This window comes from Medicago truncatula, chromosome 2, assembly GCF_003473485.1.
Source record: "Medicago truncatula cultivar Jemalong A17 chromosome 2, MtrunA17r5.0-ANR, whole genome shotgun sequence".
NCBI lineage: Eukaryota > Viridiplantae > Streptophyta > Magnoliopsida > Fabales > Fabaceae > Medicago > Medicago truncatula.
Window position 1 is genome coordinate 37,528,547 of NC_053043.1, and position 123,606 is coordinate 37,652,152.

The 123,606-nt window shown below is 30.9% G+C and overlaps 8 protein-coding genes and 3 long non-coding RNA genes across 15 annotated transcripts; 1 reads left to right on the top strand and 10 right to left on the bottom strand.

Annotated features, from left to right (window-relative positions):
* Positions 1-18,357: 18,357 nt before the first annotated feature.
* LOC11410403 (BES1/BZR1 homolog protein 4) lies at positions 18,358-21,668 on the bottom strand. Its single transcript, XM_024775849.2, has 3 exons — positions 21,243-21,668; positions 18,945-19,675; positions 18,358-18,754 (listed from the first exon to the last, which is right to left on the bottom strand). The coding sequence occupies exons 1-3, from the start codon at positions 21,456-21,458 to the stop codon at positions 18,751-18,753; spliced, it is 951 nt and encodes a 316-aa protein (XP_024631617.1). The 5' UTR covers positions 21,459-21,668; the 3' UTR covers positions 18,358-18,750.
* Positions 21,669-25,125: 3,457 nt separating this feature from the next.
* LOC11415407 (BES1/BZR1 homolog protein 4) lies at positions 25,126-29,385 on the bottom strand. 2 transcript variants are annotated; one of them, XM_003596227.4, is made up of 3 exons: positions 28,820-29,385; positions 25,689-26,440; positions 25,126-25,558 (listed from the first exon to the last, which is right to left on the bottom strand). In XM_003596227.4, exons 1-3 carry the CDS (start codon positions 29,033-29,035, stop codon positions 25,555-25,557), a joined length of 972 nt encoding a protein of 323 aa, XP_003596275.1. In that variant the 5' UTR covers positions 29,036-29,385; the 3' UTR covers positions 25,126-25,554. The 2 variants fall into 2 exon arrangements, with proteins under 2 accessions (XP_003596275.1, XP_024632258.1); XM_024776490.2 differs by lacking the exon at positions 25,126-25,558 and having other exon boundaries at positions 25,685-26,440.
* An 18,438-nt stretch (positions 29,386-47,823) lies between these two features.
* LOC11409278 (uncharacterized) lies at positions 47,824-50,525 on the bottom strand. The gene is made up of 3 exons (XM_003596231.4): positions 49,890-50,525; positions 48,653-48,770; positions 47,824-48,546 (listed from the first exon to the last, which is right to left on the bottom strand). Exons 1-3 carry the CDS (start codon positions 50,363-50,365, stop codon positions 48,292-48,294), a joined length of 849 nt encoding a protein of 282 aa, XP_003596279.1. The 5' UTR covers positions 50,366-50,525; the 3' UTR covers positions 47,824-48,291.
* A 1,798-nt stretch (positions 50,526-52,323) lies between these two features.
* LOC11406206 (uncharacterized) lies at positions 52,324-55,751 on the bottom strand. The gene is made up of 3 exons (XM_003596233.4): positions 55,066-55,751; positions 52,761-52,878; positions 52,324-52,671 (listed from the first exon to the last, which is right to left on the bottom strand). The coding sequence occupies exons 1-3, from the start codon at positions 55,659-55,661 to the stop codon at positions 52,456-52,458; spliced, it is 930 nt and encodes a 309-aa protein (XP_003596281.1). The 5' UTR covers positions 55,662-55,751; the 3' UTR covers positions 52,324-52,455.
* Positions 55,752-62,163: 6,412 nt separating this feature from the next.
* Positions 62,164-62,953, bottom strand: LOC11406207 (uncharacterized). Its single transcript, XR_003009594.2, has 2 exons — positions 62,762-62,953; positions 62,164-62,509 (listed from the first exon to the last, which is right to left on the bottom strand). It is a non-coding gene; the product is annotated as an uncharacterized lncRNA (long non-coding RNA).
* A 15,818-nt stretch (positions 62,954-78,771) lies between these two features.
* LOC11407735 (uncharacterized) lies at positions 78,772-81,085 on the bottom strand. The gene is made up of 3 exons (XR_003008956.2): positions 80,962-81,085; positions 79,837-80,010; positions 78,772-79,084 (listed from the first exon to the last, which is right to left on the bottom strand). It is a non-coding gene; the product is annotated as an uncharacterized lncRNA (long non-coding RNA).
* An 8,623-nt stretch (positions 81,086-89,708) lies between these two features.
* LOC11407736 (uncharacterized) lies at positions 89,709-90,282 on the top strand. Its single transcript, XR_003009657.2, has 2 exons — positions 89,709-89,826; positions 89,964-90,282. It is a non-coding gene; the product is annotated as an uncharacterized lncRNA (long non-coding RNA).
* A 2,550-nt stretch (positions 90,283-92,832) lies between these two features.
* LOC11408382 (uncharacterized) lies at positions 92,833-93,736 on the bottom strand. Its single transcript, XM_003596239.4, has 2 exons — positions 93,533-93,736; positions 92,833-93,255 (listed from the first exon to the last, which is right to left on the bottom strand). Exons 1-2 carry the CDS (start codon positions 93,616-93,618, stop codon positions 92,940-92,942), a joined length of 402 nt encoding a protein of 133 aa, XP_003596287.1. The 5' UTR covers positions 93,619-93,736; the 3' UTR covers positions 92,833-92,939.
* On the bottom strand, positions 92,833-107,475 carry LOC11426158 (uncharacterized). Of its 2 annotated transcripts, XM_039830689.1 has the most exons (3): positions 107,271-107,475; positions 106,847-107,163; positions 92,833-92,933 (listed from the first exon to the last, which is right to left on the bottom strand). In XM_039830689.1, the coding sequence occupies exons 1-2, from the start codon at positions 107,354-107,356 to the stop codon at positions 106,854-106,856; spliced, it is 396 nt and encodes a 131-aa protein (XP_039686623.1). In that variant the 5' UTR covers positions 107,357-107,475; the 3' UTR covers positions 92,833-92,933; positions 106,847-106,853. The 2 variants fall into 2 exon arrangements, with proteins under 2 accessions (XP_039686623.1, XP_003596291.1); XM_003596243.4 differs by lacking the exon at positions 92,833-92,933 and having other exon boundaries at positions 106,462-107,163.
* On the bottom strand, positions 95,913-102,298 carry LOC11410404 (uncharacterized). Of its 3 annotated transcripts, none has more exons than XM_024777370.2 (2): positions 102,090-102,298; positions 95,913-96,519 (listed from the first exon to the last, which is right to left on the bottom strand). In XM_024777370.2, the coding sequence occupies exons 1-2, from the start codon at positions 102,173-102,175 to the stop codon at positions 96,183-96,185; spliced, it is 423 nt and encodes a 140-aa protein (XP_024633138.1). In that variant the 5' UTR covers positions 102,176-102,298; the 3' UTR covers positions 95,913-96,182. The 3 variants fall into 3 exon arrangements, with proteins under 3 accessions (XP_024633138.1, XP_003596288.1, XP_003596289.1); XM_003596240.4 differs by lacking the exon at positions 102,090-102,298 and adding an exon at positions 97,143-97,360; XM_003596241.4 differs by lacking the exon at positions 95,913-96,519 and adding an exon at positions 100,583-101,022 and having other exon boundaries at positions 102,090-102,288.
* A 3,963-nt stretch (positions 107,476-111,438) lies between the features above and the next one.
* On the bottom strand, positions 111,439-112,516 carry LOC11408395 (uncharacterized). The gene is made up of 2 exons (XM_003596244.4): positions 112,269-112,516; positions 111,439-111,933 (listed from the first exon to the last, which is right to left on the bottom strand). The coding sequence occupies exons 1-2, from the start codon at positions 112,352-112,354 to the stop codon at positions 111,531-111,533; spliced, it is 489 nt and encodes a 162-aa protein (XP_003596292.1). The 5' UTR covers positions 112,355-112,516; the 3' UTR covers positions 111,439-111,530.
* Between the last annotated feature and the right edge of the window lie 11,090 nt (positions 112,517-123,606).

Genomic DNA, 123,606 nt, shown 5'->3' on the forward strand with positions numbered 1-123,606 from the left:
TTTAAGGGTTGACGTAAAGGCGATGTTCAGAGCCCTCTTTAAAGGTTGACGGAATGCTTTACTCTACAAGTATTTTTGGCCTTTGTCTTTTTCTTTATTTTTGTTGGAATCAGGTAGGGAAGACGACATCACTTTTCAGAAAGTAGGGTGCCTCGTTAAAAAACCTGCAAAATAAATCTCAAGGTTCGAAAAGGTTAGGACAACTCAGTGTTTCATCTTCCTGTTTTCAATGGCGGAACAATTTCTTCCATATGCATTCTTTCTCCATGTTCGGGTTTCAGCGAGCTGTTTTGTGAGTTCTTTTTTAATTTTTCCCTTGGCGATCTTGTATGATTTATCTGAAATATAACAATACTTGCAAGTTTTACAATTGGTAAATAACGCAATCTCATAATCAGTTAGAACCAACTACTTTCTTCTCATTAAATTGGAGCTAACTCGCCAATTCAGATATTTTATGTATTTTAAGCATTTAGTCCAGTTCTCAACGTAAATAAGGCATGTTATCTATACCTAATTAACATCAGTATGCCATATATAATTAATTTATTAATATTAAAAGACCATCATTATCCAAAAGAAAATAACCACAAATCCAAATTAGAACTCTTCTCAGTTGGAAAACTGATATCCTAATCAATTATATGAAACTGAATTCATATATTTTGTAAGGTCGGCATCGCAAAACAAAAATTGATATTGTTTGCCTATTTCTTTAAAGATTGGATTAACGAGAGACATGTAAAAAGTTCTAATAAGAAAATCAACTTACAATGGTGAATTTAATTTAGAACCTGACGTCTTTGTGTGGGAGCGTTGCTTTTCGTGAACTCTTGCCGTCGTCTTCTCAGATTGCCGGAAGGTTTTTTTTATCTCGATCAAGGATGTGATTTAGAGGTTGCAGCTTGACCCTAAATCGTGATGAAGGGTGCAATTCAGAGGTTGCGGTTTATGTTCTCTAAATCGTGAATACGATTCAAAGGTGTGGCCTAGGTTAGTTTTATTGAGGTTCCCATGGACGGCGCAGGTTCTCACAGACAGCGTCAACAGTACTTACGGTGAGTACAATATTACAAACTAGTATTTAGTTTTGTCCTCCTTGAGAATGCTCTTAAGATGTGTATTTATAGTCCGCTTGTTTTCTCGTGGCTTAAGCCCCAAGCAACTTGGGCCTTAAGTCTTTTCACAGTGCTCTAGAAGCTTCTAGAAGCATGTTGAGGCAGCGCCCGTGGGGGAACGCGCATAGGCTTTAGAACCCTTCTGGAGAGCACCTAAGCCTTTCTGAAGGGCATTCATGCCCTTAGGAATAGATCAACGGTCCACAATTCAAAAGAAGTAGGTTTAAACTCGTGGGGGAACGCGCATAGGCTTTAGAACCCTTTTGGAGAGCACCTAAGCCTTTCTGAAGGGCATTCATGCTCTTAGGAATAGATCTACGGTCCACAATTCAAAAGAAGTAGGTTTAAACTCGTGATTGTCCATTTCTATGTATGTAGGGCATGTTTAGTGTGCATGATAATAAGACGAAATATATCCTAATTACATTCATTATTTTATGCACCAACTTAAAATGATAAATTATTTATTATTTAAAGGGTCTTGTTAGCGAGTGTCTCCGGGGCACTCTTTAAGCTTTCTAAAATAAGAATTATTTTTATAAAAATTTAAATGTTTCGATTTCCAATGCATTGATTACACATTTTTTTCATAAATAGTTACTATTTGAGTGCATCAGAGACACTCGTTAGCATTTTCCTTATTTAAATCATATCATACTTATATCCTTAGTTTTTGATGGGTTAGCGAATCATCCGCTCGTTTGTTGTTTCTTTCAAAACCCTTTTTCAAATGTAACCAAAACAAAAACCTTGTTCAACTCCCTCCTTTGCTTTCTCTCGCCGATTGATTTTTTTCAAACGATTTTATTCCACCTCTTGTTTTCTGGGTTGCTTTCAATTCCACTTCAATATTTCTTTCTAATCCTTTTTTTGCTTTTTTTTGCTTTTTAATTTGGAACCTAATCTTTAATCTTATTGCATACTTGCTATCTATTTATTTACTTACCTACGTAACTTTGATTGTTCCTTCTACATTTGATAGTATGTACGGTGTTGATTTGAACGATTTGTTTGGTGATTTGAAATAGAAGGTAATACACAACACTACTTTTTTTCCTAAGAAAAAAATTAATTTTTATTTTATTTTATATAATTTGAAGCCTACTTCTTCTTTTTGTTTGTTCTATGACTTATTTCTTCTCATCTCAATATCAAATGTGCACCAAACATATAATCCGATAAAATAATGTTATCATATTTCTTATGATATGTGCACGAAATATAAAATAGAATAAGTGTTTCTCATACACTATTATATCATATCTTTATCCAATTTTTTATCATATCATGTCTCTATCATATCTTGTGCACCAAACGAATTCTACTTTTTATCATATCATGTTTCTATCATAACTTGTGCACAAAAGGAATCTTTAATGTATGTGAATTTTGTTGCTAGTCTTAAACATTTAAAAACAAAAGTAATTTTTTTTCTTTGAAAAAGGAGAAGTTATCATTAATAATTGTTATTATTGGCTATTTTACGTTTGTCCAGATGAAATTTGAACACCATGATTTTTGAATTTACAAAGTCAAATTCTTATCATTGTGTTGACACATCTTGGACCAAAAAGTCATTTCATTTTATCAAATACGCACAAAGACAAATAAGCACTATAAACACATAAAAATACATATAATAAATAAATAAAATAATTTTAATCAAAAATGAGTTATTTACACCATATCTCAACTATAGTTTATAATAATACATTTAAATATACAAAAATTAAAATTGATTAAGAAGTTTAAATTAATGAAAAAGATAACCAATCTATATATTAATGTAAACTAATTGAAGTTCATAATTGAAGTAAATGTTGAAACACTATCCTGATATTAAGCTTTCTGCATTTATAGACAAATGAAAAATGAAATTTTAATTCATATAATTGTTTTAATAATTTATTTGTTTTTGAAAAATTTGAAAACATTTTTATAAAATAAAAATATATTAAAATAAAGTAAACAAAAACATGAGGGACAAATTTTAAAACACTTTTATTTTAAAATTTAATGAAATTATATTATTATAATACAATTGATGAATTGAAACACTAAAAATAACAAGTCGTATTTTTGAAACTAAAGATATAAGATCATTAACCATGTAAATATATAAACATAGTTGGTGTGAGTCATACTAAACTATTTTCCACCAGTGCAGATCAATGAACCATAAGGAATATGCATTATCAGAGATACATTAAAAGTAACATAAATTATATATGATTTGGAGCGATTATTACATATAATTTATCAACCAATCTTATTAAGATGATTATTTGATATGATATGAGATTTTCTCAAATACAATTGATTGGTGTAAAACTAGTAGAAGTGCAACACAACTTTAGGGATTTATATCACTGGATGAAGGGGGGAGGCAACATGAGGACTTAAGACAAATAGGTGGTCCGCATAGTCTTGGACCATTAGGGCAACAAGGTTCCAAGCCTTGTACATTGGCTACCATAGCACCTGCAATAGCGAAAAAAAAACAGCATAAACTTAAACAATATCTTCAACATAGTTTCCATTATAACCAAGCTTAGTTTGAATATGGTATTGTGATTGATATATTACAACAATGTGTACTTATTTATAAATAAAGAGAAAATCTTTTGAAATATCATAAGTGGAAATATTTTGATGTTAATAATGTGAACGCCTTAATTTTTTTATCATATTAAGTATTATGTTGACCGACTCCTAATACCATTTTAATTTATTCCCCTTAAAAACATATATCACTTTAACTTATTAGACTCTACTTTCTAATAATTACATGTTAAAAATATAAATAAATCACCTTTTTATATTACCTTTTGTTTCCTTTTTTCTCATGTATAATTCTATAATCTATACTACATATAAAGAAAATAAGTTTAAAATATATGAGTTTGTGTTTATTTTTTCATTACCTATTTTTACCTTCATTTAAACAATATTTTTTTTTGCTAGATAGACGAAATGGCAAACTCATTATAAACACACACACAAAAGTGGATGTACCGAGGTTCGAACCCTGATCATGGTTTCCGGCCTAACAATTTCGGCATTTTTCCAGTTGAGTTAGGACTTGTGGATATTTTATTTATTATTTTATTCTTTAATAATATTATTTTAAATTTTAATTAAAAAAATTAAGTCCCAAATAGGCAATATCCCACATCAATAGGAACAAATTACCAATATTATATATGAAGGGGATAGAGATTTTAGGTTGATTTTTTATAATTCCAATTATATCGTTAAACAAATTTTTCTATATTAATGTTATATTATTGGTGGTATTAAAAAAGATAAGGATTTATAGGTCCCGTTTGGATAAACAGCTTATATAGATGCTTATAGCATTAGGACTTATTACATTAGAGCTTACATCATAAGCTCTTATACTTGATAAGCTATTTATGTTTGGATATGTACACTAAAAAGTACTTACATAAATTGAAGTGTTTGGATGTGACAATATATAAGCAATTATCGAAATTTTAAATATTTTTAATTTAACAAAAAATCAAAGAATTGAACAACAATTATCAAGATTTTTTTTTGATGAAATTAAATATTATAATATATTAATTATAATTATATATATATATATATTATAATCAATATTTGTCCTTAAAAAAATATCAATATTCATATAATACAAAATCAACATTAGAGATGTAAATAAACTTATCATATATATATATATATATATATATTAGTGTACAGTTTGTTATCAATAAAAGACAAGTTAAGTTTGTTTTTTTTATTCAGTTTCATTTTGTTACGTAACAAAAAAAAATAATAAAAATCTTCCTTACAAAAAAAAAGTCTTAGTTACGTGTGTTACTTTAGTAAGATAAGTATATAACAATTTTGTTACTCATGCACCGCCAAAGATAACTAACATTATAATTAAAATATTCCTTCAAAAAAAATTATAATTAAAATATATCTTTTGAAAAAGTGGATCCAGAGAGAATCGAAGGAGGTTACATAAATTCATAAGCTCCTTATTAAGCCGGAGGGTAAGCTGAAAATTTAGGCTTATTAAAATATGGCATAAGCAGTTTATGAAACTATGATAAGCTATTTTTATTTATTTACCCAAACACCTTTAAAAAGGCTTATGGGAGTAGATAAGCCCAAATAAGCTCAAAATAAGCCAATCCAAACGGGGCCATATTATATTTGTTAACTTATTGTTGTTTTTGAAAAAGATAAACATGGTTTTTTATGTTTGTTACGATTTGAAAGTCATAAATACATGTACTTATGATTTTATTGAAAATCAATTTCATATAAAATACCGTTTATAATTCATGTGAGTGCTCGTATTTCCGCTAGTTGTAACATCCCGTTTTCCCAACAATATAAATATTAAATAAAATCAGAGTTAATCAACAAACGGAATGTCACACTGCTTTTCAAAAAATCATAAATAGAATAAAATAACTATTTATCCTTCAAGTTCAACAACATATCATTTATTACTTCGCAGCGGAAATTATTTCAACGTTTAAAATAACCCTGGGACAAAGGCCTCAATGAAAAATCTCATTAAATTATTTCAACAACATGTTCATAAAACTTCATAAAACAATACGCAAGGAACAGAAAGCAATAACAAATTCACATCCCGTTACGTATCAGAGCACCTAAGACACACGTGATAGGAGGTCCACTCACGACAGCAACTAACAACAACTATTCTCGATCACCTGCAAGTTACCCATACGAATGGCAACATTTCCAAGCAGAAGATGTGAGATTCACAAACAATAATAATAGGTATATAAATCATCAATTGTATTTAACAACCTAATTAACAACGGATAATTCAACAGTCTTGTTTCAAACTTCATCAACATTAACAACACCTACAAACTTAACCAACAACGACGACAACAACTCAACCAACAACAACGACTATGCAACGACACAAAGACAAATGTGACAATACACATGCATGTGGTACCATTTTAACGCGTTTGAATGAACGAGCATTCACAGGGCATGAGCCCTCAACAATTTGAATGATTAAGCATTCACAGGGCATGAGCCCTCAACAGTTTGAATGACAAGGCATTCACAGGGCATGAGCCCTCAACAGTTTGAATGACAAGGCATTCACAGGGCATAAGCCCTCAACAATTTGAATGAACTAGCATTCACAGGGCATAAGCCCTAAACAATTTGAATGAACTAGCATTCACAGGGCATTAGCCCTCAACAATTTGAATGATTAAGAAGTCACAGGGCATGAGCCCTCAACAATTTGAATGACAAGGCATTCACAGGGCAAAAGCCCTCAACGGTTTATAAGCATGCAATGGACTCAACATTTGTGTATATCAACATACAACTCAGCAACATCAACGACAACGTAGACAACGACAACGACAACAACAACTGTGCATAAATAATTATGACTTACTCCACAAATTGGTCAACTTAATGATATTAATAATCAACAACAACAGAAACATCAACATAAGCAACTTGCAACATAACAATATTAATTTTTTTTTAAGCAAAGGAAACTTGCCAAAGAAGCAAGCCCCTAAGAAATATATTGATAAACAAGAGAGAAATACAAAAGGAGGGGGGACAAACAACCAGAACCCTCAGAGATTAACAAAATCTAAAATAAGGCAACCCTAACCTATTTCTAGTGAAATCAACTCCAATTTGAGAAGGAAGATGATTCCACCAGAAATAGGTATTCAAACTAAGACCAATAGATGCCAATTGATCAGCACAGTGATTCCCCTCCCTATATATATGAGTTACAAAAAAAGCCATTGAACCTAGAAGCTGCAAGCAATTATCCCATCTGTTTCTTAGATGTCAAGGAACAATCTTCTTTGACTTGAAAGCTAAAGTCACCAACACAGAATCAGTTTCCAACCATATATTATCCCAACCTTTAAGATGTGCTAATTCTATAGCATACATTGCCCCATTTAATTCTGCCACTAGAGAGTTGGTGTTTCCTAAGTTGTAAGCAAAAGCTCCAAGAAACTCAGCATTTTTATCTCTAAAGATTCCTCCACAAGAAGATGGGCCTGGATTACCAAGAGAGACCCCATCTATATTACATTTTATCCAATCAAACACAGGGGGCTGCCAGATAATCTCTTTGATTTTAGGAGCATTTCCATAATTGATCTTAACAGAAAAAGCTTTTAAAAGCACAAAGTTAGTAATAGATGAATTAGCTGCACATTTTGCATTGTTACCAGTCATAGAAGTACCTGAGATAATAAGGTTTATTGCTGATCTGTAATGAATCTTCTTATCAGCAAAGATCATTTGGTTCCTACAGAACCAGATAGTGTTTAGACAATTTATAACTGCTGAAAGAACAACCACTTTGCAGAGAGGGGACCATCTTTTCTGAGATATATTAATAGCTTCATGAATAGAATTAAAATTGCATGGAACTTTTATAATAGAAGCTAGCCATTGCCATATTGATTTTGCAAAATCCCAATGAAGCAATATGTGAGTAGTTGTTTCCTGCTCCTTCTTGCATAAGCCACATCTTGATGGGAACTGACAACCTCTAGAAAATAAATTGTCATCTGTTGGAAGTTTGTTATGCAAGCTTCTCCAAACCATGAGAGATTTTGAAGGGGGAATTGCAGGGTTCCAGATACTTTTTGCCCAAGAAATATTTTGACCAATAATGCAATGATATTGGTATGCTGCTTTGAATGAGAGGCTACCATCATGAGAATGTTTCCATAGTAGCTGGTCCTCTTTGTCCACAATAGGAAGACAAACCTTATTAGTGATTGACTGTAAGTTTGGAAATATTTGAATGAGGCTTGATGGGAGATTCCAAGTGAAATCATTGATGAAGTTGCTGACAGTTGATTTCAGAAAAGGTTGAATACCAGGAGAAATATTGAGAGTTGTGACAAGAGGTTCACCACTCCAGTTATCTGTCCAAAAATTGATGTCAGTGCCATTTCCCACTAACCAAGCAGAATTAAGGATAGCTTCAGAGTATTTGTGTTTGATTCCACTCCAAATAGATGAGGAAATATGATATTTGACTGGTTGTTGATTCTTCATTACTCTATTCTTCAAGAAGTGTGCCCAAGGATAGCTTCATAACAATATTAATAATAACAACTTGAATGATAATAACAATGATATTTTCTATATCATACATTTTCCACATAATATAAATATCTTAAACTAACCAACAATCATTAATCATTTGATTCAGGCTCTCTGTAAGTCTATAACTTATTAACAACTTCCATTCCTATCCCAAGATAAACTCACAACATGAGTTAAATACTCTTAAACACCTTAATTGAACTCATAGTACTTTCAGTTTTGAGGGTTGGAATTATTCTATAAGTTTTGGATTAACTTAGAAACGGTTATGCTGAATTTTCATAAGATTTCACTATGACCTCCTTGGAGTATTTTCATCATATCTCAAAAACTAAAAATCATTTTCAAGTCAAACCAAAGCCACTGGAAAGCTAACACAATTATCTAAAACTTTCATGTTTACACCAAAAGCAAATTCAAAACAGAAAAGGGTGAAAATTACGAATATGTTTCAGATTTGCCTGACAGAAAATCGGTGGCCGACTTTGACAAATCGGGGGCCGATTTTCGTCGAACCAAAGCTAGAAAATCAGCTCAGAAATCGATGGCCGATTTTGAGCTTCACAGCAGTTCAAAAATCAGATTAACAATGCGTTTTTCACTTAAGAATCACTCTTAATTCACTAGACTCAAACACAAACTCCCAAATTAGTTAGGAAACTTAACCTATGATTATTCTACAACCTGACTTCTACAACCTGTCATGGTTTCTACACTTTTCTAATCGAACTCAACAATTGAAAACCTAATTCCCAATTCCCAAAATCAAGAACAACCCTCATGTTAAATCAATTTCAGAATTTACATACACTATAATTATTGAAAGTTAGCCTCACCCTTACCCTAAATTAGATGATCGGACTGTACAAGATTGCTCCTCTTCTCACAAGATTCTTCTCTTCTCTGACTTCTCTCTTCTCTTGGTTTTCTCTCTTTTTCTCCAAAAACAGGTTTTACGTAATCCTTATTTTCTAATTCTAACTCTCCCCTTTTATATAAATCCTTAACCTACTTATTTTCCCTTATTTCCAATTCTGCCCCCAAGCCTCATAATTCTAATTAATTATATTTCTCTACTAAATAATAAAATATGGGCTAATAATAAATATCAATACATAACATAAATATCACTCATCAAATAAATCAATTAAATTATAAAAAGACTCTAAACTCAATCAAATAAATAAATCATAAAACAGGGTGTTACACTAGTACTTAATAATATTTCTTAAGGTGCCGCAAAAGAATCGGGGGCCAACATAATTGAGATATCAATAAATCACAAAGATAGAATAAAACGTTGCGCAAATCATATGCCAAGTCATTTAAAATAGGGTTAAAGGATGTTTATCCCCTGTCATTTGGGCAAGTTCTGGTTTATCCCTCTGTAAAAAAAGTTAGAAAATTTTCCTTGTAATTTGAATATTTTTTGGTTTTAGACCTTCAAGCAGCTTGCAAAATGGATGAGGTGATTCGCTGATTTGAAAGAAATAATCATATGATTTGGAGCGGTTATTACATATAATTTATCAACCAATCTTATTAAGATGATTATTTGATATGATATTAGATTTTCTCGAATACAATTGATTGGTGTAAAACTAGTAGAAGATCAGCACAACTTTAGGGATTTATATCACTGGATGAAGGGGGGGAGGCAGCATGGGGGCTTAAGACAAATAGGTGGTCCGCATAGTCTTGGACCATTAGGGCAACAAGGTTCCAAGCCTTGTACATTGGCTACCATAGCACCTGCAATAGCGAGAAAAAACAGCATAAACTTAAACAATATCTTCAACATAGTTTCCATTATAACCAAGATTAGTTTGAATTGGTATTGTGAGTGATATATTACAACAATGTGTACTTATTTATAAGCAAAGAGAAAATCTTTTGAAATATCATAACTAGAAATATTTTGATGTTAATAATGTGAACGCCTTAATTTTTTTATCATATTAAGATTATGATGACCGACTCCTAATACCATTTTAATTTATTCCCCTTAAAAACATATACCACTTTTACTTATTAGACTCTACTTTCTAATAATTATGTTAAATATATAAATAAATCATCTTTTTATATTACCTTTTGTTTCCTTTTTTCTCATCTATAATTCTATATTTTATAATCTATACTACATATAAAGAAAAAAAAGTTTAAAATATTTGAGTTTGTGTTTATTTTTTCATTACCTATTTTTACCTTCATTTAAACAATTTTAGTTATTATTTTGTTCTTTAATAATATTATTTAAATTTTAATTAAAAAAAATAAATCCATTAAAATAGGCAATATCCCACTTCAATAGGAACAATATTATCAATATTATATATGAAGGGGATAGAGATTTTAGGTTGATTTTTTATAATTACAATTATACCCTTAAACAAATTTGTCTATATTAATGTTAGATTATTGGTTGTATTAAAAAAGATTAGGATTTATATTATATTTGTTAACTTATTGTTGTTATTGAAAAAGATAAACATGGTTTTTGAAAGTCATAAATATTTGTAATTTTTTTTGAAGGAATAAATAAATATTTGTAATTGTAATTTTATTGGAAATCAATTTCATATAAAATACTGTTTATAATTCATGTGAGTGCTTGTATTTCCGCTAGTACTTAATAATATTTTTGAAGGTGCTGCAAAATAATTGGGGGGCCAACATAATTGATATATTAATAAATCATAAAGATAGAATAAAACGTTGCGCAAATCATTTAAAATAGGGTTAAACGATGTTTATCCCCTATCACATGGGCAAGTTCTGGTTTATCCCTCTGTAACAAAAAAAAGTTAGAAATTTTTCCTTGTAATTTGAATATTTTTTGGTTTTAGACCTTCAAGCAGCAGCTTGCAAAATGGATGAGGTGGCGCTCAGATTTGAATCTGACTGTGTATAGTGGTGGATACACCAAATGGTGGAACCCTTTCCCAAACCCTGCATATGCGGGAGCTTTAGTGCACTGGGTATGAGTTCGGTCTCTTGATGATTAGAAATAATTACATTTAAAGATAAACAACAAGAGTAAACATAACTATATTCATCATATAATCATATGGCATCCCGAGATGCAATATGAATAATACATCTTGGAAATAAAAGAGGACACCTGGATTTATGATACAACTACTACGGGTTATCATAAATCCCATGGTACAAAATGTACCACCACTAAAGCATCAATTGATAAGGTCTGAGTTAGTCAAGTATTATATAAACAAAATTTAGAAATATACAGCTCAAAAAGAAAGATTACACTCTAAGTAAAATATACTTCAAATGAATATCAAAGCCAAGGTTTGTTAACCTTCGCATCACCATCATTGTACTTCACAAGTGTGTCCCATACTTCCATTAAGGTATTTGCACAGACAATCTTTTCAAACACGTTGTTATCAACACATTGATGAATGTGGAAGAGGGTCTTGCAGCCTTTATTCTTCCCATCTATATGGGAATTTCTTTGCGCATCTATTGGATCTGTAGGAAGCGCTTCAATGCCGTTGTTGGCAACTTCAAAAACTTCTTATAAGTTGAAGATCAACTTTAATATCGTAGTTATTTCAATCAATGATTGATAGCTTTTGCTGAGAAATTGCCATTTATAGTCATGGTTAATCTTTTTTCAATTTTTTTGGATCACTAAAGCTATATGATACCAATTTGTTAGGGAAGAAAATTATTTTCTTAAGAGAATAGAGAAATATTAAAGGAGTGGAAATGAATATGAAAGGTGTGAATCATACTAAACTATTTTCCACCAGTGCAGATTAATGAACCATAAGGAAGATTCTTTATCAGAGATACATTAAAAGTAACATAAATTATATATGATTTGGAGCGATTATTACATATAATTTATTAACCAATCTTATTAAGATGATTATTTGATATGATATGAGATTTTCTCAAATACAATTGATTGGTGTAAAACTAGTAGAAGAGCAACACAACTTTAGGGATTTATATCACTGGATGAAGGGGGGAGGCAACATGGGGGCTTAAGACAAATAGGTGGTCCGCATAGTCTTGGACCATTAGGGCAACAAGGTTCCAAGCCTTGTACATTGGCTACCATAGCACCTGCAATAGCGAAAAAAAACAGCATAAACTTAAACAACATCTTCAACATAGTTTCCATTATAACCAAGCTTAGTTTGAATATGGTATTGTGATTGATATATTACAACAATGTGTACTTATTTATAAGTAAAGAGAAAATCTTTTGAAATATCATAAGTGGAAATATTTTGATGTTAATAATGTGAACGCCTTAATTTTTTTATCATATTAAGTATTATGTTGACCGACTCCTAATACCATTTTAATTTATTCCCCTTAAAAACATATATCACTTTAACTTATTAGACTCTACTTTTTAATAATTATATGTTAAAAATATAAATAAATCACCTTTTTATATTACCTTTTGTTTCCTCTTTTCTCATGTATAATTCTATAATCTATACTATATATAAAGAAAATAAGTTTAAAATATATGAGTTTGTGTTTATTTTTTCATTACCTATTTTTACCTTCATTTAAACAATTTTTGTTTTTGGTATATAGACGAAATGGCAAAGTCATTATAAACTCACACACACAAGTGGAGGTAACGGGGTTCGAACTCCGGTCATGGTTTTCGGCATAACAATTTCGGCATTTTGTCAGTTGAGCTAGAACTTGTGGATATTTTATTTATTATTTTATTCTTTAATAATATTATTTTAAATTTTAATTAAAAAAATTAATTCCCATTAAAATAGGCAATATCCCACTTCAATAAGAACAATATTATCAATATTATATATGAAGGGGATAGAGATTTTAAGTTGATTTTTTATAATTCCAATTATACCCTTAAATAAATTTTTCTATATTAATGTTATATTATTGGTGGTATTAAAAAAGATAAGGATTTATATTATATTTGTTAACTTATTGTTGTTTTTGAAAAAGATAAACATGGTTTTTTGAGTTTGTTACGATTTGAAAGTCATAAATACTTGTACTTATAATTTTATTGAAAGTCAATTTCATATAAAGTACCGTTTATAATTCATGTGAGTGCTCGTATTTCTGCTAGTACTTAATAATATTTTTTAAGGTGCTGCAAAAGAATTGGGGGGCCATCATAATTGAGATATCAATAAATCACAAAGATAGAATAAAATGTTGCGCAAATCATATTCCAAGTCATTTAAAATAGGGTTAAAGGATGTTTATCCCCTATCATTTGGGCAAGTTTTGGTTTATCCCTCTATAAAAAAAAGTTAGATATTTTTCCTTGTAATTTGAATATTTTTTGGTTTTACACCTTCAAGCAGTTTGCAAAATGGATGAGGTGACGCGTTGATTTGAATCTGACTGTGTATAATGGATACACCAAATGATGGGACCCTTTGCCAGACCCTGCATATGCGGGAGCTTTAGTGTACCGGATTGCCCAAAGTATTTTTTTTTTATACAACCTCACATTTGGAAGAAATAATAATCGTCACTTTTTTAAAATAAATCAGAATGTGACATTTTATAAGGTAAATTCGACCTCTTTTTTTTTTACAAGATGAGATCGGTCTCTTGATGATTAGAAATAATTAAATTTAAAGATAAACAACAAGAGTAAGCATAACTATATTCAACATATACTCATATGGCATCCTGAGATGTAATATGAATAATACATCTTAGAAATAAAAGAGGACATCTGGATTTATGATACAACTACTACGGGTTATCATAAATCCCATGGTACAAAATGTACCACCACAACGCATCAACTGATAAGGTCCGAGTTTGTCAAGTATTATATAAACAAAATTTAGAAATATACGGCGCAAAAAGAAAGACTACACTCTAAGGGTGTGTTTGGTTGTGAGAAGAAAATTAGAAGAGAGAAAAAGGTGAGAGAGAGTAAGAGAAGAGAGAAAGATGTGAGAAATAGAGAAGAAATGAGGCATTGTTTGGAATAAGAGAAAGAGATAAGAAATAGGAATGAAAGAAGTGTTTCTCTCTTTCTTCTCTTGTTTGGTTTGATAGAGAGTGAAAAGAGAGAAATGTAATTATTTATGAGAGGACAAAAATATCCTTCAATTAAAAATGTAATGTATAATATTTTATTATTGATTTTCTAAATAAAATTATTTTAAAATGCAATGTAATTAATAAAATGTATTATTTGGTATACTTATTAATATTTTTATTAAATGTAATATTCAGTATATTTGCGTTGAATTCACTATTAAAATAAAAAAATTATGACATGATAGTTTTGTATCTTTTTTTGTTATAATTTTTTTTTGTATTTTGTTTTGATAACTAACTTATTCCTTTTTCAAAGAAAAATATTAACCTACGTTACAATCGATTTATGTTTGATACTTCTTTTTATTTTTTTTTTCAGTAATCATATGTTTTGGCCTAACTAATTTTGAAAGAAAAAAAATCAAACTAAACAAGTATTAGAGAGAAAAAGGCAAAGGGTAAATGCGGAAGATGACAAAAAAGTGGATCTTTCTTCCCTCTTTCTCTGCTAACTTGTAGAGAGTCCTAAAAGTAGTGGGACCCATGCCTGTCTCTTCTCTCTTCTCTAATTCTGTGCTGTACCAAACAGAAGAAATGTTGCATTTCTCTTGTATCTCTCTCACCTATTTTTCTCTCTCATAAATCCCCTCTACCAAACACAGTGTAAGTAAAATATTCATCAAATAAATCTCAAAGCCAAGGTTTGATCAACTAAAAACAATAACATGGATATAATACTTGCAATATATCGATTGATGTCTAAAATATTTTTTAAAAGCAATAAGATTGAATTGGATACTTTGAAACTCCCTAACCAAAAGAAAAAGAAAGAGTTGGAATTATGCAAAGTTTATTATTAAGATAAGGGGAAAACTACTCACTCATTATAAAGATGAGCAAAAACAACAATGAAAAGAAATCAAAAGTAAAGAAAAGTTATCTTTATTGAACAAAATGCAAAAATAATATTGCAAGAGTTTTCTATATGTGTACAATGATGTGAAAAGCTTGGATTACAACCGGTGCAGGATCAAGAAAAGAAAAGTGATGACATTCTGTCATTACTCTTTTAGTAGGCATTTTTCAAGTAATTTTAGGGGGTTTTTTATTGGAATTCATGAAGCTGCAAGCTGCAAAAGACAAAGAAAATGAAGTTTGAAGTATTGGAAATCGGCCACCGATTATATAGATCGGCCACCGATTTTGCTGCCAAGTTACAGACTTTGAGTTCGACAAAAATCGGCCGCCGATAAGCATAAATTGGGCGCCGATTTTACACTATTGTGCCACGCAGTTTGGGATTTCGGCCACCGATTTTTGAGCTCGGTGGCCGATTTTTATTAGCCTATAAATAGTAAGAGGTGTTTTCTGAAGAGGGGTTCACGAATTTTGAGACCTAAAGGCATATTTTGGAGCAGAGACTTGGAGATCTGGTGGGGAACCATCAAAACTAAGAGTCAATCTTCCTTCACATGTATGAATCCGTTTTCTTATGTTAGTTAGCTTATACTTTAGCTATGAGTAACTAATTCTTTTGTGGTTAATTCCTGAGATGAATCTGATGTAATCCTATGGGAACCCTAATTTGTTGAACTCCTTTGAACATCAATGAAAGTTTAGTTTTTATTCTTATTACTTTGTGCTTAATGCCTTATGTACGTTTATGATAGACTATTAACCCTAGCGTTATGAATATGCATATTGATCATAGAAATTGAATGACCACTAACCCTGGCTTTTAACTCTGAATTAGGTAATAGGTTTAACCTAAGTAATCAAGCTAGAGATAGATCATTATTAGGTTATGATATAGGGATTAACGTTCGTTAATACCTCCATTGGTTTCGAATTCACTTAAGAGATTAAGGGGTTGTCACTTGCGGGGAGAATTCTAGGTCAAGAGATTGGGTAGAATTACTAAGTTAATCTGTCGTGAAACTAAATAATCATTGATCGTATTTAGGAGTGCAAATTACCACAGGAGAGCTTTAGAGGATTCGAAGGACTTAACCATACTTCTCTCAATTTTCTTAAAAACCAATTCTTTATTGTTTTTAATCAGTTTATGTTACTAAATCAACTCAACTGCCTAGGGCACCAATATAAATTTATACATCCTTTTTAATAATGAAATTGCTAAGTAGAAGTTAAATACAGTCCTCGTGGAAACAAATTTTTTATTACTTCGATCGAATTTGGTTCACTTGCCAAATATCTATCAAAAAGCACGGTTCGGCCACTAAAATAAACTATAATTTATAAACATAAAATTTAAGTTGTAATATTTAATAAGCATTGAGCGCAAAGTTGAAGTGTCAAAGTTTGGCTAAAAAGTTCAGGAGGGTACTAAAAAAAATTAATTACATATTTTATAATTGTTATAAATTATGAAATAGTTTATCAATTGGAGAATTTTTTTAGTTAATCAGACAATATAAGACAAGTTTGAAAACTCTTTAAATTAGAAGACCTATAAACCTCCATTAACCTGCCAAGTATAAACGTGGTGAAAATCCCATATGCCGTTTTGCGAATATTTGGAACTGCTGAAAACTAAAACCACCACAAAATAGTTTAAAATCTAGCAAAGTGGACCTATTGTTTTGCCTGTTTAAATTTTTATGGATGAGTCATGGCCCACCCTAACTCATGAGGGGCTCCGCCACCGATTACAACATATATAGCCACAAAGACGACCATAATTTTGTGCACTCAGTAGCCACTAAGATATGAGTAGAGATTATTACATGAAGCCATTGAAAACCAAAAAGTGTAACCAACGAATCAGTTCTTAAAATTACTTCATCAAATGCATATTTTCCACTAACTTTTAATCAGTTCTTCAAATTCTATTGATCTTCCCTAACATAAATGTCTGAATTGTTGCACAGAAACACTGGATCTCAACACACCTATGATACTGTTTTGAATGCTCTATTTCTTGTAAAGTTTGATCACTGAATAACCTTTAACTTTAGTCTTCTTTCAATCTTTCTTGAACTTTGAAAAATTTGCTTGTTCTTCTTGTCTTTCATTTCCCCTTTTAGTTATCTTCATCTCATGTGCTTCAAGAGTTCCTTGTATATCTTCAACCTTAGATCACCAAGTTCTTTTTGTTTCTTAGATAGTAACAACTATATGATCAAATTGATATCGTAAAGGCCTTGAAATCTTCTCAATGATTACCTGATGAGTCATAATATCACTGCACTGCTTCATTTGATTGGTGATAGTCACCAATGTTGAAAAGTAATATGCAATCTTTTCATCCATCTTCATATGCAATCATTCATATTACCTTCTCAATGTCTGCAATCGAACCTTCTTAACCTTCGCATCACCACCATCGTACTTCACAAGTGTGTCCCATACTTCCATTGAGGTATTTGCATCAACAATCTTTTCAAACACCTTGTTGCCTACACATTTATGAATGTAGAAGAGGGTCTTGCCGTCTTTATTCTTCCCATCTATATGGGAATTTGTAGGAAGCACTTCAATACCGTTGTTGACAACTTCAAGAACTTCTTGTAAGCCGAAGACCACCTTCATTTGCTTAACTTGTCTATCTATTCATTTCAATCATATATAGTCATGTTCCTTTTACGAGTGGGATATGCCACCTCTTCTTTGTTGGCTCCTCTAGAGAATTGTGGGCAAGATAACATATGATACTTGTGACCATCTGACATTAGTGTACTTGCTATGTTTTCTCCTTCTCGACCGGTTTGGTTCATTCATATCGGAGATTCATAGGGTAGGAATTGTTGGAGTTTTTTTGTTCTCTAGTTGTTTGGTTGCTTTGTCTTTCTCACCTTATGACACCTTTGGTTTCTTGGTTGTATTTGTGTTTCTTTTTGGTCTTAGATCTGAGTAGTCCTTGTACTTCTATCATGTGACTCTTGTTGTATCTTGCTACTGAACTACCTATACATGCATGATGTTGCTTTCACAACAAGTATATATTAAATTTGAGTGAACTTTTTACATCAAAAAAGTTTAAGATATTTTGAAAATTTTGGCCATTGAATTAGGTCATAGGTTGCAACATTCTCTAAAGCTATACAGGTTTTTTCAGTGGCAAACCAAGCCGATTGATAAAGTATATTAACGAGTCCAATAATAAGGTTTAACAAGACTTACAACAATGGAAAAGAATCGGTTGAAAATCCACGCCACACCTAACTAAAAACATGTATATATTACTGGAGCACTAGCCAAATGTAAAGGAAAAATTGCAAAGGAAAAAAAAATGACTACAGCTTCTTCCACTCACCTCCGTTACCTCAAACATTTCTTACTCAACAAAAACCAACATAAGTTAATGTTTATGTAATTACATTTTTTTTTAATCGAGCTTGGTATCTTGGAGTTTACAACACACTACGTACCAATCACTTGCAGTGGAGTCCTAGGAGGTTTGCAACACAAGTTAATGTTGACATTCCTATTTACATAGAATTCACCTGTCAAAAGAACATTTCAAAAAGGATTAATAGAACATTAAACAAAAATAAAATGCAGTCATCTGAAATATTGACATAGACATAAACACAGGACACGACACGACACTAATTGAATGTAATCAAATATGTCAATGCCGTGTCGGTGTCAGACACTAGACATGCCTACAATGATGATGATGATAATAAGTACCTGGTCTTTGAGTTACCAAGTGTGAGTTCAAGATCATCTGCTACAAATTCTTCATGGATCCTTTCTCCTTCCCAAGGCTTCACAATCCCAAATGTGTTACTTCCAAATGCAAATTCATCTGAGATGGCTTCAGACATTGGAATGTCAGCTGTTTGATCAAAGCCTGCTGCAATAGCTGGAGAACACGCGCCTGACTGTCCAGGGGTCCACATGCGCGAACCACCGCCCGAAAAACCATCTTCCTTGAAGGCAAATGGGCTTCGAGATACAAGGTTGAATGTCGGAGAAGTTGGACTAGCATGTGGAAGTTTGATCCCAGCAAACCATTCAGGATCAACTATCTGACGGGCAGGGCTTGGAGGACCGGAAGAAGGCAGGAATGAGTAATGTTGTCCGGTCCACCCGGGCCGTGCAGATTGATCATCGAAGTCAGCATTCAATCGCGGTGTTCTAGAAGTCGGAGAGCTCAGGGGAGGTGTGACAGGAGCACTGATGGAGCCACTATGAAAGTAGGGATGAGGAAGTTTCGGAGATGATCCTGAAGATGAAGCTGTGGAGAGGTTTTTGAGCCATGGAATGAGGGAATTACCATCAGCGTTACGATTTGCAGCGTAAGGGGATGAAGATGGACTCGGGAAGGAAGACGAGCCGGGGCTTGGATGGTAAGATGAACAAGGGCTTGCAGCTGATGATCCACCAACCATATCCATGTTCTCTAAAGGCTTGCATCCCTGCTTGTGTTCAATTTTTTCCATCAATTTATCAAACATTAGCATGTGAAAACCTACCTAGGCTCAAATTCTTTCTGTCTTGATTTTTTATCAATTGAACTATACATAGGCTCAAATTCGCAATATCAAAAATATTTTTGTCCATCTTAAGAAAAAATCTTCCTCTAACATAGCCAAATGTCACACTTATAGTTACATTTTAGTATTAAATCATTGCACTAATAATAATTAACACATTTTAGTATTAATAGTAGATTATACCAGAATTTGGTTACTCAAGTTTTTCAGAAAAAACTTAGGTTCATGTTCATATTAACCACATAAAACTTAGATATAAGGCCATGTAATTTAACAAGAGATAAAAAGTAATAACATTGGATTCTAATTATAAACGTGATTTCAAACATGTCTCTCTCATTTGGAATGAAATGAATCAAGAAGAGTAACTTTACTGAGCACCTTCACAAAAGAAGGATCAATCATGAGAAGAAGTGAGGCAAATGGGTATACATATAATGGAATCCTATGTGGCCACCAACTATGGAATGGAACACCTGAATTGGCAAATGTACCCTCTCCATTTTCTAAATTACCAGGTTCAATATGACTTTAATAGACAGAAAAAGGCACCAAACAAGGGCATTTTGGTCACTCAACAATTAGAAAATAGAAAATAAAAAATAAAAAGTTACGGTTTCTCAGGTGACTATGAGTCAAAGAAAGTGATAGAAAATTTAGTGTTTCCCACTAAAATGTCATGACCACTTTCTACACTTTTGGTGCAAAATCAAATATGAAAAAAAGAAAATAACATTGATTCACATTTTTTATTTTTCTCTCTTTTAGTAGAGAGATACCAGTTTACTACCAATTTATCATTTCTAATATTAACCATTTATGTCTCTCTGGTTTAAGATGAAGTTCATTTAAATTATTAACTTCCATTTCAATTTCTCTTCCAAAATCATTAATATGAAGGTCAATTATTGCCATCTACACCACATCATCATAGTTTTTTTATGTCATAGAAACTGCAACAAGAACGGTATATGTTTGAAATGACAATGAGTTTAGCAAAATAGTCTAATACTGTCGCAATTTTGACAAAAAGTACATTTTAAAACTTTAACAAAATCACACCGGTGTCCATGTGATTTTACAAACTCGTTGTCTATTCAGACATGCACAAATGTTGTATCAATCACATTTGACCGTAATCCTCAGCACCATCGATTACTATCAGTCCAAACACGGACACAACAATTACTACAACCACTTTTTAAAACATTGATGTTCTTTTATTATTCAAAAAAAAAAAAAAAACATTGATGTTCTTTTAAAGATAAAATAATAATGTAAGAGATTAATTGTCATGCATAAGTGGTGTAAAACTTTTTTACACATGCATCCGTCAAATCACATTTTAATATCATTTTATAGGTTAGTTTCAAAAATATATCCATAAAAATCTATATTGCATGATTTAGTTGATTGTCCGTGTAAAAAGTTTTACACCGTTTATATATACAAACTAAATCCATAATGTAACAATGCAAAGTAATGTTACCTTACGATAAGTGGTTCCATCAGGTTCAACAGTCCAACCAGCTTCATTACAAAGAGCTTTAAGAACTTCATTGTTATCACAATGTTTAGGTAATCTAAAGTTACCATACATTCTCAAACCAGAGAAGATCTTAGCAGCTATAGCTCTTCTTCTTCTCTCTCTCCTCTTGTTGTTCTCTCTCTCCTTCCATGTTGGTAGTCTTGTACCTGATGTCATTGAGAGTAACTCTCAAAAGGGTGTTCACAAAATGGAGAAAAGAAGTGAACTTTGAAGTAGAGAAAGAGGGAGGTGTGGAAGTACAAGAAGTGGGGTGTTGTTAGTATATTTGGAAATGGATTTGGAGGTGGAGGGTGATCTTTGTCGGAAAAATGAGAGAGTGAGAGGGAAAATTGTGGAATGAAAATGAAGGAAAGGGAAAAAGTGAAGGGAAGCGTGGATTTTGGGTGGGGTATATGTACTTGATTAGCCAAATTTGCGGATCCAATCATAATAAATCATCAATATTAGATTTTGGTGTTGGATTTTCTTATATTGGAGTTTAACCTTGGGTTTTATTGATTAGGTGTAAATTAAACATGACAACAAAACTTGGATTTACAAGTATCCGTCCAAATCTAACTTAAGTTGATGAGTTTTTTCCGATTTGATTAGGTTAGGGTATATATTTGAGTTTTTCTCGTTTTTAAAATACGAGACGGGTAACGGAGATATAAGTATCCACCTTGAATTCGTCTTGAATGTAAAAAAGACCGTTATGCAACACACGATCATCTAATTGTCGTCCTTACTTTTGAGATATTATTAAACTTTTAATCGTTGTGAACATTTAAGTAGTTTAAATATATATGATGTTGGTGTTTTCCTGCCCCAAATGGGTTAAGATTAATAGAAAGAAGGTGGAAATTAATTTATGGTAGTAGGTTCGGGTATAAACTATGAGTTTAGGAAAAATTCTTGGTTTGGGGTTGGTGCTGGAAAAACTTTTTTTTATTAAAAAATTGATTTCACTGTAGGGATAAGACGGGACGAGGATAATCGAACTTGTTGGAGATAAAGATGATGTTCAATTTCTCATCCTTATTATGTTTTAGATAAGGTAGCATGTAAGTATCTGAGATTTGAGGATGGAGACATGGAAAGTGAAACTCATGTGTTCGGTGTGTTCAAATGCTTTGCATAAACGAGGTGTGTGTAAAAAAAATCAAATGAATGAAGTTGAGTCTATTAATTCATATAAGCCTATCCAAAAAACCAATAAAGTTTTCTTTTTTGACAAAAAAAACCAAATAAAGTTAAAAATATGATTTATTAAAATAAATACATTTTCATCTTTCAAAACAAAAATATATCTTTAAAAAGATGGGCTATGATAAAAGTGAAATAATAATAACCGAAGTAGTGCTATCCTTTTTTTCTTTTTGTTCTTTTTTATTTATTTATTGGTTTTAATTTGCCTTCAATAGCTGACCATAAAAGGATAAAAGTGTGAGTGTGATATTTAGTCCCTTTTTCTTTTTGCCATAGACCATGGTCATGTGGGTTTATTGATGAAAGTTCAGAACTGTTTGTTCAATTAATGCAACTTTTTTCCTGAAAATGTTAGATTCTACTGTGCAGAAGAACCATTTTTTTTCCTGGTGGAAAGAAACCTTTTTTTTTTTTAATAAAAGAAGAACCTTTGTTCTACATATTTGAATTTGTCGTTGCAAAATGAAAATGGATACTGCGACAAAAAAAAAAATTAAAATTCACACTAATAATTTTGTTATACTTTTTTTAGCAACATAATTTTGCTATACCTTTTTTTTAGGGATAATCTCAAAACATTAATTTAAATATTTAATAGTCATATGTTAATTTGTTTATCTTATGGTAAAATTAATTAAAATAGTAATATATAGTTTGACAATAGGCAAATAGGAACATCTAGTGGAAGTATCTTAGAGAATGCTTAAAACATATTAAATTGTAACTTAACATCTTTTACCATTAGAGACGAACTATGTGGCACTATGGATTACATAAACATGTGAGAGTATCTCGAACAAGGTACTATTCCATATCAATTAAAAATGAGTATATTGAACTAAATAAAAATTATTAAAGTGCTCTAAAAAATTTATGTGTTTGGTAAAAACAAATATTGAAGTGTTGGTTCTATAAAGATTGCTTAAATTTTTTAGCATTGGAGTGAAAATATGTTTGAATTGTTTAAGGGTGACATGATATTGCGAAAATCAGCTATAAAATCAACTTTAAATTCAAAAAGTGAGAGAGAAAAAAAAAGTTTCAAAAGTGACCTTAACACCCTTAATACTTTGAAAGAATGGGAATTTAATATACTTTTTACGTGATATAATTAAAATTGGAAATTTGAAAGAGATGAAAAAGAGATGTATTATAGTGTAAACTTTCTCTTGCAATTGTCAATTGTGAGTGCAAAATAGGCACATGATGAATCCTTTAATCCAGAACTAGGCCCCAGTTTTTTTTATGTCTTCTCTTCCACCAACCAAAGTAACTTTAATTAGAGTTTGGAGAGGAACATCCAGGGCCTACACCACAAATAAGACACAATTTTCACTGGCCAATTGCAAAAAAAGAAAACATATATAGAAGCAAACTCACAAAATAATTAAAAAGAACCGAAAAGGAAATGTAGAGCTTTTGAGTAAATGGTAAAGTAGTAGTGCATCATGTATGTGATTGTAGATGATGCTGTGAAACTCAATGATGGTAGCTTCTTTGGAAACTCGGGTTGCTCTGGTTATGGAGATTTAATTTGTGATTCTCCTTTATAATCAAGCTGAACATGAAGCTTTTATCATAATTTTAACCCATTTGGGATTAGTCTAGCGGTTGGCTTGGGATCTTGGAGTGCGTTCCTCTTAAAGTCTCAAGTTCGATCCCTCTGGTGCCAATTTTAGTGGAGAGTGGGATTGGTCTACTCAGATTAATCGGTCCTTGGATTGAATATCGAGTTTAAAGAAGAATTTTTTTTTAACATTTTATTTAACTCTTTGATAGAGTTTAATAGATAAGAAATCCATGTACTATATTGTGATGTGATTTTTTGTCTAATAATAATATGAATTAACTTCTCTTCTGTAAAATATTTGACACCAAATTTAAAAATTTAGAATCTCCACTTGGCACATGTTACCCATCTTTATTAATGAAAATTCAAATTAAAAGTAGAATCAGATCATAATCTTCAACTGACTTTTTCCCTATCCTTTGTATTTGTACTCATGGCTCTTGTTTTATATTCTTGGCATCACTCATCATTGGAAATGACCTACGTACTTTCTACTCTCTTCAATTCAATCTTCATAATGAAATATATGTCATATCTCTCTTACCATATCTACGTTCCTTTCACTCCATGAAAATGACAGTCACAATTTAATTTAAGAAAAAGGAAAAGCACTAATTATTGAACAAAGTGAAGGTTCTGTTCAATTTTGATCCATTGACAACTAGGAGTTTAAAAAGAAGGGTAAGCTCTTCCAAGAAGCTTTTGTTTAATCAAAGAGTAATAAATCACAATAATAGAAGTAAGAAGATACCATTCATAGTCACACAATGGCACCGTTACAGCAAATATTGACATGGCAAGGACAAAAAATATTCGTAGCCAAACTCAAATATCAGGTCAAAGATATTCGAAAAACAGACACATCACAAGAGGACAGATCCATTCCAGTTTCTGAAAAATGATCAGTGTGAAGGTAGCAAGTACTGGCATATTGGTCCACAGGTGATCATTAAAAACAAGAACTTTTTAGTTCTTTTGATTTCAGAAATCTAAGAAAAATGGTATATTTTGTCACCCTGAAAAAAAAATCAGAAAAACAAGTGATAGAAAATTGGAAAAGATATATGGTAGGCCTATAACCCAATCCGAATTTGCATTTAACTTCCTTGGTCATGCAGGTACATTTGAATCTTTTGCCTAATTTTACTTTGAATATAAATACCAACCCAATCCATTACAGGTATATTGATCTTTCCAATAGTATTTGAGGGTTTAACATGATTGACCAAAATGAAAGGGTTGAAAAATCATCCCACACCTAACTACTAACTAAAGTTGTATACATAATATATAACTTAAGAATAAATAAGACCTTAGAGAAAATAAAAGAATAAAATAAAATAAAATGGAAGAGCAAATGCTCGCTTTCATCACCTTAACTCCCTCCTCTAACTTTTCTACATAATATAACAGAGTCAAATTTCATATTGAGGGGACCACTGACTATTCATTTATGCAGCACTTTTTTTTGGGATAGCTCATTTATGCAGCATTTTACCTGCAACAAAGTGAATTCAGGTTACACTTTTATTCAAAATGAATGAATAATAAAAAATCAAAATTTCAATATATCAAATATACATGTTTTTTTAATTTTGCCCTGTTTTTCAAATGTTGTCACTACCTACCTGGTCTTTGAGGTACCAAGAGTGAGCTCTAAATCATCTGATCCAGAATCTTCATGGATCCTCTCTCCTTCCCAAGGCTTCACCAAACCAACTGCACTGCTTCCAAAGGCAAATTCATCTGAAATAGCTTCAGACATTGGTATGTCAGCATTATGATCAGAGCCTGCAGCTAAAGCTGGAGAACATGTCCCACTTTGTCCAGGGGTCCACATGCGGGAATCACTGCCACAGAAAACCTCTTCCCTGAAGCCAAATGGATTAGTAGCAACTAGGCTGAAGGTAGGAGAAGTTTGCCCGCTGTGGGGCATCCTAATACCAGCAAACCAATCTGGGTCGAGAACTTGGCGACCAGGGCTAGGAGGAGTGGAGGAAGGCTGGAAAGAGTACTGCTGCCCACCCCACCCAGGGCGAGTAGACTGATCCTCCCAGTCAGCTTTCCTCTGGGGTGATCGAGCAGTTGGAGAGCTAAGTGGAGGAGTGACAGGAGCACTGATGGAGCCGGTGTGAATATATAGCTGTGGAAGCTTGGAAGAGGATGCTGATGATGATCCAGATGAGAGGTTTTTGAGCCATGGAATGAGGGAATTTCCATCACCATTAGGATTTACAGCATGGGATGAGCGCGGGCTAGGGAAGGAAGAAGAGCCAGGACTTGGGTTGTAGGAAGCACAGGGACTTACATGGTAAGATGAACACGGGCTTCCCATTGTAGAACCACCTATCACATCGATGCGTTCCGCAGGCTTGCATCCCTTGAAATAAACATTTTTATTAATAATTAAGACATAAGAAATAGAATATACAAAATTATGAGACTTCAAATTAGTTTCATTTGTATATCAAGGTATATCCTTTTAGCAACTAAAGGATCGATAGGCAACAAACAGTTTCATAGTTTTCCCTTCAATAAAGCATCTAATATGCCAACAAAATATAACTTTCATGCAATGGACTAATTTGAAAAAGAACTTCCTATTATTGGACATTGTAGCAACATTATGCTTGTAGATCAGTATATACAGTCAATGTGTATCAGTATTCAGCAGATTTTAATTCCTTTTTAAGCAGGCAAGAATGTAGGTTTAAGCGGCCAAGAATGTAAGTAGATTTTTGCATCATAGCCAGATTAACAGTGAATTCAATTCAGTGCTTTAAGGCTTGTTTGGGAGGACGGTTTTGGAAAAGTTTTTGAAAAAGAGATAAATAGTTTGGAGCTTTTGGAAAAACCCTGCTTTAATCACAATCAAAATCATTTTTGCAGTTGTTTAACAGAAAGCTTTTGGTATATTACAAATAAATAAAGTAAACAATTGTTTAACAGAAAGTTGGTAAATAATAGGAAAAAAAAATAACTGACCAACATCTTCTTGTCTTTGGTGAAAGTAAAATCAATACAAGCACAGAAGGAATTGTTTTTAACAACCAGTGAAAAATATAACAGTAACCATTGAACCAGTTGCTAGAAACAGTTATCCCTTAAACTGTACTAATACTCCTACAGTCCTGCTCCTACAAATGTCAGAGTGGGGAAAATTTTACTCTAATAGCTTACTATAGCTCTGTCTGATTCAATAATGCATCAAGTTTTTGTCATTACTTCATTCATTTCAATTACAACCATTCCATTATTGAAGAACACTAGTAACCTACAGTTGAACATTGAAGAGTTCTATTCTTAGAATTTGGGATATTAATCTGGTTTTATATATTAACTTGTCTAAAAACATAAATAAGATATGTCAATTTTGTAGGCACTAGGCAGCATCTTTAACAACAAAAGAGTATATAAAACATCAACTGGCCTGATAAGTTAGATGTTTGCTTGTATTATATTATAGTATGTAACTGCTTTGATTGCCATTTTGGTTAATTTTTGTTCAGTTAGCTAAAACCTGTCACTTTTAATTCACAAAGATAGAAGAATAATGTGTCCTCTTTAAACACACGTACTCAACCACATTTTTCTATTCATCTTTTACCAAAAACAATAAATGCAAAAACGAAAATGGAAAAAGTAAAAGGAAAGAAACCCAACCAAGGAAAGTCCTATTGAGGACAAACAAAACTGGTGAGTTAATACACTCAACAGTGAATACAGCCACTCTTTCCAGTTTATAGATCGTCATCAATAATAAAGGTAACACTGCAAAAGTTAAAGATAAAGTTCTAAATCTAAATCTAAATAAATACAACCGCAACCTCCTAAAAGAAGAAGAAATATCACGGGAAGTAAGGAAAAAAGTAGCTCTCCAAATCAGAGTACCATGCAATGTCTGCAAAAGCTTCTGCCAAATAGCAACAAGCTCAGCAACAAACTAAATATACCAAATCACACACCTAAACTACCAAAATTACCCTCAACAAATACTCAAATTCAAAAGGGTCATGTTAAAAAATTGTTCACATTTCATTGCCCTCAAAAGTCCAAATCTCAAAATACCATTTTTTTTCTTGCACCCTCGAGATCTATGCCCCTCAAAATATTTCTCACGGATCATTATGAATTTATGAATCATAAAAAAAAAAAACCATAGAGAGAATCTTTAGTGCTTCACGCTTAAAAGCGAAAGGCACAGTGCCTCAGACACTACCCCGACCAGATCTAACGTACACCGGCGAGTCCTAAAAATAGAAAGAATCTAACCTAATTCTTGTAATCACATTACCATAAACACAGCACTATCTATCTGTCTACACTGATACTGACTCGGACACCAAACACGTAGATACTCGTAATAATTTGAAAAAAAATTGCATAATTAAACGTAATTAGATGTCGTTAATTTCATGTTCGGCACCGTGTTGAACACGATTTCGAGAAGTGTATGTGCTACATAGCTCTCTGCCATTTTTACGTCCTTTTGATTTGGAGAATCATTGCTAGCGTCAGTAGCATGTGCAATTGTCATGTGCTATATTGCTGGAATTTTCAGAAATCAAAACCCCACATGCATAACAATTTTTTTTTATATTTTTTTTTGTGAATTTCTCAACGTTATTCAGTTATTCATCATTTGTATAAACTACTATAATTGATATTAACCAAATTAATACTAAAATTAGAAACAATAATAATGAAATAATTATATCTAATAACTTAAAAAATAGCTTATTCTGAAAAGCGCGTTTACCTTACGATAAGTTGTACCATCAGGTTCAACGATCCAACCAGCTTCATTACAAAGAGCTTTGAGAACTTCATTGTTGTCACAATGTTTCGGAAGCTTATAGTTCCCATACATTCTCAAACCGGAGAAGATCTTCGCTGCTATAGCTCTTCTTCTCCTCTCTCTCCTCTTGTTATTCTCTCTCTCCTTCCACGTTGGTTGCCTCGTCCCCGACGTCATCTCGCCGGAAAAAATCTCACCGCCGGTGAAGAAAAAAGCAACAAAAAAAACTCCGATGAACAAAAAAAAATTATCAGAGAAGTAAGAAGAAGAGTATGAAGAAGCTCTTTGAAGATTTGAATCGGAGAAAAAAAAAAAGTTTGACTACAAAACTACAGAGTTTGAACTTTGAAGGAGTTGAACTTGGAAGAAATTGAGAACGGGAGAATTTTGATCTGATCGGATCTAAGAGCGTGAGGTTGTTACTTCGCCGGAGTTAGTTAACGGTGAATGTTGACCGGAAAACTCGTCGGAGAATTGTGTGTGTAGTTTTTGAAGAAACGCGTTGAAGGAAGAAAGAGAGAGTGTGAAAGAAAAAGTGGACTAAATACATTGAGGTGATGAAAAGAGACATGGTTTGGTGGGTTATTTACGGTGATGCCATTGGGATTGAAGAGAGAGAAAGAGAAAGTTTTAATGTGGAGTGAGATTTGTACGTGTGTGACTGGACTCCGTGTTAAGGTTGACTGAGGTGAACACTCTGTCTGATTCATGTATGTGTGGCAGTGTGTATTAGGATAAATTAAGGAGGGAAATGTGATCAAGGTTTGAGGTTAATTAAATCATAATGTTTCTTAAATTTGGAAAGAAAGAAGAAGAAAAAACAGACACATAGCTGGTAGGTTTATGATTAGTGTATTTATTGTTCTATGAGTTAAAAAATTTGGAATTTTTATTATTTAAGAAAAATATATTTATAATTGTGGGAATCTCTCCTTATCATATTAATTGAGAACGAATGTGTGTGCCGACATTGCTATCAAGTTAAGAGCTAGGAGTTTGAAACTTCTAGTTAGATTACAAAGGTTTGTCCCGAGTTTTCACGTGTGCGCCGACATTCTTATCAAATTAAGAGCTAGAAGTTTGAAACTTCTAGTTAGATAGTAGGATGCTTGTCCCGAGTTATCTTCAATGTTATTGACTAGTATTGTTTCTTTTGTCGTATTGTTTCTTTTGTTTTATCGTGTAACCAAAAACGAACGTAGCGAAAACAACAATATGAGTGACGATTAATGTTAAGTTAGTAATTGGAGTTCCGCGTTTGATGTATGATCGTAATGTGAAAATAAATGGTTCGAGAGACACATTTATTCATTTACCTAGTATGCTTTTTAAACACACCAAACATGTTTTTGGACGTGCATTTGACCATTGCTTCTTGTGTCTTGGTGTTGTTCCGCCGCAAATTTTCAGAAGCAACAAAATTGAGCTTTTGTGTTGGCGTGAAATTTTATTGTGATTTTTGTGGTCGTGTCGCAAGACCAACCACTATATTAAATGTTGAGTATCAAGTATGATTTAGAAGGCTTGCATTGAACATAACAAAGTTTTCTAAAAAAATTGTATAGAACAAACAACAAAGTTAATGTTGAATAGCAAATGATTGAGAAGACTCGTATCTCTATTCTCTTAGGGCATGTTTGGGAGTTTGAAACGATGGAAAGAGAGGCAAAAAGATAGAAATTTTTATCCATATTTGAGACAGTGATTTTGTAAAAAATGATAAGAGAAGACTTATGATTAATATATTTTTTATTCTGAGCTTATTATTTTCATTTTTTTAAGAATCTATCTAAACCCTTTTACAACAAGGATTAAGAAAAATGAACCTATAAAAGTCTTCCCTCTATCAAAGCTCGTTATTCCTTACATTTTCTTCTCTCTTTTTTCTTCCGAAAACTCTCCCCTTCTAAACTTTAAAAAAGGCCTTCAATGTTTTAGGTAAACATGTAGTGTCTAACTCACCATTGTAGCTACTCTTAATCCAATGTAGTTATCAACTTGATAGCCTCCTCCGAAAGTCATGTCCTCGTGAGCTTAGCTCAGATGGTATGGATAATGCATAATATATGCAAGGTCCGGGGTTCAAACCCCAACCACCACAAAAAAAAAAAAAATAAGACTCATCCGAAAGTCCTAATAATGTTACTAGAGTCTTATTCGACTTGAAGGGGAGCGGGAGTGATGCGATGTTGGATGAAGGATACAACTAATTTCACACTTAGGGATAGAATGTTGATATATCAAATGTGAGTTAGAAGTCTCATGTTGCACAAAAAATTATATGTTGAGCAACATATAAACGAGACTACTCATATATCCAATATCGTAAGATTTTTAGTGAAGATGTGATGTTTGATTCATTTATGTTGTTACTCTAATTAACCTAATACTTAGACTCCCCAAATGTTCCAACACAAACATGTATTACAACTTTTTTTATATAGAAATGCAAATAAACAAACATGTAGAACTACTAAATTACAAGCCTTAACTCATTCAAAAGTCTATAAAGATTGAGATTATTACTAATTTATTTACCAAGATATTCGATATATATTTTTATACTATTGTAGAATATGTCACTATGTCTCGAACTCAAATTGCTTTAGGGTGTCTTAATTAACTAAAGTGACACATAAATGTGAAAATGGGACCAATGATCAGTACTATAGTAGGTATTCTACTTTCAATTCTTTAATAAAATTTTCAAAGATACCCAACTAGTATTGATTAATATTTAGATAAACTATGTATTGATGTATGTATATGGCTGTAAATTATGGTTTGTAGCCAGTGAATGGTCAAAGGAAATTTTCTTAAAAAAAGGGTTAATTAGGCACAAACAACCCGTTGAATTATATTAGGACAAAAGCAAAAAGTTAGCATTATTACAAAGCACGCTTATTTGACTTGAATAGCCAAAACAAAACTCGTGTTGGTAGACCACGAGACTCATTGATAGAGATAGAGATAAATGATGGTTGATAAATACACATAATTCGCCAATTTTGTGTAAGAAGACGACAATATAGAACAGATATGGCATGGGCATTTTGGGAACTTAAAATAGAGGCAAAATCCCAAAAATAAGGAGCACTACATATGCTTTTGATTGATAATGTGTCACATTTTTCTAATATTGGAGATAATTTCTTATACGCAATTTATTTTTTAAATAATGCATTACTTTGTTTTTTCTGTAGAAATGTATTGCTCATCTTGTTCTACAATAATTATGACTTTTGTTTCAACACCAAAACAAAAAGAAATTATGAGATTTGTTTGACCAAAAATAATTGCCACATCTAACATTTTATATTTTTAATGCAAATTTTATTATTTTTTATTTTAAAAATCGTTATTTTAACCTAATTTTACTTATAAATTAATACTACATATACGATTTTAAGTTATTATCTTTTACTTTGCATTAAGGAAAAACAGATATCCCAACTAGATTGACATCTCAAAGCAACTCATATCTTATATCATCTGCTCAAAAATATTATTAGAAAAGAGTAAATCTGTATAAGAGGAAGATCAAATTAAAACCCTCGAAAACAAACAAAAACAAGAGACCTAATAAGGATCAAAACAAAAACAAGCATGTTTTTGTCTCTAATAAAACCTCTCTAAGAAACGAAGGTAAAACATTCTACCAAATTAGTGGTGGATACTATTCCAAAACCAACTAGTAATAGTAAAAAACGGAATCAACAGTTCAACATCTTGCGAGATTCCGCATAACCTATACTTTGTAAAAGTCTGAACTACTAAGGACAGTGTCGGTTTTAATACCGGATAGACTTTGCATTTATAATACTTATTGATATACAAGTAATTTTCTTAAAATAATGCATTTCACTTTTTTTTTTCTTGATAGAAATGCATTACTCATTTTATTCTACAACAATTATGACATTTGTTTGACAAAAAATAATTGGCACATTTGGTATTTTATATTTTTTTATGCAATTTTCATTATTTTGGTTTTTGAAAAAAGTTTCATTATTTTATTCTAATTTACCTATATTATGTACTGCTCTCAAGACTCAAGTCTATTATATTTTACTTTGCATTTGTAATACTAATTGATAAATACACATTCATTTTTTATATAAAATTAGTACTAGTATATATTCTTTCATCTATTTATGATTTTTTTTAACATGTGCATATAAATTTAACAACAATGATATGTTTACGTTTTTAGTTTTCATACACCAGTATAACATATATTTTTTTTCATATCACATCATTAATATATCACATTTTTCATGTCAGGCTCTTGATTTTTTTACCTTTCAAGGTGTAGAGATGTTCAGGAAATATTTTTCTAGACTTGATGTGCACAGAGACTATATACAATTTTTTTTAGCACTTATATATATATATATATATATATATATATATATATATATATATATATATACACCATCAGTTTTCACACACTCATCCAACACATTATTCTATCACTATCGCGCATGCCTATCACTTCTATCATTTTACTCTCGTTATTTCTTTCTCTCTGGTGGTAGATTGAAATCTGGGTGTCTAAGAACTATTTTCCATTTTTTTTTTGTTTGCATTTCTTTTTATATGCAATTCTTTTTCGTATCGTATAATTTATATTCATGGAGCATTCAATCACTCATATGTCAATGAGTGACATATGCAATTCTTTTTATGTGTGATTAGCCTTTGTAATAAAAAAAATAAAAAAATAAAAATAAAAAAAAAAACACTCATATGTCAATGAGTGACTTTATTTCTAATTTTTTTTTTTCAATTTAATTTGGAGAATTGTTGTTTTAGTGTTGTTTTTTATACTTTCTAACTTTATAACCTTTCGATCCTAGCACTCCTTGTGTTTTAATTGTTTATTTTTAATACTTTCAAAAAAAAAAATATTATTATTACTTTTTTTTAGCAGTAACTCTGATATTAGTACTCCCTCCGTTTCAGATTAAGTGAATCATTTGCTCATTTCACATATATTAAAAAAAATGTATAAATGAAGGAGAAGGAAAAGTGGTTTTAAGTGATCTTGTTAAATATTGATGCACTCTCCACTATCACAAATGCAAAGTGGAATATATTTAGTTAAGAGTGATGAAAGTAGTATTGATTAGAGTTATAATTGAAAAAAAGTAATTAATATTGTATTTAAAAGTGAAATGAGACGGTTATTTTAGAACAATATTTTTTAGAAAATACTCACTTATAATGGGACAGAAGGAGTATATGTTCATAGACAATGTGTGATCTTCCAAGAAAAACTTTTTTTTTTCCGAATAATATTAGGGGTGTTTAAAAGATAAGTTATATCAGATTGTATTGTATGTGACATAAATTCAACTCTAACATAAGTTCAAACCAACTTTTAGACCCAAATTCACTTTAAACTCAATTAGGTACAAGTCTAATAAGGACGAGACAATATCAATACAAGCCATCAACTTATAGACATTTTAAAGACAAAGAATTAATCGACAATTTATTTTAAGAGAAATGATATTTTAACAACTAATATAAAGAGAAAAAAGAATAAAAATACAATGAAAGTATGAGAAAATTGTCACAGAAGTTGTTTAAAAATATTTCGACTGATGCTAGTCACATCCCAAAAAAAACAAGTTACATCCCAGAATGACTAATATACCCTTTAACTAAAATAAAAATTTCAAATTAACTAAATTTACATTAACGTAAATTGAACATAAGTAAACTTAATTTACATTAACCTAAATTGAACATAAGTAAACTTAATTTACATTAACATAGATTGAACGTAAGTAAACTGAATTTACATTAACCTAGATTGAACATAAGTAAACTTTACTTAATTTACATTAACTAGATTGAACGTAAGTAAACTTAATTTACATTATCCTAGATTGAACGTAAGTAAACTGAATTTACACTAACCTCTTATATACATACGTAAACTAAATTTACATTAACTTAAATTGAACATAAGTAAACTTAATTTACATTAACATAGATTGAACGTAAGTAAACTGAATTTACACTAACCTAATTAAACATACGTAAACTTGAATTTACATTAACCTACATACGTAAACTACACTAACCCCTTTTATATACATACACGTAAACTTAATTTACACTAACCTCTCAATTAAAATCAAATTAACAGACATATCTCATACCAAAACAAATAATAAACAAATAGAAACTCATCGAAAATGAAATTCATGAAATTCACTAACCTTTAAGAATATAGTACAGATCAATAACAAAGATGTTGATTCAGATACACATATATGGTGATTTGTGGATGAAAGGAGGTAAGGGTTCAGAATGATCATAAAAGATGAATTTTTAAAAATTTACATGAAGATGACAATTTTGGTATTATTGTAAAATTTTAAATAAATTTGGGTCTAACTTGTTTTTTTTTTGTGTGACTAGCACCAATCAAATACTTCTTCAAATATCAATTCTCTTATTTTAATTATGCCAACAACATAATTCCGTTTCATTGCTAAAAAAAACGGTAGCGTATTGAGGATAGAAGGGACACGTGCGAGGGTGGTTCGGCGCACGTGTTGAAAGTGATGCATGAAGCGATGATGTTGGTGGTGAACGGTGGTGAATTTGTGAGTGTGTCTCCTTCATCGTTGTTTCCTTTCCACTTTCACGTGACCACACGCTTTTGCATGCTTCTTGTGGGTCCCACTTTCTCTCTCCTTTATGTTTCACTCTCTCTCTCCATCCAACTAGCCATGCGAACGTGTGCGGGTCGCCAGTCTTCTCTACATTAGTTATGTTTGTTTCTGCATTGCTTATGGAAACAAGATCAATCCTTAATTACTCCTCAATGAAATTGTAATTGGTTGTTGTATTGCATGTATGCAGTTGTTTATTTTATGTAGGTTTTAATTAACTCGAATATAGCTTAGAAAAACATAAGACTTCAACTATTTGTTATCATAATTATATATTTTGTAATCATTTTAGTGGAAGATATATGTTTTAATTTTATACTCTGGTATTTTTAAAGAAGGTTAAAATTGGAATAAATAGTTATAATTCATTTCATTTCGTCAATAATTCAATTAATGGGACGGTAAATTTATTCCGCTCCATTATAAAATATTCAAACAATAGAATTTACTATCTATTTCATTCCAATCCGTTTCGCTCCATTCCGTTATGTTCCATCAATTCAAGCAGAGCCTTTGATTAGATTAGATACAATGTTGTTTCATGATCCATATTAATCTTGATAAAATGTTCGACGTAACCTATGTTTGTTATCATAGTGGATGCATAGAATCACAATGTGTCCACCCTAATTTTCAAAAGAGAAATTATATTTGAACAACTACAACTTTTGTGACAACTTTCTCTCATATTTATATTATGTTTTTACTTTCTCTCTCTATTGCTTTGGATTTTGTATCAATACTCATATTTCTTTGTATATTTAGGTTGTTCCCCAAGTTGTCAATAAATGTGGTTGTTCAAATAATCCTCCTCTTTTCAAAAACCCACATTTAAATTGAACTGTAATGGTGTAATGAATGCTTCTCAAAATAAAGTTGGTTGTGGGGTGTTGCTCGCAACGTAGAAGAGTATGTCATTGTATATTTGACAGGGCCGTTTCTAGAGTTTTACAGGTCTTAGACTTAATATGAGAAAAGGGTCCCTTACATAATACATAACAAACTTTTTTAGTTCATTGTTGTTATTTTATTAGGTCTTCATTTCGTTTTTTTTTCTCGCTTTTCACTACCAAATAAATGTATTTTTAGGCAACATATGAAAATAAATCAAATACTTTATAAACACCAAAACAAAATAAAATATCATAGAAGTAGAGAACAATAGCACTTGCGAAGTAGACTGAAATTTTACCACCAAAGAATAATAACACAAAAAAAGTTGACATTACTAAATTCGTCTCATGGTCCTAAATGCGTCTCACATGGGTTTCATGATCCAAAAATTTGTTAGCACCCGAGAACAATAGGGACACATGATCCTAAATGCGTCTTACATCGGTTTCATGATCACGAATGTGTTTCGCATGATTGTGCATTATCAAATTCAATTTTGCAATCTTTTTAATCAATTCAAAAAAGTTGACATTACTATAATGATATAATTTAATTTTTTGGAACCTTTGAAAAACAAGATTAAAATTAATATCACCAATATTTTTAATATTAGTGAGGCACATTATTAGGAACAAATGGCCCAAAAAAATATCACCAATTTCTTCAATAATAATTTTTTTGCACATTATTAAGAACAACCAAATGTTTTTATAGGAAGGGAGCATGTAGAAATCTTTGTGATATATGGGGGTATATCAACAAATCACGTCAAAAGGGCAAAAAATATTAACAGGTTTCAGCCCAACCTTTCATCATGTCAATGTTTGGGGCCTTTCAGTATACTTTGTTATATACACCTTCCAAAAACCAAATATTTCTATATGCATCCCCACAATAAAAAATTTGGGCTCCTATGGACATGGGCCCTAGGCCGTCGCACCCCTGACCTATGCCTAGTTCCGGCCCTGATATTTGATCAACTTGAGGGAGAGCTCCATATGAAAAGCATAATTTTGTCTTAAAAATAAATTATGCTATTGTTTATGGTATGGAGATGTTGGTTGAGATAGGGTTCTCTAAAATTGTGGCGGAAACTGATTATTCATTTGAAAGATATGAATTTATAATATTTTCAAAATATCAACTTATACTATTGATATTCAGGATATACAAAAATGGAAACACTTGATAACTTTAATGTAAAAAAAGTTGCTTTTTGATGTTTCAATATATTAAATACATAAATCCTAAGAAGAAACTTCTACGTCAATCTTCTTATCAAGTGTGCCCTTAAAGTACTTGTTAGCATTTCTAAATATGAAAAAACACTGGTGCAAAACTTGAAAACTGCACACCCTCACATGACACCTTCCTGGATCCGACCATATGCACACAAGTGTTGTATAAACTACTTGCATTTTCCCTTCATAAAGCTCGTGATAACTACTTGCTCACTTCAAGAACAAAGTCTAACAAGGTGTTCTAATTACGCATGCCCAATTGTCAAGGCTTTGTTTGGGAATTTGGAGGGGAAGGGAGGAGAGGATTTTGAGGGGTTGGAAATATATAGAAAAATGGACAAAAAAATTCACATTTTTTGAAAGAATAGTTTTTTAGAGAATGATAAACTAATAGTTATGATTAATATACTTTTAATTTTAAGAATATTATGACAACATAGATTGGATTTGAAAAATTCATATAAACCCTCCATAACCCCCCAATACAATTTTTGAGTTCCCCTAAATGAGGGGAATTTTTTATTATGAGTAAAAAATTAACCTCAAAAGCCCTCTTCTCCAATCGTCTTCTATTTCTTCCACTTGCTCCTTCCTTTTTTCCAAAACCCTCCCCTCCCCTCCACTCCAAACTCCCAAACAAAGCCTAAGTAAAAGGCTGGAGACTAACTATTGATCTACTAACAATGATACCCACTAATGTTAAGAAGAGTGATTCCACGTAAAAATCATTTAGGTTTACTTTTATTAGGAATTCTCAATTTCACATTTTGCTAAATACTGAGTATAAAAGAAATTTCAATTTTTTTGAAATCTCGATATCCGATCAATGTAATTTCACTTTTTAGATTCATTAATGATGTATATGATCTCTAATATAGACCAAATGATCCCTTTGATATAAGAATCTACTAATTGCCACTTTTTCCGCGGGACTTCCATTAACCGATACAGACAAAGTTTCTAAAAAAACACACACCCTAATCCACATCTTCACTTCCATTAAGCATGTAAGCTAAAGAGTTCCAACTTACAGAATCATACGTCTTTTTAAAATTTACTTTTAAAATGAAGCACTCTCATTTTTTGTTCCTTTTGCTAAACTAGCAACGTTATTTATGACCACCACACCATCCACCATAAACCTCTCTTTGATAAAAGCCGACTCTTTACAATTAGAAAAACCTATAACCTTCACAAGTGCCAAAAATCCCAAAAGAGTGATATGACGAAACTCATCTAAGTGATGTGAGTTCAAAACCTTTGGGATCAATGTAATAATGTAACTGGTCAAACATCACATTTACCTCTCCATTTGATAACCCCCCCCCCCCCCCCCCCCCCCCCCCCCCATCCCCATCCAAACCTAGACTCCTATTACCATCTGATAAGACCTTCACTCCACTAATCTCCTCTCCCCCGTAACAGTTTTACAAGGTTCGAACATTTCTACCCGATAACCATTGTGTTTCCTTCACTTGATTCTTGAAAAAATTAACTACTTCCACACATCCTCCGACTTCTCCGCCCAACCATCTCCCCGTGTAAAAATTCTATTAGACCTCTTCCTACTTTTCACACAAAGCATGAAAAAAGGATTTTATATGCATTTCCCACTTTGACCTATTGTGATTGTGATCAACAAACTTATCCTTTAAGATAACTTCATTTTGGTCAGAAAGGAGGTTTGGAGACTCAACAATTCAATACATTTTAGGGTTAATAGGGCTTTATCCCTTATAATATAGTGCACTTTTGGTTTTCCCCTCTGTAAATTTTTTTTCCCAGATTCCGTCCTCGTAAAATGAAAATTCTTTAGGATTGCCCCCCATACCCTGTGACTCAGTAGAATCTTTGATGTGTCACTGACGTGACATTTTTTTATTTTTCAATTTTTTTTGGATGCCACGTGTAAAATACATTTTCCATGTCATTTATAATAAAAAAATAAAATTTAAAAAATCAGGAAAAAAAGTCAAATTTTTTAAAAAAATTCAGATTTTTTTAAAAAATTAAGTTCCAGATTTTTTTTTTAAATCAGAAAAAACATTCATATTTTTTAAATTTAATTTTCAAAATAAAAAAAATTTAATTTTAGGGTTAATAGAGCTTTACCCCCTTGTAATATAGAGCACTTTTGGTTTTCCTCCCTGTTTTTTTTTTTAGATTCCGTCCTTGTAAAATAAAATTTTTCATGTTTGCCCCCTGAGCCTTGTGACTCAGCAGAATCTATGATGTGACATTTTTTTTTCTCTATTTTTCAATTTTTTTTTTATGCCACTTGTAAAAAATAATTTACATGTCATTTATAATTAATTTTTTTTTTTAAAAAACGAAAAATCTTTTTTTTAATTATTTTTTAAAAAGCTAAAATTATTTTAAAAATTTGAAAAATCGAAAAAAAATAAAAAATGAAGTTCCAGATTTTTTTTTAAATCCTTCCTAATTTCAGAATTTTTTTTTTTTGAAATCAAAAAAGAATTCGTAAAAATTCAGGAATAAATTTTTTGAATTCTTTTCTAAATTCTAACTTAATATATTTCCCATCAATGACAGGAAAATCCATATGGTATTACCATTTCCATTCTCGAACTTAATATATTTCCAAATTTTTCAAAAAATTATGTAAAATCTTCAAAAAAAAAAATCGAATTAAATTTCCATTATTGTTTCAACTGCAATAACTATATTTTTTAAATTTTAATTGTTATTTATATGAGAAAAGGTAATTTATTTATTACCATATTTATATGAGAAAAAGTAATTAGGTTGATTAATATGATTAGTCAATACATGAATATAAATTGGTCTGTTGCCTATAATTATATAATTTTTTGGTAAATTTTTTTGGTAATTTTTTAAATTTTAATTATTATTTATATGAGAAAAAGTAATTTATATGAGAAAAAATTTATTTATTACTATATTTATATGAGAAAAAAGTAATTTATAAAAAGTAATTTGGTTGACTAATATTAATTTACTACTTTTTTTTAAAAAAAATAAATAAATTGTGTTCACCAATATATTTAGCCAATGCATGAATCTAAATTGGCCCCTTGCTTATAAAAACGTATAATCCTACATTTATTCCCAAACACCATTGAGTTAAAAGATGGCAAGAGCAACTATACTACTTTCACTCTTTTCCACCACCATGTTGGTCATGATCGTCCTACTCTTGGGTAAGTTCAATTTTTAATGTTCCTTTTTAATCAATATTGATGATTAAGAATACACCTTGTTGATTAGTGAGACATACTAACTGTATTATTTTTTATAATGGCTAAATTTAATTAAAATCACAACTCCGGCTAGATTAGTGAGACATTATATAACATATTAGTGAGACATTCTAACTATGAATTTATAAACTTTGATGAATAGATTCACAGAAAGTGATTGGTCAAGATGGTGCTCGATGTCCGGCTGGAGTGACTTGGCCGCCACCTCAATGCCCGCCCGATACAATGTATGGGGCGGATTTGAAAATATGCGACGACAACTATGTTGGACCCTGTGTTCCAGGCATGCATGATGCTTGTTGCGATTGTCTTTGCAAACACGCCGGCCATGAAAAAGGAGGCTTTTGCAAACATCTTAGATATAAAAAACCAGACCCAAATAATTTTTGTCACTGTTATTGCTAGATCTTTATTTTGTATCAAATAATAACTAGTTTTTTTTTTTTTTTTGAAACAATCAATAACAACTAGCTAGTATCCATAAAAAAACACTAGCTAGTAATTTCTACAAGGGCCACAATTATCTATGTCTACAATGCTTTTTCTATATAATATCATAATATATTTAAAGTCTCGATGTTAGCAATATAATTACTTTACAATGGACTTGTCAACAAAAAATATTTTTTTTTTTTTGAAGGAAGGAAGGAAACAAAAATTATTTTACAGTGGATTCTATGCTAAAGAAATATTATCAATCAGATCAATATTATCTAAATATTTTTATACTCACAATGCATCTAACTAAATCCATACTATAAATAAATAAAATCTTTATGGAAAATTATTAGGGTTGTAAGGTAACAATATTTGATTTATTGTAGTGTGGATTTGAAGAGATGAATATATATATTATTATATAATGGAAATATAAGAGAATATAATTTTTTTTATTAAAATGGAGAAAATTTAATTAATTATGTAGTATCTCCAAATTTCAATTTGTGATTTCTTAAACAAAATTGACAATGTCATGGCAGTAATATTCGAATATTGAAATATGTGAAAAATAAATTAAATGATAAAATAAAGAGACATCTAATTAAAGTGCATCATCTTTATAAGTGGTGCATAGTGCACCATACTCCAGTATTAAAAATAAATAGTTAATTATGACTTGATTTATCGACTATTATAACTAGCGGAAAGACGGGAATTACCGTACCCGTCTATCTGCTCTTTTTACTACGATAACATGTGTATATTTTATTATGTTTATTTGTATAATTTTGATTATAATTTTTTTAATATTAATGAAAACTATTCGTACATCAGTTTATCTATAAATTATTGTCAAAACAAATAACAAAATTATTTATCAACTCGACATATTTTGGTTTGTTTGTATATAAAATAAAAATAAAATAACAATCATTTATTGTGTATTCTAATAATAATTAGTAAAATGATAACATAAATGTATAAATGACTTTGTTATGTAAAGGAAAGATCATATGTTTGCAATAAAAGAATATCATTAAAGACTATGTTTTTTTTTTTGGAAAGTCTCAATCTTCTCCTTGTATTTCTTTGATGGGAACTTTTGTTGAATTTTGAGAAACTCCTCTCGATAAAGCTACATATAATTGACCATGGTCGTGGAAGATAGATTCCAACATTGGAAATAGTCTGCTCTTCTGACTTATTTATGGTAATAGCAAAACTTAGTCTAACATAAAGCTCTTATCTACTTAGCACAACATGAAGTCCTGAACTCGTATTGGTTTTTAATTTAATTATGGGCAAGAATGCTCGTTTTTCAGTGTTGTTTCATGATAGGATTTTCACATCCAACATATTCATAAACAATCTACAACATAATAATCACATCTTATTACAGAAGTCTTATTTAGGGTCTATGTTTTGCAACAATATTAAAATTCATGCATTCTTCAGTTAAAATAAATAAATCATATGAGTTTTTAATTTTTTTTAATTGAAGAATGCATTTTTTTTTATCAATGCATGAATGTGAGATTTTTTAGGCGAAAGTCAAATATTTTGGTTTATTCATCATCAAATTGTAGTACAACATATATGAAAAAAAATCAGGAAAGAATCCATATATAAAATTGAAGAAATGGAAAAATATCAATGACCCAAATAGTATGGACCAAATATTATATATATATATATATATATATATATATATATATATATTGTGAAATAAACTAAATAAAATAAATATTAATGATTCCATAATAATTTCAAAATAAAATAATATTTTGTTTTTTGGGATTTTATGATTACAGTGATCTAGAGAACATGAATCAGTTAAAAGAGAAACAAAAATTTGTTTTGGCAACTTGATTTCATAATCAATGATCCAAGAATAAATATTTTATCTCACATATGATAAGAGTCACTATTTTACTATGTAATTGCTCCTATGAAAATATTTTATCTCAGTGTATCGATGATAATTTTCCTTTTCTTATTGTTTATATTTATAGTGACATATATTTGATATAGTTTGTTACACTTTTTGTTAAAGATGAAGGAAAAAAACTTGACATATACTCATATATGTTTGTTACACAATATATACTTTCTTTAATATTTGAATTCACTCTCATCCATTATCTTTTTTAAATGATAAGGAAAAAATCGGACATTCAATTTGTTACATTTTGTTTTAATATTTGAATTTACACTTATTTATTTGTTATATATGTTATTTGTATTGAAAATTGAAGGTAATTTTGCATGGAGAAAAAATAAGCCCAAAAGAGTCAAGAAAGACTATTTTCTTTATATATAGTATAGATTTAAACTTTCATCTCTTGCTTCAACCAATGTATACTTCCTAAAGTTTTTGATCCCTCATAGTACTATGACAATATTAATATTTATTTATTTTATAAAAAGAAGTTCGTAAATATTCATTCTTATAATATATACATGGTGAATTTTGATAAGTGTCTCTTATTGGGTTCCCTTGCACTTTATGACTTATGTTATGTCACTCACTAATAATTCATCAATTCTTTTTTACTAATCTCCTTTGTTTTTAATAAAAGTTAGAGAGTGGAAAACTATTATTATTTAAATGATACTAATTGTTGTTGAGGTGATGTTTCAAGATATAAATTTCCTTTGTTTTTAATAAAAAATAGGGAATGGAAAACTATTATTATTTAAAATGATACTAATTGTTGTTGAGGTGATGTTTCAAGATATAACAATGTACATTGGAAGACTGATGAATGTTTAGTAGCTCATCGGTCGTTCAAAATCTTGAGTCGGAACTAGATCATGTCAAAAAGTTTAGAAATAGGTTTTGATGTCTTTTGTATATTGTAAAAAATCACTTTAAGACGTAAATTTTCCCTTCCAAAGTCTATTAAAGACGTTTCAAGTTTATTTTCATGATTTGTTTCCTCCTTGAGAAAATAGTTCTTTTATAATTTTGTAAGTTAAATTTTTGTGTTATATGTTTAGTATTGGAGAAGGTTGATGTAATATCAAACTATGAGTTTAGTTTAAAAGTGAGATCTAGCATATGAAGTCAATACCTAGGTGTTCCTTTCAATTGACACTAGAATGAAGTTACATATCTCCCAACTATTCCTTAAGTGGGTGCATATGTATGACTACAAAATCAGCAAATATAGTCGATGAGATTTGTTATGGGAAAGGTGAATCCCTTTTCATCATGAGTGATATTTGACCTTAAAGATAATAATAAAAAAATGGCAAAATTACACTTTTAGTCCCTTAATTTATAACAGTTTGGTCCTTTATCTTTTTTTCATTTCAATTTGGTCCTTTTTGTCCATTTTCATATAAATTTTTAAGCTTAAAATTCATGATTTTATTTACTTATGGTCTTTCAATCTTCAAATCTATGATCCTCGTCTATGTTTGCATAAGAATATTTGATTTGAAGCTTAAAAATTCATATGAAAATGGACAAAAAGGACCAAATTGAAATGAAAAAAAAGATAAATGACCAAACTGTTACCTGAAATTAAGTTAAGGGACTAAAAAGTGTAATTTTGCCTAAAAAAATCAATGGTTGTAATATTTTGGCTTAAATGCTCTTTTAGTCCCTTAACTATTTAATTGGTATCGCTTTGGTCCCTTAACTAAAAAAAGATTGTTTGAGGATTTTAAGTTTTTTTTTAGTCTCGTTTTGGTCCCTTCTGTTAGGTTTCTGTTAGTTTTAATAAAAAACGTTAAGTGTGGACACGTGTCACCTTGTCATTGGCTCTGAGATTTTTTTTTTATTTTTATATAAAAAAAATTTATATATTTTTTCATAAAAAAAAATTAATTTTTTTTAATATATATATTTTTTACAAAAAAAAAATATATATTTTAAAAAAAATAATAATTTTTTTTGTAAAAAAAAAAAAAAAACTCAGAGCCAATGATAAGGTGACACGTGTCCAGGGGTTAACTTTTTTTTAAAACCCTAACGAAAACCTAACAGAAGGACCAAAACGAGACAAAAAAAAAACTTAAAATCTTCAAACAATCTTTTTTTTAGTTAAGGGACCAAAACGATACCAATTAAATAGTTAAGGGACCAAAAATAAATTTAAGCCTAATATTTTACTTGTTACCCTTTTGCAACTTTTTTCTTTTACACTTGAAACAAAAATTGGGACCCCACAATGTATAGAATAATTATTAATGAGTAAGCTGTTTTTTTATTTTATTGATTGGGCCATTTTTTATGGGCTTGTGAGTATATGGAAATAAACTCATAAAACCTGAACTAACACTATCAAAACACCCACATACAAATATGAACCTCACATATAACCAAAACATTTCATAATATTGAGTTGAATAAGATTTTCGTCCTTAAAATACATTTAAGCATAAACTATTGTTAAAAAAGTATACAACATATGTGAATTTATTAATATTATTAGGTTTAAATATGTAAAAGGTCCCCGTAAGTTGACGCGCTTTTGGTTTTAGTCCCTATATCTTTTTTTTTTTTTTGTGAAACAACCCTTGTATCTTGTTAACTTTTTGAAATTGGCCCCTAACGTCAACTTCTGTTAAAAAAAAGTTTTGTTGGCTAATAGAGGCGCATGTGTCACTTGTTGAGTTGGCAAAACATGCTTATGTGGCATGAGAGATAATAAGTGACTAGATTTGAGGGACCAAAACCAAAAATGCAAAATTGTAGAGGGATGAAATTGAAAAAACATAAACATCAAAATTTTAAATTTAAAAGCTAGACCTTCTTCATCCCTCTATTTTTTCTTCTTCATCTCCAACTCCAATTTCTTCATCTGCAATCTCAGCCTCATCAAAGCAAACCATGCCTTCTTCCTTCAAATTCATACGTTACCATTTATTTATCATCATGTTACTTGTCTTTGCTGCAACACAAATTTTTTCATCATCAACACATGATTCCCCATTCAACAGTTTTCTAGACATTACCAAGAGTCCTAAGGTTTATGATTGGATGATCAATATTAGAAGGAAGATTCATAAGAATCCATAATTGGGTTATCCATAATTGAAAAGATGCATGCGTGTGGTCATGATGCTCATGTTACCATGCTACTTGGTGCTGCAAAGATTCTTAAACAACATGAAAAAGAGATACAAGTGAGATCTTTAATTTGTCTTTGCTTCTTTATTTTTGTTTCCTTTATGTCCTATTAATGTTCTATTATGCTTAATTAAGTAGCTGGGGCTTGAGTGGTTAATGAGAGGCAATTAAAGTAAAAAGATAGCATAAGCCCTAATGGACATGTCATAAACTTTCTATAAGCTCTCCCAACCTAGATAGCCTCACAAATGCTTATGGGAGTAGATAAGTTCAAATAAGTCGATTCAAACTAACTCTTATTCTACAATGTACATTATTCATGCCTACTATTTCTCTCTGTATTGTCTGATTATTGTAGTCTTCATCCTCTCATGGTTCTCAACACTATAGAATCTATATTGCCAGCTTCCAATGTGATTATTAGCTTACAACAACTTGTTTCTTGTGAGGCTGATCCTTTAGACACCCATGTGAATTGTAGATGAAAGGTTGGGCATTTCCAATATCTCGTTTTAGGGTTGTAATATAAATTGGAGATGAACATCCTCATTATTTTGTTGCAACCACATATAGGCAACTCAATTGATGATGATTGAGAAATGGAATGAGAAGACATTGTTTGAAGGGAGTGGGTTTTTCCTTTTAGGGCGCAAGGTATGAAGGATTCGGCAAGGAAGATATGAAGAAGAAAGAAAGAACAGAAAGATGAAGAAGGTGGAAATATTGATTTTTAAATTTCAAAATTCGATGATTACGTGTTTTAATTTCATCCCTATGTAAATATTCGTTTTTGGTTTTAGTCCTTGTAATCACAACACTTATCATCTCTCATGCCACATAAACGTGTTTTGCCAACTCATCAAGTGACATGTGTGCCTCCGTTAGCCAGCACAACTTTTTTTAACGGAAGTTGACGTTAGGGACCAATTCCAAAAAGTTAAGAAGATACAAGGGAGGTGTAATTCAGATTTTAGTTTAACAATTTATTTTTGATAAGGAGGTGTACATAGTAGGATTTTTTAACAAGGGAGGTGTAATTCAGATTTTAGTTTAAAATTGCATTCAATTATGTTTGTACAAACCAACAAAACAAAAATAACTTGTTTGACTGTCATGTGTTAGTGAAAAGTTACCTTTCCGATGGTAAATCCCACCAATATAGTCTACAAATTAATTAAAGAAACATCAGCTCATTTGATTATATCAGGAGCTATAATTATGTAACATGTCACTTAAATTTTATACTCATGGCCATACCTTATACTCTTTAACAAAGACCAATATTAGATCAATACTCAAATAGTTAATTAAGAAAATTATAGACATCTTGTTGTAGGAAAAGACTTACTTTGTTCCACACTTTAACTAACCAATGTTTAGCTTGTATACCGGAAGTGTATGCCTTGAATTAATGTGTACAAGGAAAGTTTACATATGAATACAAGTTTGTAGCAATTAAAAGAATAAGAATACCCAAAGTGTAAGTCAGAGTTTGATTTCTATTACAAAGTACCAACCTCCAATGCAGTCTCTACAGACACAGGTCAAGGTTTAAGGACTAAAGTGTACTCTAGTTTTAAAAAAATGTGTCATCTTAAGGTTATTCAAACATTCTTCACTCAAAGCTCATTGCAATTTTCCGGGGTCATCGGCAAAAGCATAGGCTTCAAACAAAATATTACCACTCACATCAGAATTGCAGAAGGCAGATTCAGACAAATTCATTCTTGAGTTGAGCATCATCGCAAAACTTATGCATGCGTAGCAAGAAAAGCAATCCACAAAAAGGTTTGCAAAGACTGCTTATATACTTTGACACAGTTTCCACCTCGTATTGAGTGTCTTAGTTTCCCGAGGATATGCGAGAAAAAGTTGAAATGGAAGCAGTCTCAGGTGATTGACTCAGTTTCACAAACTCATTCAGCAAATGATTGACTGATTTGTTCAATTCATCAGACACTACCAGCTGAGGATCCATCCAGTGTAAAGCATATGGAATAATAACCTTCATAACATCGTTCAAATCCAATTTATCACAACCCGACACATTTTCATTCACGAACTTGCACGATTCTCGCAACATGCATTTACTGCATACCTGTAGCAAAATGAAATTTTAAATACCAAATAGGAAAACAGATGCATGCACGTATACATATAAGTTGGAAAATAAAGTGAAATTCTTTTCGTGTGCCATGTCTTACTGTATTTTCTGGAACCTCTAAACATTTCCGCAGTCTTTTCGCAGGGAAGACACCATTCCTACCGATGAAGGGGCAACCAAATACTGCCACTTGCTTCAATGCACTTCCTGATAGCCATCTGAAAATCTTAATTCATGTTAGAAATAAAAAAAGAAAAAGAAAAATGGGGATGATTATACAAGATAACACAAGATAAAAAGTTACTTTAGAACCGCTATTCATACAAAACATAAACTACTCACTGTAAGTACACGTTTAAGCAAGATCATGCATATGTATACAAACACTACTTTGCTTATTACTAGGTGGTAACTATCATAAGGTAAAAGGTGAAATTCAAGTTGTTTGCAGGATTATTCTCTCTATTTCCAAAATACTACCCACCATATGATGCTGTGGTAAATATGAATTAGACTTCGATATGTAAATAACTTGTGCTTTTAAAATATATATCCCATATTCTATGATACCAACCAGTAACAACTATGATAATAAATAACATAACTTTGGATGATTTTTTATCTGAGATGCAGGAATAGAGTTTTATATTGATTTATTGATAATAAGTAACATAACGTTTTTATACTCAGTTTAATCAAGTATTTATTGAATAAGCACTTTGGACATAAGATTTATATATAACATTTTTCTACAATCTCAGAATTTATGGAATAACTCTTAAGTAAACTCTGTATACTTGTTTTCATAAGCTACTTATGAAAGAAGATAAAAACAACTTATAATCATGACAAAAGTTACTCTTATGAAACAACAGGATTGTGAAACACTTTCTACTGATTTGATGGAGACTAGCTCACTCTATATTTTGTGAGACTAATAGAATGGCTTAAATTTATATTCTCACCAAGTGTGTACTTGGATTGACTTATTTGAGATTATCTACTAACATAAGTTTTGTAAAACTGTTTGGGAAAACTTTTGAAAACAGCATATGACGTTTTTCATAAGATTGTTTAAGCTTACTTTCATAAGTTCTCCAAGATAAGTTATGAAAACAACTTCTATCATATCATACTCATATAAAAAAACAATTTAACTTTATTTTATCATTTATTATAGATATAGCTTATGTAAGCTTATATGTAAGCGCTTATCATGATAAACGCTTGTGCTATAAGCTGTTTATCCATACAGGGCCTAAATCAAACATATAAATGCAACTGTCTAACAGAACTCAAAAGGCCAAATATACAAAAAACTCATCATCATAACTTACTCAGCGATTTGAGGATTATCAGTGGCAAATTTCATCGCAGCAAACTTAGCATAGCCCAATGCATATTGTTTGTTAAACCAAACAAGTTGAAATCTTGTACTAAACTTAGAAAATTTAGCATCTTTAAAATACCCATTTTGGTATAAATGCTTCAAAAACATGACCATATCAACTGAAAGCTCCTTAGCAACAAATGGTTCCTTCTTGTTCTGCTTCTTCTCTACCACATTTTGCGTACTTATTACACTATGATCAGGAGCAGGTTCATCAGTAAACAAAGAGTATAAACTCATCCTCTTAGGTTTCTTCTTCGTATCGATGTTGCCTTCGCCATCTTGTTGGGTTTGGGAATTTGGGGGTTGGATTGTTTGGGGTAAAGATGTGATGGGTCTGAGTGGGAAAGAGGAGTTGAAGGAATTTAGGGTTTTGGAATTGAAATGGTGTCGTGTGAGAAGGTTTTTGAGAAAAGCAGCCATCAAAATGTTTAGTAAATGGAAGAAGGTTTATGAGGTTTGAGTGACAAATGTTTAGTAAACAAATGAAGTCTATTGATTGCATTGATAAGTTTCAGTGACATGATTGCATATTATAGGAGAACTGGAAACTTGAGGCACGTAGTGCGTGTTTGGTATGGTGGTGGCGAGAATTGATTTTGATAAAATTGAGTTTGAGAGAATTGATTTTGGTTAAAAGTGAATTTGAGGTGAATTGATTATGTTTGGACACTCGTTTAAAAGTGATTCTTATGAGTTTATATTGTTTGGATAATTTGAATCAAAATTGATTTTGAATGTGTAATAACCTAGTTACCCTTGTAATTGAATTTTTTTTAAAGCACCCTTTTAAATTTTAATTGTCATAACTGGATTATTATTGTTTCAAAAATTCAATTTTAAAATAATTATAAGAGTTATAATTAATATATTTTTTTATCATTTTAGGTAAAATTTAAAATTAATTTTAAAATATTACTAAAATGGGTTGTAATTATTATTATTATTATTATAACTAATAAATTCCCTAAGAAAACTCATAAATAAGTTTCAACTCTTTTGTTTTAAAATTGACATTTTTATGAAAAAGTAAATAAAAAGGATTGGGTCTTTATCCATTAGCCTACTATCCATCGTCTTCTCAAACCAAATAAAAGTATCAAACTCCATAAAAGCACTGAGTAAGAAAAACGAGAGGTTCAAGAATGTTGAGAAACTAAATAATATTCATTGGTCTGAAATGGAGAAAAAAAAATCTGTATAAATCATCACTGTAATGAAACGAAAATCTTCTATGTCCTTACAATTGAGAAACAGAGAAATTGAGAAATTAAACAATATCAATGTGGCTTTTGATGTTGAAAGCAACACGGTAAGAAAACAAGTCATGGGTAATTAAGGAATTTCCAATTTATCACCATAAATTAAATTCCAAACTGGCGTTGAGTTGCCGCAAAAGGTTCATTTTCTAGCTTTTTAGAAACGGGCGTTGGGGAACCACGTTTGCAGTTATCCAAACATCTAAGAAATGTTGAAACCACGTTTCGGCGTTTAAACCGCCGTTTGAGATGGGAAAACGCTATGCTAAACAAGTACGTAACCTGTTAGGAAGTTAAACCAACCCAAATTTGTACATGTTTTTAAATGGTAGATTGGCATGGCAAAATTTTTTACAACCGCCATAGGCAGTTATGAAGAGATGCCGACATGGCGGCGTTATAGGCACCGCGGTGTGTATCAGTTTAGTTTAGTTAATTATTTATTAGTATGAGCAAAAAGTTTAGCTTTTTGATAAGTTTTGAATATTTCTCATCATCATGTTTCTCAAGATAATCATATCTTGCTGTCTCGTTGAGTTACATAAATTCAGAATAAATCCTACTAGGATGTGTGAGCCATTATAGTAAAATACAAATTGAAACATGAAAACATCACAAATAGTCAGCAAGAGAAAGATTTTGTTAAATTAATATTTCACACTGCAGCTGATTGGTCTGTTGATGTACCACCTTTTCTATATAATTTGAATTATATCCTTTTCAGCAGTTAAATAGTTAAATGAGATACACTAAGTCCCGTGAGCATAACTCAGTTGGTAGGACAATGCATTATTATATGCAGGGGTTCGAACCCCGGAAACCCCACTTATTCACCTTATAAGATGAATTCTAGCCACTAGACTACCTTACCAAAAAAAATAAAAATGAGATACACTAAAATTTCTTCAAAACTATAACCTGTGAAGAAACCATCACCCATCAAGCCAGCCTGTAAAGATGACCAGAGTCCATTTCTTACAGCCCTTCATCCAAAGGAAAATTTGCCACGCACATATGAATTTCAAAAGGTATATCTTCCAGACAAATTCATTCTTTTTTAGTTGATCATCATCATTGGAAAACTTAGGCTTGTGAAGCAAGAAAAGCAATATCCCAAAATGATTTGCAAACAATAGCTTGGTGAAATTATTTATGGCCAGAAATCAATATCATACGATAACTGTGTCAGTTTCCTGAGGATACGCGAGAAAATGTTAAAACAAAACAAGTTATTGTTACTAGAAGCAGTCTCACTCAGGTGATTTGACTTAGTTTCACAAACTCATTCAGTAAATGATCGACTGATTTTTTGACTTCATCAGACACTACCAGCTGAGGATGCACCAAGTGTAAAGCATATGAAATAACAACCTTCACAGCTATCTCCAAATCCAATTTATTTGTATCACATTTCCAGACATTCTGATTCACAAATTTGCATGATTCTCGCAGCATGCATTTACTGCAAACCTGGAGGAAAATGAAATCGTAAAAACATAGATGCATGTATAAATAAGTTAGAAAATACAGTGAAGGTACTAGTGCACGGTATGCCTTACAGTATTTTCTGGAACCTCAAAAAATTTCCGCAGTCTTTTCGCAGGGAAGACATCATTCCTGCTGATAGAGGGGCAACCAAACACCAACATTTGTTTCAATGCACTTCCTGATAGCCATCTGCGAATCCAAGTTCATGTTATAAGCAATACATCCAACGGTATGGGAAATGAACTCACAGTCCTCGAATAAGATCCTCAAAACAAAACAAGATCATAATCTTATATGCTCATTTATTATCTTGAACTGGCAATATTTATATCTCGCAACAACTCTCATGCTAAATGATTCGGTTCCTGGGCAATATTAGTTTTGGTCCCAGCTTGGAAGAAAAGAGAAGAAAGTTCAGATTTCTTTTCAAGCAGAAGTGTTTTTAACATCAATTATTTACAATATAAAGCAAGAGGGAACTCATTCCTTTTGAGAATTACAAGATCAAAAGTGATTTTAGCACACCACCACTAATCAAACAAAACATAAATTACTCCACTGTACATACTTTTAAGCAAGATCATGCATGCAAACACAACTTTGGTTATTACTAAGTGCTAACTATCAAAAGTTAAAAGGTAAATTTAATGTTGTTTGCCGGATTCTCTTCTCTTTTTCAAAATATTACCTACTTCATGATATTATGAAAAATGTGAAATAGACTTCAATATGTAAATAACTTGTGCTTTTGAGCAAAATAACCGATATTTATGATACTAACTAGTAACAGCTATCATAATAAACATAATTTTTTATTATTTGGTATCTAAGAGTTAGAAGCAAGAATAGAGTTTTTATCAAATTTAGCTAGAGATCCGGTCCGTCTAGACTCCCGTACCCCTAACCTTCCAAAACAAATGTGAAAGTTAAAAAAACTAGTAATCTTAAAATTCTAGCAAGTGCAGTTACACTATTGGTGTTCCTAGTTTCACATGAGCTGAAATTTAGGAAAAAGGTCATGACACAATAACACTAACACATTGGCTGGAAGAGTAAAACGCCAATGACAATTATGTTAGGCACTTAATTGTCAACAACCATATCGTATAATTTAAGGAAACTGATATTGAAAGATAATAACAAAATTTTCCAAATTGGTCGCCTAAATAACAAGCACACCGGGGCAAGCAAATCGAGCTCGACTAGCAAACATACTTGATACATGAAGCAAACAAATAGACAAAAATATGAGAAACAAATAGATAAATGCGGGGTTGGATAAAGGCACCCCTCAAGTTAATAGTGATCTAACAGAAGACTCAATTATATGGAAAACACCAATACATCATATATGAATCTAACAACATATCACAGGATTATGAAGATATTTCAGTAGACCAGCACTCAAAATTTTCAGGAATAGAAAACATCCTATGAACCCTTGCCAAATACTATCTCATCACAACCTTGTGAACTTGGAATAATAATATCCTAAATATTATTTGAGCTGACTACTGTAGCATGGTAGATTCACCCCAAAGTTCATAGTGTCCATTAAGGGGGCATTTGTATACTCAATTTAATCAAGTATTTATCAAATAATCACTTATACATAAAATTTATATATATAATGTTTCTACAATCTCAAAATTTAAAGGAACAAACTCCAAGTAAGCTTTCATAAGCTACTTATGAAAGAAGATTAAAACAACTTATGATCATGAATTAAGCTATTCTTATAAAACAACGAGATTGAGTCTAGTAGAATGAGCTAGTCTCCAACAACGTGCCAAACCACAATTCAAGTCCTCTCTGGGAGAAGAGTTCACATTTGGTGCCTGACCGCTCAAACAGGAGTGCCTCCTACAGGTTTTGACACATATAAAATCTTACAAGCTCTTTCAAACCATATAAATGTGCATAGACCCAAATAACTTTTTTTCAAATGCCCTTAGTCACTAAGAACAATAGGGTGACCGGTTTCATATTTTTAAAATTTTCAAAATGTTCCGGTACACCTTAAGACCCAAATTTCTTGAGAATACAACACCCTAACTCCTCAATGCAACGAGCTGCCTTTTACAAACTAGAAAGAAGAACACCGTGAAGGCTCACACAACAACCCAAAGTGGGCAATACCTCAGAACGCAGCATGGCATACTTGAGGATGAAATGGAACACAAAACAAGAAATTGGCTTTTCTCTTTCACAATGCCATCAAATTTATCACTAGTTCACATTTTCTTAAAAATCATATTCTCACTGAATAAAACATATAAATGCAACAATCTAACATAATAGTAATTCAATCTACCCAAAAGAAACATAATTCAAAAGAGAAAATATACAAAAAAACTAATCATAATCACAACTTACTTAGCTATTTCAAGATTATCATTGGCAAATTTCTTTGCAGCAAACTTAACATAACCCAAAGCATAAGGAGTCTCAAACCAACCAATGTTAAATCTTCCATAAACATAACCAAATTTAGCATCTTCAAAATACCCATTTTGATACAAATGATACAAAAACATCACCGTTTCAACTGAAAGCTCCTCAACAACAAATCGTTCTCTCATCTTCTGCTTCTTCTCTACCACCTTTTTCTCACTGATTACACCATCAGGAAGTGGTTGATTTGTAAAAGCAGAATATAAACTCCTCTTTTCAATTTCAACTTTCTTTGGAATAACCCCTTTTGATTTTTTCTGCTTAGAGTTTTTAACTTGTTCTGTTAATTGATTTAGTTTCTTCTTCAGCTCGACATCGCCGACACCGGATTCTTCTTCTTCTTCGTCGATTGTTGTGGTTTTACCTGACATTAGTTCGGAGAAGAGAGTGCTGAGAGGCTTTTTGGTTTGTTGGGGTGAGGATGAAATGGGTCTGAGTGTGAAATTGAATATGGGGGAATTTAGGGTTTTGGAATTGAAACGGTGTCGTGTGAGAAGGTTTTTGAGAGAAGCAGCCATGTAAATGGAAGAGATGAGTGATCAGTGCAGCGCCGAAAACACACTTCAGAATATAAGACGCACTTTGGAAACAACCAGGAGAATTGCTGATTACACATGTTAGTTTGGCTGAGAAACACGTGTAAAATACCAAAATATCCCTCGGCAGTTAACTGTCGAGAAAAAATAAATCCGACTGCAGTTAACTATCGAGAAAAACCTCGGCAATTAATTGCCGAAATTCAATTAAATTCATCGGCAATTGAGTGCCGTGGAATCACTTCGTGTTCCTGTATTCACCCAAACAATTTTTCCATCAAAATTTCTTTTCCCAATCAATTTGTGTTCATGAACAATTTTTTATCTTCATCCAAATTTCCTTTTCCCAATCACTTTGTGTTCATGAACAATCAAACAATTTTTTATCGTCATCCAAATTTCCTTTTCCCATCAAATTTAATATTTTTTCTTTGTGGTTAGTTCCCAAATTCTAAAACAAAAAAAGCAATTAAAATTTGTTATGTGGATTAAACTACCATTGCAAAAACTTGGGTAAATTAGGACCAGAATAATTGAAGAAGAAGAGAAGAATTGGAATCTAAGGGTCTCAACAGTGTATGAGGCTTTTTCACACATGGACTCTTTCACCAACCTTCCATGAACTCTCGCATGAGGCTTGTAGATATGAAAATGCATGTGGTTTCAATATTTTTTTTTTCTTCTAATTTTGTATGAGCATGCATCGACAAACAAAAAGAAAATGATGAAATGGAAAAAAGAAACAGATGAAAGATTTCCTCAATTACATAGATGTTCCTGCAGTTGGTTTTCTTCGGTAGTTAACTGCAGCCGGATTTATTTTTCCTCGATAATTAACTGCCGAGGGGTATTTTAGTATTTTACATGTGTTTCTCAGCCAAACAACATGTGTAATCAGCAATTCTCAACAACTAGGTATGGGCAATAATAATTTGGGGTAAAATGTGTTTTATTTCAAAACAATTAGTGCGACAAATCATAAATTTACAAATAAAGGTACATATTGTTGATATAGAATCCAAAACAATAAAGTAAAAACATAATGTAAACATAATAAAAAATAAAAAATAAAAAGAGTTTTTCTATTCACATCCTATATATTTTTTGTTACACCCAGTTTTTCTAAAAAGTTTTTGATAATACCAAAATTATCCTTTTATATAAATTTTGATTAAAATTCCACTCTCTTTCACCCACCAACAATCAAACAATCCTGATGTTTAATTAATCTCTATAGAAGATTAAAGAGTGAATCAAAACATCTTTCATTCATACTCGATCGCATATAAATAAGTGAATTTTTCTTCTTTTTAAACAACGCTGGTTTCAATTTTCTTCTTCTTGTTCAACTGCACTGTACGACAGTTTCAGTTTTACATTGTTGAGGTTAACTTAAATTCAGTTTAAGTAGGTTCATGTAAACTTAGTTTCGATAATCTAATGAAACTTAGTTTACATAACCTACTTAAATTGAGTTTAAGTATGTACACTTAAACTCAGTTTACATGACCTACTTAAACTAAGTTTACATGTACATACTTAAATACTTAAACTCAGTTTACATGAGCTACTTAAACTAAGTTTACATGATCTACTTAAACTGAGTTTAAGTATGTACACTTAAACTTAATTTACATGACCTACTTTAAATAAGTTTACATGTACATACTTAAACTGAGATTACGTAGAATCATTGAACAAGGTTGAACTTTTAAATGTACACTTAAATTCGGTTTACATGACCTACTTAAACTGAGTTTAAGTATGTACACTTAAACTCAGTTTACATGACCTACTTAAACTGAACAGGGATTTTAGGATGTAACCAAGAAAAAAGGAAGATGCTTTTTGAAAATTAAATTTTATGGAAGGATAATTTTGTCATTTTAGGGTGTAATTAGAAAAACTCAAAAAAAAAATTATTTCAATAATTGTTATAAAATAATTGTACAAATAATATCCTTTTAATGTATCCTTTTAAGTTTCACACTGTGTTTGGTAGAGTAGAAATAGAGAAGAGAGAGTTAAGGAAGAGAGAAATTGAAGAGAGAGAGTGAAGTTGTCATGTTTGGTAGTGAAGAGAAATAGGGGAGAGAGACTAAAAACATGTGGACCCCACATAAAATCTTTTCTCTCCAAAGTTGAGAAGAAAGTGAAGGAGATTAGTGATATTTTTGTGTATTCCTTCTATGCCCCTAGTCCAATTTAGTTAATTTTGTATCTCTTATGATGTCAGTTTTTTTTTTTTCCACCGTCAACTTTATATAATTTAAAAGTGAATTTAGGAGAAGCTATTATTTTTTTGCATCAAGGGTAAGCTATTTTTGGTATTCTTAATTTTTTTTTTTTGTTGTACTTTTTATAATATAGTATTTTGCGATTTGCCAGTTCCTGCTGATTTTTAAAAAATTTATCAATTATGTTGAATTAAAATAAGTAATTGAAATAATTAATTAAATGAATTTAAATAAAAGAATTAAATTAATTTGGTTGAAAATGTTATATGATGCAGGGGCATTGTAGTACTTTTCAAAATAAACAATACTTCTCTCTTCCCTATTTCTTCTTCCTTTCTTTTGTAACAAACAACCCCTCAAATCTACTATATTTCTCACATACTTCTCTCTTCTCAATCTCTCTCTCACCTATTTCTCTCTTCACGACTTCTCTCCTAAACCAAACACACCCTCAGAGAGGAGAGCTTCTACACTGCAGTCATGAAACTGACTTTTTTTAAAAAGTTAATTTTCATTTTAATGATTGATTCATTTTTAAATATTTGATTACTGATTAATGATCAATAGTAATTCATCTAGCAATGCTTGCAACATCTTAAACTTACAAGTACTATTTTATCGTTGGCATCTTTAACATGTAAACAGAGTTGTTGATATCATGTGACAGTCTTAAGTGTTACATTTTGTGGGGTGTTACACTTAAAACAATGTAAGATAAAATTAGATTAAGTGTATTCTTGTTAATCTGATGAATTCATGATACTATGTGGACTGAACTTTTGATGTCACTATAAAAATAGTGGGGTGTTACTTACAACACTTTTAATGTTATAGTGTTAATTTCACCAGAAAAGTTATTCTCATAACTTCACCATAGAATTTTCCTTGAGGGAGAATACATACATCTTTAAGTCCTTATTATAAACAAAATTCTACGTTTTCAGTTCATTGAATAAATGATGTATTTGAATTATATTATAGGACACATATATCAATTATTCAATAAATCTAAAAGGTAAATTTTTACTTATAATAATGATTTTAGAATGTAATTCACATTTCTAATTTACTCTATGTTTTGAAGAACTTTTAAATCCATTTTCGAAAATATAGTACCAGTAAAAAATAAGAGTCATGTTAACATTTTCACTTGAGATATTAGTTAAGGAAAAAAAAACCACTTATGCATTGAATAGAATATTTTTCACACTTTGATGAGTTTCATCGTACAAGGTCCAAAATATGAAAAAATCCCATAAGTTTTCGGTTAGACCCTAGATTGTCAAGAATGTCCTTGATTTCTTTTCAAATTTTCAACCATTATCGTTTTATAATTTCTCTTCCTATTCTGTTCGTTGGAATGGATTTACTGCAGTAAAAATCTCTACCGTTTTTTTGTAGTGTCAAGATCATATCATTAAACACTTTATCTCTCTTGAGCCCTTTATCTATCCTGACTTATGCATTTAATTCTCTATGTTTTTATTTTTTTCAATGACCATGATTTGACTGTGGACCATGGAGTCAGTCACAAACAACAGAGAATCCAATCCCAGGTGGCAGTGTGTATTATTGATAAATTAAGGAGGAAAATGTGATCAAGGTTTGAGGTTAATTAAAGCATAATGTTGCTTAAATTTGGAAAGAAATGAAGAAAAAACACGTAAATGGGTAGGTTTACGATTAGTGTATTTATTGTTCGATGAGTTAGATTAAGTTCAAATTTGACTTACTTGTTTTTGATTAAAAAGTTTGACATTTTTGTATAAATAAGACGAGATCGAGAAAACATAAATAGAGATTTTGACATCCTAATTAGATCGGTATATTGAGAAACCTCTATCATCATCTGCCACTCACTAGTAATAATCTTCTTGTATATTAAAGTTAACACTTAAACATATTTTAGCCCTAATTTTAACCTAAATCTATTGCATAAATTTACTATTTTAATTCTGATCCTAAATTCCTTTGTTTAACCTTATTGAATTTTTCCCCTTCTCAATTTCTCGATACATCTTCTTATCTTCTTATATATTAAAGTTAACACTTAAGCATATTTTAGCCCTAATTTAAACCTAAACCTATTGCATAAATTTACTATTTTAACCCTGATGCTAAATTCCTTTGTTTAACCTTATTGAATTTTTCCCCTTCTCAATTTCTCGATACATCTTCTTATATATTAAAGTTAACTAAACATATTTTGAATCAATTATAGAAATTTCTTTCAACATAATTTTTGTCTTTTGGCAAAATCTCTTCTGTTATTAAATTATAGATTGCTGCTCAATGTCACTAAAAATATTTTGAATCAATTATACAATTTCCTTCTATAGTTGTATTTAAAATTATGACATTAAAATTATAAGTTGGGACTGTATTATAAAATGTTGCTTTTGTCTACTACACTTACAATGTATATGACCCGTGCGGCAGCACGGGTGGATGATCCAGTAATAATTATAATAATAATAATAATAATAATAATAATAATAATAATAATAATAATAATAATGCATTTACACACTAATGACTTATATGAAAATGGTACGAATGACCATATTTATTTGAGAAAAATATTATTTTATTCATTAATAAATTCGTGATTAAAATTAAATATATTTATAATGTGTTTCATCACATATATTTTTGGAAATCTCTCCTTATAATAAAAAAAAAAATATTCATTGAGAATGAATGTGTGTGTCAACATTCCAATCAAGTTAAGAGTTAAGAGTTTGAAACTTCTAATTAGATTACAGACACTTGTTCCATGTTTTCAAGTGTGTGTGTTGACATTCCTATCAAGTTATTAGCTAGGAGTTTGAAACTTCTAGTTAGATAATAGGATACTTGTCCCGGGTTATCTTCAATGTCATTGACTAATGTTTCCTAATAGGTTTTTTGACGTTTTGTTTCGTTTGTTTTCTCTTGCAACCAAAAACGAATGTAGCGAAAACGACAATATGAGTGACGATTAGTGTTAAATTAGTAATTGGAGTTTCGTGTTTGATGTGCAATGATAATGTGGAAATAAATGATTCTGGAGACATATTTATTCATTTATGCTTTTTAAATATTTGACCATTGCTTCCTGTGTTCGAGTGTTGTTCCGCCACAAATTTTCAGAAGCAACAAAATTGAGCTTTTGTGCTAATATCAAATTTATTTTGATTTTTGTGGTCATATCGCCGGACCAACCATGATATTAAACGTTGGTATTAAACTTTGATATATCAAGTATGACTTAGAAGTCTTGCATTGAATATAACAAATTTTCCTAATATTTTTTTAATAGAACAAAGTTGATATAACAAATAAGTGAGAAGAAGACCCGTCTCCTCCACTTCTCATCTTTTGACTCCGTCTTCATTTAATTTCCTCTTCATCCATCACTCGCTTCCTTTTTTTCTTTTTCTTTCAAAGACCCATCTCTATTTCTTTGATAAAACTTACAATAAGTTGCAATGGATAACAACTTATCGATAATCGTAGTGTTTGTTTGATTTGACTTTCAAATGATAAATTTCATGTTTTTTTCTTGAAGAAGTTAAATTAGTCCACCTAAATTGACATCGAAGAGAATCGAACCTGAGACATCAAGGAGGAGCACACTCTCAGATCTCAAACCAATATCACCAGACCAAGTGGGTTGATAAAGTTCATGCTTGATAGAGTAGGTCGATTTAATTTATACATAATTATAACTTGCATGTAATTTAAAATCACGTAAGAAGCCACACACACCTTTATTTTTTTCTCCAGGAAATTTCTGTAAACCTTTATTTTATGAGATAAATTGCATGCACGTAAATTTGGCTCTTTGATTGTTAAATCAATTCATGTAAATGAAGAAAAAGACTTGAGCGTGTAAATCACTTGAAGCTTCAATCAAGTTAGCTTATGAGATGAATACACCAATTATAAGAACAAAGACGATCAAAGGGAAATTCAACTAACCTTTTATTGTGAGAAAGGTGTGAAATTTTAGCTTGAGAGATGAATACACCAATTATAAGAACAAAGAAAATTTAGGTATTATAATTTAATTTTAAATAAATTTGAGTGTAACCGGATATTTTTGGGTTTAATTCATTTTAAAAAAAAAATAGCAAACTAAAAGTAAATTAAAACAATTAACAACTTGAAGAAATAATAACACATCAATTTTTTGTTTTCCTAAAGGAAAAAGCAAAATAGAGTGAAAGTTTTCTTCGTGAAACATTGTGAACGCTTTATAGTCATTGAATCATGCTTAGTTTTAATCTACTTTGATTTTTATTTATTTTTAAAATGAAAAAAGACAGTTACAAGCAACATACAACATGATTCGTTATACAATCACTAACCAAGACAAACACTCAAATACTCTAAATTATAATTTCACAAAATTTTCATACAGTAGCTATATTTTGTTATTGCTCACTGCTTGTATTAGTACTATAGATAGCTCCAATCCATTGTCATCATTCTGAATCTCAATTTTTTGAGTTGTTCGCCAAACCCTTGATCTCATTCTTTGTTCCAATGCTATTAATCTGTGGACCAGGCCCTTTGCTGAGTTCCGACCTTCTTGGTCCGCCACGCGCTCTGGTTCCAACATAAAATAATCACTTTATAATTAGTAGTTAGGTTAATTTTCGGAGTTTAAACTCTGAACCTTCCAATTAATTTTGCAAGGTCCATCGACTTATTGGTCTATCTGATTGTTTGGAACACAACTCTACTATATTTATTCATTAATTGTATGTATGAGTTTAGTTATGCATTCATAATAGTTGAGAATTAGATGATATTAAAGCTTACTATAGTTATTAAAATTAAAGATGAAATATTAGTTACCTGAAGGAGGATCTAAATATGCTTGACATGGAATTCAGCACTTGATCTAGGCTTGTTAGTGTAAAGCTTCTCAACTGACGAACCATGATGAATTAATGTGCAAAAATGCAAGCTAAAATTGGTTTTTGCCTTGCAAACTTATGAGATAGTTAGTGAGTTTGAGTAATTGCTGTAAAGTGAGGAAGAAGAAAGTGATATTTAAAGAACATTATTGAAGTTTAATGTTGACTCAATGATTTGGTGGGTTGTTGATGAATTCTTATTATTTTATACTTAATGCATAAATTATCCCTTCCTTTTAATTTTCTAAATTTGTTTTTGTCTTCTTTGATTGATTTGTTTACTATGATGATTGAAATTATCAACCCATACATGCTCACACTTTCATCACCTTGACTAGCAATAAGTCTCGACTCGTTATGTATATTTATTTATAACAAGGACCAGCCATTTGAAGTTAGAAATCCCTAGAATAAAGTCATGAAGATCCAAAAAAGAATATAAATTTCTCTAAATTGAAATAGTCAACAAAATGTGCATGAAACTATGTGAGCTGGCACACTGATAATTCATAGTTTCAAGTGGTGCTAAATTGACCTAGTTCTCATCTATAACAATATTATGAAAGAAGACTCTGACAGTTGACTTGATTAGGAATATCCACGTTAATTATTACCTAATAGAAATGTATAGTATTCAGTTATAGGGATGGAAAAAAATCTGCACTCGTGGATATATAAAATCCGCCACTGACACAGAGTGGATATCTTAATGGATATGCATGGATAAAATAAACGAATTTTGTAACTACCCGCTAATTAATGGATACGGATGCGGATTTAATTGTATCCACACCAGCGGATATCCATATCCGCTATTAAACCAAGTAAATTACATAAATAACCTCAATATCATTCAACTTTTCTAAGAAAACACTCTAGGTATTGTGAGTGTTATCAGTTATTACGCTCTTTAAAAGGAAGTGAAAGTGGTTGGGATTGTTGAATCAAAAGCTTGGTTTATGTTGAATATGATGAACTTTACTTATGTTTTTGTTAAATCAAAAAACTTTATTTTTATTAAATGTAAGGGACTTTATTTATGTTTTTGTTGAGTCAATGATCTTTGTTATTATTGTAATGTATGAATATTATGTTTTGCTAAAAAGAAAAGAAAATGCATGTGAAGAACCTTTGTTTCTAAATTTTAGCTAAATAAAAATAAATAAACAAATTTTTTATTTTATTTTTATAAATGTTATCCATGGATATCTGTACAAACCCACGGATACCTAAAAATTCGCGGATTACCCGCTAAATGGATATCCACACGGATATGGATAGGGTACAAATTTCATATTTATATAATGGAGTGGACACGGATATCCATTTACACCCCTATTCAGTTATGGTCAAATATGTTAAAGTTTAAGTGGTTTATTTAGAAAATGTTCCCAAACAAAATGATAAATCTTATCCTGATCTTACTAATTAGGGTTTATGTTATTTTTTATTTTTTTGGAAAGATTTAGGGTTTATGTTATATCAACCTCTCAAAATGGAGAACAAAACTATTCTTTTATTAAAACTTACTAAAAATAGTAAGGTCCATGACCAGCTTTGGAACAGGTAGATAGTTCAGGATAATTTTGTCAACTTCTATTTCTCAATCATTTTAATGGTAATTGTTTGTAGAATTAATCATTTTGACATGATGTGTGGGTTAGGGAGAGTGCCCTCTGTCTTCCCTTTCTGTCTATTCAATAATAAAGCATCAAAATATGATTGAGGGTGAATTGGATAGCTAGGTCGGGGAAACATGCATCTAGGATCTTTTATGGAGAGTATGAATAGCTTTGCACATATATAATGATATATAAAATTTAATTGGATGTTGTGAAAATTTCTAAGAATATGATCAATATCTATAGATGAAACAAACATAAATCATGTTATCTATAAAAAAAATAGGTATGTTTTGATGACAATTTTTCGTATCCGATGACTTGTGTTATAATTTTAACTTGACTATTGCGATTATGATTAAGATATGTAAAGGGAGGGGTGCAATTGACAATTGAATTGCTTTGATTTATTCAAGAGAGGGATTTAAAGGCGACTAAGTCATGTCAGATTTCATTCTCTGAGCTATTTAGGTAACTACATACTATGTATACAATATAGATTAATTACTCGATTTTAAGACATTTGAACAAAATAGTTAGACCAATGTCATGGTCATAAACACTCTTTAATATTTATAACAACCTAATATCTTAACTAAAATTTTCAATTTGCAAACATCAAAATTTACTAAAGCTAGCTTCAATTCATTGTTATCATTCTGAGTCTGATATATTTGAGTTGTTTTCCAAACCCTTCTTCTCCTTCTTTGTTCCAATGTTATTAATTTGTCCACCATTCCCAGTGCTAAGGTCTGTCCTCCTTGATCCACCACGTGTTGTTCTGGTTCCAAACAAAAAACAATAAATACATAATTAATAGTTATGTTAATTTGGCTACTTTTGCCTAGGACAAACCTCAACTACGTCCATTTATCTAGTTACTTGAACAAAAAGGTAAATTACGGAGGAAATAATAAAAAAATAAATTAGTTACTTCAATGAGGATCTAACTTGGCTTGACATGGAATTCAGCACTTGAACAAGTTTTTCTTGTGTAAAATTTCCCAATAGACGAACCATGATGAATAATTTGCACAAGTGCAAGGTGATAATGGGTTTTGCCTTATTGATGTGATAGCTATAGTGAATTTGAATAATTGCTGCAAAGTGAGTAAGAAGAAAGTGATATTTAAAGAACATGATCGAGGTTTAACTTTTTTTTTTTGTTGAATAATGATTGAGGATTAATGTAGATTGTTAATGAATTCTTATTATTTAATAATTTATGCATGAATATCCCATCCTTTTGCTAACTAAACTTGTTTTGTCTTTTTTTATTTGTATTGTATTTATGTATATTACAGTTTGAGTTTACTATATTCCAATAAAACTATATGAATGTTCACACTATATCATCATCAAAAAATAAATACACACTATATATATCATCAACTTGACTAAAATAATAGCAGTGACTAGTAACTGTTGTCAAAATCCCGACTTAAATGTTAAAATTTAAGATTTTGCGATTTTCTTCACCTTCAACGATTTAAATCCTAGTAGAATCCTAAAATAAGCAAAATCCATCAATTTTGATTGCAATTTTACGATTTATTATAAACTAAGTCATTTATGACTATATACCATTTATAACATATATTTAGTATTATTTTTTTGGTTAAAATCCATCGATTATAATTGCGATTTTACAATTTTTTGACTTCAGAAAGCAAAGAATAAAGTTATAAAGCACTTGTTGAATTAAGTTTACCATGATTTGAATAAATCCAGATGATCATGTTCACACTATATATACGGTCATCACCTTTGACTAAAGAATAGTAAACGGTGTGGATTTCAGAAAACCCAGAATGATGTCAAGAAGATCCAAAATATACATATATATAATAGAAAAATGATATTTGAATAACTATTTTTAGACAGTTTTTGTGACAACTTTTTCTCTCATACTCACATTATTCTTTTACTTTATCTCTCTATTGCTTTGATTTTTGTGTCACTACCTAAATTTCTTTGTATAAGTTAGTTGTCCAACAAGTTGTCACAAGAAATGATTGTTCAAATATCATTGCTCTATATAATATCACTACAAATTGAAATAATAATCAACAAAACGTTGATGCAGTTAACAATGTGAACTGGTTGCATGCTTATAACTACATTCCAAACCCTAAAATTCCAAATCCTATTTCTGATGTATAAAATAATATTATGAAAAGGAAGACTTGAATAAGTTTACTTGGTTAAGTTTATCCCTCAAAAAATGGAAAAAAGTTTACTTGGACTATCGAAGCTATATAATTCACTTAAGAGAATCTATTGTCTTGGTCCATTTTTAAAAAGTTATATATTTTATATAAAATACATAAATTACAATACAACTTATTATTTGAAACATTTTAACACGTGTAAATTTACATATGATAAAAAACCATGTTTTAAAATTATCTTGGGGAATTTGTAATGTTTATTCTCAAACTACTTGTTTACAAGATGGTGATGGTATAAATTCGTTTCTCTTTTCATCTTCATATTCTTATTTTACTCTTCAAAAGTTGGGCAAATTCATAGGAAATTATATTGATCAACGTTGTGTACATATATAATACTTCTATTTATAGAGTTCAACTAAACTAACTATTTGAGTAACTTTTTTTTTTTTTTGTAAACCGGGTATCCTCCGCGCGCAACTGCGGAAACTAATTCCTCGAGCATTGTGGGACTTAAATGGGCGGCAGACTCTCCCTAAAAGTTTTAACACTGTTGCATGCCCAAGGCTGGATTCGAACCCAAGACCTTGATTAAGCTAGAAGAGACCCGTTACATCTCATCTAAGTGCTCTTGGGTCTATTTGAGTAACTTGTTAAAGCTAACTAATCCTAACTAACTAACTGATATTAATAAACTCCAACTATCTTAACAATACTAGAAAAAGTTGAATTATCAATTGTTGTCCAACTTGAAATTTAGTCAAGATATTAACCATGCTTTTCCTTTCATCAATCGAATATATATGTTGAAGAAGGAAATCTGCCTCAAATTTATGGATTCCTTAACAACCCTAGCAGAGCGCTAAATACAAGGTTTTTTTTAGGTTTTTTAACTACTGAATTAATAAATGTATATAGATAAAGATCAAAAAGTAAAGAGATAAAATTACGCAAATAGCTTGAGTTTGATTGATTGTCTGAGCTATTTGTGCGGGTAGTACGTGTTATCCCACGTTCGGCCAGTAGCTCTCCATTTCACAACATGATTCGTTGACATAGTTCAAGGTGTACAGGCTCCCTTAGAACGTTTGTAATTAGTGTCCATCACTTCTTTCATTTATTGTTGCTATAAATATGGAGCATGCGTCAGTTGCTCCATTGTCCAGTTTCACTTTGCTTTTGACTAAGGCTGGTTTTCTAAAGACCTACGTATTCTTCAATAGACTCGAGAAGAAATGACTGGCTCTTATTTCACTATAGTAGCGATTGCCAAATTCTGCTACCGAACGTGTGAAACTCGCCTATCTATCTCTCGATTTTGGCTAACATAATATCTAATTTTAGGTGTAAAAACAAAAACAAAAATTTCAGAGAAAAAAATTATGATATATATCCAAAAAATTCATTAAATTTAGTGACAAAAGAATTAGAGAAAGTGTTTGTCACTAATTTCTTTTGTGTTATTTTATGTATCATTTACAAATATTTGTTCAATGTTTTTTTTACTTATCAATGACAAAATATTTGTTGTGTTTCTTTTATGTATCAATGACAAATATTTATCATTTAATTCGCTTATAATCATTGATGACAAATATCTGGCCTAACTATTTTTTTATATTTTTTTTGAAGGATCTACTCCTTTTATATTATTGAGTCATTTTTTTTTTTTTTGACAAAAACAAAATGATATTCATTCATTCAAATCGAGAGATTACATCATTGTACACCGCTAAAAACGTAAATGATGAATCTGCGAACAAACTCACATCATCCAAGTTAATAGCATATAACGGCATAATGCCTACAAAATCTTTGATTTAATAATCGATCTTTCAATATAAATCAAATGAACACCGCACGAATACGGGAAATAAAACAACGCCGCACAAGACGACGAACAACAAACCACCACACTTAGATGATGAAATCCAGTGGCGGAGCCAGAAAATTTATGGAGCCCGGGCAAAAAATTAATCATAAACTCATATGTGACATAATATATAAACAATCATAAATCGAATTTTTTTTTATATTTTTATTTTTTTATCCTAAAAAAATCGAAATAAAGGAGGTTTATCATTTCGTCAACAAAAATACAATTTAAAATAGGGTTATTAATTGAAATTGACCACGTAATATACGTGAAGTCTGAAAATTGTCCCTGTAATTAAATAACATGTATTCTTCTGACCATGTAATTCAAGATTTTTATTATTTATAACATACGCGAAGTCCAAAAAAGCAACTGAGAGATTGAATTTTTCAAAAAACAAAACAACGGAAATCTCGATCTATAAATCGAATTTTAAGCTCGTTATTTGCAGAGACATCTATAAAAATACATAAAAAGGATATGTAAAGTTTCATACCATTTCGAAGTCGTTTAAATTTGTTTTGATTTTTCAACTGAAACGTGCAAAATTGAAATTTTGTTTCGCGTAAGCGTATACTCACAAGTCAAATTTAGTTCCCTAATTTTGTAGGCATGACTAGAACATGATAAGAACCTTCACAATGAAATTTTGTAATTTTTAAACGAGATACAAATTAATTATAAATTGTTTAAGAAATTCATAATTATGAGGGAATAAAAATTCATAATTAATTTATCCCTAGTCGAAGAAATTTAATTTTGTGTAAAGCTATATTTTAACGTGCTAAACATGTATGAAAAAAATAGTGAAAAAATTCAACATGTAGGTCACATTTCTAGACTACACGTATATTATAGGGTGGTCAAAATTAAATAAGAAAAAAATTCAAGTTACAATGCTAGAATATATGTTTTGTATTTTATTGGGTCATTTTTCAAACATAAAGTATATTACAGAGTCAATTTGAACAATTAACCCGTTAAAATAAGAGAGATGAACCCGTCAATAGTGTGCTAAATAAAATTCCAAGACCTATTTGCGTGTGACAATTTTCAGATTGCCCAAATTTTTCTTTTTGTAAATGTGTTAATGGGCTTTTGGGATGAGTCTAATATGCAAAAAGTATCGCTCGAGCCTGGGCGACCGCCCGTGGTCGCCATACAGTAGAACCGCCACTGATGAAATCAAAAAGAAAAAAACTAGATCTATGTGAAAATCACTTATTTAGATTGAAATAGAGAGAAAAAGATGAAGAGGAATTGACCCAAAACCACCCCTCAATGAAGAAACAGTAAGAGAAAACCTAGAGAGAAAAAATTAAGGCCGACTTGTTGGAGAGGGAGAGTTTAATGAGTCACAAATATTTGTTATGTATTTTATTTGTATGGACCGAGCGTACAACCGAGTGATGTTTGCTTGTGTAAATTGACATTGAAAATTTCAATATGCCCGTTGAGTGCTATGAACAAAATAGGAAAGTGGAGAACTATTTTTTTAATGTATTGATAGTTGAAAATGTACCACATTGTATTAAGAGTATAAATAATAGTCCACGTGAGCTTAGCTCAGTTGGTTTGAACAATGCATAGAATATGCAAGTTCGGGGTTCAAGTCCCAACCACCACCAAAAAATCGTATAAAGAATAAATGGTTATCGACTTTCAAAATTAAATTTAACTAATTGATTAATGAGAAACATTTCTTCCGACTAATGAGAAACATTAGTCAATTGATTAATTGACTAATGAATGAATCTAAAATATTAACTTTTACTTATATTAGTGATTGGAGGGTGTAGGCTTTAACGAATATAGTTTTTAGTGACTCATTTCCAAAAAAAAATACGTGAAAACAATAAAGTGTACAAGAATTATAGTTGGTAGTATATTATAATTGTTTTTTTTTTGTATATGCAGAAAATATTAAAAAAAATACTTTTTTTTTAATAACCGTTTAGTGACATACATTTGTTTCCTCTATGATTTTTATAATAAAAATTATAATTACTATTTTACAATTATACAATTATTTCCATTTTTATTTATAAGATATAAAAAAAATTAAATTTAGTTAATTGATTAGTCACAAACAATCGTCCCATATATAATTTATATTTTGTACATACACTATTTACTGATACATTTGCAGAATATAACTAACAATTATACCAAACAAATATTGTCAAAAAAAATAAATAATACCATAGTCAGATTAAGTGGAAGTGAAATAAATATGGAATAATAACACACAAAATTGTTAATGAAGTTCGGTCAATAATGTCTAATCCCCAAATTGGTTGAAAAAAATCTTTCGGTGCATTTATGATCGTTGGACAACACACACTATTCACCAACAGAATATATGATAAATCTTTACATTGATTCGTGAATCTATATAAAGTGTGTCTACAACTTATTTTTAAATTATTTTTGCAAAGTGTTTCTACAACTTATCAATTCGGCTGCTTGCATGGGACAAACTATACCACATTTACTTATCTATGTCTATTAATATATTGTTGAAAACTCACGTACTAAGGTTAACTAAAATAAATGAATCATAATATTTATACAGAATATGAGGTTTAATATTGACTCAATAATGCAGGTTGTCAAATAAATATTATTGTTTTAATTCATGCATAAATTAATTGTCTTTTTTTTTTAACAATTAGATTGGGTTGACTTGGATTTCAGAAAGCGAAGAATAATGTCACAAAGATCCAAAAACAAGTACACAGTTAGTGTGGATGAAAAACCATGTGAACTGGCATGGTGATAATTCCTAATTTCAAGTGGTGCTCAATTAACCTAGCTCTGAACTATAATAATATTATGAAAGAAGACTTGGCCATGGTTGACTTGACTTTTTGGACTATCCACATTAATTATCTAATTGAAAAAGTATATTCTCTCTCTATATATATATATAAACATTTATTTAACTAAAAATTTGTTTTTAAATATAAACATCTTTTTAAATTACTACATGTTTTTATTTTAAAATGTCAAATTTAAAGCACATACAAACAAAGGACAATTTGATAATATTAATACACAAAGTAGAATATTAATTGCACAAACAATGTTTCTTTAAAAATAAAAAAATCTAAAAAGGCTTAAATATAGAGACGAAGAGAGTATTAACTTGAGGTCAAATAAAATGTTTAAATTTGTTAAAGTTCAAGTGGTTTATCATGTAAATGCAGCTTGGCTGTGATCCATAAAAATTGATATCCAGGGTTGAGGTTCAAATTTTGAAATTGATATCTAGAGTTGAGGTTCAAATTTTGAATTCCTCACGTCTCTACGCTTGTAGGGTGTGAGACAAGCCATTATGCCAATTGACGGAAAAAAATCCAGTGGTTTATTTGGGAAAATGTTACAAAACAAAATGATAAATCCCACAACTAATTTATTTAGGCCAATAAATATTTTGATGTACGGGTGGGTAGTAGGAAAACATATATGTGTGGACTTACATGTGGTTTTTTTAACTTGTGGGATTGAGGTTTGAGACTTTTTCTTTGGGACAAGCAACCCTCAAAGTTGCGTCAAGTAATAAAGTCGTCAAACATGGGAAAACGTGCTCTGAGAATCAACATGATCTTATACCATGAAATATTTGTGTTTGACACTTTTGTCTTTCTAGCATCAAAGGTTATGGATTTTCTACAAAGAGTTTAAAAAATGCATTGTAATGTTGTGTTTTATAGATCTATGAATGTAGATTTTAAGAGGAACAATTTTGCCAAGGTTAATTGGACAACCTGTTGCTCACTTGTCTTTAATTTATGTGTAATTTTCTAAGGTTTTATTCGCCGGAAGAGTATCAAAAAAAGACTGTGGGTGAATTGGGTCAGTAGGACGGAAACTTGGGTTTGTAATTTTTTATTAAGGATAGCATTATTTGTTTGGTAAGATTAGTTGGTTACACATCTTCTTTATCACCTTAGGTTTTGTTTGAGAGTTTGGAGGGGAGGGGAAGAAAAGACTTTGAGGGGAGAGAAATATAGAGAAAAATTGAGAAATCTTTCAGATTTTTTGAAAGGATATTTTTTTAGAGACGGATAAATTAATGCTTATGATTAATATATATTTGATTTAAGAATATTATAACAACATATATTAAATTTGAAGACTTCATATAAACCCTCTCAAACCCCCCAAAATCCTCCTTCAATATAATTTTTTAGTTCCCCAAATGAGGAGGGTTTTATATTTTGAAGAAAAATAAGCCCCTCAAAGTCCCTTCTTCAAATGTTCTCTATTTTCTCCACTTATTCCTTCCCTTTTTATAAAGGTATTTCCTTTCATTTCCCTCTAAACTCGCAAACAAAGCCTTAGTGAAATTTTCTTTACTCATCTAGATGATGGGTGGTCCTAGGTACATGACGTAAGTAGTCAATACTCGGTTAACTAAGTCTATGTGATGATTTTGGAAGAGCTCCCTACCATACATGATCTCTCTCAATATTGAGTTCATATATACAAAAACATCTATAATTCATTACATAGATATTTGTGTAGGTGTATATATCAATTGTGTTGAGTAGTTGTAGACATTAATTAATTGAGAGTGTGAAATAAATTTTCAAATGATGATATTTTTGATTGGATGATGCATGCATTAATTTCTAAGAATATATTATTAATATCTATAGATAAAACAAACTGAAATTATCTTATTAATAATCAATTATCCTACAAACCTGGATATCTTTAGACGGCGGTGATGACTGTCTTTTGAGTGTAGGACCTTCGTTAGTAGCAACTTTAATCTTCTCTGGAGAAGGATGATGTACATACATACACTCCGACGGTCAAATTAGTAATTACCACGGGTGATATATATAGGGATTATAGAGTGAGAAGTGAGTGTTCCTGAACCAATGCCATGAGTTAGTATTTATAGCGGTTTTAAATGCACCAAAGGTTGACCCCTCACAGTGGGGGTATATGTTTGTCTTCGTCAAAGTATGTGAATGTTACGACTTTTTTCTACATCTTTCATCTCTATTGGGGCATGTAAAAAGGGACCGATCATCATGGTCTTTTGTACTTCTGATAGATATTTTTAGCAAGTGTACTAAAAACGTATCGAAGTAATAAAAAATATGTTCCCACAAGAACTGTGTTAATCTCAATTTAGAAATAAAGTAAATATCTAGGATGTATAAATTATTTTGTTTAGATTTTATTTGATTGCATAAAATTAAATAACAAAAAATAAAGATTGAGTAAGAAAATATAGATTTGGTTAGAAAATATGAAGAGAGATGAGATCAGGTCTTTCGAATCATCTATGTTCCCCTAATTGGTATACTGCATCTATTCTTATGAATGATTTTCTAGTTCCACGATAGTTAACAAAATAGTCCTAATCAATCCCTTGAGTTAGGACCCTCTTCTCAAACTACAGCCCCTAATTCCTTAGGTGGTCTAATAATCTTTGAAGGTTTTAAGAACGTTAACCTAATATCACTAATAAAGGATTATCCATTCCTAGACTAACCATGATTATTAGAACAATTCAATTCTGTCTAAGTAGAAAGCTATGGTTAGTAGTCATTCATTCTCACTAAATCATGATTATATTTGATCAGGATATAAAAAGCATTAAGAACAATTGAATTGAATCAAAACTAGATTGTCATTCACAATAAATAGAGTTTCACAACAACATGGTTCAATAAGGGTTACAAAGAATCATCTCCGAGTTTACAAATAGCATAATCAATAGTGAAATCAAAACATACATGAACTGATAGAAGGATGAAGAAATCGCCCTCCTAGCCGTCTTTAGGTCTCAAAATTGCACTTTGCTCTCTCCAAATCGTAACCCTTGTCTTTGGAATAGACTTCAGCTTAAATAGGCACAAAATTCCGCCTAAAATCGTGCCACGATTTAAGTAAATCGTGGCACGATTCTCCTCGATGCAATCACTGAATTAGGGTTTCCTCAGATCGTGCCACGATTATGCCAACGTGACACGAGTTCTTCAATGTCGAAGCTTGATTTTGGTCTTCTAAAATCGTGTCACGTTTTTACCAAATCGTGACACGATTCTCTTCTTTGTATTTTCTTCAGTTTTCTACTCTTTTGCTGCATAAGTTGCCTTGTGAACTCCAATTTGTGATCAAAATACATATAAAAAAGACTCTAAAAATAGCGAATGACTGACTGTCATCAACTTCCATCAACCTCCAATCCCCTTCGACCCTTTCAAGGATTCTATAAAAAAAAAAAAACATTTAGTACCATTTCATCATAGTCCGATCTAAAATGATTTTTGACTACTGATTACATTTTCTAAGATGATTAGATCAAAATATTATATATTTGGAGATTGATTTTGTATTGAAAATGCAATAATGTTAAAAGCGCCTTAATATCATTAGTTAATCACAATGATAGAAACTTAATTCAATCTCAATTCTTTTTGTTCACAATTAAAATCAAATTTCTAAAACTGAGGTAAGTTAATATAACCTATGTCCCTTTTTAGATATGCAAAAGCGTGTTTTAAACTACGATATATCATATTTTCATGGTGGACTCACTAGGTAAATTCGTTAAGCTTAACCACCCTATATCACGTCATGATAAGCTAGACTATTTTTATGTTTCGAATCTTTTATTTTAACTTATATGTTTGACACTAACCTTTTTCAATTTTGAAATTCTGGTGTGTTAGCTTTCAGATGTTCTATGTGATGTTCCAACACCAGATACAAAATACGAATGTTGAATGTAATGTTTAGAACATCATGCTAACAGAAATAAATAAAATAATGAAAACGTAAAAGACAAGAAAGTAAAAAGCATAGGAGGATTGTTAACCCAGTTCGGTGACAAACACACCTACTCTGGAGCTACCAAGCCAGGAAGGAAATCCACTAGTGTAGTCCTTATTCTAAGTTCTCAGCAAACTCCAAGTTTACAACTCTAGACCTAGGACCTACATGTATTGACTTCAACCTAGGAACTCCTAGATCTTAGATCTCATCCCACTTCCCTCAATCAATCACAACTCCTGTGATTATCAGATTACAACTCAATATGGTGAAGTTACCTTCAAAGATAAACTACCTCCGTGCTTCAAAGCTTAGGAGTAGCAACAACTTACAACTCAATAAAATAGTCATATGCTTGCATCAAAGTGATACAAGAAAGGCTCACAATTAACAAACACAAAAACTCAGTCCTTATCATGTATCAAAGTGATACAAGAAAAGGCTCACAAATAACAAAGACTCACAACCCTAAAAACCCTATTTTTGATATGACGGCTTCAATTATGAAATAGGTCTTGCAGTCTTGTATATATACTGAAGCAATACATGCTAAATAGTCATGTTGGGCTTCAGAACAATTGTAGATCCTCAAGCTGATCCACGTAACAAATCAGTAACAAATATAACAACTCCTAAAAAGTAGAAACATCTTTAGAAACTACCCAAAACACCACCAAAGATCCCTAAAATATTGTCTATACTTTAGGAACAAATAACCCAGCTGATTCTGGACAAAAATATGTTACTTGGCCAACAAGAAATAAGGCGCGGTTTCCTTAAAAAGATAAAGCACGCGTAAACCAAGGCACATAAACAGGGCACACTGAACCGTGACAAGATGTTGGAACATTATATCCAACATCATACATGAGTATTTGTTTTAGCAACAATGAGGTCAATACTCAAATACCTAACAATCTCTCCATTTAGCAAATTTTTGCCTAAAACAAACTAAGGCCAAACAAACAAGGTAGAGAGATACCTCACAACTATTTCTTCAATCATCAAAAGAAAGCATCTATGAAGAAAGGAACACAACATGCATAACTACTAAAGAGATACCATATAAATAATTCTTCAGTCACATCATAATCATTCAGACTTGAAGAAGTATAACAAAACTCCTAACATCCACTTCGATTATTTTCAGAAAAATTCTTCAAATGAAAATACGTAGATAAGAGAGAAAAGAGTATCACTAAAGAACTTCAGAGACATGCAGCAGCAGAATCAAAATAGAAACACACCAGAATGGGAAAAATAAATTTCCACAAACACAGCAACACTTATCTGGATGTTCCAACATTCTTCACCACATCAGAAAGGAAAAAATAAATTCCCATCTGCAAGGAAAAAATAAATTTTCCATACATACATGCAACTGTCATTTTAGATGTTTCAACATCCTATACCACATTCTGCCATACAGCTTGAGCACAACCAAGCACAATTTATAGTATCACTCCCTCTCAATATAACAACTTAAGAGTGAATACTAACAGGGATCTACTACTACTACCCCTGAACGCATGCATGCTTAATAATAAAGTAAAACTTCAAAAGCATACCAAATGCAGGAAAACTTCAAAAGCAGATCAAAAATAGACAGATATGATGTTTCAACATCACAAGGCACATCAACATCAGGCAACATGCATGTAACAACAAACACATGCAATTCTGCCATACATATACTTCCAATAGAATGATAGACATACTAACCATGCAACTTCATAGCCAAATAAGGATGTTTCAACATCAGAGACAACATCAGAAACATACCACCAAAATCAAAATAGCTATGTACTCCCCATTTAGCCATAAAATCTGACAAGCTACCTATGCAAGCAGTAACAGAAAACAAAGAACAGTAGTTGCAAAACATAAGATTAGAACATAAGAAAACTCCACATACTTTGGTCATCATTTTCTGATCCATCCTTCTCATTGCCAACATACACAGAATTAACATCCTCATGATCAGAAAATTTCTCCTCCTCCTCATCATCAATTACCATCTTACTTTGGGATTTTTCATTATTAGAGGCTGACTCAGACTTTATTTGATCAGGTTGAACCAGGGATGATGTAACATCAGACACAATATCAGGTGCAATAGCAGTTTTAAAATCAGACACAAAAACACTTTTATCAACATCAGCAACATTCAAACTAGACTGAACAAGATTGCACGACTTATTTAAAACAGGTGGAACACTAATCGACGCAGAGGAAGTAACAGAAGGACTTTCATTAGGAGTTTTAGGTTTCCATTGTTTCCTAGCTTGAACACTCTTACCACTAACCTTTGGTTGGACATGAGGCTGAGGATATCCATACAATTTATAACAGTACGACCTAATGTGACCATATCTACCACAATGGTGACATATCGAAGATAATTTCTTTTTGTTTCTTGGTTGGGGGTTCAGATGTCGGATGATGTGTGAAATTCGCAAGTGCACGGTTCTATCAAAGTAGTAATAATATCGTTCCACATGGAATTATTGTAATTACTGATTCTCTTTCTAATGGTGATTAGCTGAAAGATTCAAAGTTTGGATTTTTAGCAAATTTGTTTGATATAAAATAATAATAAAAAGCGCCTCGAGATTATTGGTTCATCATAATGACAAATCACTCACAATCCAAACCTATATCTAAATCTTATGTTTAATCCGTTTCTAAATACAAGTTTCTCTAATGTATTTTATGTTTCCTCTCGAAATGCATAAGTGTATTTTAACGGCAATCACGCCTATTATCATGGTTGATTGCTATTGACACCCATTAAGAACAAAACTTTTAAGGTCTCAAGGTTTACTAGACTATTCTCATGTTTCGTAAACCTTGTCTAATCTCACATGTTCCAATACTAACCTTCATCTTTCGATCCTTCAATTAGTATTTGAAATATGAATTAAGAACGGTGAGATTAGATTAGAAAATAGATCTACATAAAATTAGGGTTCTAGGCTTGGTTTGATAGGATTAGGTCATTAGACTCATCCAACAATCCCAAGACAAAGAAATCTGCTCACTCATGTTCATCGTAGACAAAGAGATTAAGGAGATGGAATAGAAAGACATGAAATTGTTTGACGGAGTGACGAAATAGGAGATGTGGTGGAAGTCACAGTGTGGTTGGATGAAGATGAAGGATGGATTTGTTTGATGAGTTCAGTGAGATAGGCTTTCAGAGATTCATGGCGGGTTTCTTGAACCTGGTCTTGATTATCCAGCCGCTGTTGAGCCATGGTGACCCGGGAATCGAGGTGTTGATTGGAGCTGGAGAAGCGCTCATCAATATGAAGATGGGTGGCTCATATGGCTTCTTCAATGTGGGAGTTGGTGGCTTGAATAACTTCATCCAAATCTTTGGGAGTTGAATTGGCAGGTTTAGGAGGCATTGAGATTCAAGATGAAAACACCAATGATAGATGGTTCTAGGTTAACACAAGATCTAAGTTGCAAAGGAAAATAAAACACAAATAAAATGCATTCAATTCATTCTCTGTTGAAGGCGGAGACAACATTACACTTTTATATCTAGGGCTAGCCTACTATTGGGCCTAGAAGACAATAACATAGTGTTTTAATAGTTACATAATAAAATAAAGCTAGTGATAGTTGCACCCCCTCAGTAACGATAGAAATCCTTCATCCAAGCGGGGCTTTTGATTTCTCTCTTTCCCTTGCTAACACCCTCCTTCTCCTTCTTTGTTCCAATGTTATTAATTTGTCCACCACTCCCATTGCTAAGGTCTGACCTCCTTGATCCACCACGTGTTGTTCTGGTTCCAAACAAAAAACAATAAATACATAATTACTAAAAAAATGGTATAAAACCTTTATCATTTTTAGTACACCAACAACCAAGCCCTATATTATCTTACAAAGTGGATTTTTTTTTAGTAAAAAAATAGCATTTTGTTATCAAATTAATTTTTCAGCATAAAATGAATTTATAATAATATAAAATGGAGAATAACTATAATATTTTATTAAAACTTACTAACAAATAGTTGGGTGTACCTGAGGACTGGGTCCATATTAGATGATCTCCAATATATTTAGTTTTCTTTTTGTCGAACCCAATATATCTAGTTGACAATTAGATTTGTCTAATGGCAAATTTGATATATAGAAAAGAAAACAAACTACTAGGAAATTAGATCATATTAAATCGTACTAGTTCAAATGAAAAACTTAAAATAAACAAAAAGGAAAAGAAGGGGGAAATAATAAAAAGAAGGCTGTTCTTTTGGTCCCTTAAGTATTTAGTTAATATCGCTTTGGTCCTCTAACTAAAAAAAAATTGTTTGAGCATTTAAGTTTTTTTTTTTTTTTTACAAAAAATATATATTATTTTTTTATAAAAAAATTTAATATATATATATATATTTTTTATTTTTTTAAAAAAATCTCAGAACCAATGACAAAGTGACACATGTTAACTCTGGGACATGTGTCACTATTTCATTGGCTGTGGGATTATTTTTAAAAAAAATATATATTTTTTTTTAAGAAAGAAGAAATTAGTTACTTGAACGAGGATCTAACTTGGCTTGACATAGAAGAATTCAGCACTTGGACAAGTTTTTCTTGTGTAAAATTTCCCAATAGACGAACCATGATGAATAATTTGCACAAATGCAAAGGTGATAATGGGTTTTGCCTTGCAAATTGATGAGATAACTCTAGTGAATTTGAATAATTGCTGCAAAATAAGTAAGAAGAAAGTGATATTTAAAGAACATGATTGAGGTTTTATGTTGACTAAAATAATGTAGATTGTTAAAGAATTCTTATTATTTAATAATTTATGCATGAATGCCCCTTCCTTTTGCTAATTAAACTCGTTGTCTTTTTTTTTTTTTTTCTTTCTCTGTATTGTATTTATGTATATTACAGTTTGAGTTTACTATATTCCAATAAATCTATATGATAATGTTCACACTATCATCATCAAAAAATAAAATACACACTATATATATCATCACCGTGACTAAAATAATATTCCATCTGTTCCATAATAACTGAGTCATTTGCAAAATAATATTGTCCCAAAAAAATTGACTCATTTCACTTTTCAATACAATAATAATTACTTTTTCCAATTATAACTTTAATTAATATTATTTTCATCACTCTCAATTCAATATATTCTACTTTGTATTTATGATAAGAAAGAATGCAGCAATACTTGACAAGACACTCGAAACTATTTTTCTCTCTCTTTCACTTATACACTTTTTTATTAATATGTGTGAAAAGAAATAAAAAAAGACTCGAATAAAATGGGACGGAGGAAGTAACTGTGGACTATCTATAATCAAGAACGAACTAGTAGTTCGTCATGGACTTCAGAAAGCACAAAATAAAGTTATGAAGATCCCATGACTGAATTATGCATTTTTTTTTTGTGGACAAGCATGCTTATTTTATTATTAAAAACTAGTGAAAAGACAGACACTCACATGTTGGGTATCAAAGTAACATAATATTATCACACAGATAGAATAAGAGACGAGAAAAGAGGAACATAACATACAATAATTTACGTGGAAATCTCTCAATAAATAAGAAAAAAAACCACAGATAAGAGTAGAGAACTTTCACTAACCGAAAGAAATTACAAGATCTATATATATAAGAAGAGTATAATTACCAGTCTCTTGTAAATAGGAGAACAATAACACTCTCTAGGAGAAACTATTTTTTCTCTCTCTAACTCTCGTAGAACAAGACGCTTGTTGTGTCACTTTGTTCTCTGCTGGGATGAGAAACAATGGTGCAAGAGCATGTTATTTATAGAAGTGAAAGAGCCATGTCTCAACTAATTTCATTAATGGCACGGTACAAAATAAACACTATGCCAACCTATGTGTTTGGCTATTTATCCACAAAACACTGTGCCAACCATTTATTTACTGTGCGTTTTTTTTTTTTTTTTTTTTTATGAAATTTTAATTTTGATTAAAACTAAAAATATAAATGTTTGTTGCTTTCAAGATATAACAAACTAAACTAACATGATTATATATTTCAATGACACCAACAATATAACAAAAAAATATAATCTAATTTTTTAATGATACCGACAACAATCTTTATTATATAAAAAGTTGTTTAAGAAAAAACAAGTATAAATATACTTATAGTCTCTTACACTATTTAAATGATAAAGAATAAAATCAGACATATATATATATATATATATATATATATATATATATATATATATATATATATTCATCATATCATGTTTGTTACATTTTTTTCATATTTAAATTTATTCTTATCTATTTGTTACACGTGTTATTTGTATTGAAAAATAAAGGTATGTTTGAAAAGAGAAAAAGTCAGCCTAAAAAAACTAAAAGAAGTTGTTTTCTTTATATATAGTATAGATAAATGATGTTGATTTATTCAAATTGTTAGGGCACATGTCGCTAAAAACAAAAATTATGAATATATGAACAAACATATAACATTCATGTTAACAAGATTAAACGGCAAAATATATTACGGTGTCAAGATTGCCAATACTGACTACGCATGTTGTTAATTAATTCTTTTGGAACAAGTCAAAATAGAATTATATACGAAATAGGGCAGTCCCAAACGCATAAGGTGTGCCTTTTGCGACTACCTCAGAAACCAAGAGTTACAACGGTTACTAACAAGACACAACAGAAAAACATTAGCCAATACCCAAACAAACAAGAGGGCTTGACCACCACTGCTGAGTTCCAAAAACAAAGGTAGCTTTTTTAGCTTTCAGCCAACCTAAAGACATCAATTTAACCTTATCAAGTAAACAAGGGATGGGGGTAACAACATGATTAAACAGACGGTTATTTCGTTCATTCCAAACAACCCAGACACATAGAAGCCATATTATTATGTTTTTTTTTCTTTCTTTTCTGCAAGTAATCTAGCGATCGTGAATAAATGGGGTGTTTGGGATTCGAACTTCGACCCCTACATATATTATGCATTATTCCTTACCAAATGAGTTAAATAAGTTAAGCTCACGAAAACATTACGGTTTTAATTCATGCATAGATTATTCCTCACTTCGGTTTGCTAAAGAATTTAATTTTGATATGTTGTCAGCGTATAAAAAAAATGTCGACAAATCACAATTAGTCATATGTTTAACTTTAAAAGTAATTAAAATCAATCTATTTTAATGATCGGATGATTATAATTGAATGAAAGTGTAGATGAATTAAATTATTTGCCAAACTTGTTTTGTCTATTTGTTGATTTGTATTTTTTGCTTATTCTTATAAAGTTTAAGTTTACCATGATTTAAATAAATCCAGAGGATCATGTTCACACTATATTCGATCATCACCTTGACTAAAAGAATATAGTAAACAGTGTGGATTTGAATGAAGTCAAGAAGATCCAAAAAAATGTATATAATATGTAGCTATCACTATAAATGGTCAACAAAACATGGATGAAATTAACCATGTCAACTGTCCAATTTTATAACGTAGGAGAATCTCGTTTTTTAAAATTATCTTGGAGAATTTGTAATGTTTACTCTAAAACTACTTATTAAGATCTTAAGTATGAGAAGAAAAAGAGATAAAAGAGCTTTATAGCTAAAATGCAAGTAAAGTTCATCGGAAATTATATTGATTTAAATATAGTCATTTTTGTACGTAATACTTCTGTTTATAGAGTTAAACTAAACTGACTAATTGAGTAACCAATTAACTCTAACTAATTCTAAATAACCAATTAATATTAATAAACTCTAACTATCTTAACAATACCAGAAAAGTTGAATTATCAACCGATGTGGAACTAAGAAGTTTAGCCGAGATATTAATTTATAGTTCTCAACTTTGATTTCCTTATATCAAACGATTAGATCGGAGAAAAAATTTTGTCTCAAATTTATGGATTCATTAATAATTTCAGTAGAGCGTTAAATACAATGTTTTTGAAGTTTTTAACGACTTAGCTAAAAAAAGGCATGTAAATAAAGACAGAAAAATAGTTATAAAATTACATAAATAATTTGAGTTTGATTGATTGTATGTCCTATCAAATTGTAAAGATGAGTATTTATAGGCAAAATTATTATTACTGACCACGACATGACCTACAATGTTTAGCCTTACCCAACTATTTGTGCAGGTAGTGCGTAAGCTTTCTCTCATTGAAGGGGTATGTGGCACCCACGTTCGGCTAGTAGCTGTCCATTTCACAACATGATATGTTGACAAAGTTCAATGTGCGCAAACTCCCTTAAAATGTGTCTTTGTGTCCATCATTCCTTTTGTTTAGTGTCACTATAAATACAGAGCATGCGTTAGTTGCCTCAATGTCCAATTTCACTTAGTGTTGACTAAGTCTGATGTTCTAAAGATCCATGTATTACTCGGTAGACTCGTCAAAGAAATAACTGACTCTTATTCCACTGTAGACAACAACAAAAAAATTGGAGAGAAAAAATTGTGAAACGTATCTATAGTTTTGTCATTAAATTTAATGACAAGAGAATGAAAGGGTATTTTTTTTCTTCACTAATTTTTGTTGCTAACTTTTAATGTAATTGAATGAAATGATTATGATTAACGTGGTTTGATTTTTAATTTGTTTACCGAATTTTAAGAATTAACTTTGTAAATTTGAAGCGAATATGATTTCATAGTTCAATTATTTGTCTCGCGTTTTTTTTATGATATTAAAAACATTTTTAGGAAACTATCCCATGTTATTTTTAATATTTATCAAAGACAAATAATTGTTTCGTTTTTTTTTCTTACATTTATCGATGACAAGTTTGTCTTATTTTTTAATATTAATTAAAGAAATTTTTTCTTCACATACATTATGTGTTCCATTTTTTTTATATTTATTAACAAATATTACTTTTGTATATTTGTTCAATGTTTTTTTATTTATCAAATGACAAATATTTCTTCTGTTTCTTTTTATGTATCAATGACAAATATATTTTTATTTATTTTGCTTTCGCACCGGTTTCCAATTCATCAAAGGTAGACGATTAATTCAGCTCATGCGTAGAAGTATGTGCACTGGCCAAACATTGTTCCCCCTGAAAATAGAACCTGATATTCTACGGATACGTCTTTGGAAGGAGCTCCTTGCCACTGGAATCCAAGCAACTTGATTATCAATGACTGATATTAGTTACATGTTTTGTTTTTTATAATTATTGATGACAAATATTTGGCTAGTCTATTTTTTGGCATTAATGAGTGACAGATATTTTCCTATGTATTTTATTTTCATGAACCGAACACAGTCAAGTGATGTTTGTATGAACTCTTTTTTTTTGACAAAATGTTTGTGTAAACTTGTATCGAAAATTTTAAAATGATTGCTAATTATAAGTAAATTTAATTTTTTATATTCATTCAATTAATGATGTATGTGATCCATATTATGAACGACATACATCGTTAAATGAATGAACCTAAAAAGTAAATTTTGCTTATAATTATAAACGGAGGGAGTATGAAATAAAGGAAATGCTAACTTGTGCCCTTGAGGCATATGTTAAGAAATCAAATATATAAAAAATTTCTTGAAAATTGTACATTTAATATCTTAAAATGTACTTTTGTATTCATATGTTTGGCTATAATTATATACGGAGGGAGTATTGAATAAAGAAAATGCTAACTTGTGCCCTTGAGGTATATGTTAAGAAATCAAATATATAAATTTTTTCTTGAAATTGTACATTTAATATCTTAAAAGCTTCAAAAGTTATCTTTTTAATATAAAATTTAGAGTGAATTACACTCCCCTCCCCTCAAGGATGCTTGAATTACACTCACCTCCCCTCTTATGTTAAAATATAAACTCCCCTCCCTTGAAAAGTAAAATTTACACTCCCCTCCCCTATAAGATGCTTGAATTACAACCCCCTCCCTTAATAATTAAATATGGACTACACTTATCTATTTTAACATAAATAAATATTTATATAATATATATTAATTTTGAATCATCATTTAAAAAATATAAATTCGTTTCTTTATAATCTAACTGTCAATACTTAATTGACTTTAGTAATTTTTCACATATTTTAATTTTATTTTAGGTTCTTTCATATTTTATAATAGGGTTTAAAACTACATGTTAGTGAAATTGTGAATAAAAAATAGAGAAAGATATGTATTCAAAATTAGATTATATTAAAATGAATCCGCAGTGCTATTCTTCTTTTAAGTGTGTTAGATTATTTTTTGTTAGATTATTAGAAATAAAATAAAATTGAGGGACTAAAGCGTAGATTTTAACATAAAAGGGTAGGGGAATGTAATTCAAGTTTCTCTCAAGGAAAGAGAGTGAAATATTTTCTAATATGTTTTGAATAAAAGGGGAGGGAAGTGTATATTTTAATATAAGAAGGGAGGAGAGTGTAATTCAAACATCTTTATGGGGAGGTTAGTGTAATTTACTCTAAAATTTATCACCTAATTCTATTTTAAGCTCCTTAACTTGTGCCCTAAGAGCGAGCACAAGTTAGCATGACCCATGAAATAAATAGGAAAGTTGAGAACTTTTTTTTAGGGTCTTGCTAATCAATACCCTAAGGACAATAGTTAAGGATTCCATTAATAGAAACTTTGTCTTGGAAATTCAAATCTTTACTTTTTTTTCTTAGCAATAATTATACCACTTTCGATGCAAACTTACTTATTTTAGTATTTTAACCAATGTCTCAAGGACAATTGTTAACATTTTTCATTTTTTTTTTAATGTATTGGTAGTTGGCATTGTACCACAATGTACGAAGTGAATTAATTTCACCATTTAATGATTGTTAGATGTCACCATTTAAAAGTACTCTAAAAATAATTGAGTCATCAATTCAACAACTTATTTTCTTAACAAATACTCCTTCCGTCTCAAGATGAAGTTCAAGTTAATTTTCATTATTATTCTACAAAGAAGAAAATTACTATCAATTATTCAACAACCAGAACCTCTAGTTGCATAATTACAGTTATCAAGACCATGGTGAATTCTTGTCAAAATTTATATTTTTCTTTGGAAAAATATAAACAAAAAAGAATGAAAAACTATAATTCATATTTCAACGTGAAGTATTTATTGCATGCCAATCCTTTTAGGGCTTCTATTCTCATGATCTTGATCACTGACACTCAAGCTGTTGATGGCATAATTAAGACTATCAAGTTGAAGATTTCTTGTTGTGCTTTGAAGTATACTATTTGTTCCTGGATCTCTTCCCTTCCCTCCACTTCCGCTACTTTTTGGTTTCGGTTTTGGTTTATATCCATTGTTACGACATGTTCTGTTCATATGCAACAAAATGGTTAGTTCATGTATACTATCAAATGCTAATTAATTAATGCAAATACTAATTAAATTATGCATATATGAATGGTTACTGGATGAAAACATTAATTAAAGTATATACTTACATGGTAATAGTCATAGATTTTTTAGTGGAAGATTTATAATTGGGTGTTTGCAGCATTAATGGCATTTGGATGAAACTACTGGCAGCAAGAGCCATGAGAAAATGTAGTAGAAAATGTTAGTATGTTCTATGTTTTGTTTTTGTATCTTGTGATAAGATTGAAGGTATGATTTATAGGGAATGAAGGAATTATTGAAGAAAAATACAACGCGTAAAGTTCAACACTGAATTTTATTTCAACGGGGTTGATGGCCAATTCTTTGTTCTTGCTAGTGGCACTTTGTTTTATTTATTTTTGTAACCAAAAGTAAAATAAAGAGGCTATGCCCTTGCTAGTGACACTTTATTTGACTGAGCACCCTAACATTTTGTATACTTTATTAAAGAAATTTACACCGTTAATCTATCACAACATTTTGTATATGAATGCAATTGATTTTAGACTTGTAAAAATAAAAATCAAATATTTCTTTTTTAGATAAACAATCAATTTTTTTTAATCACAAATGTTATAGTATGTTAATTGCTATTCTAATATTTTATTTTTTTACAAAAATTCAAATCCTAAACCTTTAATCTTAACTCCGTTAAGACACTTAGTTCAATCAAGTTAACTATCCATCTCCTTTAAGTTATCAAGCTACATACCAACCAAGTTAACATTTTACTTCTTTGAAAATTTTGAAAAACTCTATCTCTTTGAAAAAATTTAAAAGAAAAAGAACGAGTAGAAAATTCTACATTCCCTTTGATCTATTTGTCGTTTCAATGTCGCCATGTAAAGTTATTATAAGTGTCACAATCCTATAAATATATATAGAGAGCAAAATAGTGTTAAAGAAAGGTCTTTGATTTTTATTTTTATTTTTCAGGAAAAAGTTATTAGTATGTTAATTGTTATGTTGATATTTTTCCTTTTTTAGAATTTAAGTTCTAAGCCTTTAACTCATTTAATTTCGTCTTTTTTGGTCAAATAGTTTTCTTATCTTTTTCCTAAAAAAAAGAAAGAAAAAAAGGGATCAAACTGATATTTAGCCTAAGAGTATATGAGGTATAAACTTAATCAAGATATAGTCTTGTTCTTAGTTGTTTCATCGTGTGTGTTTGTTGCATGTGTTTGTTGTATTAAAAGATATATTGATTTAGTGTAACCTTCTAGCAAATATTGATAAAAGTAATGATATTTGAATAACTATTTGATATATTGATTTATGTATAATTCCACTATAACCTTCTATCAAAGATATATCGATTTAGTGTGAACTTCTAGCAAATATTAAAAGATATATTGATTTAGTTCATACTTATTCTGTTTTATGTATATAAAATTGATTGATTATAAAAATAGTGAATCATAATAAGAGTGTGTTTGTTGTGAATTGAAATTTTAACACTATCATGTTCATGTTATAGTAACCGTATCTTGTATTCGTACTCGTACCCACTAGCATCCTTGCTTTTGAATGATTATAATAACCAAGCAAATGGTCCAACTCTTTGAACTTTTGAAAAGAGATGGAATGAGTTCAGACCTAAAAGTCCATATTTTCAATTTTATTAATTAATAGAGGAAAGTCTACATTCTAATTTGATCAATTGTCGTGACATATGTCGCCATGCAAAAGTAATTTTGTGACAATTTTTTTTATAAGGTCAAGTTAACTACAAACTAAAAAAGAATTAATCAAAGATAAATTCATATTTAAAAAAAATAAGTTTTTATACTTTAAAATATTAAATACACAATTAAAAAATATATATATTATATTTAGTTTCATAACTTGTGTCATAAGATTATAAGTAGGCATGACACCTGAACTCATATTCACGGGTACCGGTCCGAACCAAATCTAATTTGACGGATTTTTTCCACTTTGACAGGATTTCCGTATGGGTTTTCCCCGAATTGAAAACACGAGTACATAATGAGTAACAGAGATATATGTACCCACCTGAAACCGATACTTAAACGCGTCCTAAGTGTACAAGTTCAATTTAATACGCCTTTTATATAAATAGAAACTCAAACTCTAAATCATTTCACTCATACAGTTAGAGTCTTAGTCTTTCATATGACGCTCACTTATCATAGTTCTCTCTTCTATCCTTCCATATCTCACACTATTGGCCTCTCTTCTCAATCACCATAGTCATTGATCGTCATCATCTCTTTGTTGGATAATGCATTACAACATTACACTCGGAGCTAAAAAAATACTTTTATTTTTATTAACAAAAATTATCCACCGAAGGGATGAAGATGAGCCGCGGATACCCGAACCCGTCGGATACAAGGAAGTGATTTAATTTCTGATCCTTACTGGATATGAATAAGGTAACAGATAAGTATATGCAAATAGGGTATAGGGACGAAGAAGGTAAAACCATCTCCACCCGCCTTATTGTAATGCCTAATCATAGGTTAACATTTCCATTATATATAAGAAGTAAAAATGCAATTATTGTTTGTCAATTTAACTTATATAAGTTTGATTGGTTCCTCATTACGCCTCTCGACACACGTCTACAATGTCACCTTTGTAAAAGAGAAGACTAAAAATGATGAAGACTTATATATTACTATAATACAATTCGTGCAAAGAAAGACATACAATTCGTGCAAAGAAAGACAAAAGTTCTAACCATGCATATATATTGACATTCTTTCAAAAAAAAAAAAATGTATACATATTGACATAAAATATACAAGATATTCTAACAAAATTAAATAAAGTATAGAAAATATTACCGTGCTTAGTCAAGTCAAATAATGTGCCACATGCAAGAACAAAAATTGACCATGGACCGATAGAAATAAGGAAGGAAAAGTGTTGAAGCTTGAAAATTTGATGAAAACTTACGCGTTGTAATATTTTTCAATAATTCCTACATACTTCATTCCCTATAAATCAAATCTTAAACCTTACCACAACATATACTACAACAAAACATAGAACATACTAACATTTTCTACTATATAAGATAAGATAAGATAGCTTTTTGTGTTATTCTCTCATAGCTCTTGACAATGCTGCAAACAGCCAATTATAAATCTTCCACTAAAGAATCTATGACTATTATCATGTAAGTATATATACCTTGATTAATGTTTTCATCCAGTAAACATTCTCATATGATTAATAATTTAATTAGTATTTGCATAACAATTAGCATTTGATAGTATACATGCATGAACTAACTATTTTGTTGCATATGAACAGAACTTGTCGTGACAATGGATTTAAACCAAAATCACCAAAAAGTACCGGAAGTGGAGGAGGGGGAAGTGATCCAAAAACAAATAGTATACTTCAAAGCACAGCAAGAAGTCTTCAACTTGATAGCCTTATTAATTATGTCACCAACAACTTGAGTGTCATTGATCATGATGATGAAAATAGAAGTCCTAAAAGGATTGGCATGCAACAAATACTTCATGCTGAAAATTATATTTTTCCAAAAAGAAACATGAATTCACCATGATCTCAATAGTTGTAATTATGTAACTAGAGGCTCCGAATACTGAATAATTTATGATAATATGCTTTGTGGAATGAACAAATTATAATTAACGAATATGTTTCTGTTCGTTAGATTATCTCTTTTACTCATAAGACAACGAATGTACTGATTGGTTGAAATTTCTCTGAGATTTCAGACTCTTCGAATTCGAAGAATAAGAGAATCTAGAAAATTTAAAGAAAACAAAAGATTTCAGTCTAATCATTACCAAAAAGTCGATTAATGTCATTAATTATTCGACAATGGCGCCAAAAACTTGATAGACCTGTAAGTGCACGATTCTACCGAGTAGTAAAAAATATCAATCCGAGTTTAACTGTTTAAGTGATTACCAATCTAATTTTTAATTTTGATTAGTTGAAAGGGAATTTTTCCGTTAAGAGGAATGTCTTAATTGATAAAAGTTTTAGAAATTATAAAATGTCTTTGGATTGGGGTTTTAATCATAATGATAAACCATTGACATTTCCTATCTATTTCTCTATTTTATAATCAATTCATTCCTAAGAACAAAGTGTGCATTTGGTATTTCATGTTTCATCTTAGAATACATGAATGTATTCTCAAAACAATAATCAAACTTATTTTCGTCGTTGATCATCAATGAAACCTTTGAGTACAACTTTATTGTCTCAAAACTATTCTCGTGTTTTGATTATCTTGTCTAATCTCATTTGATCCAATATCAAACTTCACCTTCAGTATTTTGTTTGATATTTGAAATATGATTAAATAACAATTTAATAACAATGAGATTAGACCTTGTCAAAAAAAAAAACAATGAGATTAGATTAGAACATAAATTCATATAATATACTCCCTCCGTCCCTTAATAAGTGACACAGTTGACCCAATTAGGCATACCAATGCGTAATTTTGAGTTTAAATATCTTGAATAATATATTGGAAAAATTATGAAAATTTGATATTTTGAAAATACTCATCGAGATGAATCTAACGATATCTTATATGATATTATTTATATTTGTATATTAGTAGAAAAATATTGTCAAAGTAAGTTAGGTCAAAATTGCACATTTTCAAACAGGTCATTTATTGTGGGACGGAGGGAGCATAGTTTAGACTTGGGTTTGATTAGGATTCCATCATTAGATTATTTTAACAATTCCAAGACTAGAAAAATCTACTCACATATGATCATAGTAGACAAAAACTTAAAAGATGAAGACACAAAGATAAATGACATAAAAGTAAATTGCTTGAAATGTAAACAACATAAAGTAAGTGACAAGAAAATAAAGAAATGCGAATGAAGAACAAATGCTTAAGAATAATGCATGGATTTGATTTCAACTTAAGAGTAAATTTACAAGTATAATCTCATGTCTTTTGCCTCATAAATGAGGTTTATTTATAGCCTAACATCATACACAAGACATTTCGAGTTACAAGCTATAAACCATAGAATTCTAAAGGTTTGTAACAACCGTTTTTGTTCTGCATTGGGTGCATGATTGTGCTTCATCCATGCACGGGTCATGCTTAAGTTTCTGGTTATGCTTGGAAAAATCTGGCACAGAGTACATAGTCGTGCTTAACTTTCAACTTCTAGTATAATTCTTTGTTTTTGCTCCCGATTCAGCTAAATTCTTCATTTTTTATCCTGAAAATAAAATTAACATTTTACAGTAAAATAGCACCAAAGTAAAAATAAAAATCCATGAACTTTATTTAGAACACTCTAAATAAAGACTAAAAACACTCTAAATTAGAACTTATCATAATAGAGCATATGTGATGTGAAGAGTTTTGAAGTGCTGTTTTAGCTTAATGCTTATCCAGCTGGTTGGAATGTTGCTTTCGAATTTCTGTTCTGATTTTTATTAGGCTAAATATATATATATATATATATATATATATATATATATATATATATATATATATTATCACCAAAAAATGTTAAATTAATAATTTGATCATTATCTGGTAGTGTTTTCTTAAAGAATATGTTTCGTGTATATGTTATCCAACTAACTTTCCATATATTTTCGATCTTATCCGCCTGCGTGCTCTAACTTGTTCTCCAATGTTATCCTAATCGTTTCTTAGTTGTTTTAATCTACGAGATCTTGTTTCCAAAGTTTCACCAGATTAGATGTGAATTGTCCCTATAACAAGAGAGCTCGCATAGTTCATAATTAAGAATGCAAGCATAATTAAGAATGCAAATGGATATTCATGGACACGGATAGTGTGATATTTGTGTCTGCTCCGTTGGATAAATATGAAATTTGTACCTTATCTATATCTGTGCGGATATCTGTTTAACGGGTAATCCACAGATTTTGAAGCATCCAGAGATTTTGAAGTATATCCGTTCAGCCACAATATACGTACCATGAACACCCATAGATACAGTAGTTAATCGCACATTGAAATGAGTTGTTTTATCTTAGAGACATCGAGGTTAAAGTTTGCTTTGTACAATTTTTAGGCAATACTGCGAAATGTAGAGCCACCAGGTCGAGAAGCGGTAATCTTTTTGGTTTTACTCCTTTTAAGGCAATTTTTGAATTCAAAAACCAAAATAAAACAACTTGTAGCATGTAATATTAACCATCATTAATTCTTATTTCAATGTATTATTCCCCACAATAAGAATCCCAAAACAACGTCCATTAATTTCATGAGAAAATTAATTAAAACAACTCTAATTAATGTGCTTTAAACAATGTTGAACCTACAAAGAGGATCAAAAGAAGAAAAACCACCACCCACTCATTGCTGGTAAGATTGAATGCAAAAGTGTTGTCAAGTTGATCTTCATCGTCATCAGAGTTTGTTGGTATCTGTGTATTCTCCGTTTGCGCATCAGTCCCCTTTCCTCCGCTTCCTGTGCTACCCATTGGTTGTTTACGTCGCTGATTTTTCGTCGTTCCCGGACCTTTTCCCAATCCTCCGCCTCCTGTGCTACCTATTGGTTTCTTTCGATCAACTTTTGTTTTGTTTTTGTTGTTGTTAGCACATTTTCTGAAGAGAAACAACAAATATAGTTATATTCAATATCATTCATCTATATTGTCCAATGATACTTTATTATAACCGATTTATAAAATCTACTGATCTTATCCCGTGAGCTTAACTCACTTAGTAAGGGATAATGCATATATATGCAGGGAACGGGGTTCGAACCTCAGACACTTTATTTATTCACATTTAAGATGAATTTCTCTACCCACTAGACTACTTGACAAAAAAAAAAAATCTATTGATCGCAGGGAGTTGTAATATATATATATATACTTACATGCTAATTGTCATAGAATTTTTAGACGTATATTTGAGGGTGGGCAGCACTGGCATGTGGGTGAAGCTACCTGCTGCAAGAGCCATTTGAAATAATACAAATTATATATCAAACTTGATTTTCTCCCAAAATAATCATGCAGAAAGAAAGCTTTGCATTTAGTTCCCAAATAGTGTATTTCTTCAATTGTGTCTTGGTGGTTAGTTGAATCACTTGAATTGGATTTATATAGAAAGAAGCATGTTACAACTAATGATGAAAAGTACTAAAACACGTAATTAGCGTTTGAATGTTAACTTGGAACACTTTGAATGTTGACTGTGGATGAAAATCATTGACTAATTAAGGTTGCAGCAGGTGAATTCAAACAGATGTATTATGTTCACACAAACAACTTGGTTCATGATCAATATAATATAACAATATTATAAATAGCTTCCACTTGACTTAGTTAACTATTTATCATAGTCCTGAGATTGTATAAATAATATTCCCTCCGTCGTTTTCTATACAACCATTTAACAAAAAGTACGGATATTAAAAAAAGTTGTTGAAATAACAAATTTATTATATATATGTATAACTTTTATCAAATTACGCTTTGTGTGTAGATATATTTAATGTTAATATTTCACATTTCATGATAAATTGATAGTATTAATAAGAGACATGTGTGGAAAATGAATAATAAGTGCATCTAAAATTTTATAAATGTTTTATATTTAGGGACAAATTATTTTATTTTTTATAAATAGTCTTGTGATTAGGGATGGATGGAATAATTATTGATATTATTTTTATGAAAACAAACGATATTCATTCATTTAGTTTAGTATTAGAAATAAACATGTTGTGGAATGGAATCCATAAATTGACGGAAGGAGTAGAAAACCAAGAACCACCAAAGAATTTCTATTATTTTCTTTCATGTTAGCTAGGGGTCAGGATGCAAGGTCAAAAAAGGTTAAGCAGAATTCTCTATTCTCTGTATAACTGTCATTTTCCGACGACTGTTACACTCTTTGACTAGGCTCCGGTGAGGATTCTTCCTCGTTTCCTCGTCGTTTTTTCGTCGTTACTTTGGCTTTTATGGTTTTCTCCATACGACACTTCATCTCTATTCTTAAGAATCATTGTTTTCGCCTGGCAACGGTGGCGACAAAATCAGGTAAATCTTTCGCTCAAGCTCTCTGATACATGTGACATTCAATTAAGCAAGCTATCTCCCAAAGTGATTATTGGGGATTCAGTGAATGTACACTAAAGTGATTATTTGTCTTTGGAAACTGATCCAATGAGAGCTTAAAGTAATCGTACACTGAAATGGGTTGTTTTATCTTAGAGACATTGTAGTTTATTGTCTAGTTTATATTTTTTTTAGGCATTATCACAAAATGTAGAGCCATTGGTCGTGAAGCCGACAATCTTTTTGGTGATACGTCTTTTAAGGTAATTTTCTAATTCATAAACCAAAATAAAACAACTAGTAGCATGTAATATTAACTATCATCCGTTCTTATTTCAATGTAAAAATGCCAAAACCATATCCATTAATTCTCATTTCCAATCTTTTTGACAATTCAGTTTACGTCTTCATTAAAATGAAAGAAAAACTTAAATTCCCAACAATAAGAACGCCAAAACAATATCCACTAATTTAATGACATTTAATTAAATCAACTTCTAATTAATGTGCTTTAAACAATGTCAAACCTACAAAGAGGATAAAAAGAGAAAGGAACTTGCTAAAAAGTATTCTAAGGAACTGTTAGCTTGTATTTTTAAGTGTTCATTTTCGATAGGTAAGGTTGTAGTCGAAGAAAAAGTTCTTCAAATACAAAGTGATGACTGCATTCGATGAAATTCAATATGTGAGTCGTTCCAAGTCTTTTGAATTCGACTTGGAGGCATTCAAATCCTCTCTGAAGAGGCAATATCAAAGGTCCAAGACACGTGGAAGTAGAAGTCAAGTATGTCGAATAGATATAGGTTAGGACCGTTGGTCTGTTAGTTATTTTCTCATATATATATATATATATATATATATATATATATATATATATATATATATATATATATATATGTTAGTTTTTCTTAGGAAATAAGGGTCACAAATCATTAGCAAGATTTCTCATACTCGAATTATCCAGCATAGAGAGAAAAGAGTAACAGAATGTATGTAACATGATTTGATGAACATCTTTATTAATGCAATGCAATTTAGTTTTCTTTAAACTTCTTTGTCTTTATCTTTAAAGTCAAGTTTATTAGAAAATTACTAAGAACTTGTTTGATTAAGTCGAATCAAGCAGTTGCTTTCATCTTATTCATATTAAAACTTAACAATATGATGAACATTTAAACAATTTCTGAAATAATATTGCACAATATATCATATTATTTCTAGTTTGATTCTGCAAGTAACCTTTTAAAACTAACAATCTTATTTACAAAAACACGGGTAAACAGAAACCTACGATAAAGGCATTGTTTAAGAAACCTATAATAAGAAATTTTGTCTTGAAAATGCAAGACTAACACATATAAAAATCATAACTATACAATTTTTAATATAAAAATTACTATTTGTTATGCTTAAACAATGCCCTAAAAGCATTTGTTATCATTTTTCATATTGAAAAATCACCACTCACTCATTGCCAGTAAGATTGAATGCAGAAGTGTTGTCAAGTTGATCTTCATCATCATCAGAATTTTTTGGTGGATTTGTTGGTAGCTGAGGATTCTCCATTTGCGGATCAGTCCCCAAACCTTCGCTTCCTGTGCTACCCGTTGGTTCACCATCATGGGAATCGATCGTCGATTGCGGATCAGTCCCCAAATCTTCGCTTCCTGTGCTACCCGTTGGTTCACCTATTGGTCGTCGATTGATTGTCGATTGCGGATCAGTCCCCAATCCTCCTCCTGGTCTAACTATTGGTTTCATTGCATAAACTTTTGTTTTGTTTTTGTTGTTAGCACATTTTCTGAAGAGAAATTAACAATAAATATAGTTATATTCGTCATTCATGTATACTGTCCAATGATTATAAATAAAATCTATTGATCCCAAATTAGTATCTTAATTAAACTGGTTGCTAAATAAATTTTTAACGTGTTAGAAATTGATTTAGAAATTCAACAAACCATGAGTCACTGATGTGTACTTTGCTACCTGGTCGACTACAAATTTTTTAAATTTTCAATCTCTTGTTTAGCACTACACCGGCCTCTAAGTCGACTACAAATCAACAATTCTTCTTTTGATATGAAAATTAATAAATTTTTAGTATCATAGTGCATGTGAAAACGTAGAGCCGCCTGGTCGTGAGCGAAGCTGGGTAATCTTTTCGGTGATACTCTTTTAATGCAAACACTAAAACTATGCTTACTAGAAAGAAAGAAAAAATGTATTTATCCCTGTGAACATAGATAAGTTGGCAGAGACATTTCAGTATATATCCAATGATCGAAGTTTAAACCTCAGATTCCTCATTTATTCACGTTAAGAATTGAATTTCTAGCCACTATGCTTCTTAACTAAAAAGAAATGTCTTTAAACATCTCTATATAAGGAGAGAATTGTTATTTGTATTATGTATATACTTACATGGTAATTGTCATAGATTTTTTAGACGTATATTTGAGGGTGGGTAGCACTGGCATGTGGGTGAAGCTACCTGCTGCAAGAGCCATTTGAAATGTTACAAATTATATATCAAACTTGATTTTCTCCCAAAATAATAATGCACAAAGAAGCTTTGCTTGCAGTTGCCAAAGTTAGTGTGTTTGTTCAATTGTGTCTTGGTGGTTAATTGAATCACTTGAATGATGGATTTATAGAGAAAGAAGCATGTTACAAAAACACGTAATTAGCGTTTGAATGTCAACTTTGAACATTTCGATGGTCAACCTATGTGCTTGACTAGGAAGATAATCATTGACTAATACCCCTAAAAAAAAAAAAATCATTGACTAATTATTTTATTTTGTGTTACAACCCACAAATGGGATGGACAAATTTGATGGGATCGCGTGCTACATGCTGGTAATTGTATGATCTAGATTATATGCACGGCCAATTGCTCTCTTTGATCCTTTTTATAAAAAAATAAAAGGTTAAATAAGGTTTTGATCTCTTTAAATATACCAATTTTTTATTTTTGCTCTCTAAAATTTTCTTTTAACATTTAATCCTTGTAAAATTTTCAATCACTATTTTTAGTTCCTGTTTTTATTTACTTTTTGTATTTTTTTAATGAAATTGTGCAGAAATATGTATAATATTGTAAAAATAATTTTCAAAAAATTAGAATTTTTTAACAAAACATAAATTAAATAAGAATTTTAACCGTCAAAAATATAAAAATTCATATTTTGATAAAAAAATTCTAATTTTTTTTTGGGAAAAATACTTATAATATTATTAATTTTTCTGCAAAATTCTATTAAAAAACATGAATCCTACATATGAGTTTACTTTAAAAGAGGGATCAAAAGTAATATTTGAAAATTTTATAAGGACTAAAAGTTGAAGGAAAATTTTAGAATGACTAAAACGAAAAGTTTATATATTTATAAGGACTAAAAATATATTTAACCCATAAATAAATAGATCAATAAAAGTTAATGTAGTTACATCAACTTTAATTCATCAATTTGTCTCTTATTAAATAGAGAAAAGAGTATTATTTTAATATTCACTATAGAGGAACTCTTTCTAAATTCAAACAGGTGTATGTTCACACAAACAACTTTTTTTTTTTTTTTTTTTTTTTTTTTAAGATGTTCATACAAACAACTTGTTTCATGATCAATAAAACAATATTATAAATAACTTCAACTTCACGTAGTTAACTATTTATTCATAGTTATCGAGATGTCTTATAATATTCCCTTTGTCCCTCTTTATTTAACCATTTAACAAAAATTATGGGTATTAAAAAAAGTTGGTGCGTAATAAATTTATTACAAATATGTGTGACTATTATTTCATCTCTTCCAAAATACATGTGGCATTCAACCATTACACACATGTCAATACACAACTTTGACTATTAATATCTTTAATTATATATAATAAAAAATTTGATATTTTCAAGTATTCATTGAGACAAATCAAACAACGTCTTACATTCTAACATTTGTATTTATATATTAGTTAAAAAAAATGGTAAAAATAAGTTATGTGAATAGTGCACAATATAAATTTGCGACATGTATGTTTGGGCTACTGCCCCTCGCCTCTAGTCGCCCTCACAACAAACAATTGGCCTAAGATATGTTTGGGCCAAACACAGGGGCAAGGGATCTTACCCTATGCTTCTCTTTAGTGCTTATATATGAGACATACTCAACTATCTCCACCTTATCGAATATCAAACCCCTATGAATATATCATGCACGATGTTCAAATTCTGACAAATGGGGGTACATGTCCCACTTAACACCGAGAAACATGTAAAAAATCCAATTAATGTTTGAACGTGTCACTGGTGTCTAATTTGATCAACATATTAGTTGCATTCTCTGAAGTATTAATCTATCTTGTTGTAGACTTCATATCATTCATATCACCAACATAATCAGAATAAACATATCCTGCAATTTAAAGATCACCATGTCCACTACTGAACATGATACCATGACCTATTGTACCCTTCAAGTACATGAAAATCCAATTGAATGCTTCACAATGATGCTTACCTGATTTGGACATAAACTTGAAAACTTAACTTATAGCTTGTGCTAGATATGGTCTAATGAATACTACATCATACATTAAACAACCAATAAAACTGGCATAAGGAACCTTTGACATATGCTCTACTTCTGCATTTGTCTTTGAAAACTAATCCAATGGGAGCTTAAAGTATTTCGCTAATGGAGTACTCATAACCTAGGAATTTAATTTCTCATGTCTAATCAGTCTAGCACCTTTTTTATTTTATTTTTTTAATAAGTATTCTCGATGAAAACAATGAACAAAATAATAATAAAACATAATAATATCATTGAAATTTTTTTTTTAAAAAAAAGTCTTCAAGGACCAATACCAAAATGCAAGGATCAATATCAAAAAGCATTGAAAGTGCAGGGACTAATGATATTTTAAATTTAAAAATAATGAATAAAATAATAATAAATAGATTGGAATATTTTTTTGTCTTTTAGTGTGTCACGTGGCGTGGAATGATTGATCCACGTGGCACACTGTTAGTTTTTTTTTTTTTTTTACTTGGACATAACGGTAGAACTAATAGCAAAACTTTTACAAAGTTCAGAGACCAATGCCAAAATATAGTGAAAGTGTAGAGATTAATGACATATTTAAACCTTTTACAAATAAACGGCAGTCTAACTATCACAATGCAAACGAAATCCATTTTGCTTAGCACTCAATTCTCTCACCAATCCTATCAGCCATAAAGACTTTTTGGCAACCGAACTCCACCTTGGTTAACAGTCAATTCTCTCACCAATCATGTGAGTATAAAGACTATTTAAGTCTATGGATTAAACTGGTAATTTCCAACAAATAGGTCTTACTGCTGGAGTAAATACATATCATGTTGTAAACCTCCTATCATTCATATCACCAGCATAATGTGAATCAAAATATTCTACAATTTAAAGATACCCATGTCCACTACTCAACATGATACCATGACCTATTGTACCCTTCAAATGCATGAAAATCCAATTGAATACTTCACAATGACACTTACCTAATTTGGACATAGACTTGAAAACTTGACTTATAACTTGTGTTAGATATGGTCTAATGAAAATCATATCATACATTAAACAACCAATAAAACCAGCATAAGAAACCTTTGACATATGCTCAGCTTCTGCATTTGTCATTGAAGACTGATCCAATCGTACACTGAAATGAGTTGTTTTATTTTAGAGATATTTTGGTTGATAGTCTGATTTGTATAATTTTTTAGGCAATACCGTGAAATGTAGAGGCAACTTGTCGTGAAGCCGATAATCATTTTTGTGATTTTGTAATTCATAAACCAAAATTAAAAAACTAGAAGCATGTAATATTAACTATCATCCATTCTCATTTCAATGTAAGAATGCCAAAACAATATCCATTAATTTCATGAGAAAATTAATTAAAACAAATCCTAATTAATGTGCTTAAATAATGCCCTGAGAACTCTTATTACCATTTCCTAAAAAGAAAAATCACCACTCACTCATCGCCTTTGTCAAGTTGATCTTCATCATCATCAGAATTTTTTGGTGGATTTGTTGGTAGCAGAGGATTATGCGTTTGCGGATCAGTCCCCAATCCTCCGCTTCCTGTGCTACCTATTGGTTTCTTTGGATTAACTTTTGTTTTGTTTTTGTCATGTTCATCATCATAATCATTTGTCGATGTTGGATCATGCCCCAATCCTCCGCTTCCTGTGCTACCCATCGGTTTCTTTCCAGCAGCAATTTTTGTTTTGTTTTTGTTGTTGTTGGCACATTTTCTGAAGAGAAATTAACAACAAATATAGTTATATTCATGATTCATGTATGTGTATACTGTCCAATGATTATAAAATCTATTGATCTCAGATTAGTTTCTTAATTAAACTGGTTGCTAAATAAATTTTTAACGTGTTTAGAGATAACATGAGTCATTAATGTGTACACCCTCCGATCATTGTTATTAGTAAAAGTATACTTTTTAGATTTATTTCATAATTGATGTATGTGGTATAATGTAGACTCGCATATATCATTTATTGATTGAATTTAAAATATTGATTTTTGTTTATAACAGTGACCAGAGGATGTAGTTTGCTATATGGTCGATTACAATTTTTAAAATTTTCAATCTCTTGTTTAGCACTACATCGGCCCCAAAGTCGACTACAAATTAACAATTCTTCTTTTGATACGAAAATTAACAAATTTTTAGTATCATAGTGCATGTGAAAATATAGAGCCGCCTGATCGTGACCGATGTCGGTAATCTTTTCGATTGTACTCTTTTAATCCAAACACTAAAACTATGCTTACTGGAAAGAGGAGAAAAAGAGTTGTTGTCCATGTGAACATAGATAAGTTGGGCAGGAACGTTAAGAGTATGTTTAGATTGGGGAATATTTTGACGTAACGTAATATCCACCTTAAGAGTATGTTTAGATTGAGAATATTTTGATGTAACGTAATATTTTGAGGAAATTCAAATATTTTTAAGTAAATTTCATTGTTTGGATGATAAATTGGAAAAAAAAATTAAAATGATGAAAATTTACGAAGTATTTTGTTCAAGTTTAATTTACAGAATTAAAAATGACACCTAAAAGTTAAGAATTTCAAATTTTTTTCACTCTTATAATTTTCCAAATTTTGTATTTTGGTCCTCCAATTTTCCAAAAGCTTCAAATTGACCCAATATATTTCCAAAATTATATATTGACCCTTCAATTTTATTTTTTTTTCTTTCTAAGAGTTTAATTTCTAGTCACTAAACTACTTAACCAAGAAGAAATATTTTTAAACATATCCACATATAATCAGAGAGTTGTTATATCAGATATATACTTACATGGTAATTGTCATAGATTTTTTAGACGCATATTTGAGGGTTGGCAGCACTGGCATGTGGGTGAAGCTACCTGCCGCAATAGCCATTTGAAATATTACAAATTATATATATCAAACTTGATTTTCTTCCAAAAAACAATCAAAATAATGCAGAAAGCAGATTTGCTTGCAGTTGCCAAAGTTAGTGTGTTTGTTCAATTGTGTCTTGATGGTTAGTTAAATCCCTTGAATAATGGATTTATAGAGAAAGAAAGCATGTTATGATCATGAGAATCTCTACCAACTATTGATGAAAACTAAAACACGTAATTAGCGTTTGAATGTCAACTTTGAACACTTCGATGGTCAACCTTTGTAATAGGATTGCACGTTGGAGGCCGTCACTGATTAGTTGTTGTTAAATCAAGATTGTAACATCTTAGATTTTAATTCATAATTATATTTCTCATTCACAAAAAAAAAAAAGAAAAAAAAAAAATTCATAATTAGATTTCACTTAAATAAAAAATGCTGCCACACACAAAAAATTAAATACAAACTTTGAATCTAAATCGTTCGACTTCGATCCAACAATCACAAATATGTAAACTATGTGAATCTAAAATAAAGGTATTTGTTGAGATGTTGAAGGAGCGTTAAGGAGATTCAAGATTCAATTTCTATTTTAACAAGTTAATCCTTCCCAATCCAATTTACTAAACAAGTTAATCCTTCCCAATCCAATTTACTATTAACATTTATCTATAAAAATTGTATAATTTATATGCATAGTTGATTAAAAAAAATGCATATATGGATAGTCCTCCTAATATAACTCATGCATAGTCAACAATGATTCCAAGATTCGTTGGGGAGGAATTCGGTTGGAATTCAAAGACATGAGTGTTCACACAAACAACTTGTTTCATGATCGCTAAAATAATACATTATAACCACTTGATTAATTAGTTTCCTTAAAAAAAAAAAAAATCACTTGATTAATTAGTTATTGACACTCACCAAGATCTCTTAAAGAGCAAAATGACATCGAAAAGAGTGGTTTCCAACTAAGTTGGTACCCTACTCAAATCTTTTGTGAAAATGTTCATAAATATTATTAAATAAAAGAAAAAAATATATAAAAGTTGGGGGAACATAAACCTGACACACCCAAAGCACAAGTGTGTAAGTCGACCCAAACGGGTGATACAAAATGTTAAAATAACGCACAAGTGTAACAACCTCTAATTAATCCTAGAACTAATTAAAGGTCTTCGATCAGTAATTGATGATTGAACCTTCAGTCCACTGTGAGGCGGGTCATGTACCACAACTTCCTGCAACATTAGCAGCAAGCTAAACGACCCTTTCGAGTCTCAGAGTCCAAACCAATCAAACAAAGTGAATGGTGAATCTTAAGTTGGCATATGAATCGTCTGCCAACACAGAAACCATTCAAGATTCATCACCTCCCGAACGATTTACTATTAAAGAGACAAAGGCTCTGTTTGGTAAAAATAGTGGATAGCTGATAAACTAGCTGATAGCTTTTAGCTGATAGCTTATAGCTGATAAGCTAGCTGATAGCTTATAGCTTATAAGCTAACTGAAATGTTTGGTAAAAATAGCGGTCCAACTAGCTGATAAATGTAAAATGACATAAAAGGTATTCTTAATTCATAATAAAAATTATATCATTAATTTAAGTATTTGTAATTTTGTAAACTAATTTTTCTTTAAAAAAATACTTTAAATTTATTAATTTAATATACCCTATGTATTATAAATTAAATTAAATTATATTCACTAAAATTTTATCTTATATTTATTATCATTTAAGTGTTTCCACTTTATAAAGAAAATAACATTTACCTCAAAAACAAAAAAAAGGTAGCAATAATAAAGTAATACTAATAACAGAGAATAAAGAAAATAACACTTACCTCAAAAAAAAAAGTAACACTAATAGAATAATAGTATTTTGTTTCGTAAAAAAAAAAACGAAGGTATATATTTTTTCAAAAAAAAAAAAAAAAAAAAGGTCAGCTGATATATATACAAAAATTGGAATAAATGGATAGTAGTCTTTATTACGTAGCTTATTATAAAAATTATAATGGATAAAAATACAATTTAAATGAAATAATAAGGGTAAAATTGGAAGAAAAAGTGAGAAGCTATAAGCTCAAACGCTATTTGGAATAGCTTCTGAAAAATAGCTTATAAGCTCGTGAAATAAGCTATAAGCTCATGGTGAAAAAGTGTTACCAAACAAAGCTTTTTTTGTCAAACGAGCTTATAAGCTATAAGCTAAAAGCGAACCTTCGGCCCAGCGAACCCAACCTACTCCAGCGAACCTTCGGCCCCAACACAAGACAACTACAAATCTCAACAGATCTGAAAATCAGAGATCAAGGGTTGCAAACGAATCACGTTTGACGGCGTAAGTGAGGGCGTGAACTGAAGCAGTATAACCACCTCTGCATTAACCAAATCGACACTACAGCTCCATAACCATGAAATCCTACCAGCCACCACCGTCCGTGAGCCACAACCGCGATTTTTTTATTTTTTTGAGGTAGACCCTATCGGATCTTGACATAACAGCGGAGTGGCGGCAACTCACCACCACCGTGAGTAGGCAAACTTGAAACCGCATGTCTGGGTTGAGAAATCGCAGATCTAAAACGAGCCAGAGTGGTCCGGCGGCTACTTGAAACAGTCACAACAAGCGACATTGAAAACCCCACCACATGAAAGCAGCGAGACCGCAAACTATCACCACACCAGAGATCCCCGACCGACAACACAGCCTCCGGCAGATCTAGAAGGAGGTGGTGCGGGTGGCTACCACCAACCGTCACACCACCTAATATTATGTCTACATCAGAAATGAAAAGGAGGGGCGGCGCGAGGAAGAGTTAGAGGAAGGCAGAAGGAGGCGCGATTTAGGTTTTCTCTGAGGCTTCTCCCTCACCAAGATCTCTTTGTTTATTTTATTTTTAATTTTATTAAAAGAAATATGTTCATTTATTCAAATTGGTAAAATATATTAGAAATAAACACAAATTCAATATCGTCGAAAACAAAAAATGATGAATATGAGAATCATCTCACAACATTCAAGTTGAAAATAAAATAAAAATAATGTCTGCAAATAATTGCTAATTATTGATTCAATTTGTAATTAATTAAAGTTTATATGTCAGTCTGAATTGACTGAACAACACAACAATGCAGAAAATCAAACAACATCGCACCACAACGACGAACAAAACAACATCCTATAGAGATGATAAAACTAGAGCTGTCAAAACGGGCTGCCCGACCCTAAATGGGCCGGCCCTAACGGGCTTCGGGCTTTATTGGACCGGGCCAAAAAGCCCGGTTGAAAAAACGGGCTTGAAATATACTACCCGAGCCCAGCCCTACACGGGCCGCGGGCTAACGGGCCGGCCCTTATTAAAAATTACATTTTTTTTTATATAAAAAAGTACTAAAAAAATACTCCTATAGATTTTTTATAAATAAATTTTTAATATGTTTAAATAATGTCTAGCACAAAAATAAATTGCAAACATTTTCGTACACTAGTCGTAAACTAAAACGGCGAGGATAACAATTTTAAATAAATTAGATACGTTATGGTTATAGATATTTACTTCCCTTAAAAAAGTTATAGATATTTATATATTTGATTTTTAAAATTATAAATAACTAAACGAGTAAATATAATTTTATATTACATTCATATGTGTTAATTCATTGAATTTTCACTTTTATTTTTCAGTTTGATAATCAACTAAGTAAAGAATTATTTGAAAAATATATATAATTTATAGGATTTTTTTGTTATGCGGGCTAACGGGCTACCCGCGGCCCGTTCGGACTAGCCCTAACGGGTACCGGGCTTTTTAGAGCCGGGCTAAAAAGCCCTATTAAAATTCGGGCTCAATATTTAAGGCCCAAGCCCTATAATTAATCAGGCTAAATGGGTCGGCCCATAAGGCCCGGCCCGTTTTGACAGCTCTAGATAAAACCACGTAAAAAAACATGAAACAAAAATCTAATATATGCGGAAACCACTCATTTAACTTTAAAAAAATGCACATGGTGATTACAAATTAAAAAGACCCTAAATCACCTCATTTACGGTGAATGAAGTGGAAGAAAAGAGATCTTAAAGAGAATATAGTTTATCTTTTTATTTTTATTTTTAAAAGTACACTATAATATTACATGAACATAATCCAGTCTTAGACATGCAACAATTTTACAACTTTTAGGAGAAGTCTACTGTCTATATGGATCTTGTGAGACTTGACGAATTAATATATATTGTAAGGAAATAGTTAGAAAGGGGGATATTGGTGAGGTGACACATAAACAAAGTGTAGCTTAGAATATATATATATATATATATATAATCAATTCTCATTTCAACGTACTATTTCAAATCCATTTGCCACTTTGATTTACGTCTTCATTAAAATGAAAGAAAAACTGAAATTCTGGGGTTAGGATCCTCTCCATTTGATAAAGAAATGGAGTATACAATTTGGAGAAAGATAGATATATAAAATAGATAGTGAGTCATATCATTAAGTGAGTCCCACAATCATTAATTATTTTTTACTTTTTAAAAAAAAAATTGAATCTACATCTCTCCAAATGAAAGAAATGATGAGGATATAAAATGGAGAGGATCTTGACTCGAAATTCCCCACAATTAGAATGCTAAAACAATGTCCATTCATTAAAAGAACTCCTAACTCATAAGTCCTAGTTAATGTGCTTTAAACAATGTTGAACCTACAAAGAGGATCAAAAAAAGAAAAATCACCACCCACTCCTTGCCAGTAAGATTGAATGCAAAAGTGTTATCAAGTTGATCTTCATCGTCATCAGAATTTATTGGTGTCTGAGGATTCTCCGTTTGCGGATCAGGCCCCAAGAATCCACTCTCTGTTTTTGGATCAGGCTCCAATACTCCGTCCTCTGTTTTCGGACCAGTTCCCCCTCCTCCGCTTCCTGTGCTACCCATTGGTTTCTTTCCAACAACTTTTGTTTTGTTTTTGTTGTTGTTAGCACATTTTCTGAAGAGAAATTAACAACAAATATAGTTATAATTCATGCATATATACTGTCCTTATTATAAGTTCATACCATACAAACAAATAAGATATATCAGATATATACTTACATGGTAATTTTCATAGATTTTTTAGACTCGTATTTGAGGGTTGGCAGCACTGGCATGTGGGTGAAGCTACCTGCCGCAAGAGCCATTTGAAATAATACAAATTATATATCAAACTTGATTTTCTCCCCAAACCCAAATAATAATGCAGAAAGAAGCTTTGCTTGCAGTTGCAAAGTTTGTGTGTTTGTTTATTGTGTCTTGATGATTAATTGAATCACTTGAATTTATAGAGAAAGAAAGAAGCATGTCAACTTTGAACACTTCGATGGTCAACCTATGTGCTTGACTGAGAAAGATAATCATCGACTAATTATTTTAATTTAATGGGTCGTTTGATAGAGATTGTAAAGATGTACTCCTTCCGTTTTTTAATATAAGCAAAATTGATTTTTTTGATTCATTAATTTAATGATGTATGTGATTCATAATATGTACCACATACATCATTAAATAAATGAATCTAAAAAATCAATTTTGCTTATATTTAGAAACCGAGGGAATAGATTTTAATTAATAATTTGATTTGATTTTAAGTAAAAATTGCTGCCCCAAAAAAAACACTATGCATAGTCAACTATGATTCCAATATTCGTTGGAGTGGAACTCGGTTGGAATTCAAACAGATGTGTGTTCACACAAAAACAACTTGTTTCATGATCACTAAGACAATATTATAATAACTTCAACTTGACTTAATTAATTAGTTGCTTTGTTTGCATAAAAAATTAAAAACTTATCTTTTTCATAAACAAAACTATTATTCAAGGTAGTAGAAAAAGTATTTCAACTTTGATACAAGGGAACAACTTTCCTTTTATTTTATTTTTAATATTATAAACAAACCTATTATTCAAGGAGACCACCTCATTCATTTCCTTCCATTCGACCTTCTCTCCACCAGCTTATTATTTTTTCTTTGACAAGAACAAAACTCCTTCTCTCCAACAGCTAAAAATAAAACTCGACATATCCATGGAAAAATAATCCCAATAGTTTTTCAAACTAAAAAAACTAAATCCAATCCAAGAGTCTCAATTTACAGCTCACACATATCAATAATGCATTTGGATCTACAGCTCAATAATATCCAATCCAAGAGTTTTAATAAATCGAGTAAACCCTCATTTGAGTCCCTGAAAGTGTACCTCGCTATCAGATACGTCCTTGAATCAAGAAAACGAACCAAAAACTCGCTCAATGTCTGTTCCGTTAGTCATACAAGTCCAAAACGTTAAACTTCTATTAAATGTAATGATGTGTCATTTAGTTTGACCATGTCAGATGCTTACATGGATAACCATGTTGGTGAGGGACGAAACTGATAACAAAACCCCTTTGAACTTCTGGAAAGAGAAGAAAAAACTCAAATCTTCATCTTCTTCCTCCATTCCAAGATTAGAATCACCCGGATTTTTCTCAAATCTCACATCTCAAAAATCAATATTTTTCATTTTTCTTAGTTTTCAACCAACAAACCAAAGATTGGTGTAGAAATCTTTGAAAATGTTTTCTTTCTCTGGACTTCACAACAGAAAAAGAAATCAATAAACACAATAACCACAATCACATACACGACGAAGAAAATGAAGAACCCTACGTATGAGAGTTGATGTTGTTGGTTTTCAGAAAGAAGATAATGGTGTTGTTGTTGATGTTGTTGATGTTTAGTTTTGAGAAAGATGATGATGGTTCGATTTCTTGATCCAGGGACATGTTTGATAGCGAGGTACACTTTTAGGGACCCAAATGAAGGTTTACTCTTTTGTTTCTGGTACCAAAAATGGAGCTTGGTGGGGGGTTTGAAAATGAGGGTTTTGTGGATTTGAGCTGACTGAAGGAACTACCGTCCCCCCATTCACTCACCCATCTTCATTTCTAAATTGAATTTCGGATTGGAGGTTTACTTGTTGTCTGTTTGTTTTAGAAGCTTTTAGGTTTTTTTTTCTTTCTCATTTCAGCTTCAAATTTGCGTTTGCTTTTTCAACAGATTTGTCTCCTTTCTGTTGTTACAGCAATTCATCATGCAATTCAGGCATGGGTTGAGATTTTTGCTTATTTCAAATGTGGCTGAAGTGAATTTAGGGTTGGTTATTATGTCATTTCTTATCTAGTTTAAGTTGTCTTATGAGAAATAATGAGCTTCCAATTAGTGCCCTCTCATGTTGTAATGTTGTGGTGTGTTAAAATTGGAATTTTGTTTCTATTTTTTATTCTTCTTTTCACAATTGATTTCAATTGTTTCTTTTGTTGTTAATTTTTTGGGGTTTTTTAAATCTTTCTTCAATTTGGTTAGAGTTTTGAGAAAATTTAGAATTTTTTATGTTGATGATGATCTTGAGTTGTTGGGTTGTGGATTTTGAGTTGGAGATGAAGATGAAAATAAGGAGGAAGAATCAATTTCGATTTTGATTTTTTGGGTTATTTGTATGAATATGAAAAATTATGGGCAGAGATGTTGGACAAAATGTGTTTATGAGTTGTGTTGGAGAAGAAGAAGTAATTGGAGGTGTTGGAGAAGATGAAGACAAGAACATAATTCTGGTCATTTTGGTCCCTCGTCTACGTGGAAAGCCAATATAACAGCTGAAGTGGCATGTGTAATGGACACACCAGCACCGTTAGCATCAAGTTAACGTTTTGGATGCATTTGACAAACGGAACAAACATTGAGGGAGTTTTTAGTTTGTTTTCTTGATTCAGGGACGTGGTTGATAACGAGGTACACTTTCAGGGACCCAAATAAGGGTTTACTCTAATAAATCTGATTCATATCAATAAACTACTTCTCTCAATTTTCAATTTATTTATTCTATATAACTTTCTTTTTATTTTTGTAGCTCTGATGAAAAATGAAAATGAATTATTTTTGCAGATCTGAATAAAAATGAAAATGAAGGAGGAAGAATGAGGAAAACACCCAAAATCTCCATGAAAACACTCAAGAGATGAACATGAAGAAAGAAGAACTCAGATGAATTTTTGGAACAGAACTTCAAAGCCATCAAATAATTGACATGCATGAGTCTTCTTATTTTAATTACCTTTTATGTTTTTATTAATTACTAGTAATAATTAAAAGAGAAGTTCTAGAGTATTCTTGTTTTGATTTTAAAATAATTTTAAAAGTGTGATTTTAAAAGTAATGAAAAGTGATTTTAATTGATTTCAAAAATGATTTTAATGCATTTTATTAATAGTCAACAAATTTATTTTATGCCACACAAATGGTCCACACAAATTTTTTTTATGTCACGAAAAATAGTCCACATAAATTTATTTAATGCCACACAAAATAGTCTAAATAAATTCCCTCAAAAAAGAAATAGTCCAAATAAATTTATTTTATTTTTTTTGAGGAAAAATAAATTTATTTTATTGACATTAGTTATCATTTTTATCTAATATTAACAACTGATTAATTGCATATCTCTTTCCTAATGCAAATTAGCATGGAATGATTAAAATGAGATGAATAATGTCCAGCCGTATATTTGACTTAGAAACAACAAGCCCAACAAAATTTCCAAAGGCTCATGATTATAAAAAAAACAAATATATCAAACAAATGAAAAATGTTATTTAATCATATAGTAGGGTCCACGTTTTTGTCTCATAGTGCTCAACAAAAAATAACACCAAGTATCATGTCATTGATCCTAAACATCCAAATAAAACACTATTATATCTATGGTTGTGGTTAAACTTTTTTATAGTGGGAAAGAATTTCTCTACTTCACCACTAACACTTGTTAGTAAATGAAAATAAGCGAGCACAGATGGAAGGTCTCCAACCCCGTTAGATGAAAATCAACGTTTTAAAGAGTGTGTTTAAATGTGTAAGTTGTTAATTTTAAAGGAAAGTTGCTTCAAAAGTGCATTTTTTTTTATACTACAAACAAATGGTTTGCGAAAAAAATCACAAATGCATATCGGTTTAGCATGAATCGGTGTAAAATCCTGTTTTAGTTGAATAAATGTGGTTTTATCCCATGTTTGAATTTAACTGACACTAGATAAATCATAATTATCTCCCTCAACTATGACGAAATTCTAACTCGTGGGTGTCCACACTAGTTCTCTTTAAATTGCATACTCCATTTAGTTTGTTAAATGAAGAGGATCTTGCTCGTTATTTCCAATCCATTTGCCAATTCATTCTATGTCTTCATTAAAATGAAAGAAAACTGAAATTCTCCACCATAAGAATACAAAAACAATATCCATTAATTACATGAAAAAATTAATTAAAACAACTCCTAATTAATGTGCATTAAACAATGTTGAACCTACAAAGAGGATCGAAAAAAGATAAATCACCACCCACTCATTGCCAGTAAGATTGAATGCAAAAGTGTTGTCAAGTTGATCTTCATCATCATCAGAATCTTTTGGTGGATTTTTTGGTAGCTTTGTAATATTCGTGTGTGGACCAGTCCCCAATCCTCCTCCACCTGTGCTACCTGGTGGTTTCCTTCGACCAACTTTGGTTTTGGTTTTGTTTATGTTTTTGTCATGTTGATCATCATCAGAAGTTTTTGGTGGAATTGTTATTCCCTGAGCATTCTCCGTTTTTGGACCAGTCCCCAATCCTCTTCTTCCTTTCCTACCCGTTGGTTTCTTTCCAACAACTTTTGTTTTGTTTTTGTTGTTGTTAGCACATTTTCTGAAGAGAAACAACAAATATAGTTATATTCATGATTCATGTATATTGCCCAATGATAGTTTATTATTATGAGAAGAATTGATACATATATAATTATGCAAACACTAAAACTATGCTTACTAGAAGGAAAAAAAAAAAAAAAATCTTTGTCCATATGAACATAGATCAGCTGGCAAGAACGTTATATTCAGATATCGAAGTACGAAATTCAGATTTCATACTTATTCATCTTAAAAGTTGAATTTCTAACGAATAAACTACTTGACTAAAAGAAAGTATCTTCAAGCATCCGTATATAATTAAAGTTGTCATTTATATGGGATATATATACTTACATGGTAATTGCCATAGATTTTTTAGACACATAATTTTGGGTGGGCAGCACTGGCATGTGGGTGAAGCTACCTGCAGCAAGAGCCATTTGAAATAATACAAATTATATATCAAACTTGATTTTCTCCCAAAATAATCATGCAGAAAGAAGCTTTGCTTGTAGTTGCCAAAGTTAGTGTGTTTGTTCAATTGTGTCTTGGTGGTTAGTTGAATCACTTGAATAATGGGTTTATAGAGAAAGAAGCATGTTACAACTAATGATGAAAAGTACTAAAACACGTAATTAGCGTTTGAATGTCAACTTTGAACATTTTGATGGTCAACCTATGTGCTTGATTGAGGATGAAAATCATTGACTAATTATTTTTATTTTAACTTATTTTATCCTTAAAGAAAAAACAGTATAACTTATTTTGTGTCACAACTCACAAATGGAGTCTAGAAATTGGATTGCGTGGTTGACTGATTGATGATCGTTGGATCGAGATTCTATGATCTAAATTTTAACTAAAAATTGATGCCCTTAAAAAAACGAAATTTTAAATTTGAATCGTTCGACCTCAATCCAACAATTATAATTATGTTAACTATGTAATATATTAAATTTTTTACCACCGACACAATCTGGAGCAGTGATATTTGTTGAGATTTTAAAGGAGTGTTTATAAAGAGATTCAAGATTCAAACTCTCTATTTTAATCGGTTAATCCTTCCCAATCCAATTAGACATTAACATTTTATCTATAAAAATAATATTATAATGTATGCATAGTCAACTATGATTCCATATTCGTTGGAGAGGAACTCGGTTGGAATTCAAACAGATGTGTGTGTTCACACTAACAACTTCTTTCATGATCTCTATCGCAATATTATAATAACTTCAACTTCACTTAATTAATTAGTGATTCACATTCACTTAGAGCTCTTTGTATATTTTATTTTATTTTTATTAAAAGAAATGATATTCATTCATTTAAATTGATAAAATATATTAAAAATAAATACAAATTCAACATCATCGAAAACGAAAAAATAATGAAGATGAGAATCAACTCGCAACGTGCAAGTTGAAAATATAAAACGGAAAAATGTATGCAATTAATGTCTAATTATTGATGAATTTGCAATTGATCGATGTTTATATGTTAATCTAACTTGAGTGAACAACACATCAATGCAGAAAATCAAACAACATGGCACCACAATGATGACATCTTGTCATTACTCTTTTAGTAGACATTTTTGATGTAATTTTAGGGGTTATTCATTTTGATTCATGGAGTTGCAAGCCACAAAAGACAAAGAAAATGAAGTTTCAAATATAGGAAATCGGGCACTGATTGGACTAAATCGGCCACCAATTTTGCTGCCATTTTGCAGACTTTTTATCCGACAAAAATCGGCCGCCGATAAGCATAAATCGGGCGCCGATTTCGCACAACTGGGCCACGCGTTTTGAGATTTCGGCCACCGATTTTGGAGCGCGGTGGCCGATTTTTACCTGCCTATAAATATAAAGAGTTGTTTTCTGATTAAGGGTTCACGAATTTTGAGACCTAAAGACATATTTTGGAGCAGATACTTGGAGATCTGGTGGGCAACCATCAAAACTATGAGTCAATCATCCTTTACATGTACGAATCATTTTTCTTATGTGAGTTAGCTTATACTTTAGCTATGAGTAACTAATTCTTTTGTGGTTAATTCTTGAGATGAATCTGATGTAATCCTACGGGAACCCTAATTTGTTGAACTCCTTTGAATATACATATTGATGTAATCCTACTATTCATATTACCCTGTGTTTAATGTTTTATGTATGTTTATCATCGACTATTAACCCTAGCTTTATGAATATACATATTGATTATAGAAATTGAATGACCACTAACCCTGGCTTTTAACTCTGAACTAGGTAATAGGTTTAACCTAAGTAATCAAGCTAGAGATAGATCATTATTAGGTTATAACATAAGGATTAACGTTCTTTTAATACCTCCAACGATTTCGAATTCACTTAAGAGATTAAGGGGTTGTCACTTGCAGGGAGAATTCTAGGTCAAGAGATTGGGTAGAATTACTAAGTTAATCTGTCGTGAAACTAAATAATAATTGATTGAATTAGGAGTGCAAATTACCATAGGAGAGCTTCGGAGGATTCGAATGACTTAACCATTCTTCTCTCAGATTTTCTAAAACCAATCCTTTATTATTTTTAATTCCTTTTATGTTACAAAATCAACTCAACTGCCTAGGGCACCAATATAAATTTTACACATCCTTTTTAATAATGAAATTGCTAAGTAGAAGTTAATACAGTCCTCATTGAAACGAATTTTTATTACTTCGATTGAATTTGGTTCACTTACCAATATATTAAGAAAATTGCTCTTCTTCCTTTCCAATTTGCTCATTCCCACCCCAAACTTAAAAAAAAAAAATAAAAAAAAAACAATACAAGTTAACTCCTGTTCGGTACCAGCGTGAGTTGAGTTAACTCACGCTGTGTTTTGTTTTACATCAAAACAGTAACACAATTGTGTTTCAAAACCAAGAAAATTCAACTTCTCCCTCCAAACTCGGATTCCAACAAACTCAAGCAAATCAAGTTCAACTTCAACTCCAACATCAAGTAAGTGATTATAATCATTTGATATTTGATTTTTTTGGTTGAAATGTTAGATTTTTTTTGATAAAATTTGTTAAATTTTAGGTTTTTAGGATTGATTTGCATGTTAGATTTTTTGCATGTTAATGATGAAATTAGTTAGAAATTGGATTGTTAACGTTGAATAGAGTAAGTTTGAGTGTAATGTGGTAGTTTAGAGATTGAAATGACACAATAAACTCATAATGCTTATGTTGAACTCTAGGTGTTTGATAAAACGTCTCAATGAAAATTTAATTGATTTTTTGCATTGTTATATGTTGTGTAGATATGTCTAGCAACCCAAACAGACCAAGACTCGAGACGGAACCATCCCAGATAGTGGACCCTACACATCATGAGAAGGAGCCTCACTACTACGTGCAACGTCATTATGAGCAGACGGCTCGAGAGGAGGATGATGTTGACCTTGAGTAGCAGGGGGTACCAGAGGTTGCACCAGGACCGAAGGGTTTTCCTAGGAGCCCTAGTGACTTGTCGCTTCTAATGAGTTTTGGTAGACATGTGGCCTGCAGGCTTTTGTGCGACGTCGAAGTAAGTATAATTGTTTAATTTTATTTAATTATTGTCTTTTTTACGATTCAACAGGTATCTTAAAATTTCTATATGTTTATTTTAATTATTTTTTTAACGATTCAATTGTTATATTAAAGTGTTTATTCCTACAATACAACCAAGGTAATTATTTAAGTTTAAAATTTGATAAATTTATTTGAAATACTAATGCTCTTAGGAATAGTGATTTTTTTTAGGGAAAAGAAATGGTGTTGCATCTTTATTTTGTTGGGGTGCCAAAAAGTCATAGAATGTATAGAAAACTATTTATTTTAAAAGAGTCGTTGGAGCATCTTTTATGGGGAGTACTTTATTTAACAAGGGCCTCAACATGTTAATGACCCTTATTGAAGCAAGAAAAAAAAAGGTACCTATTAGGTCCAAACAACTATAACTGCCGAGATCCACAATCAAAAGAAGAAACAAAATATGTATAAGTTTTTTTGGAAGGAAAATATGTTTAAGTTAGTATCATCTTTTAAATTCATGTTATTCTAACTGCTTTTAATTTTTTTTAAATAGACGCATAATTACACAATACATATGAACATGGTGAGACCTATTAGTTTGCCTACAAATAAAAGCTATATTGAAGCTAGGATTAGAAGAAAGAAGAGACCTGCAAGTAGAAACTAAAGTACCAAGATCACTCGTACAAACATTAAGCAGAATAATTATCTTTAAATTACAAGGCATTAATTAACTTTTTACATAATCAAGTTCAAATGTAATTAAAGACAACTTTAGAGAATAAATTGCATATTTTCTTAACAATTAACAAATTCCTTATATCACCATACACAACTTATCTAATTTAGGTGACTAAAATCCATCATTAAATGGAACCGATTTGGTGGATGATAGCATAGTAGCATGCCTGACATAATCAAATTCAAGCTTATAGTCTCTCGAGAGAGGGTTATCTGATGATGTTAATTGGTCCTGAGCAATTTGATTATGATAGGGATTAATAGCATCTATAGACTCTTGTTTTGTTGGTACAGAAAGTGGTGATGAAAATGCAGGATATTGTTCTTTGATTTGGAGGCTGTCATTGAAGCTAAGGAACATAGAAGAAGTACTATTAGGTTCCAATAATGTGATCTCTGAATTTAATAAAGAGGTTTTGCAATTATGATGGCCATAATATATGGTTCTGTATAATGGAGGGTCCTCTTGAATTCTTTGCACATGTTTCATAGCTGCACATTCTTCATCACTTTTGTAACTGCATCTGTAGTAGCTCCTATAATATGAATCATATATATTGAATTATGATTATTCATTAAGAATTAATAGTGTCATAGAAGAAGAAGAAAAAGAGAGCGAGATTTTGAGTAAGTTATTATAAGTTGAAATTGAAGATACCTGAGGTATTTTGCATTGATTATCTTCTTTTGTCCATACTTTCTCCATTCATAGCCATCTTCAAACAAAATTGAGCTATCCTTCTCCCAAGTAAGTGCTTTTGATCTTATCAAAGAGAAATAGTCTTCCAATAAATATCATATTTCTTTGTACAACTAACTCATAATCTGATGAGTTTAATAAATGTTTTTATGAAATCAATAGCATTACATCACAGTTTTAATCCAATAGGGATGGTAAAGTAAGCCTGCATGTCTCGCTTAGGCACACGCCCCGTTTAAGCCCACCTAAAAATGGGATGAGGCGGGCTGAGTCAATTTAAGTGGCCGAGTACACTACTTCGACTCAGCCTGCCAAAAATAATGGGCTAAACGAGCCGGTCTAGCAAGTCAGACCTGTTTTAGCATCCCCATAATCCAATGATTTTATGATTATGATAAATCTATTTAGTTAATCTGGTCAGTTTGCTGATTGAAAAATAATGAAATTAATAGATAAGAGTTGATATCATTAGTTGGCAATGCAACAAATATAAAGGAAATTAGGACCATTGAAAGTTAGAAACAAAAAGGAAATCAAAATCAAAGGGATATAGTTTATGAGAAATGATATTTGTACAACTACTTTTTGACAACTTTTGGAACAACCATCTCTCTAATACTCACATGTGTTTTTATTCTCTCTCTTCTTCTTTCTCTCTCTATTGTTTTTATCCAATAAGAAGAGAGAGAAAGTGGTTGTCACATAAGTTGTCTAAGATTAGTTGTACAAATATCATTCTTCTAGTTTGATAACTAGAAAAGTAATTACTCGTAAAAAAAGGAAAAATAGAGACGTTTAAACATGTTTAGTCAAGCTAAATATAGTACCCATATACTAACAAGATGATGTAATACAAGTAGTAGATACTTTGATTCTTAAGGGTGTGTATGAAAAAACATTAAGTTGGGAGAAGTCAACTCTTAAATTAGTTCCTCTTAGGCTCTTACCTCGATGAGTTACCCTCCGCAATTGTGCTCTGATAGTACATTGGTAAAAAATATAGGCTAAATTACATCTGGGGTCCTTTAAGTTTGAGGTTTGTAATAGATTTGTTTATAAATTATTTTGGTCACACCTAAGTCTTTAAGTTTGAGGTTTGTAACAGATTGATCCTTTAAGTTATTTTGGTCACACATAAGTCTTTTAAGTTTGTAAACGTTTTCGATTTAGTCCTTCTGCCACATCATCGTTTTTGTAACATTTGGTTAACAAAATGACTAAATTGAAAACATTTACAAACTTAAAGACTTATGTGTGACCAAAATAACTTAAAAACCAATCTATTACTAACCTCAAATTTAAAGGACTTTTGTGTGACCAAAATAACTTAAATGATCAATCTTCTATAAACCTCAAACTTAAAGAACTTATAGTGTTATTTAACCTAATTTTATTTTATTTTTTTAATATTTTCACTGATCCTAAACTTTTTGGATCCTTTCTCGCACTTGTTTGGTATCATACATGTTAGTCCATGCAGACACTAATTGTTAAAAATAGTTTGAGATTTGTTATGATTAGCTGAAGTATTGTGTAAAGTAGTTATATGTTGGTTATGATTGGTTGGAAATTGGTTATAGTTAGCTAGCTTAATTAGGATCCCTATATAAAGTGTCAGTATGAATGTGGGTTGGGGTAGTGGATCAGAAGTTATATATCAGTGGATATCATTGATCCATGTCAGGATGGGGGTGTGAATAGTATTGATGAAGCCCCAATCAACATGGATGGATCCAATAGTAAGTGAAGCAAAATTTGGAAGAAGTGATTCTAAGTTCTGACAATTGCTCTTTATGCACTTCAAATTCACTATTTTCAGCAAAGCGAACAATTTTGAGGTGCTTAAAGAGCGATTGTCCTAAGATCCAACCCTTGTTGTGGAGCAAAACAAAAGTAACAAATCAACTCAACCCTTGTTGTAGAGCTGGAACATTTGAGAGAATAGGAGTTCAACAAAAAGTATTGTTAGATTATGATATTGAAGATAAAGAGGAACCATAAGATTGAAACAGTGACTCAAATATCAAATGGATGTGAAATAAGCATTCTTGAATGGACCTATTGATGGAGGGAAGTATATATTGAAAATCCACCAATATTTGAGATAAGAAATCAAGAGAGAAATGTGTACAAATGATAGAAGGCTCTATGTGGAATTAAAGAAAGATACTTTCAATCATTTGAGAGATGAACTTGGTGTTTTGGTTCGACTTAATCTGAATTACAGAGGATTATTGAATTAATTAATTCAGTTAGGATGCTTAGTTGTTTTGTAACTGATTTTGTAACAAACTAAATGTGTAGCTAAATGTACAACTAATGAACTTCTTTAGTGTGATGGGGGGAAAATGGGACACTTGTGGAATTTGACACTGACCTCCAAATTCATTAGATCATCACTAATTGATGTGATGCCCTAAATATGATATTGATAAAAGTATGTAGAATATTTATTAATGTCTTGATCTCACATTATAAGTCATTATAATAGGAAAAAATGTATCATACTTTATATGATATCAATTAAGTATAAATCTTTTTTTTCTTTCTATTATACACATTTTCTTACTCTATATTTTTTCTAAGTCTTGAAATTATTTTTCCGAGTTGTTAGGCTTGTGGTAACAGATTAATATGTGATTGCATAGGCTCCTTAGGATGTGTTCTTAAATGTTGTTTTCATGATTTTCAAACATATTTTCTCAAGATTCACAAAAGTTTGAATGCATGTTAAAATTGGTTAAAATCATCCATAGGAATAAATGTATATCAGGGTTACACTTAGAATCCTAAACATATTTTGAAAATATTTTTGTTTACATTTTAAAATTCTAGAGTCGATTAATGAAGTGTGAATCAGTTCATGTGTGGTCTAATAATTAAATCAAATTATGAAAACCATGAATCGATTCATGATCTGCTCAAAAACAACTCTTCTTTGAATCGATTAATATAAAATAAATGAATATATTCATGCATAAATCTAAAGAACATGAATTAATTCATGCCCTAGAAGGAAATTACTTCTCAGATTTGTTGAAACTGCACGAGTATGTTCCTGCTTAAGTATGAATTAATTCATGCGAACCATCTGTTATATTTTGTGTTTCTACATAAAACCTATATCATATAAATAATATTCATTTAGGGGTTTTAATTCATTCACATTCTAAAAAATCATCAAGATTAAAAAATTTCTCCACTCCCATTTCCTTAGTGCGATATTGAGAGAAAAAAGTGAGGGATCCTTTCTAAATATGTTCTTGAGAGAAAAGTGATGAATATTTTCTCTAATATGGTGAGGGATCCTTAGATTGTTAATTGAATTTCTATCGAAGAAGGTACTCTTAAAATTGTGATTTCTCCCATAAGGATTTTGTATATTCAAATTCAATTTTTGTGAAAGAAAATTTCATGTTTTTTTCATTAGAGTTGGATGTAAGTCACGAGAGAGGATATGCGTGACTGAACCAATATAAATTGAGTTGTCATCTTCTTTACCCCTATCTCTTTTGATTTTTTTCAATTTAGTTTTGATCGATATTGTTTTGAATTTCATGATAAATTGTTGGGCTCCAAAGATGTTTCCTATGGGGAGGGTCTAATAGGGCAAGCAAAATCCCTTGGGTCCGGTGGTTGGAAGTCTATGGGAGGTCTAGGAGTGATAGACTTACATCGCGCCATGATTGAGGTGCTTTTGAGCGGGGCTTGGACTCATTCTCGGTTTCTTGTGATGCTTTTCTTCGGTGAATTGGGATCAGCCCACCATCTCTGTAGGTTCGTCCTTGAGGTTTTTTGATCATCAATGGTTCCCCCAAGGGGGTTCTTATCTGGTGTAGGGATTGTTATATGAGAGTTTTTCTTTAGCTTTATTTTGTTTAATCAAGGCGTATCTCTTCTGTTTTTGTTTCTATTTAAGTGTTTCAAGTACCTCTGATGCTCTTTTAAACTATGTATGTGTACCTTTTTTTTTAACTTCTTTGAATATAGTTCTTTTTGCCATACAAAGAAAAGCTTTTTTTTTTTAATAATAGTTTATCTTTGTTTGATTAATTTGACATAGTGTTAATTCAACTTGTGTCAATCCATTTTATAGTAAATAGTGATTTTTCTCGTATTAATGAAAAATTCTTCAAAAAAAGTTGAGAATGACGCGATTTATTTACAAGTCTCATATGACTCTATGTAATCATCTTGTAGAGACCTTTGAGGCCGCTTGAATAACATGATATTATAACCTTAAGGGATAGAGTTCAAAATGAATTAATATAATTTTCCCTTCCTTAATTTTAAATATTAAAATATTCTTGTGATTTATCTTTTAACATACCATTGATAAACGATAATGTTATAAAGTAAATAATAATTTCTCTTTTTCGTACAAATAAAATTAAGAAAATACTAACAAGTGCCTCTAGGGCATTCTTAATGTATCCAAAATTAGTAATTTTTACATTGGAAATTGTGTAGTTATGCCTTTTACATATGTTTGACTTGTATTTTCAAGATAATGATGTAGGAGGGTTTTATTAGTAATTTAGTACTACCTCCGTCCCTAAATATAGGAGTCTTTTGCCAAAATTACGGAGATTAAGAAAGTTGGTTGTAATATTAAATTTGTACATAATTACTATTGTTTTTACAATTTTGTCCTTAAGAGAGAGAGTTAATTTATGTTTTCAACATAATATTTATTGTTGATTGAAGAAAAAGATGCAAAATAAATAAGGGTATGTTAGTAAATAAATAATTAATGTACTTGGAAATACAAAAGGGGTCTTATAAAAAGGGACAATTTTTTTTTCTCAAAAGGGTCTTATAACTAGGGACGGAGGTAATAGTATTTATTATTTAGCCAAATCTTAGTAATTTTCTAGAACTTTCTATTATTATTTCATTTTATTTTATTTCGGCCCACGAGTTTGTTATTTCTTTCACTATATAAGTAGAACTTATGCAGCCGAAGAGGCAACTTTTTTATTCATTAATAATATTTGAGATTTTCTCTCAATTTCTGGTGGATTCCGAAACCCTTATTTTGATAGGTTTGTCGCTTGCAATCCTATTTTCACAAGTTTGTCGCTAGCAAACTTGTTCTTTTCTATCTAGGTTTAGCGTTTGCTAACCCTACGCTTCCGTACTGCGTCAGTTGGTATCATAGCAGGTTTCTCCTGTTCTTTTCCTAGCATGATCAACTATGGGAGATCAAATTATGACGAGGGCAGAGTTTGCCGGCATAACCGCGACTCTTACCACAACATCAAAGCTCTATCAGATCAGATGGCGGCGTGGACAACTAAGGTTGACAACAACAACGCCAACAACAGAAACAATCCGAACAGAGGATGGGAACCAATTCCAGTTATTAGGGTTTGTAAAAACATCCCTACTTACGTACCGAAAATCAAAATACAGCAATGAATCAGATTTGGAATACTATGAGCGTAGATATTACACAAAATTGAAGGATGATTACTACAAATTTGAAATCTCTGATTCGATATATCGTTGTCCATTTTGTTACAACAAAGATTACTCCTTGTCCGACCTTTTGAGACATGCTTCCAGAATTGCAGGTAACTCGTGTTCGCGTAAGATGGTTAAAGATTTTGCTAGACATTCTGTTTTGATAACATATATTCTAAGATTTCTTACGCCGTTGAAAGAGGACATCGACTTTGCTCGGTCGATCGAAGCGTTTTCGACATCTGTTTTGACTAATACTAGTTCTTGTGAAGAAAGCTTGATAATGACTGCGACAGTTGAATCAAAAGATGGAGATGGAGTTCAAGAAGTGGGTTGTAGCACATCTGGCACAATCTCTAATGAGTGAGCATCACATGGAGGTAGCTGCCGAAGCTATGGATGAAAATACAGAATCAGCGTCTAGTTCCAGTCAACTGCAGGGTGATGTTGAAAACAAAGTTCTAGGAGACTCATCTCTTTCCACCGAAAAACATTCAATTTATGTGCATTCAGTCACCGAACCTATTGTTAGTATTGTCAGAGAATATTCATTCACCGAACCTATTGTTAGTATTGAGGAGACTGATGGGAAGTCGACACATTTTGCATCTCTTCTAGGTTTGAGGGTACCGACGAGTGATGAGGTTGGAAGTGTCAAACAAATTGAAGAAGACAGGAAGGGTGTGCAACCATAGATGATGAGGTGATTTGGGAAATGTTTAAGGCTGCAATTACAATTTTGAAGGAAGGTACGGTATAGTACGTTTCATAAGGCAGTGCAGAAAAGGGGTCTTTATGTACATCTTAGAATTGGACCTTATGTTTGTGCTGAGTGGAACTTTGGAGGATTTCCTGCTTGGTTGAAGTATGTTCCCATGATCTTTATACTATTATGTCAGTTTCTTGATAAACAAAGCCTCCACTCTTGATCAATATTATGCATATCTTGTGAATGTATTTTTAAGCTTTATTAAAGGCTTATATAAAGTGGAACCAAGAAACATTATACCAAGGGTACTCTCACCATTTGGTGTTCTGCATGTTATTAAACCTTTACTTGGATTTCATGAAAAAGGATATTGGTTATTCTCTCAAATAAAAGGGGATTCGTCTATGTGTTGGTTTCATTTATTCTTATACTTCAAGTACAAAATGATCAGGCATCACTTAACGGTGCTCTAACTTATGAGTAGTGATATTTGAACAACTTTTTGGTACAACTCTTTGGACAACTTTGA

What these genes read in the sequence shown, in the direction of transcription:
- LOC11410403 (XM_024775849.2), bottom strand. Translation starts at nt 21,458, where the DNA reads ATGACATCAGGTACAAGACTACCAACATGGAAGGAGAGAGAGAACAAC. An exon ending in ATGGAACCACTTATCGTAAG is followed by an intron (nt 19,676 to 21,242) that starts GTAACATTACTT and finishes GAACACAAGCAG; the next exon opens with GGATGCAAGCCTTTAGAGAA.
- LOC11415407 (XM_003596227.4), bottom strand. Translation starts at nt 29,035, where the DNA reads ATGACGTCGGGGACGAGGCAACCAACGTGGAAGGAGAGAGAGAATAAC. An exon ending in ATGGTACAACTTATCGTAAG is followed by an intron (nt 26,441 to 28,819) that starts GTAAACGCGCTT and finishes GTTTATTTCAAG; the next exon opens with GGATGCAAGCCTGCGGAACG.
- LOC11409278 (XM_003596231.4), bottom strand. Translation starts at nt 50,365, where the DNA reads ATGGCTGCTTTTCTCAAAAACCTTCTCACACGACACCATTTCAATTCC. An exon ending in GATAATCCTCAAATCGCTGA is followed by an intron (nt 48,771 to 49,889) that starts GTAAGTTATGAT and finishes TAAGATTTTCAG; the next exon opens with ATGGCTATCAGGAAGTGCAT. An exon ending in TAGAGGTTCCAGAAAATACA is followed by an intron (nt 48,547 to 48,652) that starts GTAAGACATGGC and finishes ATTTTGCTACAG; the next exon opens with GTATGCAGTAAATGCATGTT.
- LOC11406206 (XM_003596233.4), bottom strand. Translation starts at nt 55,661, where the DNA reads ATGGCTGCTTCTCTCAAAAACCTTCTCACACGACACCGTTTCAATTCC. An exon ending in GATAATCTTGAAATAGCTAA is followed by an intron (nt 52,879 to 55,065) that starts GTAAGTTGTGAT and finishes TTGGATTCGCAG; the next exon opens with ATGGCTATCAGGAAGTGCAT. An exon ending in TTGAGGTTCCAGAAAATACT is followed by an intron (nt 52,672 to 52,760) that starts GTAAGGCATACC and finishes ATTTTCCTCCAG; the next exon opens with GTTTGCAGTAAATGCATGCT.
- LOC11408382 (XM_003596239.4), bottom strand. Translation starts at nt 93,618, where the DNA reads ATGGCTCTTGCAGCAGGTAGCTTCACCCACATGCCAGTGCTGCCCACC. An exon ending in AATTCTATGACAATTAGCAT is followed by an intron (nt 93,256 to 93,532) that starts GTAAGTATATAT and finishes GTTTCTCTTCAG; the next exon opens with AAAATGTGCTAACAACAACA.
- LOC11410404 (XM_024777370.2), bottom strand. Translation starts at nt 102,175, where the DNA reads ATGGCTATTGCGGCAGGTAGCTTCACCCACATGCCAGTGCTGCCAACC. An exon ending in AAATCTATGACAATTACCAT is followed by an intron (nt 96,520 to 102,089) that starts GTAAGTATATAT and finishes ATTTCTCTTCAG; the next exon opens with AAAATGTGCTAACAACAAAA.
- LOC11426158 (XM_039830689.1), bottom strand. Translation starts at nt 107,356, where the DNA reads ATGGCTCTTGCGGCAGGTAGCTTCACCCACATGCCAGTGCTGCCAACC. An exon ending in AAATCTATGAAAATTACCAT is followed by an intron (nt 107,164 to 107,270) that starts GTAAGTATATAT and finishes ATTTCTCTTCAG; the next exon opens with AAAATGTGCTAACAACAACA.
- LOC11408395 (XM_003596244.4), bottom strand. Translation starts at nt 112,354, where the DNA reads ATGGCTCTTGCTGCAGGTAGCTTCACCCACATGCCAGTGCTGCCCACC. An exon ending in AAATCTATGGCAATTACCAT is followed by an intron (nt 111,934 to 112,268) that starts GTAAGTATATAT and finishes GTTTCTCTTCAG; the next exon opens with AAAATGTGCTAACAACAACA.